This window comes from Bos javanicus, chromosome 6, assembly GCF_032452875.1.
Source record: "Bos javanicus breed banteng chromosome 6, ARS-OSU_banteng_1.0, whole genome shotgun sequence".
In the NCBI taxonomy this organism is placed as follows: Eukaryota; Metazoa; Chordata; class Mammalia; order Artiodactyla; family Bovidae; genus Bos; species Bos javanicus.
Genome location: NC_083873.1, coordinates 117,197,553 through 117,330,224, shown reverse-complemented (window position 1 = coordinate 117,330,224; position 132,672 = coordinate 117,197,553). Strand labels below are relative to the sequence as shown.

General features: G+C 56.9%; 5 protein-coding genes across 16 annotated transcripts; 3 read left to right on the top strand and 2 right to left on the bottom strand.

Moving 5' to 3' along the window:
- Positions 1 to 30,422: 30,422 nt before the first annotated feature.
- Positions 30,423 to 33,248, top strand: LOC133249185 (uncharacterized). The gene is made up of 3 exons (XM_061419247.1): positions 30,423 to 30,464; positions 30,525 to 31,111; positions 31,887 to 33,248. Exons 1-3 carry the CDS (start codon positions 30,423 to 30,425, stop codon positions 31,999 to 32,001), a joined length of 744 nt encoding a protein of 247 aa, XP_061275231.1. The 3' UTR covers positions 32,002 to 33,248.
- A 15,376-nt stretch (positions 33,249 to 48,624) lies between these two features.
- MAEA (macrophage erythroblast attacher, E3 ubiquitin ligase) lies at positions 48,625 to 75,933 on the top strand. Of its 5 annotated transcripts, XM_061421088.1 has the most exons (11): positions 48,675 to 48,760; positions 50,617 to 50,815; positions 61,614 to 61,796; positions 63,688 to 63,891; positions 67,275 to 67,397; positions 68,102 to 68,215; positions 70,630 to 70,706; positions 70,834 to 70,942; positions 74,163 to 74,296; positions 74,567 to 74,762; positions 75,039 to 75,933. In XM_061421088.1, exons 3-11 carry the CDS (start codon positions 61,689 to 61,691, stop codon positions 75,132 to 75,134), a joined length of 1,161 nt encoding a protein of 386 aa, XP_061277072.1. In that variant the 5' UTR covers positions 48,675 to 48,760; positions 50,617 to 50,815; positions 61,614 to 61,688; the 3' UTR covers positions 75,135 to 75,933. The 5 variants fall into 5 exon arrangements, with proteins under 5 accessions (XP_061277068.1, XP_061277070.1, XP_061277072.1 ...); XM_061421084.1 differs by lacking the exon at positions 50,617 to 50,815 and having other exon boundaries at positions 48,625 to 48,760; XM_061421089.1 differs by lacking the exons at positions 48,675 to 48,760; positions 50,617 to 50,815 and adding an exon at positions 49,241 to 49,628.
- LOC133249960 (uncharacterized) lies at positions 63,888 to 67,275 on the bottom strand. 5 transcript variants are annotated; one of them, XR_009737183.1, is made up of 3 exons: positions 65,155 to 67,275; positions 64,859 to 65,044; positions 63,888 to 64,748 (listed from the first exon to the last, which is right to left on the bottom strand). XR_009737183.1 is itself a non-coding variant. In XM_061421098.1 (2 exons), the coding sequence occupies exons 1-2, from the start codon at positions 66,193 to 66,195 to the stop codon at positions 64,628 to 64,630; spliced, it is 621 nt and encodes a 206-aa protein (XP_061277082.1). In that variant the 5' UTR covers positions 66,196 to 66,390; the 3' UTR covers positions 63,888 to 64,627. The 5 variants fall into 5 exon arrangements, 1 of the variants encoding a protein (XP_061277082.1); XR_009737184.1 differs by having other exon boundaries at positions 64,940 to 65,044; XR_009737182.1 differs by having other exon boundaries at positions 63,888 to 65,044; positions 65,155 to 65,538; positions 65,992 to 67,275.
- A 6,453-nt stretch (positions 75,934 to 82,386) lies between the features above and the next one.
- On the top strand, positions 82,387 to 111,345 carry UVSSA (UV stimulated scaffold protein A). 4 transcript variants are annotated; one of them, XM_061421067.1, is made up of 14 exons: positions 82,387 to 82,627; positions 83,436 to 83,535; positions 84,536 to 84,866; positions 85,562 to 85,682; positions 86,503 to 86,799; positions 87,506 to 87,618; positions 87,967 to 88,095; positions 94,691 to 94,796; positions 98,292 to 98,436; positions 98,761 to 98,886; positions 99,444 to 99,627; positions 99,941 to 100,052; positions 102,443 to 102,617; positions 103,510 to 111,345. In XM_061421067.1, the coding sequence occupies exons 2-14, from the start codon at positions 83,438 to 83,440 to the stop codon at positions 103,601 to 103,603; spliced, it is 2,031 nt and encodes a 676-aa protein (XP_061277051.1). In that variant the 5' UTR covers positions 82,387 to 82,627; positions 83,436 to 83,437; the 3' UTR covers positions 103,604 to 111,345. The 4 variants fall into 4 exon arrangements, with proteins under 4 accessions (XP_061277051.1, XP_061277050.1, XP_061277049.1 ...); XM_061421065.1 differs by lacking the exon at positions 82,387 to 82,627 and adding an exon at positions 82,641 to 82,723; XM_061421068.1 differs by lacking the exon at positions 82,387 to 82,627 and adding an exon at positions 82,730 to 83,062.
- A 5,788-nt stretch (positions 111,346 to 117,133) lies between these two features.
- Positions 117,134 to 120,587, bottom strand: NKX1-1 (NK1 homeobox 1). The gene is made up of 2 exons (XM_061421090.1): positions 120,140 to 120,587; positions 117,134 to 118,059 (listed from the first exon to the last, which is right to left on the bottom strand). The coding sequence occupies exons 1-2, from the start codon at positions 120,585 to 120,587 to the stop codon at positions 117,200 to 117,202; spliced, it is 1,308 nt and encodes a 435-aa protein (XP_061277074.1). The 3' UTR covers positions 117,134 to 117,199.
- Positions 120,588 to 132,672: the final 12,085 nt, after the last annotated feature.

The window sequence follows — 132,672 nt, the reverse complement described above, 5'->3', positions numbered from 1 at the left end:
AGTGAGTGTGAGAACGGAAATCGGATTCCGCTGTGCCGTGCTCAGAGCCCTGCCGGCTTCTCATCGCACTGGGCGGGTCACAGAGCCCCGGGCCGGCCGCCTGCCTCTCCCCCAGCCTTCCTTCCGCGCCCGGCCCATGCTCCATCCTGGCATCCTCCTCCCTCCTGCCGCATCTGCGGTTTCTGCTGCCTTCCCATCCCGCTGCTTCCCGTGGTCAGTTTCTCCTACACGCCCCATGCCTGCTTTCGGACTCAGCTTTGTCTGGGCCTCCTTCCTGCTGCCCTGTGAGTGCCCTGAGGACAGGGGGTCTGCACCCCGCCCTTCTGCATTTGAGGTGGGAGACCACTGGATGGAGGCATGGGAGGAACTGACCAGCCCTCCACACGCCCCTGTCCCACACGTATTCCCTGCATTCTCAGGACCAGTCCAGGGCACCCAGGCCGCAGGCTCCCGCCTCTGATGCGCCAACACCCCTCACCCGTCCCCACCTTGGAGCATGGCCCTAAGGACCTGGAATCGCCTGCAGAGAACTGCCCTGCAGACCAAGGCTGGGCTGGCGGGCAAGGAGGCCTGGAGAAGCTCACCCCTGTCTCCCCACAGCGCAGGGCGGGCCTGGACCTAGGACAGAGCCCCCACCCCACCCGGCCAGCTCTGCTGTCACCTCCTGGTGAAGCCCCCTCCCAGGAGGACTCACCCCCTGGAAGGAGGGCCCGGGAGGAGCCCCAGCCCTTCAGCTGGACCTGCATGTGTACCCAGAATACGTCCTGGGGCTTCAGTCCTGCCTCCCTAACAGCCCTCTACAGAGATGGGCCCAAGAAGACTGGAATGTGTTGGTTCTTTCAGGAAGAGACCAGACCCTGCCACAAGGTCACCAGACGGGTTGCACCTGCAGTCCAGGCTTCTTAAGGAATGCTAGAATTTTTCTAATGCCAAAAGTTAATATTTTACTTTTTCTCTGTGAACAAGAGAAGGTCCTGTCTCTGAGTCACTCTGAATGCTGTTCAGATCCTGCATAATTTCTAAAACAGTGGGCAGTGTGGACACCAGCCATGTGCCCCGTGTCCATCACTGCTGTGGGCCATCCACTCTCCCTGGGCTCAGTGGTCCCTGCAGGCACATCGTGGGCGCCCCCCAAGAAAGCTGTGTTCCCCACAGGCCTGAAAGGCAGCCTCAGATGCAGCTTCTGGCTGAACAGGAGTGGCTCTGGCTGCTCTCACCGGCATCAGGGCATGCGGGCCGCTGCCCACTTTCACCACCCCTGAGGTCAGTGTGCCTGAGGGTCTGCTTGGGTGCGGGCAGGAAGCAGAAATGGCCATGCAGAGGGTTGTGGCAGGTGGGAGGAGGGGGCAGGTGTGGAGTCTGAGGCAGGGAAGGGGCAGCCCCGCAGGGATCTTGGGAAGGCAGTGCAGAAAAGGAGGCAGGGCATGGCTGGGAGAGGCAGGAGACTGTGGCTCGCAAGGGCAGGGCCCTGGGTCCGGCTCCTGCTCCTGAACAGGAGGGGCGGTGCACAAGGCAGGGGCCCCTCCCAGCCCTCCAGGAGAAGGCCAGAGTAGCAGGAGAGGCCGGCCACGGCTGCAGGTGGCAGGGCCTGGAGGACTTGGGGCTGGGACCCCAGGGTCGGGCGGCCATCTGCCTCCACCGGGAGCTAGAGGGCCAGCAGGTCAGCGGGGGAGAAACCGCAGCCCCTGGACGTACAGTGAGGAGAGGGTGGCAGAGAGGGGAGGCTCCCACAGCCTGAGTGGACTTCGGACTCCCGCAGGAGGGGCCCTTTCACCATGGTTCCGTGCTGCAGCTCCAGTGCCAGGGACCAGGTCCAGCTGAGACCGGACACATGTCCCTCCGCATGTCCTGCGCCCAGGGGTACATTCCTGACCCCATCCCTCCGTCCCGAGCACCTCTCCTTGCACCGGGGCTCCGGCCCCAAAGCCCCGGGCTCCCCACTGCGTGTGCCCAGAGCTGTGATCACGAGGCCCTGGTGAACCTCGTGGTTGTCGTGGACATGCCACGTCCACAGCCTTGAATTCAACTTAAGTCCTTGCACCTGCCGTGTGTGGGAGCCGCACTCCCTTCCGGGTCACTTCGCACTGGAACCAACCGGGAGGGACAGCGCATCCTCCCTCCCACTGCCCGAGCAACCTTCCGAGGCCAGCGCCTCCCCCAGGGCCCATCACTGCACCCCAGGCTACAGGTGTCTTGGTCCGTACCACCTCAGCATCACCTCGTGGTCCACTGATGCAGGGCCTGGAAACTTCGATGAGCTGCTGGAAGGGAGCACCAGGCTGCCAACGAGACGCCGGCCAGGTCAACAAAGCGTCGCAGGTGCACCTGAAGCAGAAACGGACGGATGCCGCAGTGCTCGTGATCCAGCATGCAAAGCGCCCCAGAACTTGTGTACGAGCCTCGGGGTTTCGGCCGTGAGAGGAGGAGGCTCGTGACACCTCCCGTCAAGGGAACTGCCGACTGGGGGGGGCTCCAAGGGGGTGGACGGGGGCTGCGGCCACGGGGTGGTGCTCTTCCCTGCCGGACCAGGTCCCATCTCTTTGATCATAAGCGGGGTAAAAGTCAGCGGTCTAGCAGGCTGTCTAGGACTCCAAGAAACACGGTGTGTTGCCCCAAAGCTGCTCCTAACGCCCTTGTGTGCGAGGTGTGTGGAGGGCCCACATACAGCAAGACCCTGCCCAGCTCCCAGCTGAGGAGGCTCTCCTTGAGTGTGGGGATGCCACCTTGGGTGGTGAGGGAGAAGGGGTCCCGCCGTGCAGGTCCTCTTGAGACGCGTCCCGTGGGTGAGTTCAGCGAAAGCCTGGAACTCGTGAGGTATCCGCTGAGTCTGGGTGACAGGGACACTTACGGATGGAACTGTGCCCCAGCCCTGCTGGTCACATGCTGTGGTCCCAACCCCATATACCACCAAGTGTTCCCTTATCTGGAGAGAGGTGAGGTCAGCAAGGTGGGCCCTAACCGTGACCAGTGTCCTCATAGGAGGAGAGGATGGAGCTACCAGACAGATGTCCCGGGAGAAGACACTGTGAGGATGTGGGCGGAGATCAGTGAAGCTAAGGGCTCCAGCATCCCTCAGGGTGAGGGGAGAAGCCAGGACAGACTCCCCTCCTCACACCTCAGTAGGCACCCCTCTGCTGCCACCTTGGCCTCAAGAACCGAGCCACTAAACGTCTGTTCTGTAAGCCAGCCAGTCTGCGGTGGTTTGATATGGCAATGCTAGCAAGCCAATACAGAGGGGAACAGTGAACGTGCTGAAGATAAGACCAGAGAGATCTTAGAAGTAAAGCAAAGGAGACTTGCAGCTCTGGCGTTCCCCATAATGAAGAGCCCCAGACCTGCTGCCACAGAACTTGCAGAGACAAAACATGGAGCCGATTCATGAGGAAGCCGGACACAAGCAGAGTGCATGCGGACGGACAGGCCTGGAAGGCTGGTCTCAGAGCCTCAGGGGTTCAGTCTTGACAGCCCGGCCTTCCTGAGACAAGGGCCCTCACGGGGGACACCCTCTGGAGGAACACAGAGCGGGAGGCCCACGGGCCTGGGCTGCTGAGGTGAGGGGCTCAGGCCCTGCTGGAGCTGCGCACTCAGCCGCTCAGCCGCGTCCCGCTGCGCGAGGCGGGCTGCTGCAGTTGGACCACAAAGAGGGCTGAGCGCTGAAGAATTGACGCTTTCGAGCTGCGGTGCCGGGGAAGACTCTTGAGAGTCCCTTGGGCTGCAAGGAGATCCAACCAGTCCACGCCAAAGGAAACTAACACTGAATGTTCATTGGAAGAACTGAGCTATAACTGAAACTCAGTACTGTGGCCAGCTGGTGCAAAGAGCTGACTCATTGGAAAAGACCCTGATGCGGGGAGAGATTGAGAACAGGAGAAGGGGACGACAGAGGATGAGATGACTGGATGGCATCATTGACTAAATAGACATGAATTTAAGCAAACTCTGGGAGATGGTGAAGGACAGGGAAGCGTGGTGTGCTTCAGTCCACTGGGTCACAAAAAGTCAGACATGCCTTAGGGACTGAACAAGAGCAACAGCAAGCAATAATCGCATTAAAATTAAACGGAGAAAATTGGCCACTTTTTAAAAAAATCACTTGCCAAAATGGTTGAAGAAAACCAAATCCAGCTATTTCCTAACCCCAGTTACTGATTTTCCGTCACCGAGTTTCGACGTGACCTTGTTACACAACAGTTGGAAACTAATGTGAACTACAGAAGTCATAGTGTGGCGAGACTGAAGAAGGAATGAGGAAAGAAGGCTGTACCGAACAACGTTAGGGATGAACGATGAGACGTAACCGCAGACAAAACGGAGATTTTTAAAGTCAAAGAAGACACTGCAACCGACTTTGCCAACAAATTCAAAGCTTAAATCAAATACAAAATATTCTCTTAAAAATTAAACTTATCAAAGCTCCCTCAGGGAATCCCCTGGTGGTCCAGTGGTTCCAGACTTCATACTTCCAACACAGAGGGTGTGGGTCCCATCCCTGGCTGAGGAGGTAAGATCTTGCAAGCCACGAGGCCAGAAAAACACTAACACAAACAAAGCAAAAAACTCACTCAAGAAACAATAGAATACCCAAATAGCCCAATAATGGCAAAGAAAATGAACTACCAGGTTAAAGATCTACCCCCACCCAAAAGTGCAGATGGCTTAAAGAAAAGTTCTATCAAATATTTAACAAGCAGGTAATCCAAATCTTATCAAAGTATTTCAGGTAATTAAGAAGTAGGAAGTCTACCCAAATAATCTTGAGACATCAACCCAGATGTTACAATGAAATTTTTAAAAATACAGATTAGTCATATTTAGAAACAGAAATATGAAATTATCAAATAAAACATTAACAAATCAAATCTGTCGATATGTATCAAAAATAATTGCATCAAATTAAGTTTGTTTCAGGGAAGTAAGAGTGATGTATCATTAGAAAACATATTAACATTGAACACATTAACAATGAATGAAAAATTTTCACTGAATCATCACAATAAATACAAGAAACGTTTATAAAATCTAACAAACATTTTTTTTTCCATCAAGAGGAAATCCACATAATAGAAAATTCAATCATTTTGAAGTGGACAATTCAGTGGCTTCTAGTACATTTGGTGCTATGCAACCATCACACTATACAATTCTAGACCATTTTCATGAGCCCCTAAGAGCTGACTGTGGCTCAGATCATGAACTCCTCATTGCAAAATTCAGACTTAAACTGAAGAAAGTAGGTAAAACCAATAGATGATTCAGGTATGACCTAAATCAAATCCCTTATGATTATATAGTGGAAGTGAGAAATAGATTCAAGGAATTAGATCTGGTAGACAGAGTGTGTGAAGAATTATGGGTGGAGGTTCATAACATTGTACAGGAGGTGTTGACCAAAACCATCCCCAAGAAAAAGGAATGCAAAAAAGCAAAATGGTTGTCTGAGGAGGCCTTATAAATAGCTGAGAAAAGAAGAGAAGCATAAGGCAAAGGAGAAAAGGAAATATATACCCATCTCAATGCAGAGTTCCAAAGAATAGCAAGGAGAGATAAAAAATCAATGCACAGAAAGAGGAATCAATGCACAGAAAGAGGAAAACAATAGAATGTGAAAGACTAGAGATCTCTTCAAGAAAATTAGATGTACCAAGTGAACACTTCATGTAAAAATGGGCTCAACAAAGGACAGAAACAGAATGGACTGAAAAGAAACAGAAGATATTAAGAGATGGCAAGAATACACAGAACTATACAAAAATCTCAATGATGCAGATAACCACGATGGCATGATCACTCTCCTAGAACGAGACATCCTGGAGTACGAAGTCAAGTAGGCCTTAGGAATCATCACTACGAACAAAGCTAGTGGAAGTGGTGGAATTCCAGCTGAGATATTTCAAATCTGAAAAGATGATGCTGTGAAAGTGCTGCACTCAATATGCCAGCAAATTTGGAAAACTCAGCAGTGGCTACAGGACTGGAAAAGGTCAGCTTTCATTCCAATCCCAAAGAAAGGCAATGCCAAAGAATGTTCAAACTACCACACAATTGCACTCATCTCACACGCTAGCAAAGTAATGCTCAAAATTCTCCAAGCTAGCCTTCAACAGTATGTGAACCGAGAACTTCCAGATGTTCAAGCTGGATTTAGAAAAGGCAGAGGAAGCAGAGATCAAATTGCCAACATCCGCTGGATCATGGAAAAAGCAAGAGAGTTCCAGAAAAACATCTATTTCTGCTTTATTGACTATGCCAAAGCCTTTGACTGTGTGGATCACAATAAACTGTAGAAAATTCTGAAAGAGATGGGAGTACCAGACCACCTGACCTGCCTCTTGAGAAACCTGTATGCAGGTCAGGAAGCAACAGAACTGGACATGGAACGACAGACTGGTTCCAAATAGGAAAAGAAGTACATCAAGGCTGTATATTGTCACCCTACTTATTTAACTTCTATGCAGAGTACATCATGAGAAACGCTGGGCTGGAAGAAGCACAAGCTGGAATCAAGATTGCCAGGAGAAATATCAGTAACCTCAGATATGCAGATGACACCACCCTTATGGCAGAAAGTGAAGAGGAACTAAAAAGCCTCTTGATGAAAGTGAAAGTGGAGAATGAAAAAGTTGACTTAAAGCTCAACATTCAGAAAACGAAGATCATGGCATCTGGTCCCATCACTTCATGGCAAATAGATGGGGAAACAGTGGAAACAGTGGCTGACTTTCTTTTCTTGGGCTCCAAAATCACTGTAGATGGTGACTGCAGCCATGACATTAAAAGACGCTTACTCCTGGAAAGAAAAGCTATGACCAAACTAGACAGCATATTAAAAAGCAGAGATGTTACTTTGCCAACAAAGGTCCGTATGGTCAAAGCTATGATATTTCCAGTGGTCATGTACGGATGTGAGAGTTGGACCATAAGGAAAGCTGAGATCTGAAGAGTGATGCTTTTTTAAAAAATTGATTTGTTTTTTAATTGAAGGATAACTTCTTAATAGAATTTTGTTGTTTTCTGTCAAACCGCAACGTGAATCAGCCATAGATACGTCCCCTCCCTCTTGAACCTCCCTCCCAGCTCCCTCCCAATCCCACCCCTCTGTATCTAGGTTGATACAGAGCCCCTGTTTGAGTTCCCTAAGACATACAGCAAATTCCCGTTGGCTCTCTATTGTACATATGGTAGTGTGAGCTTCCACGGCACTCTCTCCACACAGCTCACCCTCTCCTGCCCTCTCCCCCGTCCATAAGTCTGTTCTCTATGTCTCTTTCTCCAGTGCTGCCCTGCAAATAAATTCTTCGGTACCATCTTTCTAGATTCGCATATATGCGTTAGTATACAATATTTATCTTTCTCTTTCTGACTTACTTCATTCTGTATAACGGGCTCTAGGTTCATCATTAGAACTGACTCAACTGTATTCCTTTTATGGCTGAGTAATATTCCATTGTGTATATGTACCAAAACGTCTTTATCCATTCCTTTGTCAACGGACATCTAGGTTGCTTCGACATTCTAGCTATTGTGAATAATGCTGCAATGAACATTGGGGTACATATTCCTTTTCAAATTTGGTTTCCTCAGGATGTATGCCTAGGAGTGGGATTGCTGGATCATATAGTGGTTTTATTCCTAGCTCTTAAAGGAATCTCCATACCATCTTCCATAGTGGTTGTATCCATTTACATTGCCACCAACAGTGAAAGAGGGTTCTCTCTTCTCCACAATCTCTCCAGCATTTATTGTTTGTAGACTTTTTGATGATGGCTATTCTGACCAGGAGGAGAAGGGGGTGCCAGAGGATGAGATGGCTGGATGGCATCACTAACTCGATGGACATGAGTTTGGATAAACTCCAGGAGTTGGTGATGGACAGGGAGGCCTGCCATGCTGTGATTCATGGGGTCGCAAAGAGTCGGACACAACTGAGCAACTGAACTGAACTGATTCTGACCAGTGTGAAGTGATATCTCATGGTAGTTTTGATTTGCATTTCTCTAATAATAAGCATCTGGTCCCATCACTTCATGGGAAATACATGTGGAAACAGTATCAGACTTTATTTTGGGGGTCTCCAAAATCACTGCAGATGGTGACTGCAGCCATGAAATTAAAAGATGCTTACTCGTTGGAAGGAAAGTTATGACTAGATAGATAGCATATTCAAAAGCAGAGACATTACTTTGCCAACAAAGGTCCGTCTAGTCAAGGCTATGGTTTTTCCTGTGGTCATGTATGGATGCGAGAGTTGGACTGTGAAGAAAGTTGAGCACCAAAGAATTGATGCTTTTGCACTGTGGTGTTGGAGAAGACTCTTGAGAGTCCCTTGGACTACAAGGAGACCCAAGCAGTCCATCCTAAAGGAGATCAGTCCTGGGTGTTCTTTGGAAGGAATGATGCTAAAGCTGAAACTCCAGTACTTTGGCCACCTCATGCAAAGAGTTGACTCATTGGAAAAGACTCTGATGCTGGGAGGGATTGGGGGCAGGAGGAGAAGGGGACAACAGAGGATGAGATGGCTGGATGGCATCACCAACTCAATGGACGTGAGTTTGAGTGAACTCTGGGAGATGGTGATGGACAGGGAGGCCTGGCATGCTGCGATTCACGGGGTCACAAAGAGTTGGACACGACTGAGCGACTGAACTGAACTGAATAATGAGCAATGTTGAGCATCTTTTCATGTGTTTGTTAGCCATCTGTATGTCTTCTTTGGAGACATGTCTGTTTAGTTCTTTTTCCCACTCTTTGATTGGTTGTCTGTTTTTCTTGTATTGAGCTGCATGAGCTGCTTGTATATTTTGGAGATTAACCCTTTGTCAGTTGTTTCATTTGCTATTATTTTCTCCCATTCTGAGGGTTATCTTTTCACCTTGCTTAGTTTCCTTTGCTGTGCAAAATCTTCTAAGTTTAATCAGGTCCCACTTGCTTACTTTTGTTTTTATTTCCATTACTCTAGAAGGTGGGTCATTCAGGATCTTGCTTTGATTTATGTCATCGAGTGTCCTGCCTATGTCTTCCTCTAAGAGTTTTATAGTTTCTGGTCTTACATTTAGGTCGTTAATCCATTTAGAGTTTATCTTTGTGTGTGGTGTTAGGAAGTGTTCTAATTTCACTCTTTAACATGTGGCTGTCCAGTTTTCCAAGTACCACTTATTGGAGAGGCTGTCTTTGCCCCATTTTATTTTCTTGCCTCCTTTGTCAAAAATAAGGTAGCCATAGGTGCATGAGTTTATTTCTGGGCTTTCTGTCTTATTCTGTTGGTCTATATTTCTGTTTCTGTGCCAGTACCATACTGTCTTGATACCTGCAGCTTTGTAGTATAATCTGAAGTTAGGATGGTCTCTTCCTCCAGCTCCATTCTTTCTCAACACTGCTTTGGCTATTCAGGGTCTTTTGTGTTTCCATAAGAATTGTGAAATTTTTTGTTCTAGTTCTGTGGAAAATGCCATTGGTGATTTGACAGGGATCACATTGAATCTGTAATTTGCATTTGGTAGCATAGTCATTTTCACAATATTGATTCTTCCTACCCAGGAGCATGGAATATCTCTCCATCTGTTTCTGTCGTCTTTCATTTCTTTAATCAGTGTCATAATTTTCTGTGTACAGTTCTTTTGTCTCCTTAGGTAGGTTTATTCCTAGGTATTTTATTCTTTTTGTTGCAATGGTGAATGGGACTGATTCTTTAATTTCTCTTTCTGATTTCTCCTTGTTAGTGTATAGGAATGCAAGTGATTTGTGTGTATTGGTTTTGTATCCTGTGACTTTGCTAAATTCACTGATAAGCTCTAGTAATTTTCTGATGGTGTCTTTAGGGTGTTCTATGTACAGTATCATGTCATCTGCAAACAGTGAGAGCTTTACTTTCTCTTTTCCAATCTGGATTCCTTTTATTTCTTTTTCTTCTCTGAATGCTGTAGCTAGGACTTCCAGAACTATGTTGAATAAGAGTGGTGGGAGTGGACACTCTTGTCTTGTTCCTGATCTTAGGGGGATGCTTTCAGGTTTTCACTGTTGAGAATAGTGTTTGCTGTGGGCTTCTCATATATGGCCTTTCCTATGTTGAGGTAGGTTCCCTCTATGCTCATTTTTTGAAGAGTTTTAATCAAAAATGGGTGCTGAATTTTATCAAAGGCTTTTTCTGCATCTATTGAGATTATCATTTGGTTTTTATCTTTCAATTTAATATGATGTATCACATTGATTTGTGTATATTGAAGAATCCTTGCATCCCTGGAATAAACCCAGCTTGACCATGGTGTATGAGCTTTTTAATGTGTTGTTGAATTCTGTTTGCTAGAATTTTGTTGAGGATTTTTGCATCTATGTTCATCAGTGATATTGGCTGTAGTTTTCTTTTTTTGTGTTGTCTTTGTCTCGTTTTGGTATCAGGGTGATGGTGGCCTTGTAGAATGAGTTTGGAAGTGTTCCTTCTGCAATGTTTTGAAAGAGTCTTAGAAGAATAGGCATTAGATCGTCTCTAAATGTTTGATAGAATTCACCTGTGAAGCCATCACGTCCTGGGCTTTTGTTTTTTGGCAGATTTTTTTAATCACAGTTTTGATTTCAGTGCTAGTAATTGGGTTGTTCATAATTTCTATTTCTTCCTGGTTCAGTCATGGAAGATAGAACTTTTCTAAGAATCTGTCCATTTCTTCCAGGTTATCCATTTTATTGCCATACAGTTGTTCATAATAGTCTCTTATAATCCTTTGTATTTCTGCTTTGTCTGTTGCAACCTCTCCTTTTTAGTGTCTAACTTTGTTGCTTTCATCCTTCTCACTTTTGTTTTTTAGTGTCTAATTTTGCTGATTTCATCCTTCTCATTTTTGTTGATGGTAATAGTCTCTTATAATCCTTTGTATTTCTGCATTGTCTGTTGCAACCTCTCCTTTTTAGTGTCTAATTTTGTTGATTTCATCCTTCTCATTTCTGTTGATGGTCCTTTTTAGTGTCTAACTTTGTTGCTTTCATCCTTCTCATTTTTGTTTTTTTAGTGTCTAACTTTGTTGATTTCATCCTTCTCATTTTTGTTGATGGTCCTTTTTAGTGTCTAATTTTGCTGATTTCATCCTTCTTATTTTTGTTGACGGGTCTGGCTAAAGGTTTGTCAGTTTTGTTTACCTTCTCGAAGAACCAGCTTTTAGTTTTATTAATTTTAACTATTGTTTCTTTCATTTCTTTTTCACTTATTTCTGCTCTGATCTTTATTATTTCTTTCCTTCTGCTAATTTTTGGGGGCTTTTGTTCTTCTTTTTCCAGTTGTTTTAGGTGTAAAGTTAGGGTGTCTATTTGATGTTTTTCTTGTTTCTAAACGTAGGATAGTGTTGCTATAAACTTCCCTCTTAGGACTGTTTTTGCTGCATCCCATAGGTTTTGACTTGTGTTTTCCTTGCCATTTGTTTCTAGGAATTTTTTGATTGCCCTTTTGATTTTTCAGTAACCTGGTTGTTATTTAGAAATATATTATTTAATCTCCATGTGTTTTTTTTTGTTTTTTTCTTGTAATTGATATCAAAAGTGGTCAGAAAGTATGCATTGATACTGTTTTGATTTTGCACAATGCAAAAGCATTGTGGTCAGAAAAGATGCTTGATACGATTTCAATTTTCTTAAATTTACTGAGGTTTGATTTGTGACCCAAGATGTGGTCTATCCTGGAGAATGTTCCATGTGCATTTGAGAAGAAGGTGTATTCATTTGCATTTGGATGGAAAGTCCTGAAGATATCGATGAGATCCGTCTCGTCTAATGTATCATTTAAGACTTGTTTTTCCTTAGTAACTTTGTTTTGCTGATCTGTCCATGGGTGTGAGTGGGGTGTTAGAGTCTCCTATTACTGTGTGACAGTCAGTTTCTCCTTCTGTGTCCATCAGTGTTTGTCTCGTGTTTTGAGGCGCTCCTATGCTGGGTGCATCGGTTCGGTTCAGTTCAGTTCACTTCAGTCGCTCAGTCATGTCTGACTCTTTGTGGCCCCATGGACTGCATCATGCCAGGCTTCCCTGTCCATCACCAACTCCCAGAGTTTACTCAAACTCATGTCCATTGAGTTGGTGATGCCATCCAACCGTCTCATCCTCTGTTGTCCCCTTCTCCTCCCGCCTTCAATCTTTCCCAGCATCAGGGCCTTTTACAATGAGTCAGATCTTCACAGCAGGTGGCCAAAGTATTGAATTTCAGCTTGAACATCAGTCCTTCCAGTGAATATTCAGGACTGATTTCCTTTATAATGGACTGGTTGGATCTCCTTGCAGTCCAAGGGACTCTCAAGAGTCTTCTCCAACACTACAGTTCAAAAGCATCAATTCTTTGGTGCTCAGCTTTCTTTGTAGTGCAAATCTCACATCCATACATGACTACCGGAAAAAAATCATAGCCTTGACTAGATGGACATTTGTTGGCAAAGTAATGTTTCTGCTTTTTAATATGCCATCTAGGTTGGTCATAAATTTTCTTCCAAGGAGCAAGCGTCTTTTAATTTCATGGCTGCAGTCACCAACTGCAGTGATTTTGAAGCCCCCAAAAATAAAATCTGCCACTGTTTTCACTGTTTCCCCATCTACTTGCCATGAAGTGATGGGACCAGATGACATGACCTGGTGCATGGATATTTAAATTGTTATGTCTTCCTCTTGAACTGATCCTTTGATCATTATGTAGTGTCCTTGTCTCTTGTAATATTTTTATTTTAAGGTCTGTTTTGCCTGATATGAGGATTGCTTCTCCAGCTTCCTTTTGCTTTCCATTTGCGTGGAATCTATTTTTCCACCCTCTCACTTTTGGTCTATATGCATCTTTAGGTCTAAAGTGGGTTTCTTGTAGGTGGCATGTATTTTGGTCTTGTTTTTGTATCCCTTCAGCCAGTCTGTGTGTTTTGATTGGAGCATTTAATCCATTTACATTTAAAGTAATTGTTAATATATGTGTCCCTATTGCAGCTTTCTTAATGGTTTTGGGCTTGTTTTTGAGGGTCTTTCTCTTCTCTCGTGTCTCCTGACTGTATAAGTCCCTTTAACGTTTGCTGTAAAGCTGATCTGGTGGTGCTGAACTCTCTTAACTTTTGCTTGTCTGAAAAGCTTTTGATTTCTCCATGAATTTTGAATGAAACCCTTGCCAGGTAGAGTAATCTTGGTTGTAGATTTTCCCCTTTCAGTATTTAAATATATCCTGCCGTTCCCTTCTGGCCTGCAGAGTTTCTGCTGAAAGGTCAGCTGTTAATTGTGTGGGGTTTCCCTTGCATGTTACTTGTTGCTTCTCCCTTGCTGCTTCCAGTATTCTTTCTTTGTGTTTAATTTTTGTTAGTTGATTAGTATAAGCCAGGGGTGAGCACAGGGTGAGGATGGAGAGCCAGCAAGTGGAGTAAGGGCCACACAACGGTCATTTTTCCTCTGGAGTCAGACACATCTGTCTGAGAAGCTGATGCTTCTGAACTGTGGTGTGTTTCTCCTTGCGTTTATCCTGTATGGGACTCTCTGCACCTCTTGGACTTGATTGACTATTTCCTTTTCCCTATTGGGAAAATTTTCTACTATAATCTCTTCAAAATTTTTCTCATACCCTTTCTTTTTCTCTTCTTCTTCCGGGATCCCTATAACTCAAATGTTGGCACATTTAATTTTGTTCCAGAGGTCTCTGAGACTAGCCTCAGTTCTTTTCATTCTTTTTACTGTATTCTGCTCTTCAGCAGTTATTTGCACCATTTTATCTTCCAGCTCACTGATCTGTTCTTTGCTTCAGATATTCTGCTACGGATTCCTTCTGCTACTGCTGCTACTGCTAAGTCACTTACGTCGTGTCCAACTCAGTGCGACCCCATGGACTGCAGCCCACCAGGCTCCCCCATCCCTGGGATTCTCCAGGCAAGAACACTGGAGTGGGTTGTCATTTCCTTCTCCAATGCATGAAAGTGAAAAGTGAAAGTGAAGTTGCTCAGTCTTGTCTGACTTAGCGACCCCATGGACTGCAGCCCACCAGGCTCCTCTGTCCATGGGGTTTTCCAGGCAAGAGTACTGGAGTGGGGTGCAATTGCCTTCTCCACGGATTCCTTCTAGAGTATGTTTAATTTCAGTAATTGTATGTTTGTCTCTCTACATTTATTCTTTAATTCTTCTGCGTCTTTGTTAATTAATTCTTGTGATTTCTTCATTCTGTTTGCAAGGTTTTGATCATCTTTACTATCATGCTTGTGAATTCTTCTTCAGGTGGTTCACCTATTTCCCCATCATTTATTTGGACTTCTGTGTTTCTAGTTTTTTCCTTCATTTGTTCAGTATTTCTCTGCCTGTTCATATTATTATTTTTAAAGCTTATTGTGTTTGAAGTCTCCTTTTCCCAGGCTTTAAGGTTGAAATCTTCCTTCCTTTTGGTTTCTGCCCTCATAAGGTTGGTCCAGTGGTTCGTGTAAGCTTCGCACAGGGTGGGATTTGTGCTGAGTCTCTTTGCTTTTCCTCTGATGGGCAGGGCTGAGTGAGGCGGTAATCCCGCCTGCTGATGATCGGGTGTGTATTTTTGTCTTATTTGTCGTTTGGATGAGGTGTCCTGCGCAGGGCACTACTGGTAGCTGTGTGATGCCGGGTCTTGTATTGAAGTGGTTTCCTTGGTGGGAGTGCTCACTATTTAATATTCCCTAGGGTTAGGAGTTCTCTGGTAGTCTCGGGTCCTGGAGTCAGTGTTCCCAGTCCAAAGGCTTACGGCTTGATCTCTGGTTTCCTGTTGCTAGCGGCTCCACATTTCATCTGGAAAGAACATAAATCTGGCAACCTCACTTCAGGCGTAGGCCATCCACCCAGTGTCCAACATTCCGATGTGCTTCTCTGTAAAAGCAGTGGAATCAGTCTTCTCCTGGGGTCCCTTTGAAGAGCCGTGGTTCCGGCCAAGATTAAGGCCGTAATCCTGGAAGACCGTCCTGGTGCTGGAATAGGGAACCCGCAGCCACGGGGCTTGTGGACAGCCAGCCAGAGCCAGGGGTGAGCACAGGGTGAGGATGGAGAGCCAGCAGGTGGAGTAAGGGGCCACACATCTGTCGTTTTTCCCCTGGTGTCAGACACATCTGTCTGAGAAGCTGATGCTTTTGAACTGTGGTGTTGGAGAAGACTCTTGGGAGTCCCCTGGACTGCAAGGAGATCAAACCACTCAATCCTAAAGGAAATCAGTCCTGAATATTCACTGGAAGGACTGATGCTGAAGCTGAAACTCCAAAACTTTGGCCACCTGATGTGAAGAACTGACTCATTAGAAAAGACCCTGAAGCTGGGAAAGATTGAAGGCACAATGAGGCGATTGGATGGCATCACCGACTCAGTGGACATGACTTTGAGCAAGCTCCGAGAGCTGGTGATAGACAAGGAAGCATGGCGTGCTGCAGTCCATGGGGTCGCAAAGAGTCGGACACGACTGAACAACTGAACTGAACTGATAAGGAACCCTGTGGCCATTTAGCAGGCACTCCACATTTACCCCTCCTCTCAGACCCTGACAACTTCAGATTAATCTGCCGGTTAATATCTCCATGGATTTGCCTGTACTAATGATGTTGTTCACTCAGTGCTGTCGGACCCCATGGATCCCATGGACCTTGTAACCCCATGGACTGCAGCACACCAGGCTTCCGTGTCCTTCACCATCTCCCAGAACTTGTTTAAACTCATGTCCATCGAGTTGGTGATGCCATCCAACCATCTCATCCTCTGTTGTCCCCTTCTCCTCCCGCCTTCGATCTTTCCCAGCATCACGGTCTTTTCTAGTGAGCTGGCTCTTCGCATCAGGTGGCCAAAGTATTGGAGCTTCAGCTTCAGCATCAGTCCTTCCAGTGAATATTCAGGACTGGTCTCCTTTAGAATGGACTGGTTGGATCTCCTTGCAGTCCAAGGGACTGTCAAGAGTCTTCTCCAACACCACAGTTCAAAAGCATCAATTCTTCGGTGCTCATCCTTCTTTATGGCCCAATAACCTAATATAGGCTATATGGCTTTCATGGCCTATTTAATAATGTATCTAAATGCAGTCATGCGATACGTAGCTCTTTGTGTCTATTTTTTTCACTTAGCATAATGTGTTCAACGTTCATCCATGCTGTAGCATATGTCAGTGCATCATTCCTTTCTTGGCTGGATAAAATTCCATTGTATAGATACACATTTTGTTATCTTCCTCAGTTGATAGACATTTGAGTGGTCTCCACTTTTTTGGCTTATTTTATTAGAGAATTCAGTACACTTATGTTTAGTGTAATTACTGAGAAACAAGGACTTCCACCAACTTTGCTACTTGCTTTCTATTTGTCTTAAGTATTTTTGTTTTGGGGAGGAGGGAATATATACATATATTTTTTATTATCTTATTGGTTGTTCTGTGTATTACAAGTAACAATTTATAATAATCTATTCTGAATTAACATGCACAGTTTCCAAAGCTTACAAAACTTTGCTCCCACTTAGTCCCATCCCCACCCCCGTATGTTGTTTTTGTCACAGATCACAAATGTGTGGACCATGGGGTCCTCCCAGGGCCAGGGTCAGGGTGCGGAAGGGGAGGAGGGGCCTCTCTGATGCACTTCCTTCATCTGACGTCAAATCTCAACCCCACACAGGGTCACACGTGTCCATGGCAAACAGCCCAGCGCCAAAAAGAAGGCAGGACGAGGCCAGAGCTGTCAGCCCCCAGGACCGAAAGCCCTAAAGGTTGCTTGCTTCTTCCCTCCGGTGCCCAAGAGCGAAGACCTGGTTGTAATCAGGAGGCATTTATTGGGGGTTGGTTTGGGGTGTGCAGCCCAGATCCAGGCACTGGAACTGTGAGCTGCAGCCTACAAGGTGCGGGCCTAGAGAGGCAGCACGTGGCTTGCTGACAGAAAGTGCTTCCCAAGGATCCGGATCGGAGCTGGAAGAAGCTAAGTGAGTATGAGTGGGGGACTTTGAAGCTGCAAGGTTGCAGGTGGCCGCTGCTCACAGGTGGTGTTGTGAACAGGGCTGGTGGTGTCCTTGAGTTTGATGCAGTTCAGAGAACTGCAAGCTCTCAGCGATGCAGGAAGTGTCTGAACCACATCCACACTGGACTCCTGGCTGCACTGTGGGTGCCCGGACCCTGCGTGTGCTTGTGCTCAGTCGCTTCAGTCGTGTGTGACCCTTTGTGACCCCATGGGCTGCAGCCCGCCAGCTCCTCTGTCCATGGGATTCTCCAGGCAAGAATACTGCAGCGGGTTGCCATTTCTTCCTCCAACCTGGACCATAGCTACTCCGTTTTTATTTTTTACAAAAATCATGCTAAATATGTCCCCTCCTCCCCCCCTCCTCCCCCTCTGCCTCCCGTCTTCCTGCCTCCCTTCTGCTCTCCCTCCCTCTGTGACAGGAGTTTGGGGTGTATGAGTGCCCCAGCACTGCGGCTCTGAAGACAGAGTGGACGGTCCTGCCTGCAGGGCGGAGGAGCGAGCACTGTCCCCACAGCAACAGCTGTGCCTCCTCCGGCAGGGTTCATCCACAGGGAAGGAAAGACTGCGTTTCCTAGTGAGGTGGTGTTTGCAGAGAACTGGGCGGTGGCAGCCGAAGCAGGGGCCTCCTCAGAGCCCAGCCGGCCTTGGCTCAGGAGCAAAGCTCCTCTCCCAGCACAGGTGCCCCAGGAACCCCCAGACCCACTGGGGGCAGGAAGCCGGTTCTCCCTGGGGCCACAGGGTGGCCCTGCAGGCCTGGATCAGCTCAGGATCTCCAGGCCCAGGAGTCATCGGGAGCAGACTGTGGTGCAAACCCTCAGGCACAGAACCAAAGGCAGAGAGCTGCCATGCGGCGGGGGGCGGCGCAGGCACAGGCAAAAGAGAAAGAGCGCAGACCACAGGAGGGGGCGGGGGTGACGGGGCTCGGGGTGCGGGTTCCAGGCGGTGTGGAAGGCGCTGGCTCACACCAGAAACTCGCTCTGAGAGGGACCCAGAATGACTGGTGTGCGTGGACCTGCGTCCTGCCCAAAGGCATGTTCTACCTAACGCCATCTGGCGGGTGCAATCTGCTTTGGAAGCGGGAGTCTCTGCAGATGTCAAGTTAAAACGAGGTCCTTAGGTGGGCTTGAGCCAAGCTGACAGACGTCCTTATGAGCAGAAGGGAACGTGGACACAGACACAGAGAAGCCACATGGCGAGGGAGGCGGAGACAGGAAGGCCATGGCTGCAAGCCCAGCACTGCCCCAGGCCGCCAGGCACCTGGAAGCCAAAGGACAGGAAGGGCCTGCCCCGGGGCCACTGGGGGCCGTGACCTCTGGGCTCGGGGCTGAATGAGCACCCCCGCTGCGTGGCTTTGCTGCGGGGAGCCGGCCGAGAGCTCACCCCCCTGTTGCCTTTCATCATCTTTATTCTTAATTTGGAGGGGCTTTGGGGAAACAAGTATCTCTTGTAGTAGAAAACCCACATCTGCCTTTCACCAGTCTGTTCCATTCTCCCTGCCTTTTTTCTTCTGTTACTTTGATGGAAAACGAAAATGAATGCTATGAAACTAGCGCCTGCCTTGCCACAGCCTTGTGATGGAGTCACTTCTGTTTTTATCTGCCCCTTCATCCTCCTGTTTCCTCAGCATTACTCACCCCCTGAACATGGGCTCTCAGTTCAGTTCAGCTCAGTCGCTCAGTCGTGTCTGACTCTTTGTGACCCCATGAATCGCAGCACGCCAGGCCTCCCTGTCCATCACCAACTCTCGGAGTTCACTCAAACTCACGTCCATTGAGTCGGTGATGCCATCCGGCCATCTCATCCTCTGTTGTCCCCGTGTCCTCCTGCCCCCAATCCCTCCCAGCATCAGAGTCTTTTCCAATGAGTCAACTTCACGTGAAATGGCCAAAGTATTGGAGTTTCAGCTTTAGCATCAGCCCTTCCAGTGAACACCCAGGACTGGCCTCCTTTAGGATGGACTGGTTGGATCTCCTTGCAGTCCAAGGGGCTCTCAAAAGTCTTCTCCAACACCACAGTTCAAAAGCATCAATTCTTCAGCACTCAGCTTTCTTCACAGTCCAACTCTCACATCCCATACATGACCACAGGAAAAACCATAGCCTTGACTAGACGGACCTTTGTTGGAAAAGTAATGTCTCTGCTTTGGAATATGCTATCTAGGTTGGTCATAACTTTCCTTCCAAGGAGTAAGCGTCTTTTAATTTCATGGCTGCAATCACCATCTGCAGTGATTTGGAGCCCCTCAAAATAAAGTCTGACACTGTTTCCACTGTTTCCCCATCTATTTCCCAGGAAGTGATGGGACCAGATGCCATGATCTTAGTTTTCTAAATGTTGAGTTTTAAGCCAACTTTTTCACTCTCCTCTTTCACTTTCATCAAGAGGCTTTTTAGTTCCTCTTCACTTTCTGCCATAAGGGTGGTGTCATCTGCATATCTGAGGTGATTGATATTTCTCCTGGCAATCTTGATTCCAGCTTGTGCTTCTTCCAGCCCAGCGTTTCTCATGATGTACTCTGCATAGAAGTTAAATAGCAGGGTGACAAGATACAGCCTTGACGTACTCCTTTTCCTATTTGGAACCAGTCTGTTGTTCCATGTCCAGTTCTAACTGTTGCTTCCTGACCTGCATACAGGTTTCTCAAGAGGCAGGTCAGGTGGTCTGGTACTCCCATCTCTTTCAGAATTTTCCACAGTTTATTGTGATCCACACAGTCAAAGGCTTTGGCATAGTCAATAAAGCAGAAATAGATGTTTTTCTGGAATTGTCTTGCTTTTTCGAAGATCCAGCGGATGTTGGCAATTTGACCTCTGCTTCCTCCGCCTTTTCTAACTCTGGCTGGAACGTCTGGATGTGCCGTCCCGAAGGACGCTCACGGGGTGAGAGATGGACGGCGGGTGAGGAGCTGGCAGCTGCTTTTGGAAGTTTGGTACTTGTCTATTTCCTGGGTTGCTATCGTAAGATTGCATTATTTTTTTATTAAGAACAGTAGTATCTGAGCAGATCGAAAGACCTCGGACAGACCTGGGAGCTGCAGGTGTGGAGCCCGCTGCTGGGCAGGACAGCAGGCGCTTCGGGAGCCAGGGCCCATAGAAGCCCCTACGGAAGCCCCTCTTTCTCCCTGCTAAGTGTTGCTTTGTACCATTTCATTGATTCAAAAATCTTGAGAGAAAACCATCTTGAACTGGTGTGCTGGTTCCCTACTGTAACCAAGCAGGGTCCTGCCGGGCCTTGGGGGGGCCACATCCCCAGCCTGCCTCTTGTTTACAGACAAGCTTCAGCCTCCTAGGCCTTCCCTGGATTCTAAAGAGCAAATTTAACTGAAGTGACAAAATGCAGAAACGAAAACAGTCAACAAGACAAAATAAGAGTAGTTTAGACGTGAAGTCGAGGACCTTGAGTTCTTCCTCCAAGGCTGCAGTTAACATCCTGAGCCCTATCTCTGAGCGGTCATGCCCACACTGAATGCCCCACCAGGAGGGAGAAGTTACACACCCTGCCTACCAGGAAATGCACCGCAGACCCCAGGCCGCTTGGAATGAGAAAACTGATCGCTGAGATTCCGGAAACGTCTCCCGGTTGCTTCACCCCCAACCGATCAGAGAACGTGCAGAGGCTCAGCAGGCAGCCTGCAGCCCCCAGCCCCAGGCTGCCCACTCTCCTTGGTGGGCTCCGTGCTGGGCGCCCGACAACAAATGCTGCACTTTCCTCACCACGACTGGGGCCGTGGACGGGCTTACTGCACACGGGCTGGAGGGTTCGGGTTTGCTTCCAGAAGTCCAGGGTGCCATACGTGGGTAGCATAACAATGAACCCACGAGCCAGGCGGCTTCTGACAACAGAGGTTTATGGTCCTGCAGTCAAGGAGGGCAGAGGCCTGAGATCAAGGTGGCCTCAGGGCTGCACTCCTCCCGAATGCTCCCAGGTAGGGTCCTTCCTGCCTCCTCCAGCTTCTGAGAGCCCCAGGAGTTCCCTGGATAAACGCTGCAGACTCCAGTCTCTGCCTCCATCACCACTCGTGCTCTCGTCTTTCTTGCCTTCCTATAAGGACACTGGTCATGTTGGACCGAGGGCCCACCCTGTTCTGGTGTGACCTCGTCTTAATTGTATCTTCGATGACCCTGTCTCCAATTCAGGTCACTTCCTGAGTACCTGGAGGTCAGAACGTCAGCATATCTCACTGCTGGGTGCAATTCACCCCCGAATACCTGGTTGGGGTGCAACATGCCAGAGGGCCTCTCACTTCCTCAGCAGATCCATCTTTCTGCAGAGCTGTCCATCAGAGCTGGTGGAGATGCCCCCGGCCCCAGCTGGAGATGCCAGGGGTGGAGAAGTCTGAGGGTGGGCGCTGGCCAGCGAGCCTCGGCTCAGCACTGCAGGACGTTCCGGGGGTCCACTGCGCATAGGCGCTTTCTGTGCACGTGGGGTTGCCCCCGTGCCCTTTGCTCACGTGCCCCTTCTGTGTTGATATCATTTATAATCAGTATCATTATTAAAATCAAAGTCATTATTTTTAAAGGCACAGATAATTGTTTAAAAGTTTATTTTTAAAACCCTCCAGTTCACTAATGTACCCTTACACTCAGCTGTAAACATCAGCAATTTTTTTGCTCATCGTTGCTCCTTGTATCCAAGATTTGGTTTTCTTTTTGCTTTAACGATCCTTTCAGAGAGCTTGAGCATAAACTTTTGGAATCCTTGTATGCCAGGAAACAAGGCATCTCCTGGCTGGTCCTGAATGACCCCTTGGCTGGGCACAGAACTCCAGCTGCATGTTCTTTCCCCTCAGCATCTGGAGCTACTGCTCAGCAGTGCTGAGGAGAAGTCTGCTGTCAATGAGATTTTGCCCACTGTTCATTTGTGGGCAATGGACTTTGATCTCTAGTGGCTTTTTTGACGGGATATGCTGCCACAATTCACTCATTCAAAAATATTAATTGAGCACTTCCTATATGCTGGGGCCGCTCCAGTGGCTGGGCACGTGGCCAGTAACAAGAAAGACAAAGCCTGGCTTGTGGAACTGCCAGGCCACGGTGTACAGAGAGCAGATCCCATAATGCCAGGCGCTGACAAGGGCCAGGAAGAAAGCCAGGAAAGAGCAGTTCCAGGAGGACATGGGGCATGCAGGGCGTCCCTCTGCGGAGGGCCTCGATGGAGCGGGCCGCAGAGCCTGCAGCAGGCGAGGGCGAGGGCTGCCCCGTCCCTCCTGCTCTGTTGTAGTGTGTCCCCTGCTCAGCCAGTGGCCCCTCCAGCCTGCTGGTCGAGGCTTAGAATTCCGGAGGATCCAGCTCCTCTGGGTCCTGCCGCTCGCGCCGCCCAGCCCCTGCAGCGCTCCTGGAGCATGGATGCTGCTGCTCTGTGATTTGTCCTTCTTGCTTTCTTACCTCTTTTTCCCCAAGGCTGGATTCCAGAAAAACTTCTCTGTGTGCATGTGCTGCTAGCTCCTTGGCCCCTCAGCTATGCTTTCCAATCAACCCAGCTTAACCTAAAAGAGAGTAACCTCTGCGAGTAATGGATTCTTCCCCACGCCAAGCTGCTCTTGTTTTGCAGACAGAACTCCTCCTGCTGACATAGTGCTTAGGGCATGGGGGTCCAGTCGGGTGCAGAATAGCACCTAGAATGCCAGCCCTTGTGGCGTGGGCATGCCTGCAACCCCAAGGGTCCCCAGCTGCTGTGTTCTGACCGTCTCTCCAAACCTGCTCCCCTCGGCCCACCTGAAGGAAGACCCCTCATGCTGGGGGAAGGTGCACAGAGATCAGCTGACCTGGCAGTCCTCAGGCCCTTCCTGCTCCAGGCTCCGCTTTCCCTCGCCCCCCACACCTGGCACAGACACCCTCTGAGCCGCCCCACCATCCATCTTGGCCACTCACTCGCCCACCCGGGGATCCACCCACCTGCAGAGCCCTCTGCGCAGCTCCTGTCGCCTTCCCGGCCTTCCTCAGGGCTGGCCCTCCCAGAAAGTGGCCTCCTGTTTCTGCTACAGTCCATCCCGAGGAGCCCAGGTAGGCTGAGGACACAGGGCCTCTGACCAGGGGCCCAGATGGCAGGTCAGGGTTTGGCCAAAAGGGAGGAGGGTGGAAGAGGCCTCCAGCAGCTCTGGGTGCTGTTGCAGTTGGTCTGCTGGGGGGTGGTAAGGGGCGAGGAAGCTTTCTCACTGCACAGAAATGGCTTCTCCTCCTCCAGCAGGAAGCATGGGGTGGCGGTGCCTGGGGATGGCTGTGGAGACCCTGGGTTCCCCCGCCCCTACCCTGTCAGGCACAGAAGCGCCCCGACAGGCTCGGGAGAGCTGCTGTCTCCCCCGCAAACCCTTGCTGGGAGGGTCGACGAAGATTCCCCGGCCCTTAGACCCTCACTTCCCCAGTTCAGGCTTAGATTGTTCAGTGAGATGAGAGCTGAGCCTTCTGCGTGGCGCTGAGCACCCGAGGAACCAAGGCCACCGAAGATGCTGACACTCAGGAGCTGAGGACTCCGCTGTCTCCCCTGCGCTGGGTGGGGGGTGGGCACCAGTGGGCATCGGGGCTTGGGAAAGGGTCTCCTCCTCGGGGGGACAGACGGGGATGGAGCACGGATGAGCCAGGGTCTGCCGGCCGCTCCCAGCAGAGCCCACATCCAGATGAAGTCCCTGGAAAGTGCTGTCCTCCACGTCCCCGCTCCGCCAGGAGGCCTTTCACGCTGTCACCGCCGATCTCTGCTCCCGTTCTCAGCTCCTAGGTTCTGCTCAGATAAACTTCCGCTTTCCTTTCCAGATGGTTATCTGGCATTTCTGACACATATGTGTCCATTTTCCTGAGTCCTGTGGAAAGCTGCTGTTGTCAGGAGTGGAACATGGACCCCAGGGCTCAGGGCCAGTTTGGTTCTGGGGCCTCCGCTAGGCAGCAGGTGTGGCCAGGGGCTCGTGGTCTCTGAGCCTGCTTCTCCGTTCGTGGCAGTGGAGGCTGCAGTAGCACCTTCCTTGTGGGCAGCTGGGAGTTCACGGATCTTAGTTCCCTGACCAGAGATCAAACCCATGCCCCCTGCAGTGGTAGTGCGGAGTCCCACCGGACTGCCCGGAACATCCCCTCTTTGAGGGCTGTTGGGAGGATAAAGAGGGCCGAGAGAAGATGGGTGTTTGACAAAACTTTTTTTTGGTCAGCTGGAAGGTTAAAGTAGGTTGATGGGAAATTCGTCCCTACAAATTCCTTCCCACAGGTGGGGTGTTGCTGTTGTTCAGTCGCTCAGTCGTGTCCGACTTCGACCCCATGGACAGCAGCTCGCCAGGCTTCCCTGTCCATCACCAGCTCCCAGAGCTTGCTCAAACTCCTGTCCATTGAATCGGTGATGCCATCCAACCATCTCATCCTGTCAGCCCCTTCTCCTCCTGCCTTCAATCTTTCCCAGCATCAGGGTCTTTTCCAATGAGCTGGCTCTTCTGGCCAAAGTATTGGAGCTTCAGCATCAATCCTTCCAATGAATATTCGGGACTGATTTCCTTTAGGATTGACTGGCTCGATCTGCTTGCAGTCCAAGGGACTCTCAACAGTCTTCTTCAACACCGCAGTTCAAAAGGATCAGTTCTTCGGCACTCAGCCTTCTTTATGGTCCAACTCTCACATTCGTACATGACTATTGGAAAAACCATAGTTTTGACTATATGGACTTTTGTCGGCAAAGTGATGTCTCTGCTTTTTAATATGCTGTCTCGGTTTGTCATAGCTTTTCTTCCAAGGAACGAGCATCTTTTAATTTCATGGCTGCAGTCACTGTCCATAGTGATTTTGGAGCCCAAGAAAATAAAATCTGCCACTGTTTCCATTTTTTCCCATCTATTTGCCACGAAGTGATGGGACTGGATGCCATGATCTTAGTTTTTTGAATGGAGCCAGGGGGAGGGGAACAGGAGGGGGTGAAATGGCGATGGAAAATGGAGGCTATGAACCCTTGCCTCTTCCTAGCCAGAGATCAGCAGTGGTGGGCAGAATGTGGTCATCTGACCCCCGCTAGACCCTATGTGGGGTCTACAGAGGACCAGGCTGATATGCCTGGAGGGCATAGTGTTGGGAGGGCAGGGAGGAGCGCTGCCTGCATTGGTTTGAAATCCCAGCAGGAGTGTTTACAGGGCGGACTTGGAAAGGGCTTATTACCAAGGAGAACCTCACCTGCGCCCTGAAGGGTCGGCCCTGAGGCTGCCCTCTTCGGCCTTTGGGCTGGTCTCCAGGGCCACCTGGTGACCCTCCCCAGTCTCTCTCCCAGGGTGCATCACCCCAGCACCACCTCCAGGCCGCCTAGCAATCCCCAGCGTCTCTCCCACCCGCTAGCAAGCTGTGGACAAGCCCACTGGGGTGGACTGCAGGGCGGTTGTGGCGCCCCAGGTCCGCGTGTCCTCAGGCTCTGTCTACAGTCTGTCCACTCCGGGACCTCTTCCTTGCGCCTTCATCCTCTCCACTGCCCCTCATCATCTCTGTGCACGTCAGATTTTGCTGATTAGAAAGTGGAATCAGCACAAGAAATATTTAATAAGGTACTTAATTATTCTGAATTAATGAATGAAATGGGTCCCATAACAGAACTTCTGCCCCAACATGGCTTCGGTGCAGGGGTGATGATCTTGCCAACAAGACTCCAGAGTCCGGAGGCTATGGGGTTGATTAGTTTATTTGGTCAGCAAGGGCAGGTCTTTGAACCACCTCCTCTGGGATTCTCCTTAGCTCTTTCCTCACGGCCTCACTTTGACTGCTACATCTCCTCCCATCACATTCCCCCTACCAGGTCGAAGGAAAACAGTGATGATTGATTTCCACCACCCGCCTTCCTTTAAAGAGATGAAACTTTCCCAAACACCACCTGCCTCCGAAACAGGGCTCCTCTCAGCTCTATTGGGCAGAACTGGGTCATGTGTTCTCTCCACCCCCACCATTCCAGCAGAGGAAAGAGAGGGCCATGCCTGCTTTCCTCCAGTCAAGATTCATCCCCTGGGGATGGGCCTACTTTCTGTGAGCCCATTTCACCTGGAGACCAGGACAGCTGACATTTTATGTATTCGTATTTATTGTATTCGGCATAGAAGAAACAGCTGCTGGGAAAAAGAGCAGCAGTGTTTACAACGGGAGGCAAGAAGTTCAAGCACCAGAAGCCGAAGGACAAAACAGACTGTCCGGTGGAAAATACAGACAGGAGGGTCGCGGTGCCAGCAAGTGGGGCTGACGTCTCCAAGGATGAGTGCGTGACAGAGAAAGGACAAGTGTGTGGTGGGGACAGGCCTGGGTGCAGCGGCGAGTACAGCTACCGTTACCAGGCAGCAGTCACCAGGCGGCCGCTACTGAGAGACTGCCAGGGTGGTGATTAAAGGCCTGTTAGGCCAGCGGTCAGGGGAGTGGTGGTAGTCAGGCAGAGAGGGAGGTAAGAGGCGGACCCCAGCCTTCACCCCGGAGCCCTCCTGCTCACCCGGCCTCAGGCCAGTGGATGGGGTGGGGGGACAGGCTAGGGGCTCTGTCCTGCTGGGCTCCACAGCCCTTGCCAATGCTGCCCGCTGGCCGGGCCCAGGCCGAGAGGCAGTGAAGGTCTCCCCAGGCCCCACACTGGGACCTAAGGGCAGCAGCGGTTTGCCTGGCTGCCGTGCGAGGGACCTGACCCCCTGCTGTTTGGGGGGCCTGAGGAGACTGAGGACCAGTTGGGTCCTGGGCGCCTAGCTGCCTCAGAGATGACAGCTGGACAGGGTCTGGGGACCTGGCTCCAAGGCCACCACCAGCTGAGATCTGCCTCCTCAGCCCGGCCTGGGTGCTAGTGGGAGGACCCAGACTGGGTGCTGGACGAAGACTCGTGGGCAGGCTGACTGGCCCTAGCAGGGAGCGCCAACGCCCCCCCCCCCCCCCGCCTTAGCCAGGAAATGGACCTTGGAGGGTGAAAGTTGAGCCTTGAGACCTTGTCTTTTCTTGTCAGAACAGAGAATGGCATTCATTTAGAGACATTTACAGGAACACTGTTACCTGACCATGACCTGACCTCAAGAACAAAGAATCTGACACCAGGAAGTTTGCAACGACTCACCTCACTTTTCCCAGGAAAGGGCTTTGCTGAAACCTTTGGGGAGTTTGGGGTTTTTAAGGTGGGAGCCACGCGTCTCCTCGCATCGTGCAGCAATAAACCTTTCTCTGCTCCAGATTCCGAGGATTCAGTATCCTTTGGCCTCGCTGTGCCAGTGGCACACAGACTCACCTGCACAGGAGTGCTGGGATCCGTCTAGGGAGCACACACCCGCCTGACCAGATGGACCGCCCGTTTCCTCTGCTGCCTGGACCCTCTGGTGGGAGCCCCCGCCCCCTTCCCAGCATCTCACCTCCTCTATCCTTCTCCATATCTCCTGCAGCCCATCCCCCTTACACACCACCTCTCTTTCGCAGACCGCCTGTCCTCCATCCGCTATCAGAGGCTATCCGAAGCTGAGACACCAAAGGCAGCCTTTGGAGCCTTAGGATCCAGGCAGGTTTAACGTCACCATGGCAACGCCTGGAGCGCCCTCCCCCCGACCGACTCTCTGATGCACCGCTCCGCCCCCCAGGGCCTCAGGGACCCCGCGGGGAGCGGGGCGGGGCCAGATTGGCGGAGCCGCGTATAAAGGCCGGGCGCTGCCGCGGTCTCGCAGGGAGAGGAGAGCGGAGAGGCGAGATGGCGGTTTTGCCGCGGCTGCTGCCGCTTCTGCTTCTCCTCCTCGCCGCCTCTTCGGCCGCCCTTCTGGCGACCAGCGCCCATTCTTCCTGCCCCGGGCTTCTGGCCCATACCGTGCACTCCACGTTCATGTTCGCGGCCACTTTGGCTCCGCTAGGTGGGCTTGCGAGTCCGCGCACCCGCACGCGGCGCCTGGCGCACCCGCTTCGGCGGACGGAGCTGGCCCGACTCCTCGCCTAGGTGTTCCCCTCCCGCAGCGGGCCGGGGGCGCCGGGAACCGGAGCGCAGGGGACCCTCAGGCCTCCGGGGCCCCACACCGGCTCCGCACACGCCAGCGTAGCGCCCCCGAAACGCGCCTGGCCTCCAGCTCAGCGTTGAGCAGAGGGCGGCCTCCAACCCGGACTTGGACACTTGTAAACCTTGGAGCAGCATTGTATGTCCTGTTCCACGAACGACTGTCGCTGACTCATAGGGAGAGTTCCCAGGACTCCTGCCCAGGGCCAGCAAACCTTTCAGTGGGCTCCCCGCAGAGCCGAGGGCAGCCACAGACCAGGGGTCACAGGCTCTTGTGTGGTCACCCACCTAGGGACCTTAAAACCAAGGTCCCCTTGGACTCCAGGCCGGGCAAAGGTCAGTCACTAATGCACACTGGGATGCCCCTGGCCCCCGCTGAGCCTGGCGGCCCTACACCTCATCTTACTGCGCTTGAGTGTCCTCCCGTGGCCGGAAAAGCCCCATCCCACGGTCCGCCATCCCGCAACATGTGCGCAGTTGCATGTTCTCCATCCAGGGTCCCCACCTTGGATGCCCTGCTGAGTAGGAGACTGCCACTCACCAGCACCAAGAGGCCTTTGGGTGCCCCGCAACTTGGGGAACCAAGGTTTCTGGCTCAGTCTCCCCCCAGGACAAGGGGCCACCTTCACATGCAGCTGAGAGCGCCCTGCGGACCCCTGCCCGCTGCCCACCAAGCCGCCTGCAGTTGAGGCCCCTCTCAGCCAAGGGCCATCCAGCAGGAGCAGACAGAAGCCCACAGACCCTCATCTTCTCATGGACCGTGAAGCTGGGGTCTGCGCCGAGCACTCCCTCGTCAGCAGAGAGCAGCAGTCCCCTCACATTAAGGGCCCCCCGAACTCCATCTGCCGGCACGGCCTCCTTCCAACCTCTCTGCACCTGGCAGTGCCTTTGGCGCGGGGCTGCCCCTGGCCTGCCCTCGGAACGCCACGTGCGCTCGCCCACCTGCATTCTCCAGCCCCTTTGTTCCCAAGATGGGCTCCCCACTCTGCCAAGGGAAACCTCCCTCCCGCAGAGAGGCCCATCTGCATCTCCACAGCCCTGCAGACCCTCCCTCCAGGCCTTCCAACACTGACCCTTCACCCCCTCAAGGGCAGCGGCTAGCCCCCTGGCAATCCGAAATGCTGAAGTGGGGAGCAAAGCCAGCTCTGGCAGAAGGAAGACAACAGTAACAGGAAGCATTTACAAGCAGTTGCTGGGCCATGTCGCATTAGGGCTCCCAGGGAGAAAAATGCCAACTTCGGCCCCTAGGCCCGGGATCCAGGTCCTCACCCAGGCGGGAGCAATCCGAGACCACTGGCCTAGGCAGGCCTCGGCCTTCCACCGTGGGGGCTGGGTAGGCGGCTGTCTGTGCAGACGTTGGTGGTGGCTGCGTCCCTGGGAGACAGGCTCGGGAAAGCCAGCACCTCGTGGCCGGAGCTTGGAGCCGTGCAGGGTGTAGTCCCCTGGTGGGTCTCTGCCGAGGCGCTGATGGGCCGTGGGCCTGGAGACCTCTGGCCTAGGACCAGGTTTAGCCGGCTCTTCTGGTGCTGTGTCACCTGGGGTGTCTTGGTTTTCTGGAGAGTTATCTCCAGCGGGTGAGAGGGATTCCCTGCCTTAGAACAGGAGGAGCTGGAAGAGCTGCCGAACTGGACTGAAACTCATGGATAAAGCTTTGTATGAGTTTGACAGGAAACTTAAATCTGCGAAGACAGCTTTTCACAGAAAGAGGGACATTATTAAAATCTGTCCAGGGAAGTGTCTGAACTGAAGGAATTGCTCAGAATGTCTGAAGAAAACAACCAAAGGTGGAAACATCTGTTTCAGCTGTCCTGGGAAGGACAGGTGTCCCTGGACGTGGCTGACGCTGAGCAGGGCACCCGTGGCCATGTCCCAGGAGAGCCCCAGGCCCCACGCACAGAGAACTTGTTGGCTGAGCTGGGGCTGCTCCGGGACAGGTTGTCCCACCTGGAGGGGGAGGGGGAGGCGCTACAAGAACACGCCTAGCACCCGGGGCGGCAGGAGGCGCGGGTTCGAGAGCTGGAGGGCACCTTCCTCAACTTTCGGGGCTTCCTGGAAGCCTGACAGGTTCACAGTACGAAGGCCGGTCGTCTGAGTACCCTGCAACCCCGGGAAGGGGGCCTGGAAGCGGGGGCGGAGCTGGCCTGACCTTCACCATGTGTATGAGTTCCGAATAGTAGTGCGGGAAGACAGTGTCCCCTGATGGTGGCTCCGGGATCTAGGGCTGCTCCAGCCCACACGTGTCCTCGCCCTCGAGCCAGCCGGGTCTGAACTTCAGATCGCCCAGGCTAACGGCCAGCGCCGGGTGCCACTCTGACGGGAGGGAAACCAGCAGAGGGGGGCCGCCCATTTCCTCCGCTGCCCCGACCCTCTGGTGGGAGCCCCCGCCTCCTTCCCAGTATCTCACCTCCTCTATCCTTCTCCACATCTCCTGCAGCCCATCCCCCTGCACACCGCCTCGCTTTCGCGGACCGCCTGTCCTCCATCCGCTATCAGACGCTATCGGAAGCTGAGAGACCAAAGGGAGCCCTTGGAGCGTTAGGATCCAGGCAGGTTCAATGTCACCATGGCAACCCCTGGAGCGCCCTCCCCCGACCGGCTCTCAGAAGCACCGCCCCGCCCCCCAGGGCCTCAGGGATCCCGCGGGAACCCGGGCGGGGCCAGATAGGAGGGAGAAGGCGAGGACCGCCCCGCAATTGTCCCGCGGCGCGCAGCGGTGAAATCCGCCTGGCGATTGGTCGGAGGTGCCCGTGACGTCACAGAGAGGCGGGGTGACGCACGGGGCGCGTACACCTGCCGGGCGCCGCTGCGGTGTCTCAGGGAGAGCAGAGCGGAGAGGCGAGATGGGGGCTGTTGCCGCTCCTGCTTCTTCTCGCCGCCTCTTCGGCCGCCCTTCTGGCGACCAGCGCCCATTCTTCCTGCCCCGGGCCTCTGCCCATACCGTGCACTCCACGTTCATGTTCGCGGCCACTTTCGCTCCGCTAGGTGGGCTTGCGAATCCGCGCACCCACTTCGGCGGAGGGAGCTGGCCCGTCTCCTCGCTTTGGCGTTCCCCTCCCGCAACGGGAGATCGGGCGCCGAGAACCGGAGCGCAGGGGACCCTCAGGCCTCCGGGGCCGCACACCGGCTCCGCACACGCCAGCGTAGCGCCCCCGAAACGCGCCTGGCCTCCAGCTCAGCGCTGAGCAGAGGGCGGCCTCCAACTCCGACTCGGACGCTCGTCGACCTTGGAGCAGCGCCCTACAACAGGTCCAGGTGTTGTAGTCACGCGTTCCGGGAAACAACTCACTCAGAAGGACAGTGCAGATGGTGGAGGGCAGATTATTACACCGGCAGGCCCAAGGCAGAGTCTCTTCTTAGCCAAGGACCCCGACCAGTGTTTGTGAAAACCTTAGATACCCTAAGTATATGTGCCCAAACGCACCTGCCCAAATTCCTTGAAACTAGTCTGGACAAGGTAAAAGAGAGATACCATCGAAGTTAAGCCATGATTCATGTGTCATAAGCCTAGATAGTTAAACAGTGGGCATTGATCAATAGACCTGTGGTCATACCCCGCTAAGCATAATGGGGTTTACGTCTTTGTTCTGTTAGTGATAATTAGCATATTCATTTAGGCAAGGAACAGTCTAGGTACGAGTCCCGAGGCTCCTTCATCCAGGGGTCTGGTTTTTCATTGGTATGCTGTTTCCATGGATACTGGGCATATAGCTCAAAGTCCACAGTCCGACCCAAGATGACGTCCTGCTTTCAAGGTAGAGCCCCTTATGTTTCCTCCTTCACAGGGCCCCCACCTGGGATGTCTGTTCCACGAACGACTGTCGCTGACTCATAGGGAGAGTTCCCGGGACTCCTACCCACGGCCAGCAAACCTCTCAGTGGGCTCCCCGCTGAGCCGAGGGCAGCCACAGACCAGGGGTCACAGGCTCTTGTGTGGTCACCCACCTAGGGACCTTAAAACCAAGGTCCCCTTGCACTCCAGCCCCTTGGAGCTGACCCGTCTCCTCGCTTTGGTGTTCCCCTCCCACAGCAGGAGATCGGGCGCCGAGAACCGGAGCTCAGGGGACCCTCAGGCCTCCGGGACCGCACACCGGCTCCGCACACGCCAGCATAGCACCCCCAAAACGCGCCTGGCCTCCAGCTAGACCCTAAGTGTACGTGCCCATCTCCACAGCCCTGCAGACCCTCCCTCCAGGCCTTCCAGCACTGACCCTTCTCCCCCTCAAGGGCAGCGGCCATCCCCCGCACCCCCTCATTCAGGACCCTTCCCACATGCCGGCCGGAAACCCAGCCCAGAGCTTTCCCATGATGACACCTGAGTCCTTGTCTGCCTGTGGCCTCGATGCCTTTGTTCAGCCCAGGGGAGCTGGCTGGAAGGGGCTGCTACCTGGTGGAAGAGAAAAATTTCATTCCTGTCAGTGTGCGCCCCACCTCTGCGTACTCCTCCCAGTAGCAGCGCCCAGAGCCTGCAGAGGGTGAGGAGGCCGGCCTCGGAACCCTCCCAAAGCCGCCAGGCAACCTTGGCCCCAGCTGGCTCCCTGATGCCCCGGTGGCGCCCCGACCCCCAGAAAGGGAAGGGCCGGCTCCAGTAGCCCCTCACCCCCAGCAGCAGTTCAATCACTCGGTGAGGCTGGCGGGAGACCGGGAAATGGGGGCGGGAGAGCCACCTGCATCCAGAGAAGCACGGCATCCTCACCCAGTCGGGACCAACCCGAGACCCCTGGCCCCGGCGGGCCTCGGCCTTCCACCGCGGGGGCCGGGTAGGCGGCTGTCTCTGCAGGCTTTGGTGGTGGCTGCGTTCCTGGGAGACAGGCTCGGAAGCGCCAGCGTCTCGTGGCCGGTGCTTGGAGCCGTGCAGGGTGTGGTCCCCCTGGTGGGTCTCAGTGCTGAGGTACTGATGGGCCGTGGGCCTGGAGACCGCTGGCCTGGGACCAGGTTTAGCTGGCTCTTCCAGTGCTGAGGTGTCTTGGTCTTCTGGAGAGTTCTCTCCAGAGGGCGAGAGGGATGCCCTGCCTTCGGACAGGAGAGGCTGAAAGAGCTGCCAAGTGGAATGGCTGACGTTGAGCAGGGCACCCGTGGCCATGTCCCAGGAGAGCCCCAGGCCCCACGCACAGAGGACTCATTGGCTGAGCTGGGGCTGCTCGGGGACAGGTTGTCCCACCTGGAGGGGGAGAGGGAGGCGCCACAAGAAAACGCCGAGCACCTGGGGCGGCAGGAGGCGCGGGTTCGAGAGCTGGAGGGCTTCTTCCTCAACTTCCTGGGCTTCCTGGAAGCCTGTGTCCCGGGACAGGTTCACAGCACAAAGGCCGGTCATCTGTGCACCCCCCAACCCTGGGAAGGAGCTGGCCTGACCAGCATGTGTATGAGTTGTGAATAAACAGTTGTGTTGGAAGACAGTGTCCCGTGATGGTTGTGCTGGGATTGAGGGCTGCTCCAGCCCACATGTGTCCTCACCCTCGAGCCAGCCGGGCCTGAACTGCAGATCCCCCAGGCTCACGGCCAGCGCCAGGTGCCACTCTGATGGAAGAGAAACCAGCAGAGGGGAGCCGCACCCAGGGATTCCAACAGAGACCCTTTCTGGTGGAGGCATCCCAGCCAGTTGGTGGCAGAACTTGGGTTTGGACCTCAACACTGTGGCAGCAGGTGCCAGGCTAACGCAGACCTCCAGGGAGCAAATGTGGTGGGGGGGTGGGCGAGGCCAGGCTGGAGACAGGTTGGGGCGCCGGCTGCCCTGGGTTCGTGGGGACAGAACACCGGGGCGCCGCGGCTTGGGTGGCCCGTGCTCAGCGTACCCGGGGGCGGGGCCCAAGGCAGTCCCAGGACAAAGGATGTGGAGATGCACGGTGGGGGCCGCCACTGGGCTGTCCACTCAGCCCAGCCTCCAGGCCTGGGACGGAAGGTGCTTGGAGCCCTGGGGAGCCGCAGCCTGGCCAGGCGTCTGCGTGGGGACTGAGCATGGTGGGCCCACGGCTTGAGGCCTCTCCCCCGACCAGGGTTCTCTGTCATAGTACAGAGCCTGTGGGCACGTGGCTTCCATTCATTCTCCAGAACTGATGAGGTACGGCTGTGGACGATCTCAGCAGCAACAGCCAAACGTCCTAACACGCTGACTGTGGTCCCGCCAGCTGTGCACCAGGACCCATCTTTCCGAGAGGGACTGGGCGGTCAGGTAGCGCCCAGGCCCGGTCCCTGGCCACCCTCCAGGACTCACCTCCCACGGCAAAGCAGAAGGGACCGCATTGAGTCAGGTTCTCTGGGAGGCTCTTTGGGGTTTCCCCCAGGAGCGATTGCTGGGTCCGGCGTAACTTGCTGAGCGGCCGCCAGTCTGGCTTCCATAGCAGCGGCCTTCCCGCTTGCAAAGTGGGAGGGCTCCGTCTTGCCCACACCTTCACAGACACTGACACTTGCTGCTTTCTTTTTGGATGATTTTGTTTTTTCTGGCTTTGGATTTTTGTTTGGCAACTGGAGGTCAGGCTTCTCCTTTATCTCCTCATCCTTCAGCTACATGGATGTAGGACATGTCCGCAGGAGAAAAACAGGCACGTTTTATTTATTAATAACAAAATTCTACATGGGCGTGGGGGTCCTCACAGAACCACACCCTGAGAGGTGACGAGGTGTTACTAAGAAGATTGAACAGAAGAGTGGCACTCTGGGGAAAGAAGCGGAAAGATCTGCAGCGGGGGGATTCCACATGTCCGTGCGGGTCTGCTTGCTGAGCCCTCGCCCAGTCACCCTTCTCTGGTGTCCTCTCGCTGCAGGAGGGTGTCCTCCACACGGGCTCTCACCTCTGCTTTCAGAAAGACAAGGGCTGTGAGACCGCCCTTCCTGCGCCTGCTGTGTCTCGAGTGCCTTTAACACCGAAGAGCCCGAGTGTCACTGGCACTGCATGGAGCGGCATGTCTGAGCCCCTGCCCCAGGGATGCTGAGCATTCTTTGCTGTGCTTTTTGCTGTTCCTATGTCTTTTTTTGGTCTGTCTTTGTCACCGAGTCGAGCTCTTTTGTATTCTAGACACTAAGTCCATGATTTGCAGGTATTTCCCCCAATTCTGAAAATCCCATGGACGGAGGAGCCTGGTAGGCTGCAGTCCATGGGGTCGCTGAGGGTCGGACACGACTGAGCGACTTCACTTTCACTTTTCACTTTCCTGCATTGGAGAAGGAAATGGCAACCCACTCCAGTGTTCTTGCCTGGAGAATCCCAGGGACGGGAGAGCCTGGTGGGCTGCCGTCTGTGGGGTCGCACAGAGTCGGACAGGACTGAAGCGACTTAGCAGCAGCAGCAGCCCCCATTCTGAAGGTTGCCTTCTCCCTTTCTTGATGGTGTCCTTTGATGCACAAGTTTTAAATTCTGATGAAGTGTAATCTTTGTATTTTCAAATTTTGCCGCTTGGCATCATGTCTAGGCATCGTGACCGAGCTGAGTCCTAGGTCTCTTGAGGGAGGCTTTGCCCCGGCCTCTGTCCCACTCTCCCTGCTCCAGGGCTGCACCTCGGTTTCCATGCGTCCTGCCACAGGGCAGCAGGCACACTTCTATGGCCACCCTGCCCTCCTCCTCTGTCAGCGGCCCCCAGCCAACCCCCGGCTTTTGGGGAACAGGTGCCGGGACAGCTCCAGGGTGGGAGATGGGACTCCGAGGCTGTGAGCATCTGCAGTGGGGTCTGGGGGGCAGTGCAGGCGTGGCCTGAGATGGACACCAAAGACCATGCTGTCTGGTGTGCCTCCATTCAGCAGCGAGAGTGCAAACCACGCTGGGCGCAGGGTCACTTTCCCAGTAGGAAAGGGCTGTATAAACTGAATTAACCATCAGTACGGCAGGGCTTGGGATTCCCAGGTAGCTCAGCTGGTAAAGAATCTGCCTGAAATGCAGGAGATCCTGGTTTGTTTCCTTAGTCAGGGAAATCCCCTGGAGAAGGGATAGCCTACCCACTCCAGGACTCCTGGGCTTCTCCGGTGGCTCAGATGGTAAAGAATTTACCTGCAATGCGGGAGACTTGGGTTTGATCCCTGGCTTGAGAAGATCCCCTGGGGGAAGGCATTGGCAACCCACTCCTGAGTTCTTGCCTGGAGAATCCCATGGGCAGAGGAGCCTGGTGGGCTGCAGTCCATGGGTCGCAGAGAGTCGGAGATGACTGAGCGACTGGACCGAACTGAACTAACATCTTAAAGATACTGAGCATCTGTGCACGCGTAGGGGGGCTTACACGTAGACGGGAGAGGGGACCTGGGAGACTGACTTTGTCAGCTCAGCTCTTTCCTTCTTTGTCTCATATTTTCTATAAAGGAATTTAAAATTACTATTAGTGCTTTAAAGAGATTTTCTCAGTAAAATCCTGCGTGTGAGCTTAAGTGAGTAAAATAAACAGACCTGTCAGCGTGCAGTGGTGATTTAGCATGAAAACATCATCAGAAAGCAAGGAGTTATGGGCCTCCCTGGTGGCTCACTGGTTAACAATCTGCCTGTCGACGCAGGAGACGCGAGTTGGATCCCTCGTCCCGCAGGATCCTACATGCTGCAGCGCAGCTAAGCCTGTGTGTTACAACTTCCGAGCCTGCGCGCTCTAGGGCCTTCAGGCCGCAAGTTCTGAGCCCAAACGCCCGGAGCCTGTGCTCTGCAATAAAAGAACCCACTACCGTGAGAAGGCTGAGCACCTCGGTGACGAGTAGCTGGCAATTGCCCTTAAACACTAATGAAGACCCAGCACAGCCTAAAAAAAAAACAAAAACAAGGAGTTACAGTGTGAAATGTGGAAAACCTAGAATGAATAATTACCCCTAGGAAGCAAAAGGGCATCCAACTGCAGATGATAATAACTTTAGTTTTATTGTACTTTAGAAAACCATTTTTTAAAGGACTTTTCCAGGTGGTTCTACGGCTAAGACTTCAGGCTCCCAATAGAGGGAACCTGGGTTTGATCCCTGAGCTCACACGCTGCAACCAAGAACTGATGCAGCCAAATAAATACTAAATAAAAACAGAAAAATTGTTCAAGCCAAATCCTTCCTAAACGTGTTGGACGAGGCAGGGCTCCTACATCACAGCTCCCAGTGGACGGATCCCAGGGGGTGGGGGGAGGGCAATGCTGATGTGGCCGTGGGGGCGGGGCATGTTGATGATGGTATGTGGGGGATATTCATGTTGGGGGTTGGGGGGTGATGGGGTGCATGGGAATCTCTATATCTTCCTCTCAATTTTGCTTTGAACCTAATGATGCTCTTAAATATTTTTTTAAAAGTAAAAGTGATTTTAGGTTGAACTCCCAAAGAAATTGTTGATATTTTGCAATTTCTGATTTATAAAAGCAGTAGATCCATGTGTTTGCCAATTAAAATAGAGTTTGGTCTTTAAAAAATACACAAGCACTCAACTCCAGAAAAATAAATGACCCAATCAAAAAATGGGCCAAAGAACTAAATAGACATTTCTCCAAAGAAGACATACAGATGGCTAACAAACACATGAAAAGATGCTCAACATCACTCATTATCAGAGAAATGCAAATCAAAACCACTATGAGGTACCATTTCACGCCAGTCAGAATGGCTGCGATCCAAAAGTCTACAAGCTATAAATGCTGGAGAGGGTGTGGAGAAAAGGGAACTCTCTTACACTGTTGGTGGGAATGCAAACTAGTACAGCCAGTATGGAGAACAGTGTGGAGATTCCTTAAAAAACTGGAAATAGAACTGCCTTATGATCCAGCAATCCCACTGCTGGGCATACACACTGAGGAAACCAGAAGGGAAAGAGACATGTGTACCCCAATGTTCATCGCAGCACTGTTTATAATAGCCAGGACATGGAAGCAACCTAGATGTCCATCAACAGATGAATGGATAAGAAAGCTGTGGTACATATACACAATGGAGTATTACTCAGCCATTAAAAAGAAATACATTTGAATCAGTTCTAATGAGATGGATGAAACTGGAACCTATTATACAGAGTGAAGTAAGCCAGAAAGAAAAACACCAATACAGTATACTAACGCATATATATGGAATTTAGAAAGATGGTAACAATAACCCGGTGTACGAGACAGCAAAAGAGACACTGATGTATAGAGCAGTCTTATGGACTCTGTGGGAGAGGGAGAGGGTGGGGAGATTTGGGAGAATGGCATTGAAACATGTATAATATCATGTATGAAACGAGTCTCCAGTCCAGGTTCGACGTACGATACTGGATGCTTGGGGCTGGTGCACTGGGATGACCCAGAGGGAGGGTATGGGGAGGGAGGAGGGAGGAGGGTTCAGGATGGGGAACACAGGTATACCTGTGGCGGATTCATTTCGATATTTGGCAAAACTAATACAATATTGTAAAGTTTAAAAATAAAATAAAAAAAATACACAAGCATCTGGAAGGCATGTCCTTCTGTTCAAATGGAAAACAAGAGAACAAGAACTCTTCGGAATGAGAAGCGAGTTAACAGCAGCTGTGGATCACGGGGCTCTGTGAGCACTCGTGTCCATCAGCGTTCCGCGTGCGTGCTCGGCCTCTGCAGGCGTGTCTGACTCCTTGCCACCCTGTGGACTGTAGCCTGCCGGGCTCCTCCATCCGTGGGGATTGTGGGCACTTGTGTTCTAGCAGCAGATGGAGTGAGTGACCGTCCAGGAAAGCGAGCCTCTGGGCGGAATGTTTACAAGGGGCTCTGAGTGTGCACCGGTGCTGGAGGCAGTAAGGCCCTCCTCCCCGGGCGCACTGAGACACTGGCCGGTCTCACAAAGGGCAAGGACCGCGTGCTGTGGCCCAAAGACAGACTGGCCTGAGGCAGGAGCAGGAACCCAGGAGATTTCTGCAGACCGCCGAACCCAGCCCCCTCCTCATCCCCGCCCCCACTGCCAGCGCAGGACACACATGTTCCGACTGCAGCACCCACAGAGGCCATGGTCATGGTTTGGAGGACTCAGGATCTTTAAGATGTTAGTTCAGTTCAGTTCAGTCGCTCAGTCATCTCCGACTCTCTGCGACCCCATGGACTGCAGCGCTTGACATGGCCTCCCTGTCCATCACCAACTCCCAGAGCTTGCTCAAACTCCTGTCCATTGAATCAGTGATGCCATCCAACCATCTCATCCTCTGTCGGCCCCTTCTCCTCCTGCCTTCAATTTTTCCCAGCATCAGGATCTTTTCCAGTGACTCAGTTCTTCACTTCATGTGGCCAGATTATTGGAGTTTCAGCTTCAGCATCAGTCCTTCCGATGAACATTCAGGACTGATTTCCTTTAGGATTAACTGGTTTGATCTTCTTGCAGTCCAAGGGACTCTCAAGAGTCTTCTCCAGCACCACAGTTCAAAAGTATCATTCTTCGGTGCTGAGCTTTCTTTATAGTCCACCTCTCACATTCATACATGACTATTGGGAAAACCGCAGCTTTGACTAGATGGGCCTGTGTCACTAAGTACTCTCTCTGCTTTTTAATATGCTGTCCAGATTGGTCATAGCTTTCCTTCCAAGGAGCAAGCATATTTTAATTTCATGGCTGCAGTCACCATCTGCAGTGATTTTGGAGCCCAGAAAAAGAAAGTCTGACACTGTTTCCATTGTTTCCCCATCTATTTGCCAGGATGTGATGGGACCGGATGCTATGATCTTAGTTTTTTGAATATTGAGTTTTAAGCCAGCTTTTTCACTCTCCTCTTTCACTTTCATCAACAGGCTCTTTAGTTCTTCTTCACTTTCTGCCATAAGGGTGGTGTCATCTGCATATCTGAGGTTATTGATATTTCTCCCGGCAATCTTGATTCCAGTTTGTGTTTCTTCCAGTCCAGCGTTTCTCATGATGTACTCTGCATAGAAGTTAAATAAGCAGGGTGACAATACACAGCCTTGACGTACTCCTTTCCAATTTGGAACCAATCCATTGTTCCATGTCCAGTTCTAACTGTTGCTTCTTGACTTGCATACAGATTTCTCAGGAGGCAGGTAAGGTGATCTGGTATTCCTGTATCTTTAAGAATTTTCCACAGTTTGTAGTGATTCACACAAAGGCTTTGGCGTAGTCTATAAAGCAGAAGTAGATGTTTTTCTGTAACTCTTGCTTTTTCTATGATCCAACTGATGTCAGCAATTTGATCTCTGGTTCCTCTGCCATTTGTAAATCCAACTTGAACATCTGAAAGTTCTCGGTTCGTGTACTATTGAAGCCTGGCTTGGAGAATTTTGAGTATTACTTTGCCAGTGTGTGCTGCTGCTGCTGAGTCGCTTCAGTCGTGTCCGACTCTGTGTGACCCCATAGACAGCAGCCACCAGGCTCCCCTGTCCCTGGGATTCTCCAGGCAAGAACACCGGAGTGGGTTGCCATTTCCTTCTCCAATGCAAGAAAGCAAAAAGTGAAAGTGAAGTCGTTTAGTCATGTCCGACTTAGTGACCCCGTGGACTGCAGCCACCAGGCTCCTCTGTCCCTGGGATTCTCCAGGCAGGAACACTGGAGTGGGTGCCACTGCCTTTGCCAGTGTGTAGATGAGTGCAATTGTGCGGTAGTTTGAACATTCTTTGGCATTGCCTTTCTTTGGGATTAGAATGAAAACTGACCTTTTCTAGTCCTGTGGCCACTGCTGAGTGGTCCAAATTTGCTGGCATATTGAGTGCAGCACTTTCACAGTATTATGTTTTAGGATTTGAAATGGCTCAACTGGAATTCCATCACCTCCACTAGCTTTGTTCATAGTGATGATTCCTAAGGCCCGCTTGACTTTGCATTCCAGGATGACTGGCTGTGTAGGTGAGTGATCACATTATCGTGGTTATCTGGGCCGCGAGGATCTTTTTTTGCATAAGATGTCAGTTGTCCCCCACAGTCATGTATAAATTCAACGCACTGTTAATCAAAGCCCCAACGAGACTATTTTTTTTAAGAAATTGACAAACTTATTCTAAAATTTAAATGGAACCAGAAAGGGTCTAAAATAGCCAAGACAATCTCTTCAAAAAATAATTGCCTTAATTCATTTATGCATCTGCCGTGCGGGTCTTTGCTGCTGCTCAGGCTTGTCTCCAGTTGTGCTGAGCGGGGGCTGCGCTGTGGTTCGGTGCACCGGCTTCTCATCGTTCTCTTGTTGAGAAGCTGGGGCTCTAGGGCGCTCGGGCCTCAGGAGTCGTGACTCCCAAGCTCTAGAGCGCAGGCTCAGTAGTTGCGGTGCGGAGACGTACTTGCTCCACGGCGTGTGTAATCTTCCCTGATCAGGGGTCAACCAGGTCTCCTGCTTTGGTAGGTGAGTTCTTTGCCTCTGAGCCACCAGGAAAACCCTAAAGTAGCCAAGACCATCTTGATGAAAAAAGGAAAGTTGTAGGGCCTGCACTCTGTGATTTCAGGGCTTATTTATTACAAAGCTGCAGAAATCCGGACAGCGTGGTTTGCTGTAGGGACAGACCAAGCGGTCAGTGGAACTCAATACAGAGTCCAGGAATAGGCCAGCACAAAGGCAATCAGTTGACTTTACACGAAGCTGCCAACGCAATTCCATGGGGAAACGGAAACGCTTTAAACGCACAGGGCGGAACATCTCCTCCTCCGCCTGTGTCTGTACGGAATGAGCCCTGGCTGCTGCCTCACAGATTGCATATTAATTCAAGGTGGAACATAAGCCTTGATATGAAAACTAAAGTTATCCAGCTTCCAGAGTTAGGATATTTAATTTCTCAGATAGTCAAATGTTTCTAGATAAGAAACAAAAACCATGCTCCATAAAAAAAATAGATTACATTAAACTTCATTAAAATTAACATTATCTGCTGGCTGAAAGGCAATTTCTGTAAATAGTAAAGCCAAGCAGATTGGGAGGAAAATATCACAAAACATGTTTCTGGGAAAAGGTTTGTGTCCAGAGTATACGAAGAACTTAAAAGAACTTGGGCAAGTCAACGATGAAAAGATGAACCGCAATTTAAACAGAAGCAAACCATTTAAACAGCCAATTTACATTGTGCATGAGTCCTGGAGGAGGGCATGGCAACCCACTCCAGTAGTCTTGCCTGGAGAATCTCACGGACAGAGGAGCCTGGAAGGCTACAGTCCACAGGGTTATACAGGTCAGAGTCAGACATGAGGGAAGTGACTTAGCAAGCTCGCACACCGTGTTTGCATATGGATAGCCAATCATCACATGCAGAGACGCTCAATGTCACGAGTCAGGTGAAAAGTAAACTTAAAGCACATACACGAAAACGGCTAAAACTGAAAAGGCGCAACGTTGGGAACTGGAACTGTCTCCTGCTGGTGGGATTAGATGTTGGGACAGTCACCTTGAAAAGCAGTTGAGCAGTTTCTGATAAAGTTAACCCTCCTCTCCCAACATCTCACATGTACGGATGTGAGAATCCGACAATAAAGAAAGCTGAGCGCTGAAGAATGGATGCTTTTGAGCTGTGGTGCTGGAGAAGCCTCTTGAGAGTCCCTTGGACTGCAAGGAGATCCAACCAGTCCATCCTAAAGGAGATCAGTCCTGGGAGTTCATTGGAAGGGCTGATGCTGAAGCTGAAACTCCAATACTTTGGCCACTTGATGAGAAGAGCCGACTCATTGGAAAAGGCCCTGATGCTGGGAGGGATTGGGGGCAGGAGGAGAAGGGGACAACAGAGGATGAGATGGCTGGACGGCATCACTGACTCAGTGGAAGTGAGTTTGAACAAACTCTGGGAGATGGTGATGGACTGGGAGGCCAGGTGTGCTATTGTTCATGGGGTCGCAAAGAGTCAGGCATGACCGAGCGACTGAACAACCCAACGCCCCAGCCTTGACCCAGCACCTCTGTCCCAGACACACTCCCAGAGGACTGAGCGCTGGGGCACAGCAGTGCTCGGCGGGGACGTCCAACTGGAAAGAGCCCCAACACCCGCCTCAGCAGGACGGATGGACAAGCCATGTGCTGGCAACACGAGGGATGGCCTGCTGACTGACGGACTGTGTGGACCTCGCCTGCTTGTTTGACGGGAGAAGCCAGGTGAGAACGTCCATGTGTCGTGTGGGTCTACCTGATGGACAGACCGGGCGGAAGGCAGGGCTCCCTCATTTCCAGAAGCTTCTGCTCTTCTATGGTTCCTGTAATTCCTTTTATTTCTTAGCCGTTTCCCTGTTGTAATTTCTTACCTTCCATATTTGTCATTTTGCTTTTTTCTTTAAAAAGAAAGTAGTCAGCTAGTAGAATTATCTGTGTTATTTTGTGAACAACCATATTCTGCATTTATATATCGGTTCTACTGTCGTAAAGATTTCTAACTTTTTAATTTTTCCTTTATTATTTCTTCTTTCTGCTTTCTTTTACTGTTATCTTGTCTAAACAATACAGCTTGTAGATTATTCTTTCTTTCTTTTGTAATTAATACAACTTTTTCATTGAGTGAAAGAGTCTTTGATGCTTCGCTCTTTCTCTTCCCCACTTCCCTCCCCCCACTGGTAACCACTGACTGGTTCTCTTTATCTGCGAGTCTGTCTCTCATATACATTTGCTTGTTTTCTTCTTTAGACTCCACACAGAAGTGATATCACACAGTATTTGTCTTTCTCTGATATTCCACTTAGCATATTGTTGCCAATGGCAAAAATGTCATTCTTTTTTATGGCCAGTATTCCATTGTGGGCTTCCCCGGCGGTGCTAGTGGTGAAGGCCCCACCCGCCAAATGCAGGAGATGTATGAGACATGGGTTTGATCCTTGAATCGGGAAGATCCCCTGGAGGAGGGCATCGAAACCCACTCTGGTATTCTTGCCTGGAGAATCCCATGGACAGAGGAGCCTGGTGGCCTACAGTCCAGAGAGTCCACAAAGAGTCCGACATGACTGAGCGAGTCAGCATGCACATCACAGGTGCAATGTCCCACAGTATATATAAACCGAATCTTTTTTATCCGTTCACCTGTCGACGGACACTTGCATTGCTCCCATGCGTTGGCTGTTGTCAACAGAGCTGCTGTGAACGTCGGGGCACATGTATCTTTCTTTAAAATGCATCTCACACTTGCTTCTTCCTGAACCTATCATGCTTCATGTAAATGTAGAGAACTTCAATTTTTATTTTACTTTAAAAATATTTTTATTTGTTTGGCTGTGCCAGGCCTCAGTTGCGTTATTCAGGACCTTTAGTTGCGGCATTTGGGATCTTGCTCCCCGACCAGGGGTCAAACAGCGGCCCCCTGCATCTGGAGCGAGGAGTCTTAGCCGCTAGACTACCAGGGAAGTCCTGGGCTACATGTATGTTTTTGAATTAGGGTTTTTGTTTTTCTCAGATGGATACCCAGGAGTGGAATTACCGGATCATGTCATTCTACTTTTAGTTTTTAAGGCCAGACTCTTTCGCATGGTGACTGTAGCAGTTGACATTCCTGGCAAGAGCCCACCGAGATCCCCTTTTCTGCACGTCCTCCTAAGTGTCCGTTACCTGCACTGTTTTTCTAACAGCCGTTCTGACAGGTGTGAACTGATATCTCACTATGGCTTAATTTTAATGAGACTTTTTGAAGCTGTGAATTCACTGTGCTCTTTTTTTTTTTTTTTAACTGTTCTCTAGAAATTCTGTGCTCTGCTCCTAGCTCCTCCTTGGCTCCAGAGACAGGCTTTGCTGTTTCAGGGGTAAACACACTTTTTTCTCCTAGTTTGAGTGCAACATGATCAAGAAAGCTGAGGGTCCTGGTCTCCTTAGCAACCTGCTGGAGTGGGCGGCAGTTGTCCCGCCTCTGCTGTGAGCGCAGGGATTATCTGCGTGCTTAGCTGGTGAGAGTTAGGGGCAGGGTGCGGCTGTTCCACTACTGTGACCCCAGGAAGAAGAAAACTCTGCCCATGGTGACGTCACGCCCAGAGCACCTGCTCTCCACCCTGGGTGCCGTTTCCTCCCTCTCAACACCCACTTCCCAAATTAAACCCGGGGGGTGTCTCCAGGCAGACCTCCCGAGACAGAGCTTGCATCCTTTCAGGGAGGCTTCACACTGGGGAGCAGGGGCCGCGCACACAATACACACACGCACGCACGCACACACGCATGCACACAGCTGCCTGATTTCTTCAGCTGGAGCTGCTCGGACACCTGGACAGCAGTGCCCATCTGCTCGCAGCTGCGAGCAGCATCGGCCACACTAGCGAGGTCTCAACTCTGCTCTGAGTCCCAGGCTTCTTACTTTCAGGCTCATAGCATCTTTCAGAGGGAAGGCTCTCGAGCACCCACCTCAGGACCCGGGGGCCCCCTCTGCCCAGCAGTGCCCTGGCCTCCAGCCTCACGACCCTGGAAGCTGCTCCCCTGGAGAGTTTATCAAAATAACGATTATGTGGTTTGGGTGGATTCAGCCTCTATCGTTGTCATAGAAACTAACTATAGGTTGTATTACTGAATAATTTCAGGGGAACCGAGTGATGTCATTTTCTTACCAGTAAGCAGCCAACTATGGATAAAGCCCATCACTCTGGGTGGGGCACATGCTTAATTGAAGAGTCCGTTTTTGAAACAGAATTAACAGGTGTTGGCTGCCCCCGATGAGGTCAAAATGCAGCTCAAAATCATCAGAGGTCAGTTCCAGTTGGACTGGGCAGTGTTCCTGAGCCCTGGTGGGTGGTTGTTACTCCGCTGTTCTCTGGGCTGCTGAGATGAAAGAAGGCCCTTGGGTCCAGACAGGGTGGCTGGCCCCCACCCTGTGACAGACAGTCCTCACCCTCATCTCCAAAGCCTGTGGCCTGGGGTCAAGTTCCCAGTGACCCTGAGCCACCAGCTTTTCTTCTCTAGGTCCCCTGACCTGCCAAGAAGGGGGTCTCAGAACCCTCACATGACCCACCCCTGCTCCGACACAGCTCATGAGTGTGGACTTTGGCTACTAAGATTCTGGAAGTTTGCTGGAGAGGACCCAGCAGCTGGTAGGCACTGAGGAATAACAAAATCAGCTTTGGCCTTTGCTCCTTGAATCCCTGACTGTTCCTGGGTGACAAGAGAGTCTTTTGTTATTCACAACCAGCCCCTCCCAGCACAGCTGAGTCTGTGCCAGTGAGGTGACTCTGCTGGGGCCCCGAATAGCATCAGGACAGTCACCAGAAGGGCAAAGTGACCAGGGGGGAGAATCCCCAGCCCCCACCCTCGGACCTGGGGGAGGAGGGCGGGACTGGAGACAGGGTCAGAGCTCTCACATGGTGGGGTGGTGGTAGGAGGCGAGGCTGGGAGGCTCACGGCCCACCCCAACCCCCACCCCCACCCCCGCTGGCATCAACGTCTCTGTTACATGGGCACCTCACAGTCCACTAAAGGAAAAGGGGTAAGAGCATCCCTCGTACCTGGCAGGTCACAGAACAGAGGGTAACTGAAAGGTGTTTAAATGAGGTGTCAACTTGTTTCCCTCAGAGGATGGGGTCGTGCAGTCCCCGGGCCCTCAGAATTGAAGGGGTGACCATTTCCATGGGGCTGACTGGCCAGAGCACCAGCCACAAAGCCTGGCCCATCATCCAACATGGTTCCAGAAGCTTGGGTTGGGGCATGATTCATCTTTATGCAAGGGACACAAAGTAAGTAACTTTTTTTTATACTAATAAAGGTTATTCAAAAAGGGCCAAGTAATTAAAATGCAGTTTTGTCTTCAAATACAAGAATTCTGAGAATGAATTCCCCCAGACAGATTGTGGGGGGATTTACACAACGTCTACGACATGCAAATCTCTGGGCTTTCTTGTTCCTGGAGTCTTACGCTGATATCCCACCTGCTGTATTTGGAGGCACTTGGAGGCGGAGCCCCCAGAGATGGGACATCATAAGAAGAGGGGGTGAGCTGGCACTTCCCCGATGGTCTAGTGGTTAAGACTCCAAAGGAGGCCTGGGTTTCATCCCTGGTGGAGGAACTAAGATCCTACAAAGTGAAGTGAGTGAAATTCGCTCAGTCGTGCCCGACTCTTTGCGACCCCATGGACTATACAGTCCATGGAGTTCTCCAGGCCAGAATACTGGAGTGGGTAGCCTTTCCCACAAGCCACTGGCAAACCGCTAGGTGGGAAGACTCTGATTCTTTATCAGTGATGCTTTCAAGGAAAGATCTTGATCAAAAGGGGAAAATGTGGAATTCGTTAAGGAATAGTCAGCTAACCTTTGGCGTTAAGGCAGGCCCGTAGGAGGCGCTCTCACACCCTCCTCGCAGGTCAATTTCCCTAACCGGAAGACACTTCTACCTACTGTCCCACAGGAAGAAGAAAACTTTCCTCGGGCCGCCCCCAGCAGCCCAGCCAATCAGAGACGGCAGCAGCTCAGCTAATCGGGAGATTCCAGGCTTTGCTCCCCCAGTGGACTCTGGCTATCAGAGCCCCGCCCAGATTTTTTCCCTATAAAAGCAAGGTCCCAGGGCTTGTTCTCTGGATTTGCCGGTGGTCGGCCACTCTCTGTGCGTTCTCAATTATAGTTCCTCCACTATTTTTATTATAGCTAATCTGGTGCTTGAAGTGGTATGTCTTTGTGGCTAATGGTATTGAGGATCTTTTCATTTGTTCTTTAGCTATTCGTGTACCTTCTTTGTTGAAATGTGTTGCCCACGTAAAAAATTACGTTATTATTAAATTACAGATCTTTTTATTCTGCACTTGCCTGGTGGCTCAGTTGGTAAAAAATCTGCCTGCAATGCGGGACACCTGGGTTCGATCCCTGGGTTGGGAAGATCCCCTGGAGAAGGGAAAGGCTACCCACTCCAGTATTCTGGCCTAGAGAATTCCATGGACTGTGTAGTCCATGGGGTCGCAAAGAGTCGGACACGACTGAGCGACTTTCATTTACTCACTTATTCCTCGTTTTCTGGTGAAAACAACTGGCTGTCATACTATTACAGCTGACAGAGGCTTCGTTAGCCTTGAGCTGCGCGGACTCTTGATTGCCCTGATGCATTTACTCAGGTTGACATGGTCAGGTTCCAGGAACTCGGTTTATCCAGGACAGGAAGCTTCTCATCCTCGTGGGGTTGTTATCACCAGGATTTTGCTAGAATGCTGCAGGGCATGGTCGGGGGCAGGGGGGGCGGGTGGCAGGCGGTGGTGAGGCTGGTGAAGATGGGTGTAGAGGTCCAGGCGGCTCCCGCCTCAACAGTGGATTTCTTGTGTCGCCTCAGGTGTATGGGTTTTTAACGCTAATGTTTCTTTTAAAAAATCATTTCAAAAAAGAGTGTGAAATTTGGCTTAATTTGAAAGTCTTCTAGCTAGTGAAACCTAATTTAATTTCTATTTTTGAAAGGACTAAAAGGGGTAAGTATATGGAGTGGTTTGAAAGGCAACTTGAATCGGTGTGGAAGCCAGGGACGCCGGAGGCTCTGCCCGCACCGGGCCTTTGTACACTGTGGCGGCCTCTTTCCTTACCGAGTTCAGAACCGCCACCTCCCCTCCCCAACGGGGGTGCCTGGGCCCCGCTTCGGGCTGCAGCCGCACCCTTCTGCGGAGAGCAGCCCACGGACAGGCGCTGGTGGCCTGCAGACGTCCTGGCACAGCGGGCTCACTAGCTGGAGGCCGGCCCGCGAGAGCCCAATGACCGCCACGGCGGGAGCCCGCTCCGAACCCTGCGGGAGCCCCAGACCGCCAGCGCCGGGACCAGAGCCGCAGGGAACCGGGAGCTTCCCGCACTGATCAGCCGTCCCACCCCGCCTCAGGTTCAAGGAGGGACCCCGCCCAGCCGGGCTTCCCGTTGATTGGCTGAACGGGAGAAAGGCGGGCGCTGATTGGGTGGACAGGACGCCTCTCGCCGCGCGCCCGGTGGCCGCGCCTTCTTCCTCAGCCGCAGAACGGGGAGCGGAGGCGATTGGTGCGGACGCCGGCCCGCCGCGCCCCTCGACGTCACTCCCGGCGTGCCGCGCGCCGCACCTCCCCTCCGCCCGCTAATGTTTTGGCCGATCCAAGATGGCGGTGCAGGAGTCCGCCGCTCAGCTTTCCATGACCCTGAAGGTGCAGGAGTACCCGACCCTTAAGGTGGGGTTTGCGACCGCGGCGCTCCCGCGCCTGTCAGGGGCCGCGGGCTGGGCGGCGACCGGGCGCGGGGTGGGGGGTGGGGGCGGGGCGGGGCCGAGGCCGGGGCGCGGCCTGGGGCGCCGGGCAGGGGCCGAGGGCTTGGGGGCCGGGCTCTGGGGGCCGGGCTGCCCGGGGTCTGGGGCCTGGGTGCGGTGCTGTCTGGGTCCCGGGCTCCCCGGAGGCCTGGGGGCTGGAAGCCGTGCCCTCCGGGGGCCGGGGACCTGCTGGCCGGGCGGGTGCGGCGTGTGGCCGTCTATGCCCCCGCCTGCCCCCGTGACAGGGCAGGGAACGCGTCTCCCTGGCGCCCCACTTCGCCCTCTGGAGCCCGATGGTGGCCCCTTCGTCCTGAAAAGAACGCGAATCTCATCAGGGACCGTTCTGGCCGTAGGCAGGCTGGTTGCTTTGGAGGCGGGGGTCTCGGGGGTGTGGGGTCGGGGGCACCCAGCTAGAGAGAGACCATAGCCGGCGGTTGTGTCCAGCTTTCGTCCCGGAAGCTTCTGTCAGACGGTGTTGACGGATGGCTTCCAGCCTCTCATTAGGGACCTGTGAGGAGAGGCCTCACGACCCAATGGGAGCCCATTTGCGGGGCGTCACCAAACCTGAAATACAGCCCTTACCGCTCGGTCGCCAGTTTCGTGACCTTGGATGGTCACTTGGGCAAGTCGACTGAGACTGCAGTGCAATCGCTGTTCCTGGGAGAGGGACCCTCGTAGTTCTTACCTCGTTACTAGAGGGTTCAGTGGTGATTGGCTGCAATGAAACACCTGGGAGTAAATTCCTTCAACCGTCAAGGTTGTAACATTCCCAGGAGAGCTGCGGCTGAGCCTGTGTGAGTCTGAGTTCCTTTCCCTGGGGGTCAGGTAGCGTCTCTGCTCCTGGAGGGCCCAGCTTCCCTGTCCACCAAAACGGTGACAGGTGGTGGGTGCGATGTGGCAAGATTGCCATGAGCTCTTTTCACTTCTCGGGAGACCTGGGGAGGGTCCTCAACCCTTTGAGATTGTTTACCCCGCTCAGGGTGCCGTGCGGGCTCTGGCTTGGGGGAGGTACTGCCACAGTCCTTACTCCTTGAGCCCTGACGGGAAGGGAGGGAGGGAAGCCCTGCATCGCTGGCGTGAACCAGAGGGCTGCTTGCTGGACGCTGCTTGTAGGGGGTGGTGTTTTTCCACGCAACTCGGGCAAGACCCTGCAACTCAGAGGCCAGGGTTCTCTGCTGCCCCAGGCACCCGACTAAGTGTCCCACCCCCCTCCACCAAAAAAAAACAAAGTGTGAGTAGGGAGCCCTTAACTGCTGACCCATTATCTCACTCAGACCCCGTCAGGCCTGCCGTTCGACTGACAGACGAGAAAGTTGAGACATGAGAAGGTGGCAAACACCAGACAGGAAGGATGTCTCCTCCAAGTCCTCCTCTCTCATTTCATAATCATGAACGCAGTTTGAGTTCCAAACTTATTAAATAGACTTTGACTAAAGCAGTCATGCAGGCTTCCCAGGTGGCTCAGTGGTAAAGAATTCACCTACCAATGCAGGCAACACAGGAGACGTGGGTTCAATCCCTGGGTCAGGAGGATCCCCTGGAGGAGGAAGTGGCAACGCACCTCCAGTGTTCTTGCCTGGAGAGTCCCATGGACGGAGGAGCCTGGTGAGCTGCAGTCGACTGAGCGCACAGGCGCAGAGGAGGCGTGCCGACGTTCTTAGAGGCAGAGAAACGCTCTAGTGGCACCTCGAGCCTGCCAGGTCAAAGCGTTTCAGTTCCTTGTTGGAATGATTTTGGAAAGTAGAATTTTCACAAGGTACTCTGTCCATTTTTCCCTTACAGATTGTTTAGATCCTGCAGAATAATTCCTCTCCTCTTGACACACGTGTCACTGCTGGTAAACCTTTCTCAGGACTAGTTCCTGCTGGGTGATGAGGAAGTTTCACTGGGCACAAGGGCTGCTCGGCTGGGAAGTAGACAGAGCACAGGAAAGCGGTTGCCTCCGGAGCTCTGATAGTCTCATCTTGAGCGGGGTGCAGAGGTGCGTGGGGGCTGAGGCCGGTGCTGGAAGGCCGTGCTTCTCCAGCGCGAAGGCGGGTCCTCCCGCAGGCAGTGGGGACGAGCTCGCCGCGGGCAAGCCTCCTTCAGACAGGCGGGGGGTGGAGGTGGGGGGCGGTGGGACGCGGCCTGGGTTGAGGCTGCTGGCGCCCTCTGACCTGCCGTCCTCCCCGACCCCAGGCCTGGGGACGCTGGGGCGCGTCTCTGCAGTGGGGGCTGCAGGAGGCCCAGCAACAGCCCTGGCCTCCACCCCGCCAGGTGAGAGCCGCTGGCCTGGACGCCCTCGCTGTGGGGAAGGCATTCTCCCTGCAGCGGGTGCTGGGGCCTGGCCTGGCTGGGGAAGTTCCCTGGAGTGCTGTCGGGTGTCAGGCTGTGGGTCATGCCCCCGGGCCTCAGGGAAGGAGGAGTGGAAACCTGTGAACCGGAAACCCTGTTTTAATTTGTCTTTGGAAGTGTTTTCTGATTACGAAAGCAATCAATTTGTGTTTATTCTCCAAGTTATTTTGCTGACTGTCCCATTCAGTTTTGGGGTTTTTACTTCTGTTTTTTCCCTTCAGATAGCTGAAGGAAAATCGTATTTTATAGAGGCCTGTCTGTCATCCCATGGATCAGCGGGGTCCGCTCAGCCAGGATCAGGGACGTGGCGTTGGTTGTGGGAGACCGGCCCTGCACCTCACTCCTCCCGTGGGTCCCCCTGGGCCCACCCCCGGGCACGTGGAGCCTCGTCTGGGCGCCTTGGCCAGGGGTCCCCCGCATCAGCACCCTCTCCCAACACCCCCTGCTCGGCACGTCGCCCCTCACTCTATCTGGGGACGGGTTTGCCTGTGTCTTTTAATTCTCCACAGAAGTATTTAAGTTTTCTACTTTTAGCGTGGTGACAGTTTTGTTGACCAAGTACTTATCTGCAATTTCAAATCCTGGCTTTGTATTTTGCATGCCAAGTATATGCCTAAAGTTATAAGTTTCAGTTCAGTTTTCCAAACTTGGTCTCAGCTGGATTTGGGGATCCGTGTGGTCTCAGGTTTGAGAGGTGCCAGTGGCGCAAAACACAGGGCTTTGGTGATGAGGGCATGGTGGCGGCGGGCTGGGTCCTTACCTCCTTTTTCTTTGCGTGTGAGCTAAGTCGCTTCAGTCGTGTCCAACTCTGTGCGATCCTATGGACTGTAGCCTTCCAGGCTCCTCTGTCTGCGGGGTTCTCCAGGGAAGGATACTGGAGTAGATTACTGTTCCCTCCTCCAGGGGGTCTTCCTGACCCAGGGATCAAACGTGCATCTCTTCGATCTCTGGCATTAGCAGGCAAGTTCTTTACCACTAGCACCAGCCGGGAGCTTTTTACTTTAGGTTCTGTGATCACAGAGTGACCGCCTATCCCGCAGACACTTGCAGCGCGGTTGCCCTCCCGTTCGCGGGTCCAGCCTCGTCACACCTGCAGACGCTGTCTGCTCTCACCTGAGAGCGCCCCCGGCCCAGCCTTGGCCTCCCAGAGCCCGCAGACCAAGCGCTCGCTGGAAGGCCCTCTCTGAAGCCCCGCGCCCACCCTGCACGGCCTCCCGGCTTGACATCGCTGCGTCGCTTGCTGACGCTGGGAACGTGGGATGTCATGGAGGAGACCCGATGGCACGGCCTCTGTCCCAGGCTCCCACAGAGATGCAGCCTGACCGGAAGGTGCTCTGCACGCTCTGCAGGCTGGCTGTGCTTTAAGTGTCGCTGTATTTTAAACAGATTCAAGTCTGGGAAAGAGCTTACTGGTCTCCAGTTTCCTGTGTAGCTGTTGGAGTCGGAGCCTAGCCCCGGGCAGTGCTGGCCGAGGGCCCTGCTGCTGCCATGCGCTGCAGGCCCCAGACTTCGGGCAGCTCTGTCATGACCGTGCCCACCGAGATCGTCACCTCTGTGCTCTAGTGAGGCTCAGAACACAGCCGGGCCACACTCAGGGCCGCACCTGGGAGGCGAATCCCCACAGGTGCCTCCGTCGCGGTGCGCGCTGTTTGGGTGGCCGTGCGGAGGGCCAGGTGGAGCCCCGTCGGGTCGTCCCCATCGCCCGCTGGGTGGAGGAGGCCTCGAGTTGGGGACCTGGGGTTCAGGGAGGCCCGGCGTGGGGGAGGGCCCTCGGGGCGGGCTGGCCGGTTTGGAGAGGAGCTGCGTGGGCTGAGTTGAAATCTTGGCAGGCCTGACCCTGAAGGCTTGTGGTCCAGCTGGAGCAGGCGGCTCCAGGCGTCCCTGAAGCCCTGCAGAGGGCAGGGGCACTGCATGCCTGGGGCAGGGAAGAGACGGCGTGGGGACTTGGGCAGAAAAGGCCCAGGGCGGAGTCTGACGCCGCCTGCGCCTGCCAAGCAGCTTCCCCGGGCGGTCGGTTATTCTCAGGTGCACGTCGTTCAGACTCTTTGGAAAAGGAGAGCTGTTCACTGTTTCGGTCACTGCAAGCTGTCACTTAACAACTGAGTGTTGCCGAGCAGTGACTGCTCAGCCGCTAAAGAGATACCTCAGTCTGTTCATTTAAAGAGATCCTTTAGTAACTGTCTCTCTCTCTGACTCTGGGACGTGTCACGCTGAGAAGAGGGGCCCTGGCTGCCCAGGGACCTCACGGACCAGAGGCCCAGCCTTCACCCCTGCCGCTTTCCTCTCTCAGCCGCGGCCTGCCCTTGCGGGCGAGCTGCCCCTTCTCAGCGGGTCACCGGCCCCATCCGAGCAGACCGCTCCTGGGCCCCAGCCCCCTCCGCACCTCGGCCCGTGGCTCTCCCTGGGCCCTGCCCGTCGGAGCGGGCGTCCGGACGCCCCAGCAGCGGCTGGGCCCGTGCGTTGCCGCCAGGACGTGGCCCCGTGGCCCTGGCCTCGCCCTGGTTTCTTCTTTCTGTCTTCACTCAGCGTCTGGTGCTTTTTCTGTCAGACTCTTCTTGGGCCCCTGGTCCTCTGGGAGGGGCCGTGTCTGGGATGGCGCCTGGCCTGAGGGAGGCAAGCACTGGGGCCGCTGTTGCGGGTGGGCCTCCCCTCTGTGCGAGGGGCCCCGCGGGTGCTGGCGTCTGCTTGTTGTTGAGAGCAGCGGTCTGGATGTGAGGCCGTGGGGGTCCTTTCTGACCGCACCCCTCTCCTCTCTGAAGGGTCAGCTGACGGGGAGGAGGGTCTGCTCACGGCCCTGGCCCTGGCCCAGAGGTGTGCGCTGGGACCTTCTGGGTGACGAGTGGGCAGCCTCTCGGGCCCCCTGAGAGGGCCACCACCCGGCCTCGTGAGCCATTGGCTTCCAAGCTGGCCCTGCCCAGTCGCTGCCCAGCAGGGCTCTGGCCAGGGCCTCCAGGCGCACCCTTGACAGGGTCTGCTGCTCACCTCGCCTCCTGCCCCGGGCCCCTCCTCCGAATCTGGCCCCAACTGGCTCCCACAGCGCGGCCGCGCCTCACCCCCCCATCGGGGCCGCTCGTGGCCTTGGTGACCGTCTCTGAGCACCCCCTTGTGTGCCCTGACTCCCAGCGGGACCCCTTCCAGCCCCAGAGCGGTGGCCTGGAGCCGGTCAGATGTCCCGTCTTGGTCTGTCCAGCTTCTTAGCAGCTGGGGGTCTAAACTTGTTCCCGTGCCCGCCGCCTCCCCAGACCCACTCCCCATCGTCCTAGTCCCGGTGGGGAGACTTGGCTGAGTCAGACCTAGGGCTACACCGTGGAGCCCTCCTGGACTCCCGTTCTCCCAGCTTGCCCCTCCTCACTCTGCCTGCAGGACAGACTCGCACTCTGGCCGCCTCTCGCCCTGGCTCCCTGGGCTGCGGGGCGGCCCTCGCTGTCCCAGCTCCGCTGTGCCCTGCACAGCCGCTGGGCTGCTCCCATCTCACTTGGACTGAAGTCCAGTGTGGCTCAGGTGGTGAAGAATTGGCCTGCGGTCCTGGAGACCAGGGAAGGCCCCCTGGAGGAGGAAATGGCAGCCCACTCCAGTGTGCTAGCCTGGAGAATCCCACGGACGGAGGAGCCTGGTGGGCTACAGCCCATGGGGTCGCAGTCAGACACAACCGAGCGACTGACACTTTTCACTTTCCAGGGCTGTTAGAGTGGCCCCTGGCCAGCAGTGACTTGACCCCCTTCCCCCTCCTTCCAGCTTTCCCCGGCCCCCTCCCCTCCCCCACTGCTCCTTCCCACCCCTCCCCATCTCCCCTCCCCCACTGCCCCCCTTTCTCCCATCTCCCCTCCCCCTCCTCCCCCCTCCTCCTCTCCCACTCCCTCCCCCTTCTCTTCCCCATCTCCCCTCCCCCACCTCCTCCTCCCCCATCTCCGCTTCCCCACTCCCCTCCCCCACTGCCCCCACTTCTCCCCCTCCTCCCCCACCTGCCCTCCCCACTCCCCCTCCCACCTGCTCCCCCACCCCTTTGGACACTGAGCCGCCGTGGCCTCCCCACTGCTACAGGACATGCCAGCACTAGGGGCCTCAGAGTCTTTGCTGCTGTTTACTTGTGCAAAGCCCTTCCCCGTGTGCCTGTGCTTGTTGCCCGTGCTGAGGCGGACCAGCGGCGTGGAGAGACTTCGGACTCCGGTCGAGCTGAGACAGGGAGCACAGAGGTGCCAGCGATGCCCGTCCCTCCTCCAGCTTGGTCCATCTCACCCCATGCCCACAGGCGGGGACCAGAAACGTCATCTTCCTAAGAAGGGGGCTTAGAAATAGGGATTTTCAGCCCTTCTGTCCTTCACGAGCCTCTGCAGGGGTGTGCTGTGCCGAGGGAGGTCAGCCCAGGACAGGGAGGGGCATCTGCTGTGTTTAGGGTGCAGCCCAGAATTTCAGAGGATTCCGTTAGCTTTGTGATAAATGTGTAGAAACCTCCTCTGAGGTTCTTGTGAAAGATAAAAGGCCTGTGCCATTGGCAAAATGCTTCCTTCCTGTGCTTGCGAAAGTGGCTGAAAACATGATGACAAACGAAAATGCACTTCTTTGTCAGCAAATACGATGAGGAAACCCACAGCAAACCCTGGAGAAGGTTTGAAGCAACACATCCTGAAGCAGATGACTGTGTGGGAGGGTGGCTGTAGAGCTGGACGGGAGTTACAGAGGTTTCTTGCAGGTCTCAGCGGAGGGTGTTTGCCAGGATCTGTTTCAGTCACGAAAACAGGCAGGGTTACTTTCTGTGAGCCACTCAAGGTCAAGGAGGTGCTGGAGGAAATAGTTTAACATCAGCTAATTAAGTGGGGAAATCCTGTAATCTTAAAAGCTGTATCGCTGCACGTTACCAAGGAAACATTAAGTAGATTTAATTAATACAGGTTTAAATCTTTGGTATAACTAGGTAAGGTAAAACTAGAATTTTTTTTTTCTTATTTTTGTTTTGGGTGCACTGGGTCATAGTTTTAGCACAGGGGAGCTTTAGTTGAGGCATGTGGGATCTCGTTCTCTGACCAGGGGTCACACCTGAGCCCCCTGCATTGGGAGCGCAGAGTCTTGGCCACTGACCACCAGAAAGTCCCGAAACCAGAATTCAAAAGCAAATGACAAACCTTAAAAAAAAAATCCACCACATGTGAACCATAAAGAGCTGGTTCCAGTTGATGAGAAAGCTCCAAGACCCTCTTCCTTATTGAGTGTTGGACTAGGAATACAAGCGTAGAATACATGTAGAAGGAATACAAAAATGTAGAAGGAAGAATGTGTGGAGTTGAGTCATAAAATTGCTCTTTTGTGAAAATGATGACTGAATAGTCTGTAACAAGTGAAGAGATTTTTTAAAAATCCCATAAAGAAAAACTCAGGACCTGATGGCTTCTCTGGTGAATTCTGTTAAGTGTTTAAAGAAGAAGTAGCATTGCTCCCTCACAGAGAACCAAAATATGGGAGAGGAACACTGTTCAGCTTAATGAGGTCAGTTTTACCCTGATACCAGGACCAGACAGACAGACCACGAGAAAACCGCACCAGTCTTATGAATGAGTATAGGTGCTGAGCTCCTCAGCAGTGCCCACAGACTGGATCTGACAACACATGAAAAGGGTTCTGTGCCGTAACGAAGCGGGGTTCACCCCAGGAATGCGAGGTTGTTTCAACATGCGAAAGCCAGTGCATTGCCACCCTGAAAGTATAAAGGACAAAACCACATGATCATCTCAACAGACACAGACTAACAAACCCATCAGCGTTTCATGATAAAGACCGTGAACCAGCTAGGAATAGAGGAGAACGTCCTCAACCTGATGAAGAGCGTCTCTGAGAAAATTACAGACGTCATCACATGCTGTGGTGAAACGCGGAAAGGTCAGCAAAAAGACAAGGATGCCACTCACCATTTCCATTCAGTGTTGCCCTGGAGATTCTCACTGGGGCTTAGGCAAGAAAAATAAATAGCAGGCAATCAGATTGGAAAAGAAGTGACAGTTTGCAGATGAAATGATCGTGTACATGGAAGGTCCTAAGGAAGACACGTGCGCAGCGCGCATGCAGACCTACAGGAACTGATGGTTCAGAGCAGCCTCAGGATGATGGTCGGGTTCAGAGCAGCCTCAGGATGATGGTCGGGTTCAGAGCAGCCTCAGGATGATGGTCTGGTTCAGAGCAGCCTCAGGATGATGGTCTGGTTCAGAGCAGCCTCAGGATGATGGTCTGGTTCAGAGCAGCCTCAGGATGATGGTCGGGTTCCGAGCAGCCTCAGGACATGAGACCAGCAAGTACAGATGGTGTTCGTTTTCCACCCTAGAAATGAACGGTGAAAGGGAAACGGAGGAAACAATTTTGTTTACAGTTAAATGATGATAAATTGAATTTCATCAAACTGAAAAAGCTTGTTCTTCAAAGGATGCTCTTTAAAGAAGTAAAAAGACTACTTACAGAAGGAAAATATTTGCAAATAAGTTCTAAGGCTTTAGTATCCAGAATATATAAACAACTCTTACAGTTCAATAACACAAACAAGCTGCAAAAACGAGCAGATGGTTATGAGGAGACTCTTCTGAAGAGAGAGACAAATGGCTGACAGGCACCGTTGTCAGTGAAACCGTGAGACCGCAGTGAGGCTCCACTTTATACCCACGGAGTGACTGATCAGAAGGATGGACAGTAGGCTTGTTGGATGAGGATGTGGAGAAACCAAAATCCTGGTCCTTGCTAAAGGAGTGTAAAATGGTGTGACCGCTGAGGAAAGCCATCCAGTTAAACAGGTATCGTATGACCCAGCAGTTCCCCTCTGAGAGAAATGCGAACATGCCCATACAAAACCTGTGCAGGCATCTCTCTGAAAGTGGACTCAGCCTCAGTGTCCATCTCTCTACCAGTACAGACACGAATGTGGGTCCCATAAGGGAACACCATTCAGCCGTGAAAAGGAGTGACGCGCACGCTGTATCAGACTGAACCCTGGAAACATGTCGCTCGGTTAAAAGGCCAGACATGAAGGGCCACAGAGGATATTATGTGTTACATTGATACGAAGTGTCCAGCACAGGCAGGTCCGTTCAGGTAGACGGGAGATCCCTGGCTGGTTCGTTGACTGGGAGCAAGAATTCTGTAGGCAGGAGTTTCTGTTTCGGGGTGATGAGAATGTTCTGAAAGTAGATGGTGTTGATGGTTGCACGGCCTTGGCGATCATAGTAAACACCGCTGGGCTGTATACTTGAGTTACAAAGGTCAATTTTATGGTGTCTGAATTATACGTCAGAGATTTGTAAAATAGAAAGCGATGCGGCTTACTGTAAATTGTCCTTATTCTTAAATTGTCTTTCGAAAGGCAGGCATCCTGGTTTGGATAAAGACTGACTAGTTGATTTCTTTTACAGTTGGTGCTGTCTGTATCCCTGCAGGAGAGCTTTCCCTGAGGGCCAGGAAGTCTCACCCTGTGTATTCCCACTGGGCACCTTACAGTTTTAGCATCCACGTTTTCACCTGCGGTCCCTTTCCAGGGAATCTGCAGATTGTATGAGGCGCAGGTTGGCCCTCTGCATGTGGGGTCCATCCCGGTGCCTCTGCTGCAGATGTGGTTGGTCCTCTGCCCTGAATTGCCCTGCCTCCTTGGTTGGCCATACAGACTGTGCCCGTGGGTTCCCACCAGGTCCACCTCTCCTTGGTCTCCAAGCCTCCCTGGACCAGTGCTTTGAATCAGGCACCACTGTCCGTATGTTAACAAAATCATTCAGAATCTTTTTTTACTGTGATAAAAACCAGGTGACCATCTTCCTCGTTCCTGAGCGTCCAGCAGGGCTGTCGTGCACGGAGCTCAGCTCCCCCTCTCGTCAGCTTCCGATGATCTGATGGCGTGCCACAGCACACGTGTTCCTCCCAGTCCTGGAGGAGGGACCCAGGGCAGGGGGGACCTGCACGCCCCCAGCACTGTCCCTCCACAGGTCCCAGGTGTGCGCACTCTGGGAGGCTTGGGAGGGCGTTGCCCCGACAGCGGAGGGGCTGAGCGCCCGTGCTCACATGTCGGGGCAGTGTCTGTCTGCTTCAGAGAAGTGTCAGTTCCGGTCCTTTGCCTGTTTTTCAGTCTGTTCTTGTCTGTCAGTCATGGGGGTCGTCAGGCTCCTCACGCAACCAGGTCCTGTGGTTCACAATTTCCTCCTGTTCCTAGGTTGCCTTTTCCCTCTGATGGTGGTTTCTTTGGTTTCACGGAAGTTCTAAAGTTGAATGTTGCTCATCCCGTCTCTGCTGCCTGTCCTGCTGGGAGCGTGTCGAGGAGCAGCACCTCCTCCCGGAGTCTGGGCGCGTGTCGAGCGGCGCCTCCTCTTGGGTCTGGCTCTTCCCTGGTTTCCATCCTCACTGGTATCTCTTGCGTCTCCATGATTTTTTTGTCATCTGCACCAGGACTGTCTCTGAGTAATTCTCCTGCCAGAGGATTTGGCAGCTAAGCCTGAAGTCTCGCCGTTCTGAAAGCATCTCAGTTTTGCCTTGTTCTCAGTGATACTTTAGAGTGGTTTAGTCTGCAGCATTTCTGAAATTCTATCCCTTCTTTTGGCAAAAGCCCTTCAGGAAGGCGCCTGTGGAGCTGTTGATGACAGGACAGTTGGGGACAGTGGGAGAGGCAAAGCCTGGGTGGCCTGGTGTCCCGGAAAGGACATGGGTTCCAGGAGCTTGTGAAGGGGTGACGGGGAGGGAGGCTGGGTCCGTGGGAGGCCTGGGTGGCAGAAGGGGGACTGGAGCACTCAGCACCGGGCGTGTGTGGCCCCTGAGTGCCGGGGTGGGGGGAGGGTGGTCCCTGGGGCACAGCTGCTGGGTGGGGTCCCTGGGGCACAGCAGGCAGGGCGGGGGTCCCTGCAGCCGAGCGCTCACTCTGTCATGCAGTGGAACCAGCACTGCCACTTGGGTTTAACAGACTGCCTGGGTTCTCAAAGGGGGTTTGCTGTCGTCAGTGACGCCCCCGCCAGCCCCTGCCCTGCGCCCCCACGGTGTCTCGCATGCTCTTACCACGCAGGCTGCTTGGCGGGGCTGGTCGCAGATCCCAGGCCGCTCAGCGCCCTGAGGCGTCTTCCCTCGTGTGGGCGCCGTGTGGTCTTGGGGGCTCTGCCTGCCGCTCGTCCCCTTGCAGATGCCCCGCCCGCCGAGTCTGGTCTCCCACAGGCAGTGGTTGGAGGCCAGGTGTGCCTGCCCCCTCCAGAAATCGCATCTGGAGGCGGGGCACACCCTCCACCGAGGGGCTGAGTCACTGGTTGCTCATCTGCCTCGAGCCTGGTTCTGTGTTGGGTGCTGGTGCACGGTGCTGCGAGTGGTCACCTGAGAGTGGGCCCCTCAGGAGCCTCCACTTTGCTTACAGGAGTACTGGGTCCAGAGGGGTGGCAGTGTGCGGGGTGGACCAGGGGACCAGGCAGTGGTCTGCGCGAGGCCGTGCCGTCCAGCGCTAGCAGGGGCCTGAACGGCCTGTCAGGCCGTCGCCCATGTCCGCTGGGCCTGCGCTTGTAGCTCAGTTGTGTTTTGAGAGCCACCACCCCGCCCACAGTCATCAGGGAGCCCGAGGCCCGGTGGGTTGGCTTAGCTTCCCGCTGGTGAGAGCCGAGGTATGGGCAGCCGTGTTTCCACGCTGAGTGGGAGTGGCAGCCGGGGCATGTGGGTGGTGGCCTTCCCGGGTCTCCCAGTCTCCTGGCCAGGCCCCGCCGTCACCCCGGGGATCTCTGCTCCTGGGAAGCCCGGGCTCTGGGTCAGGCCCCATCTCCTGCCTGCCCAGCACAGCGCCTGGCTCAGGATTGGTTCCTCCTGAGTGTCCGGGCTGCCAGCAGGACCCCCGCGAGCGGTCCTTGCCCGGGGCAGGGTGGGTTTGGGGCAGCCACTGCACAGCTCCGCGGAGACCCACCCTGTGAGCAGTGTGTGCCGGCGGGGAGCCCCGCTCTTGGTGGGGAGTCCCTCTTGGAGTCCCCAGGGCGCGGTGACTTCAGTGGCACTTCGTGGGTTGCCTGCCGTCCTGTGTTCTGGGGAATGGGCGTCCTCTGAGAGTCCATCTGCCCGTCCTCTCCTGCCTCCGCTTTCCTGACCACCGCGTCCAAGGCGCTGCTTCCTGTCTGTGCTCCTGGCCTCATCAGCGTCCTGGTCACTGCCCCGGGGCCAGCACAGGGTCATTGTGGGCTTTCCCGCCCCCAGCATGGCTCTGCTTTTTGGTCTTTTCCTTAACTTTGTGTTGTTCTAGATGAACTTAGGGGCGCTTCTGTTCTCCAGCACAGGGAGGTTTCTGGGGAGAGTGGAGGCTGCCCTGCGTCTCACGTGGGTTGGGCGCATGTCAGCCTTTGTGTCCTTGCCTGGGAACATGGGTGACCCTCGCTCACATGGGCCTTTTGTGGGCTCAGGCAGGTTTTAGAGGAGACAGAAGCGCCCTGCCCGCTGGGGGCGCGGACGCAGCGGCTTTCCATCTCCCGCAGGTGCCCTACGAGACACTGAACAAGCGCTTCCGCGCTGCGCAGAAGAACATCGACCGCGAGACGAGCCACGTCACCATGGTGGTGGCTGAGCTGGAGAAGACGCTGAGCGGCTGTCCAGCCGTGGACTCTGTGGTCAGCCTCCTGGACGGTGTGGTGGAGAAGCTCAGCGTCCTCAAGAGGAAGGTCAGTGCTCTCCCGGGCCGCGCCGCCTGCCCTGCCCCCAGCTGCCAGCACCCGCGGGTGCCCCCTTCCCCGGCTGCCCTGGCGGGGAGCTGTGGCGGAGGGTGGTCCCCCCTGTTTTGTTCTGGCCTCTGCCGCCGCCAGGCTGGCTTCCCGACCCCCCTCCCGGTTCCTGCCTCCACGTGTCCTGGGCCCAGGATGGGAGCAGGTTTATTATTTCTACCATTTCACCTCAAAACAGCACGTTGGCTTTCTTGTTTCTGAGGATGGTAGATATACCCCCAAAGTGAGATAAGATATTTGAAAACATTTTATCACAAGTATCAGGAGTTCATGACACAGGAATCATCAGGTTTGGAGAACACGCGGTCTGGGGTTGGGTGGGGCAGAAGGCGAGGGATCCCTGCTGCCTCGGGAGAGCCCCCACCAAGGGCCTCCCTGGCCCAGGCCTCGGGCCCTTAAGAGCGGGGGTCTGATGGCAAGAACGCTGCACCTCTGGTGAGGGAGCCTAGAAGCGGCTTGCCCAGCAGGCGTTGGCGCCCGGGGTCACAGCCGCACACTGTGCGCCATGACTCCGCCCCCAGCCTGCGTCTGGTAGGCGTGGTCCCAGCAGCTGCTACCTCCGGCCTCCAGTGGAGGCTGCCTTCCATCTGAGCATCAGGTTGTTCTGCGACAGTAGCCAGCACAGTGGGAGGTGACAGGTACACAGGACACCATGACGGAGACTCAGCAGGAATAGGAGATCCGCACAGACTTCAGAGGTAGAAACTAGCAGATATCACACTTCACTGTGTTTAAAGGATGGAAAAACAGCTTGGAGATATCTGCAGGGGGTAGAAAGTGAAAGTGATTTGAAGTTAAAAACAACCAAGTAAAAATTCAAGAAAAGAAAGATAAATGAAAAACTCAGATTTTATTTAAAACAAATATTTTAACATTTAACAATCAGATCCAGCTAAAAGGAGAGTTAAAGAGCTGGAAGGTGGGCCTGAGGAAATTACCTGGGATACAGCACAGAGATGAAAAGAGGGCAAGAGATTGGCGAGTGGGGCAGAGCTTGCCGTGGGCCCCGAGTGCAGGGAGAGGGACCGGGAGGTTTTCACTGACGGTCCGCAGCTCAGAGACCTCAGCACAATAAATGCAAACGAGCCTACCTGGGATTTTCACTCAGTGAGACTGAAGAACCTAAAAAAGCAGGTAGAGGAGAGTCCCTTTTTCAAGGAACAGCAAATACCGTGACAGCCGACTTCTTGACAGTGGAATGTGCTGGAAGCAGCCAAGGGCTGACCAGGACTCCGCACATGGTGTCCAGTGCGTAGCCACCAGCCGCCGGTGCCACTGACGTTCCCATGGAAAAGTCACGGACCCGGTGCCAGGGTCCCACAGCCACACTTGAGGTGGTCGCCAGTGGCTGCTGTGTGGTTAGCGGGTATAGAACACTGCCGCTTGGCCATCGTAATTCTGAGCTAAATAGCCTTTAGACAAAGTATCACAAAAGATGAAATTCAGGTTATAACGACAAGGTGGGCTCATTAACCGGGAAGCTGGACATATGTAAAGTTCTCTGCCTCGGGCAGTGCACCTTGAGTACCTAAAACAGAAAGTAACATCCCCGTGGGGAAGGACAGACCCTACCTTCGCCTTGGAAACAGTAGCTCCTCCCCTCCCCTCCTGTGTGGCCCAGGGGCCTGCTGCCCACTCTGGCCTCCCTGCTGCCCAGCCTTCCGTGGTCCGGGTAGGCGGTCTAGGTGGGTGGGCCGGGTGGGAGTCCGGTGGAAGTCTGGTGGGTGGTCCAGGTGGGAGTCCGGTGGGCGGTCCAGGTGGGAGTCCAGTGGCAGTCCCTTGGGCGGTCCATTGGGCAGCCGGAGATCCTGAGCGCTTGTGACTGGCACAGGCGGTGGAGTCCATCCAGGCGGAGGATGAGAGCGCCAAGCTGTGCAAGCGCCGGATTGAGCACCTCAAGGAGCACAGCAGTGACCAGCCAGCGGCGGCCAGCGTGTGGAAGAGGAAGCGCATGGACCGCATGATGGTGGAGCACCTGCTGCGCTGCGGCTACTACAACACGGCTGTGAAGCTGGCACGCCAGAGCGGCATCGAGGTGGGCACGGACGGGACCCTCACCGTGTCCTGAGCCGGGCAGCCCCTCCCTCGTGTGATGACTTGGAGTAACGGGTATGGACGGGGTCGCACCTGCCACCCCAAGCCAGAGGCTTCCTGTGCCCGCTCCTCGTGTGTGAGCCTCTCTCTGGGCTGGCTGTGCTTTCCGTCAGTCCCTTTGTGGTGGCCCCAGGGTGCAGGTGTGGAAGCGCTCAATGCCCCAGGCTGTGTGCGGTGGCGATCGGGCTGTCCGTGGCCTGCGCTGGCCTCTGCGGGTCCACCTGTGCCGTGCTCCAGCCTTCAGGCCGCTGGCTGGGGGCAGCGGTACCCCAGTGTTCCGGGGGCAACCTTCACTGCGGCGGGCATAGCAGTCAGGCATGCCTGGCAGGAGTGCATGGCCGGCCCCATGTGCCCACTTCCCATGACTGGAGCTTCTGGCGGGAGCTCCTCTGTTGAGGGCAGTGTCCTTGTCTCTGCATCCCGGGTCCTGCCCCAGCCGGCTCCTCTGCTGCACTTGGGACCCCCGGGCTGAGTCTCCTCGCCCCGTGTCCTCAGGCCCCCGGCCCCCACCACAATCCATCCCCACCCAGTGTGCGTGGCTCTTGCTCGGGGCTGACAGGGCTCGGCCCTTGTGGCTCCAGACCCCAGTGTGTGACCCTGCTCCCGTCCCAGGAGGTACCTGGGGTCCCCAGCAGCGTGCCCGGCCCAGCTGCTTCCCACGGGCTCCATGTCCTCACCTAGTTACAGCTCCAGGCCTTTCCTCCGACGTGGCTGATACACTCGTGGGGGGTTAGGGGTGGGCGTCCTCCCACTTGCACCCCAGCCCCGGGCCTGGGTGTGCCCAGGCCCAGGCTCCTGCTGTGGATGACAGAGTTGCCAGTCTCAGCTTGGTGCCCAGTGGTCCCCGGCGCCCGATCCCTAGCCCACCATGCCAGCTTCCGCCTCACCACAGGTTCTCCCTGCCTCACCTCCGCACAGCCTGTCCGTCTGTCAGGCTTCACTCCTGCGCCCTCCCCTGCACCTGCGAGGGCGTGGCCAGGCTCACCCACCCGTGCTGGCTGGCGAGGCCCAAGCTCCCTGTGCCTCCTGGCCCCTGGGTGTGCTCCGTGGGGGAGAAGCGTGAAGCCAGACCAGATGTGGTGAAGGTGAGCTGTCTGCAGAGGCACAGAGAGGGGCAGTGGGGGGGCGGGCAGGGGCTGGGGGTCACCTGTCTGCAGAGGTGAAGAGAGGGGCAGTGCGCGGGTGGGCAGGGGCCGGTGTTCACCTGTCTGCAGAGGGGCAGCGGGGGGCGGGCAGGGGCTGGTGTTCACCTGTCTGCAGAGGGGCAGCGGGGGGCGGGCAGGGGCCGGTGGTCACCTGTCTGCAGAGGGGCAGCGGGGGGCGGGCAGGGGCCTCAGAAGAAGGTCAGTTGGTGTGAACGTCTAGGAGCCAGTCCCAGAAGGGGTTTCCCGTGGAGCCCCCAGCCTCACACTGAGCACAGAAACGCAGCTCTCTTTCTGAAGCAGACACAGGAGGGCGTTGTCCTGGCCTTGGGGTGGGCGAGGCCTCCCAGGAACAGGCTGTAGCGCTGGGGCTCCTTCTCATCCAAAGACACAGTGAAGACGGAAGGGCGCACGGGCCACACTGGTGGCTGTGGTGGGCAGGAAGCCTGGTGGAGTCAGCCGTGGCCCCGTGTTAGCCACCTCCATGGTGGCGCCTCCCGGGAGGGGGCTGTGGGTGGTGCTCTCTTGCCGTGGCTCACTTTCGGCTGACTGGTTTAACATTTTTACCGTGGCTCCCACAACCCAGGGTCCATAGTCATCAGAGGACTGTCCACAGGAAAGGGAGAGACTTGGAAAGGCTAGACTCTGGGGGTGGGTAGGAGAGGCCACCGCCTGCGAGTTAGAAAAGGCCTGGAAAGGACGGGACACAGGAGAGAAGGAAGACAGCGTGTCATCTGACAGCCTAGCCATGGCCTAGCGGGAAACATTCTGGAAAAAGAAGACTGTGCAGAGACGGCCAAGGAAGTAGCACCAGAACACGGCTCCCTCTGTAAGGAGGGCAGCGAGCCAAGGGCTGGATTAGTGAGTCCTGGCTGGACAACCACAGGGCACTTCCTCACCTGAGCCCCACGCTCAGGGGGAAGCCGGGGGAGCAGCTGGGCGCAGAGCACGGGCTGTGGTGGGAAGCCTTGGAGTCCGGTGCTGGCTTGGCCACGCTCCAGCCCTCTTTGACCGTGTCCTGCTGTCTGGCAGTCAGGACGTGGAGCCGAGGAGGGGTCAGCCTGGGGCAGTTGGGGGCGCGTCTTGCAGGCTCCAGCCAGCATCTGCCACTGTCCCTCCCGGGGCTGCTGGTGGAGCCTCTTGTTGATTTTGCTGTGAGTGCTTGGTTTCACGGCAACATTGTTGGCTGTGTGCCTCCACTGACTTTCTCTTGAAGTAGAGCAGGCATCCCTTCCTCGTGCTGTGGCCACCAGTAGGGCTCTGCGTCCTTCTGCAGCACAGCTCCCACGCGGAGCTTGACGTGGCTATGGTGCTGCACACGGAACCTCCGTGGCGAGCTCCGAGCTGCTCTGCGTGGCCTGCCTTGGCCGAGAGAGCGCGGGCGAGGCGGTGTCCTGTCCCGTGCTCTGTGGTCCAGATGGCCGCGTGACCTAGGTGGAGGCTCTGGAGACACGAGAGCTCCAGGGCTGTTGTGTGCTGGATATCCCTCCACCTGCTAACAGAAAATGGCCTCCTCAATCTGCTCCTGAGGGAAGAGAAACTCACTTTCTGAAATTTTCTCCCGGCGACCCCTCATTTGTCATTTCGGAACGTCCATTACCTGCCCAGTGTGGCCAGGGAGGTCCTTCTCGCTGGCTACTCCAACCTCTTGCTTGGGCCCCAAGCTTCCTGTCCCCGCCCCCCCCCCCCACTTCCTGGCACCATAGCGCCCCCTCGACTTCGCAGGTGTGAACTTGAGTGGGTGGGTTTGCTCCTGTGGGTCCCTGGCTCTGCTGGGATCCTCCAGCTCAGCGGCACTGGGCTGGCCTGCACAGATTGCACTCCTCAGGGTAGGAGAGAAGCAGACCACAGAGGCGAGAGACGTGCAGCCCCCCAGCTGCCCCTTCTCAAAAGCCTAAACTTGAAATCAATCTGCAGAGTAAAACCCATAGAAATTGAGAGTATGGACCACCGGGCTCTCCATATGTTGGCCCTGTGAGAGCTGGTGGGGCCCCAAGTTCTGGCAGGACCTGGGCTGTCCCCAGGCCTGCGTGCTGTGCAGACCCGGCCTGCGGCGGGGTGTCCCAGCACCGGATAGGGTGTTCGCATGAGAGGAGGCCGGGATGCCAACTGCCGGGCGCCGTGTCCAGCCTTGGGGGGGCCCGGGGTCCAGTACTCTGAGCCAGGGCTCCCTTCACTGCAGGACTTAGTGAACATCGAGATGTTCCTGACTGCCAAAGAGGTGGAGGAGTCCCTGGAGAGGCGCGAGACCGCCACCTGCCTGGCCTGGTGCCATGACAACAAGTCCCGGCTGCGCAAGATGAAGGTGCGCGGGCTGCGCGGGGGCGGGGCTCCCGGAGGGGCGGGGCCGTGCCGGGGCGGGGCTCTACCTGGCAGGGCTCCTGGAGGGGGCGGGGCGTGCCTGGGCAGAGCTTGCAGAGCCGGGAGGGGCAGCGCCACCTGCCCCAGAGCCTGTTGTTTCGGAGTTGTGTGTGGATGCATAACGGGGGCTTGTTGGGTTTGGTGTGGGTTTGGGGCTGTTACATAAGAGGGTGGTGTTGGGTTTTGGGGGAAATCCTCCGAAGGGCACTCTGCATTGTGGTTTGGACAGATGCTGAGTGAAGCTCTGAAGGCACATGGTGTGGACCACGCATGTGCTGCCAGGGATGGGAGCGGGTGGGCCCAGCTCCTACCCACCCACTCACTGACTTAGGAAGGCACCCTGCGAGGAGTGAGTGGGTGCCCGCCTGTGAGGGTGCAGAGTTCCAGGCTGGGATATTCTCGAATACAGCCTTTCTTAAGACCCAGAAGCAGCTTAAAAAATAGACACTTAAACATAAATTGCAGAATTTAAACTTGATTCCTGAAAGGTGTCAACGCCTTAGGGCTTGCAGAAATGCTTGATTGTATTAACCTTTCCTGCCTCCATTAGAAAAACTGTGTTCTAAACCGAGTGCCTTTAACCCCGCCCCGTTGAGCTTGTCGTGTGCACATAGTCACCAGCCAAGGGTGACACTCTCTGCCACTCAGGGCCGCCAAAGCGAGCACGACGCGAAGACGGGACGGAAAAGTAGAGTGGCCAGTGGCTCCCCTAAAGAGAGTGAGGATCTTGGTATGGAAACCATAAAAGGAAAGCCAGAATTGGTATGTAACACGCGCCCGCGCTCTGCTCCACCCCCACGGCTGTGCGCTCGGCGGGAACCAGGGCAGAAGGAAAACAGGCCTCCGGTGCAACAGGCAGTTTCTGCAAGCCCTGCTCCCTCCCCGAGAACACTGCTGCTTGGCCAGGCACGCCACGGGGGTCGGGTTGCAGCGGGGAGCCTTGCACCTGCCTGCCAGGGGGTGGGCTGGCGGGGTGAGCCCATCAGGGCACGCTCCTGTGGTCTCGCCACGTACCCGGAGGGAACATAAGTAGCTGTCCAGAAGCGCGTCCAGAAGCTGAGAGGGCACCAGAACGCGTTCAGTACAGAGTTCCGCTGAACACAAGCCGGTGTGCATGCTTTGTCCAGCTTGTCCCCTTGTGGGCACACGTGAGCGCCGGTACTTGATCACATGTGCAGGCTGGGGGCGGGGGGTCAGGGGGCCCATGCCAGATGCCAGGGGTCCCTCAGATCCGTGCTGAGGCTCTAGACGGGAAAAGAAGCTTTGAGACCCGCATTTCCCGTCGTTGAAAATACCTCCAAAGTAGTGAGTTGAGGCGGGTTTCTGGACACATCAGGCTGGCAGGGGCAGCGTGCGTGCTGTGTCTGCAGCCTCAGTGGGGCTGTGAACGGGAGCGCGCAGAGCTTCTCAGGTCGTGTGTGATATGCTCACCAGATGGTAGCCGTCCTTGTCCAGTCTGGACACCTGCGTGTGTCCGCCCTCAGGGGATTGTCTGAGGGTTAACTTGGAGAGCAAAGACCCACCATAAATAAGGAGACACATTTCCCTGGGTCGGTTTTATAGAGCTGACCTAGGGTTTACTGGTAACGCTCCGCGACCGGGAGCCCCAGATGGAAGCGGTCACCGTTCCCTGGAGGCAGGCAGCGCCCCCCTCTCTGTCCCCGGCTCCGCCTTGCCCGTCCGGCCTCTGAAAGGGGCCTGGAGGCAGGCAGCGCACCACCCCCCCACCCCCCCCCCCCCGCCCCCGTCCCCGGCTCCGCCTTGCCCGTCCGGCCTCGGAAAGGGGTGTTTCCTCACTGGTTCATGTGGCGCCTGCCACGCCACCCTCGCCCTGCCCCACCCATTTGGGGTCAGGACAGATAGCTGCCCAGGGCGCAGTGCCCTGCACAGAGGCTGGGAAGGGGGGCTTGGGCAGGGAGGCAGACCACCTTTTCTGAGCCCCTGCGGAGTGGACGTGTGGGTACCAGGTGAGTGGTTCTGCACCTCTGCTGTGCCCCTGACACCGGGCGGCACGGTCTGCAGTCAGGTCAGCCTGCGCTCCTCTTGGTGTGCCTGGGGCCAGGCTGGGGGCTCGTGGAGGGTGTCCTCCCAGGGTCCCTCCAGCCCAGGCCCTTGCCCAGAACGCAGTGTGTACGCCAGGCTGGGGGGCGGGGAGCAAGTCATGAGGTTGGCAGACTTGTGGAAGCAGCAGGCACGAGGCAGGGCCTCGTGTCAGGGCCTGGGCACTGTGGGCACGACAGCGGAAGTCCTGAGCTTGGCCTCCGTGCTGTGTATTCCACGTACTCTTTCTGGTTGGAAACACTGAGTGTTTTCTGAAGCCATGCTGAAGATGTTATAGTCTTAGTTTTTTGGTAAAATAATCCAGGTTTTTTATCTTAGGTCACAAAAGTTAATTTTGCCTGCTTGTCCTCTACCCCTAGCTGCAGGAGTTTTAGCCCAAATTGGGTTGATATTGCTAAGGTTTCAAAGTTCGCTTGGCTCCTTTCAAGCTACCCCACTGATGCGGCCGTATTAGCATCCCCCCGGGTCTCCTGTAGAGCCTCGGGACAGATGCCTCCCAGATGGAGCTGGGCCACAGCCGCTTCCCAGCACAGCAGCCCCAGCCCCAGGGCCCTCGCACCCGCGGCACATCCTGGGCTCTTCCAGGAGCTGGCCCTGACCTGCTTGCCCACCTCTGGCATCTTCGCCCGGTCCTGGCCACGTGCTGAGGCCCTGCCCACCCAGGGCCTCTGAGCTGGCTCATTCCCAGGTTCGCCGTGGCCCACACTGTGAGTGGGTCCTCATGCGGGGCTCTGTCCCCCTGGAGCCCTCGGTGTGGCCCGGGGCTGGAAAGAGGAGGCCTGTGGGTAGGAGGGAGTGGCGAGGGCACTGTGCTGAGTCTGCTGACCAGGCTGTTGCGTCCGTGCAGCCAGCTGCAGCTTGGGAGCACCCCTGCTGCTCCTCGCCCCATGTCCGCCCGGCCCTCCCTGGCCTGGCCCTGAGAGATGTGGGGTGGGGCCGGGCCATGGCCTGTCAGGACCCAGCAAGTGTTGGCGGCAGGTTGAAATTAGGATTTCAGCAGCAGCCCTGCCTCCCCGGCAATGCCGAGCTTCTGTAGCAGTGCGTGCGGCCTCGAGCTGGGACGTGGCTTCAGGTGGGCCTGGCTAAGCTGGTCCTTATCTTGTCTTCACCCTCAGAGCTGCCTGGAGTTTAGCCTGAGGATCCAGGAGTTCATTGAGCTCATCAGGCAGAACAAGAGGCTGGATGCAGTGAGGTAGGACCCCCCAACGTGCGGGGCAGGCTTCTGGGCCCTTCCCGGGCTAGGTGTGGGCAGGCGCAGCTGGTGCCTGGGTGGGGGCGGTGGGAATGCAGACGTCTTCAGGCTGCGCTTGCCTTTCCAGACACGCGAGGAAGCACTTCAGCCAGGCTGAGGGGAGCCAGCTGGACGAGGTCCGCCAGGTCATGGGCATGCTGGCCTTCCCGCCGGACACACACATCTCCCCCTACAAGGTACTGCATGCCCCGGGCTTAGGGTTGGGCTGGGCCTGCAGTCACTGCCACTGACCAGCATGGCCCGCACACCACCTAGGCATTTTTTCCCACCTTGTTCCCGTTTTGCTGGCAAAATCTTTGATCAGAATGGCTCCTAAAGCACTTCTGCTGGAAAGGGCAATTCCGAGTGCCTGCTCACTCCTCTGGAGGCCCGGTCAAGGCTGGACAGGCCTGGCCTCTGCATGGTTCTGCTGGCGTCTTTGCTGACCTCGTTTGTTCCTGCTCTGTGTTCTCTTCCCTGCGTCAGGATCACTGGGCTCATCTCCCCTCACCCCCCCACTCCCAGGATAAACACCCAAGAGAAGCCAAGCCACACCTTCCCCACTCTGCCCAGAGACAGCTTCAGCTGGATGCTAGACTCACCACCCACAGCCCCCGTCCACAAGCACAGCTCTGCCAGGTCGCCACCCTGTGTAACAGGAGCCTTCGCTCCAGTTCCCAGTACCTCGGTCCTCGCGGGTCTGAGGTCTCATCACAGTGGCCTTGATGGTGCTGGTGCACAGCTCTTAGATTTCTCTATGGAGACTGGGGTGTGCTCTGCCACTCCCTTCTCTTCCTGAACCCTCACTCTGAGGGCCCGTTCTGTTGGTCTAGCTGCTGCTCCGTGTGGTGGAGCCCACCCCCGGGTCCAGGTGCTTGTCGCCACAGCGTCCACGCCTGGTAGCCGTCCTCTGCTAACCTCTCCTGGCGGCTGCGACAGCAGACCACAGACCAGGGCTGTGAGCAGCAGGGTGGACTGCTCAGGGTTCGAGAGGCTGGAAGTCCAAGGTCAGGCGCCAGCCTGGGTCACTTCTGCTGGGTCCTCCCACAGTGGGAGGGTCGGGAGCTCTCTGGGGCTCTTCTTAGAAGGACAGTAATCCCATTTGTGAGCCCCTGCCCATGACCTCATCCCCTCCCAGAGGGCCTCTCCCAGCCGTCACTGTGGGCCTCAGTGTTTCAGCGGTGTACTTGTGGGCAGAGGGTAAAACCCTTGGGTGCTGGACCCACTGTGTCCTCTGGGCCGTGAAGCTGGCCTCTGTCCAAGGCCGAGTGTTGCCCTGCAGCCCCGCTGCCCCTCAGTGTTGTGTGGGAGCCTCTGGGCAGACCCAGCCCCCACCGCCCAAAGTGCCTGCAGGTCCTTTGAAAGCTGCTGGAAGCTTCTTCCCAACTGAATTCACACTTTCTGTGGTGTTTGGGAATATAATAAATCAGCAGGTCACAAAGATCTTCAGGTCTAAACTCAGATTTTAACTCATAGCGTTTTCTCTTCAAAGTGCAGCAAAGGCTGGCTGCCCTTGGGGGTGAGGTGCCCAGCTCAGGAGGGTGTGGAGCACGTCCCTTCACTCCTTGGTGAGGCCTCACAGCAGCTCAGGAGGGTGTGGAGCACGTCCCTTCACTCCTTGGTGAGGCCTCACAGCAGCTCAGGAGGGTGTGGAGCACGTCCCTTCACTCCTTGGTGAGGCCTCACAGCAGCTGTAAAGAGCCAGGCAGCAATGTCATCGCTGCTGTTGGAGCCAGAGGGACCGAGCCTCGGAACAGACCCCAGGGCGGGCGTCCCCTCCCCTGGGCAGAGTTCTCCACTAACTGGGACACAACAGCCTTTGGCTGTTCAGGTTGGTCTGGCAGGTTCAGTCACTCAGTCATGTCTTACTCTGCGACGCCATGGACTGCAGCACGCCAGGCCTCCCTGTCCATCACCAACTCCCAGAGCTTGCTCAAACTCACGTTCATCGAGTTGGTGATGCCATCCAACCATGTCATCCTCTGTTGTTCCCTTCGCCTCCTACCTTCAGTCTTTCCCAGCATCAGGGTCTTTTCCAATGAGTCAGCTCTTCATATCAGATGGCCAAAGTATTGGAGCTTCAGCTTCAGCATCAGTCCTTCCAGTGAATATTCAGGACTGATTTCCTTTAGGATGGACTGGTTGGATCTCCTTGCAGTCCAAGGGACTCTCAAGAGTCTTCTCCAACACCACAGTTCAAAAGCATCAGCTCTTCCATGCTCAGCTTTCTTTATAGTCCAAGAAAGCTGGTCTGGCAGGTTAAGTAGCACCAAAGAGACCTGGATGACAGGAGTGCCATGACCCCCCCATGACAGGTGGGGGGTCTCAGGTACAGGAAGCTCAGCAACAGAGTTGGGACGGTTGTCCTGGAAGCAGGAGCAGGGGACCAGACACTCCTGACACGTGCTGGAGCCGCCTCATTAAGGGAGTGATGCCTTCATCCCTTGTGGCAAGAGGTCAGACGTGTCCAGATGGGTCACAGTGGGAATGGACAAAAGTACTTTGTTTTGAGAGGGGGTGTAGCAGAGACTCGGAGAAGACAATGGCACCCCACTCCAGTACTCTTGCCTGGAAAATCCCATGGACGGAGGAGCCTGGTAGGCTGCAGTCCATGGGGTCGCTAAGAGTCAGACACGACTGAGCGACTTCACTTTCACCTTTCACTTTCATGCACTGGAGAAGGAAATGGCAACCCACTCCGGTGTTCTTGCCTGGAGAATCCCAGGGACGGGGGAGCGTGGTGGGCTGCCGTCTATGGGGTCACACAGAGTCAGACACGACTGAAGCGACTTAGCAGCAGCAGCAGCAGAGACTGCAGGGCTCACAGCTGGTGCTGGGTGTGGCAGCCCCTAGGGGTGGTCCTCCTTCACCATGGACCGTTGGATGAAAGAAATGTTAAAAATCATTTTGTAAATGTTGGAAGTGTGATGTGCGCCCTATGCCAGGGCTCTGAGGAGCTCACAGAACCTTTGACTGTGCCCTTGCTTGGCTGCCTTCCCCTCCGTTCCTGCCCCCACCCCTTCTTGAGTCTAAACCTAGGTGGTTTTAGGGAGCAACATGAGCCAGATTTAACTTTCTATTCTAATAAGCTGTTCCCTGGAATAAGGCTTCTCCTTGCAAACCTTAATGCTCTTAGCAAGAGGTTCTGGACCTTGCTCAGTGAGTGGCTTTCCTTCCAGCCCCGAGTCCTTGACTTGTCTCCGGGCCACAGGACACACACTCCAGAGCATCAGCGTAGGCTCAGAACGAGTCGGTGTCCCAGAAAGGGAGTCAGCGGTGGCCTGGCAGCGGGCGGAAGTCGAGGCTGTCCTCTGGGCGCCGGCGCGTGGCTGAGCGGGGTGGCTCTCATTTTGCGTCTGCAGGGAAGAGACTTCGAGCTTGTTTCCTGTTATCACGACTCTGCCCCGCTTCTTCCAGGACCTGCTGGACCCGGCGCGGTGGCGGATGCTGATCCAGCAGTTCCGGTACGACAACTACCGACTGCACCAGCTGGGAAACAGCTCAGTGTTCACCCTCACCCTGCAGGCCGGCCTCTCGGCCATAAAGACCCCGTATCCTGCTCTCGGGAGTGCTCCCCAAGTGCCCTTCCTAGTGCGGGGCTGGTGTCCAGACCCCGCTCCTCACCAGTTAGTCCCTGTCCTTGAAGCTTGTGCAGTGCCCCCAGCCCCCAGCCCCTGCCTTAATTGCATTGCAGCCCCAGTGTTGAGACAGTGCCAGGAGGGCTCCCATGCCCAGACAGGGACCATAACGCTTAGTAGCCTCCGTGGGGTGCTCGGGACCCTGGGACCTCGGCTGGCCCACCCTCCTTAACCCGTGCGCAGGCAGTGCTACAAGGAGGACGGCAGCTCGCGGAGCCCTGACTGCCCGGTATGCAGCCGCTCGCTGAACAAGCTGGCGCAGCCCCTACCCATGGCGCACTGCGCCAACTCGCGCCTCGTCTGCAAGATCTCGGGAGATGTCATGAACGAGAACAACCCGCCCATGATGCTGCCCAACGGCTACGTCTACGGCTACAACGTGAGGGCCGGGGGGCAGGGCCTGTGCGGAGGGGGCGGGGTCACGTGTGGGGCGGGGCCAGGGCAGAGCGCCCCGCGGGTTGGTGCCTGATCTGTCTGCCAGGCAGGTTGGGGGCAGTGGAGAAAGCTCAGGACTTCTTGGCAGGGGTACCTGCAGAAAGTGACTTTAGTGAAATGAAGCGATTTGTTTCCTGAGAGTCGGTTCTGTGGGTTTCTCATAAGAAACCTTGATGTAAACTGGATTGGCCCTTCTTAATGCGCCTGGTCTTTCTTTTAGTCCCTGCTCTCTATCCGGCAGGATGATAAGGTCGTCTGCCCGAGAACCAAAGAGGTCTTCCACTTCTCCCAGGCCGAGAAGGTGTACATCATGTAGGCGGTCGCCACGCCGAGCGGCCTCAGGCCCCTGCCTACCTGCCTTTCTGTTTCTGCGACCAAAGATCAGTGAGCGACGACAACACTCCTGGGAAGAGAGGAGGAAAGATTTAACAAGCGTGCACTCGATTTTGAAACATGTCAGCTGTTAACGCTTCTGAAGTGCTTTCACCTTTCAGAGAAACTTCTTTACAGACTGACCATGCGGAGGGAGGCTGGAACCTTTCACCACAGGAACTGATTCCTTCCCTGTGTTCTCACAGTCCCTTCCCTTCTGCTAACAAGGAACCCCCCCCCCCCCCGGGGCGGACTGGCCCTTGGCCATGGCCCGGGAGCAGTGGTGGCCACGCCAGACCGACCTGTGGCGAGTTGGTGCCACGAGGGACCCTGTCACTTCTCTGTAGAGCTGCTGCCAAAATGCGGGCACCACGGCTGCAGGTGGCGCTGGCCTCCAGGACCGCTGCCTGCCCGGGGCCGCACCCGAGAGGCCGCGTTCAGCCGTGTGGGTTCAGGGTCACGTCCCTCGCGCCGCCTCATCTCCTGCCTGAGAATGTATCTCGTGGAAACCCACTGGACCGGTGTCTGCAGAGGCCTTGCCGACGGCTCAGTGACTCTAGCTCTAAACACTATTCATTACAGAAGCCAGTAGTTCAGTTGAAGTAACCACCAATGACTTTTCAAATCAGACGAACTGTTGTAGTTTACACGAAACCGTATGGTAGAGGTTTGTACTCAGCGCTTATTTTTGCATGTTGATGTTGATTAGCTAATAAACTGTAAACGTAAGACTCGCCACTAAAGGCGTTTCTACTTTTCCTTTCGGGTGCGGCGGCAGCACGTCGGACCCTGTGGGTGGTGTCTGCCGCCTGGCCGTTAGTTCAGGGTGGGCCCTGGGGCGCCGGAGAACTGCACTCACGTGATCGCGTCCTGCCCCAGGGCACCCTCAGCCTCATGGCATCCCTAAGCAACCCCCGATACTGGGGGTCCCCCTGGGGTCCTTCGTGTCATCTGAAGCGCCTCATCCCGAGCAGGAATGGGGGCTGCTGTGCAGCCCTGCCTGCTGACCATCAGCAGGAATGGTGCCCTGGGAGGTTAAGGGTTAGAACTCGGGGGCCACATCACGGTGGCCAAAGAGGGCTCGGAAGCAGCTGAGGCCGTCTTGGCCTGGTGAAGGCAGGGCGCACCTCCTGGGCCGCCTGGTCCATCAAGTCCCCGGTGCCCAGCCCAGGTGAGCTCTGGTCCGCTCACCTCTGTCCCCATCGTTCTGCAGACATCTCCTGTGAGGATCAGGGTGGGCTCCGTGGCCTCTGCTGACCACTTCCTCACGCCTGTTCTCTGCCGCGTTTCCTGCCTGCCTCCTTCCTGGACTCACCACTGAACTGCCCTGGCCCTCAGCCCACCCGGCCTCCTTGTTGGTGCTGGCCACTCTAGCCTCAAGCCTCGATCTGGCTCTCTGCTTCCTTGCCAGGTGCCCACGCTGACCTCTATGCCCTGGGTCCACGTCCCAAGGAGAGTGTGGCCTCCAGGTTGTGACTGCTCTGCTTAGTTGGGGCCAAGGATAGAGCACTATTTAAGTGGGGTCTCCCCGGGCCCGCGTCCACACGCCGCCTGTCAGGCCCGGCACACACGTGGGCCTGCGGCTCTGCAGGCACTTGGGCAGAGCTGTCAGTGGGGTGATGGGTTCCTTGCTGCCATCCATACCCAGGGAGGGGGACAGTGGGGGGTCTCTGCTGGCCTTGCCCGCATCTCTGTCTGCTTTCTTGCTCTTTGCTTTCTATGGAAGTAGGTCTTACGAGCACATGGAGGAGATGGATTTTGGCCACGTGTCTGGTGCGCATGGCCTACAAGCCAGTCCAGCCCTCTGGGCTGCCCCCAAGGCCTTCCCAGGCCAGTGTCCTGGGCAACCCTGCTTCTTGGTGAGAGTGACTCAGGCAGGCCACTCAGGCATGGTGCAAACAGAACCCCACTCTCAGGTCCCTGGTGGCTCACCCACAGGCAAGGCAGCTCATCCTTTTTGCTGCCCGTGGTGCCCACTGGCGCATGAGGGTGACTTTCTGTCTGCACACCAGTGGACATAGGTTGCTTCCAGGTAAACCGGCCATGAGCATTCTTGGGCACGACTTTTGCTGAGCACGCACTTGCGCTCTATGGGAGGATGTGGGGTTGCTGGTTGTGTGTTAATGTTTGCTAGACAGCTGGCCAGCGTGGGCCCCACACCCTCGTCAGGCTCGGCGCCCACCTTCCATGTACGCTGGATGTGCTGTTGGCTGTCCGCGCCAGCTTGCCATGGGCTTGTTCAGCTGTGAGCATGGCATGTGTGGGAACATGGGTCCTGAGTCAACAGCTGGGTGAGTTTTGCTGAATGTTCACACACCTCAGCTAGCAGCCCCAGGTAGCCGGCACCCCGGCCCCCCAGACTCTACTCGCCCCACACAGCCATCGTGCCTGTCTTCATGATTCAGGTTGAGTTTCACCTCCACTCAAAACGAATCACAGACTGAGCTCTGGGTCTCTGCCAAGTCTCACCCAGAAACACCCAGGTCCCTGCGGCCCTGCTTCTCCACGCACACCCAGTGTGGCTGTCCGCCCGCCACGGACACGCAGGCAGTTCCCAGGACAGTTGGTACCCAGGATGGCTGATACCACGACTCCGGACGTGTCTTCATTCCTCCTGGGCAGACGCCTGCAAGTAGAGTTGTTGTGTCCTGGTGTCCCAGAAACCTTGAAACCAGGGAGTGTGGGTCCTTTTAGTTGACTCATTGTCTTGGTTTTCTAAACTGCATTTTAGAACCAGCTCATAAGGGTCTACCGGGGAAAAACCAGTCTGTGGGGTTTAAACTGGAATTTCGTAGAATCTCTAGATCAACTTGAGCACGGTCTCTGTCTACTTGAGATGGGAGGATATTCCCGTGATCCCGGAGGCCACAGGTCCAGGAATAAGGTGCCTGCAGCTGGATCCTGGTGAGCCCCTGTCCAGCACCTGCTCCCCCTGCCCACACAGGAGGACACTGGTCCTACAGCATTGGGGTCCCACCCTCGCACCCTTGTGACCTCACTTAACTGCCTCCAAACAGAGTCACCGGGAGATAACGGTTTGCGGGAGGGGCCCTGATCTAGTCCGTAACAGGGGCTTAAAGCCAGCAGTTCTGAGTCTTGCAGCCCATGATACGCATCTCACCACGTGCTCACTCAGATTTACTTGATTTTTCTCATTCACATTTTATAGTTTTTAGTGTACATACCTTGGACATATTTTGTTAACCCTAATTACCTCAAGATTTTTAATGCTACTGTACGCTCAATCTTTAAATCGCCCTTTCCAGTGGTTCCAGTGTGGTAACAGACAGTGATTTTGTATAGACCTTGTAGCCTGTGCCTTGTGAAGTCCCTCCCTAGTCTTACTTTTCGGTAAATTTTAAGACATATTCTGTGTATACGGTTGTATCATCTGTAAATAGAGAGTTCACTTCTTCCTGATGTCCAAGTCTTGTGTCTTTTTCTTCCCTTCTTGTACCAGCCAGAGCCTCCAGCTCATGGTTAAAACAGGAGGGGGTGTCGTGGCCTTGTCTCCACTCTTGGGCAGAGAGTGTCACCTTTCACTGTTGAGAAGTTTGATGTTTCTGCAGGTTTCCCAGGGTGTTCCTTAGCAGGTTGAGGGAGTCTCCTGAGAATTATTATCGTGAATTGATGAATTTTGTCAAATGTGGTTTTTTTGGTCTAAGGAAATTACCATGTGATTTTTCTTCTTTATTCTGTTGATACGGAGAATTACATTCTTTGATTTGAATGGGTAAACAAAACTTGCCTTCCTGGATAAACCCCACTTGGCGTGTTGTGTTCTTTATGTATTGCTGGGTTTGACCTGCTTGGGCCCTCGCTGAGCGCATCATCTGTAATGTGCTGTTACATGTAACGCCTGGAGGACCTGTCATGAGGTGCAGCCATTCCTCTTCTCGATCATGTTTCTCAATTTTTCCTTGATCAGTTTAGCTACAGTCAGCTTTCTATCAATCAGAATTTCAATTTTATAGATATTACAAAGCGTATTTTGGATTATTGCCTCCCATTGTTTGACTATTTTCAATTGATTTCTGCTCTTGTTTTCTTCCTTCTGCTTATTTGGGGTTTGTTGTTGTTCAGTCGCGCAGTCATGTCCGACTCTTTGCAACCCCATGGACTGCAGCATGAAGGCTTCCCTTCACAATCTCTTGGAGTTTGATCAAACTCATGTCCATTGAGTCGGTGATGCCATCCAACCATCTCATCCTCTGTCGTCCCCTTCTCCTCCCGCCTTCAATCTTTCCCAGCATCAGGGTCTTTTCCAATGAGTCAGTTCTTTGCATCAGGTGGCCAAAGTATTGGAGCTTCAGCTTTAGCATCAGTCCTTCCAGTGAATATTCAGGACTGATTTCCTTTAGGATGGACTGGTTGGATCGCCTTGCTATCCAAGGGATTCTCAAGAGTCTTCTCCAACACCACAGTTCAAAAGCATCAACTCTTTGGTGCTCAGTCTTCTTTATGGTCCAACTCTCATATCCATACATGACTGCTGGAAAAACCACAGCTTTGACTATAGGGACCTTTGTTGGCAAAGTGATCGTCTCTGGTTTCTAACACTGTCTAGGTTTGTCATAGCTTTCTCAAAGAGCAAGCATCTTTTAATTTCATGGCTGTGGTCACCATCCACAGTGTGTTTGGAGCCCAAGAAAATAAAGGCTATTTTGGATTTAATTATTCTTTTTCTAGCTTCTTAAGGGGAAGATCACTGCTGTGGAACCTTTCATCTCTAACATAAACACCCCTACATTTTAATGTTTAATCTTCACGCAGTTAAAAATACTTTAGTCTCCCTTGTGATTGTTTCACGTGACCCATGACTATTTAGATGTCTGATGGCTAATTTCCAAATATGTGGAAATTTTCCAAATATTAAATTCTAATTTAATTCTGAAGTTCTGTAACATTTCTTAAACCGTAAAACTGCTGGTGATGAATTCCCTCAGCTTTTGTCCGAAATGCCTGCATCCCAGCTTCCTTAGTTTGGGGGCACGTTCCGCGGCACGTACGATCCAAGGTTGACAGTGTGTTTTCTTTTACTGCTGCAGGGTTTTTCTTCATTGCCTTGCAGCTTGTGTTGTTTTGGCCAAGAAATTTGCTGCTCTCCTATCTTTGTAATGTCCCTTTTCTCTCCAACTGCTTTTAAGGTGCTTCCTTGTTCTTGTTGATTCAACATTCAACAAGTATTGACACCTACTGTGTGCCTGACATCATGGAGCATACCTCCTGAGAACAGAAGAGGAACCCCAATAACCTTAGGATGAGATTACAAGCCTGCGTGAGGGTTATAAGCGCCGTGGGACGGGCAGGCAGAGCGGTTTCCCTGGTGGCTCAGCAGTAAAGAATCCACCTGCCAGTGCAGGAGACATGGGTTTGATACCTGGGCCAGAGGATTCCACAGGCCGCAGAGCAACACAGCCCGTGTGTCACAACTACTGAGCCTGGGAGCCACAAGTACTGAGCCTGCACACCTACAGCCTGTGCTTCACAATGAGAAGCCGTGCACCGCAACTAGAGAAAAACCCACGTGTGCACCAAGACCCAGCACAGCTGAGAAGAAAGGGCAGGTGGGGGCTTGTTACAGCAAGGGAGGTGAGAGGCTGAAGGAAGACATGCAGGGTGGGATGCACAGCCTTGCAGGCGTGGGGTGGCTTCCGGAAGCCCCACCAGCTGTAGGGGCAGGGAGTGCAGGAGGGAGGTGGCCCGGTGAGCGGCACAGACCCGGAAGGCCCCCGTGGTCTGTTAAAGGTTCTGGCTTCACCCTGGGATGGGAGCCACTGAAGGGGCGAGGGGATCACACGATCTGACTTTAGCCTCTAGGGGGTCCCTCTGGCTGCTGCGAGGTGAATGGTCTCTAGGGGGCAGGAGGGCAGGGGTGACTGCGGTGACCGGCTGAGGGTATGTGGCAGGGACCTGGTGGTGGCCGTAGGGTGACCAAGTGCGCAGATTCTGAATCCCCTCTGAAGGTGGGGCTGTCCGGACATCTGGGCTGGGGGAAAGGAAGAGGGGTCGAGGGGTCCTCCTAGGTCATTGGCCCGAGAGCGTGGAAGGACAGAGGACCCTCCATCAGCTGAGACGAGTGGGTGGTGGGGCAGAGACAGGTCTCCAGGAGCTGGGCGGCGAGAGCCGTGGAGGGCAGTCCGGGAAGGGGAGCTGGATAGAGGGGGTCCCCTTCGCACGGGAAACACTCTTGTAGCCACAGAAGGGAGACCAGAGGCGGGGGCCTGCGCAGGGAGGCCGGCGGTCATTTCTTCTTTCGCTTTTTAATTTGTTTTGTCTCGTTTTTCGTTCCTTCCCGCCACCCTTTCTTAATAGCTATTTATTAAAGTGTAATTCACATACCACAAGAGCCACCCTTTCCAAAGATACAACTCAACATTTCAACACAGACGACGCTGGGCAACCACCACCCCCGATCCCGGGTCCCCCGCCCCTCCCTCCGCTCGGGGTCCCCCTCTTCTGGGCGTTCTGTGTCAGCGGTACCACACGGTCCAATCGGCGTCCTGTTCTCCGTCCCGAGACGGGAGCCCGGCGCGTCGGGCACCGCCGCCCGCGGAGGCGCGGTGTGCCGGACACCGGCACACACCCCAGCTGCCGCTCGCCGGTCCGTGCGGGCGCCGTGGGCCCGGGGAGCCTCCCGAGGGCCCGGCTACGGCGGGCGTCCGAGCACGCCAGGGCCGCCAGGCCTGGGGGCGTCCCTGCCGCTGCCTCGGGAGGACCAACGCCCAGCCCCGCGCCGGTCCCGCCCCTGGGACGTGCGGCCAGCGAGCGGCTGGCAGACGAGCCAGGGCGGGTCTTCCGGGGAGGGTCCCCCGGGCCGGGCTCCCCGCGCTGCCCACGGACCGGGGAGGGCGCTGCCAGCGGGGGCACCACCCCTCGGGGACGGCTGGGGCGTCCGCCCAAGCCCCGGCCCGGGGAGCCCTCTGGGCAGCACCCACCGGGCGGCCCGGAGCCGGGGAGCCGCCACGCTTCCGGCGCTGACGCCGAAAAGCCGAGCGCGCACCGCTAGTCGGGCCGGCAGAGCCCACGCGCACGCGGCCCCTTTAAGGCCTTGCCGCGCCCGCCCGCCCCCTTTTTTCTCGCTCGCCGTCAGACCGCCCCCCCCCCACGCCCCACACACCCGCCTTCGGCCGGGAGCGCGTCTGCGTCACCGCGCAGGCCTCGCCCTGACCCCGCGTCCACGCCTCGGGGTCCAGGCGGGCCACTGCTCGCCGCGCTTGGGCGTCACGTGACAGGAGAGGGCGGGGGCTGAGCCGGAAGGGGCGGGCTAACCAGAGAGCGGCGGCCAAGCGGGTTAGACGGGGCTTTGGCTGCTCCGACCTTCGCCCCCGCGCCGCACGGGCTAGGGCGGGCCAATGACTGTCGCGATGTGGGGCACGTGACGGAGGGCGGGCCCTTCGCCGGAAGGGTGGGCTGAGGCGAGCGGCAGGGAGCGCGGTAGGTGGGGCTGGGAGCCTTCTCTCGGGGGCGCCTCCTTCGTCCCCCGCCCCGTGATGTCCCCGCCGCGCCCTTCCCTGGACGCCGCTCTCTTCGGTCCGGCCGCGCCCCGGGCTTTAGGACTGGGACTCGTCGGCCGTGACTGGCCCGAGGGCGGCGGGGAGCTGGGGCTCTGTCCCGGAGGTCGGGGCGGCCGCGCCCCGGCGGCCGAGCATCAGCGACGGCGGACGTTACTGTTGGTGGGAGACGCGGGGACCGCCGGGCGTCCTCGCTTCCCCCGACTCCGGCCCTCCCCGTGCGGCGCGGCGCCCCGGCCTCCTCCATACCCGCTTCAGGCGGCTGCCCGCGAGCAGGTCGAGTTGCAGCAACTCGCCCTGCGGGTCTAGAGGCCACCCTGTGGCTTTCGGAGGGATGGTCGAGCTGGCGAGGGGAGAGGTGCGCCTGCCGTCCTGCGGGAAAGCTAGCTTGAGTGTAATTCAGGCCGTTCTGGTCCTTACCTTCCCGCCGAGCGTGACTGCGTGCTCCGTGGCTCTCGCTGGTGGGCTCAGATTGCAGACCTCCAGAGCACCTGTTGTTGCCCTTTTCCTAATTACCATCAAAAATGTCTTGTTGACCCGGCCCGGAATCTCACCTTGACTTGTTAAGTTTCGGCATCGGGGGTTATGTCACAGAGGCCAGGTCGCAAGGACTCGTCAGCGTTGTGCCAACACTCTGTGCCTGACGCAGTGGAACGCAGCGACGTCTAATAAAACCCAGAGCTGTGAGATGCTAGGTAGTCGTTCAGCGTCTCTGCGTTTCCTGTTTCTAGATATGGATCAGAAGCTTTCAGAGTTGGTCGAAGAGCTCACAACTTCAGGAGAGCCCCAATTGAACCCCGAGAAAATGAAGCAACTGAAGAAAATTTGCAAGTATGTCTTAAGGCTCAATGTCTCAGCAAGTCTGTGCCAACCCTAGGAAAATGTGGGGCTACCCTGGGGTCAGCTTCTCTGCTGGGGAAGAACCAGCAGAGGAGCCCCCTCAGGACATCTCCCCGGGAGTGCTTGGCCCTGTTCTGGGGCAGCAGTTCCAGGCACGGGTGTGCAGCCTTAGGAAGAACAGGTCTCTTCAGCTCTCTGTGTGGGTGCCTGTCCTTGAGCGCACGCGCGTGACTTAAGGGTTACTTAGTGTTGGAACATGTGTGGGAGGAAGGTTAGAGGTCACACAGGTGCACTCTTTTGTTGGGGGTGGGTCCCGTCTGTCTGTGGACAAAACTCTTAGCCAAGAGTCTCTCAGGTGCTAGCCACAGAAGCAAGGAAATTTGTTGGTTATCCTTGTCACGTGGTTTACAGAACGGAACTTAGGTGATCGTTTAATTGATACGAATTTACATTTTGGTTAAAAATGGTGACTCAGGTCAGGTTTTGTTGCATTCCCTGAAAACCCCCAAAGAGCAGGGCATGCGGGGTGGGGAGGGTGAGGATAGCTGGAAAGAGGAACAAAAGAGGGGTTGCGGTCTGCACGCCTCCTGGGGTAGCTCCCGGAAGGCCACAGAGCTTTCCGGGGGGCTGGGGGGTGGTCTCCCCTTGGGGTGGGGTCTTTGCACTGCTGCTAGCTGGGCGGGCCAAGAGTCCTTCAGGCTCCCAGGCACTCAGCTGTGGATGGGCGGTCAGCCGGCCGAATGAGTGAAAGCGCCTGGCTGGGTCCCAGTGAAATTGTGCGCACTGACACTGACCTTCACAGCGTTTTCTCGTCTCAGGAAATGTTGTTTTTCTGTTTCTCTTCATGAAAGTAGTTAAAACCTCTCCCTGTGGGCTATCCAGCAACAGGCAGGGGCCAGGTTTGGCACATGGGCAGTGCTCGTCTGCCCTGGGGGAAGGGCAAATGGCTCTGGAAATGCCTGCATCCCTGCCACTGCGGCTGTGTCTCCAGGTCTTCAGAAGAGCAGCTTGGCCACGCCTACCACCTGCTGATGGCACAGCTGAGCCAGGAGCACGCGGAGATCCGCCTGTCCGCCTTCCAGGTCCTGGACCAGCTCTTCGCCAGGTCTCACCAGTTCAGGATGCTGGTCGTTTCCAACTTCCAGGAGTTCCTGGAGCTCACGCTGGGCACCGACCACGAGCGGCCGCTGCCGCCCCCCAGGGAGGTGGCACAGAGGCTGAGGCAGGCGGCCACCCAGGCCATCCGTGGTTGGAATGAGAAGTACGGCGCGGCCTATAAGAAGCTGGCCCTTGGCTTCCACTTCCTAAAGCACAGCAAACAGGTGGGCAGGCCCTGCACTGCACTGCCTGCCCGTGCAGTCTGGGCAGGGGGTGGTTTGGAGCTGGAGGAGCAGCTGTGAGGGAAGAGCCTCAGCTCATCCCCGCGTGTAGGTGGGGCTGAGCTTTTAGCCCTGGTTTCCACAAGAAAAGGAACGTGAGAGTCACCTGCTCAACACTGCCCTTTTCTCTGCCGGGCTCTGCGCCTGGGCCCAGCCAGTCTGGGTGGGCGACACCTGCTAGGACCGGTACTGCCCGCCCCCCACTCCAGGCCTGTGGCTGCTGCCCTTCCCACTGCCCCCTGGGGTCCCCTCGAGCGTTGTTCTCAGGCCCCTGGGTCTGCCCAGCAGCCTCCCTTGCCACTGGAGTACGTGTGTGACTAGAAGTCTTTTTACCTGACTTTACTAGGAGATGCCGATGGCTGTGTTCATCTGGGGGTTTAGTGTTACCGTTGAGTGTGCTGTCTCGTGTGTTAAAGCAGCACGCGTGAGCCTGAAGCCATGGCGCTTTGGCCTGTAGCTCCTGAGCACAGCTGTGCTGCATGTCTGCCGTTAGGCTCCTGAGCATAGCTGTGCTGCGTTGTCTGCCGTTAGGCTCCTGAGCATAGCTGTGCTGCTGCGTCTGCTGTTAGGCCTAGTTGCAGCTCAGGTTTTCGTTGGATTCTTCGTAGCTGGGCCTGACCTTTACCTAAACTTCTCAGGTAGACTTCCAAGACGTGGACGCTCGCACTCTGGCAGAAAGAAAACGAGCAGAAGAGAGACAGAAGCGCTTGGACAGAATCTACAAGGAAAGGTCCGAGTGGGCAGCGAGGGAGATGGAAGGTGAGCTGTGGGGAATGGGGATACCACCCCCCACCCAGCCTGCTGCTCCTTCCCAGGCAGAGCTCAGGTCCTGCCCAGCAGTGCACCCCCGTTGCAGGGCCTGCTCTGGGAGTTTGGTGGGGGTGGGGGGTGAGGAGGAGGCTGGGTCATCCAGCCCTGTAGCCACAGGAAGACCTAGATCCCCAGGGGCCTGGCCCCCTGCTAAGAGCTGCCCGGGCCGTGGGCCTAGGGGTAGCGCTGGAGGAGGTGCTGGCCGAGGCTCACTGGGGGTTTTGGGGCAGGTGGGTAGACAAGGTGGACGGAGCTGGTTCAAGTTGAGAGCAGCAGAGGCCCCCTGCAAGCCACCCACCCTCTCCTGCGGCCCCGGCGGCCACATGGCAGACACACGTCCCACGGTGGCCTGAGCGTCACCGTCCATGTGACCCCAACATCCACCAACGGCAGTCTTGCCAGTCTGCTCCCCAGATGCCTGTGCCAGCCCTCCCTGTGGGGGGCACCCAGAGTGGGAGCACCTTGAAGGGCGGCTGGTCGAAGGCCCTTCCAGAAGCCTGGCCTCAGGAAGGCCACAGGGCTGGGAGATCCCGCGGGCAGCCACGGCCAGAATGGGCTGCTGGGGCCGAGCTGAGCTCAGCAGGGAGCGGCAGGAGTGCCATCCAGGGAGGCTCTCACTGGGCACGGTTGAGGGTGTCGCCCAGAACGTCCCAGCGTAGTGTCCGGAGCAGAGCGCCCGCCTGCCTGTGGAGGAGGGGGCGGGGCGTCCTGTGTCCTCTCCTGGACACCACTCCCACGGGGGCCCAGCGAGCCAAGTCTATTCTCACAGAGATGTCCACGGAGATCCGGGGCTGCCTCACGGAGCTGGAGAGCTGCTTCCGACTGCTGCTGCCCTTCGACCTCGACCTGGCCCCCGGGGCCGCCTGGTGCCCCGTGCCCGAGAAGGGCGACAGGGACGAGGAGGAGCCCTGCTGCAGCAAAAGCCTGGCCGCCTGCGCACACCGCCCGGGAGCCGTGGATGCGGGAGGGCCGCCCTCAGAGGACGAGGACAGAGACCCAGACGGGTTCGTGCGGCGCCACGGGCTTGGCTCCCGGCAGTACACGCTGGACGTGGAGCTGTCCTCAGGTAGGGCTGCCCCCACGCCAGGCCGCCTCGGCCACAGGCCCCGGGACACTTCCGCTGCTCGGGCCTCTGGGCTGTGAGGTGACCACGGGAAGGCACTCTGGCGTGTGGGGCGCAGGGCGCCGGCCCTCTGACGTGCAGGGCGCTCTGTGGGCCAGAGGCCGCTGGGAGGAGGAATCAAAAGGAACAGTTTTTTGGCCGCGTTTGTGACAACGTGGGCCGTGACCACACTGGCACCATGGGGCTCCTGCCTCCCGGCCCCCGTGGGTGAGGGGCACTGACCGTCCCACCCCACGTGGCCCAGGCCCCTCAGAGGTGGGGTGAGGCTGGAGGTCACCCACCCTCTGCAGCCACAGCGAGACCTCCCACCCTGCAAGGGAGTGCCAAGGCCTGGACACGGGTCACGCTGGAGGGGGTGCCGGCTGAGGCTTGCTGGGGTGGCAGAGCTCACAGGGAGGACCCTGGGCTGAGGGGCGGGTGGGGCCTCCATCCTGAGGGCAGTGTGGGCGTGGGACGGGTCCCCTGACTTCGTGGCCTGGAGAGGGGCGTTGGGATTAGGCTAAATCCACTATGGCAAAAGCCACGAGACAGTCTCCTGGGCAGGCAGATTTGGGTGCCAGATGGTGAGTGGTTGGTGGGTGGTCCAGTCTGGGACACCCAGTGACCTGCCTGGGTGGTGGTCCCTAAGCTGACTGTGCATTTGCCGCAGACAGCTTGAGGGTGCGTGAGAATGAGGACAACTCGGCCGTCATCCGTGCGGCCCGGGATGCACTCAGGCTTATCCAGAACAAGCTCCTGCCAGCTGCGTGCTCCTGGGTCCAGGTATGGCCCTGAGTCAGGGCGGGCCCCAGGGTCAGGGTGACCCCTAGGGTCAGGGCGGGCCTGGGCGGGCTCCTGGGTCATGGTGGGCCCCAGGGTCAGGGCGGGCCCCTGGGTCTGGGTGGGCTCTTGGGTCTGGGTGTTCTTCTGGGTCTGGGCGTGCTCCTGGATCAGAGCGGGCTCCTGGGTCCCGGCGGGCTCCTGGGTCAGGGCAGACCCCTGGCCTGGGCGTGCTCCTTGGTCAGGACAGGCCCTGGGTCCAGATGGGCTGCGTGTGCCGACAGAGGGTGCAGGGCTGGCCCTGGGGGAGAGCGAGTGCCCGGCCTAGGAGGTGCTGCTCTGTTCTTGCAGCTGTTCACCCGTGCAGGGACATATGGTGGGCACTTGGAGGGCGCCATCCACCTGAAGGCTGAGCTGGAAGCCGCCTTGAAGAGGTCCCGGGAGCTGGACATCGTGCCAGAGGAGGGCCGCAGTGGGGAGGTGAGTGCCCCTAGCTGGCTGTGAGGGTAGCCAGGGCACATCCCCCAGTCTGACCTCAGCCCCGCGGGTCCTGGTGTCTCCTTGCCAGGAGCGGACTCATCTGAGCACCAGAGACCGTGGCCAGGCCCTGCCCGCAGGCGGCTGGGCTGGGCCAGGGTTTGGGCAGGAGGCTGTGGAGGCGGACAGGGGCCCAGGATGGAGAGCTGGGGCTCTAGTGAGGGGCCCAGGAGGGGAGCAGGGGAGGCGGCTCCCGCAGTGCCCAAGGGGCCCATCCTACAGGCTTGGTGGCCTGCCAGGGCCTGGAGTTTCAGGTTAGGAAGGTACTGACAGAGAGAGGAACCTGGGTCCTCCAAGGATGTCCTAGGGGAAGGGCTGGAGCACCTGGAGAGTGTGTGTGGGCAGGGGCACAGCCGTAGCTGGTGGGCGTGTGTGCAGGGCGGGGGGAACCGCAGCTGGAGGGGATGTGCGCAGGGTTGGGGGGGTCCACGGCTGGAGGGTGTGTGCATTCGTGTCCCACAGCTGGAGAGTGTGTGTGTGTGTGTATGTTGAGGGAGAGGATCCGCAGCTGACTGCGTTAGTGATTAGAACCCGTAAGCTGGAGGGTGTGTATGTGTGTGTGTTGGGGGGAGATCTGCAGCTGACCGCGTTAGTCATTAGAACCCATAAGCTGGAGGGTGTGTGTGGGTGTGTGTGTGTGAGGGTGTGTGTGGTGGGGGGGGGATCCGCAGCTGGAGGGGTGTGTGTGTGTGTGTTGGGGGAGAGGATCCACAGCTGACCACGTTAGTGATTAGAACCCATAAGCTGGAGGGTGTGTGAGGGTGTGTGTGTGGGGGGGGAGGGATCCGCAGCTGGAGGGGTGTGTGTGTGTGTGTTAGGGGAGAGGATCCGCAGCTGACCACGTTAGTGATTAGAACCCATAAGTTCTGGTCAGAACTGGTGCGAAAACAGGCAGCAGGGCTCCCTAAGTGCTTGGGGCGCAGAGAGCCGGACAGCGCTAGGTCGAGCTCTGCCACCTGGAAGAGACACAGTGGGTGTGGGGTGACAGGTCCCGCCCCCTCCCATTTTTCGAGGGGCCCGGGGTGGGCAGGTGCCGTTCTTTGTTGAGGACGAGGTCAGGTTTAGGCCCCCGGACTTAGAATGGAGAGCGGCCAGCGCCCTGAGCTTGGCGCACCCTCGGCCTTGCCCGTGGGCCGAGGCGCGGCTCGAGAGGGCCTCTGAGCTCAGGCCGCCCTCCGCTCCCCGCCCCCTGCGCTGCGCGGCCCTCGGGGGCCGGCAGGGGGCGCTCTCGCCCTTCTCCTGCGGCGGGCGCATGGGCGGCTGGACCTGGTCATGGGCTGCTCCCAAGGCCTGCTTTCTACAGGGCTTTGCTGAGCACACACCTCAATGAGAAGTCAGTTAATTCTGGCAGTTGTGACCTCGATGCTTGTTTCACTGTGAGAGAGGGTGCTTTTTGGGCACAGGAGAGCGGTGGGTCCTGTGTGCGCGTCCCTGTTTCTGAGCCTCAGCAGAGCTGTGGGGGTTGGGGGTCAGCACCGTGCACCCCTTCACGGCTGGGGCCTGATCCAGCTTGAGCGTCAGCAGGTCACTGACCGCAGCCGGCCAGCCTCAAGGCCTGGGAGGCACGTGGTCAGGTCAGAGGGGGCCCTCTGCAGAGAGGAGGCTGAGGACGTAGGGGTGTTTGGGGTAGTCCAGTCGGGTCAGGGGGCGTGGGGTCCGCGTGGTGGCTTCAGCAGGAGGAAGCGGGGCTGCCCTGAATTCTCCTCTAAGAGCCGACCTAGAGACTTGAAGCCTTTGAGCACGTGCGCGTCGGTTCTCTGGGCCTCGGGCCTTTGGATGGAGTGACTGGGCGTGTGGCTGAGTGGCAGCGCCTGCTCGGGCAGCCCGCCTCCCAGAACAGCCCCGCGGCAGTGTCTGCGCAGCTCTGCGCGCCCGCGGTGAGCGCACAGACCTGTGTCTTGGCCTAGTCGTTTTCTCATGAAATGTCTGCAGCTTCAGTCTCTGCCTGGTGTCTCCACTAGCAGGCTGAGCCTGGAGCCTGTGGTTCAGTACTTGGACTCTAACACCTTGGGAGACTGGCGGGTCTGAGGTCCTGCTGCTCCCGCCGCGTGGCGCCGCGTGTAGGGCGCGTCTCCCCGGCCACCTGGCTGGGGTCTCTGGTCAGGCTTCCCACTTGAGTCTGTGTTGCTGTGTTCTGTTCCTTTGATGTAGGCGTTCTGTCTTTGGAGTGTTTAAGCCAGCTTGAACGTGTGTGACTTTGGTTTTATGTAGTTTTTTGTTCTATGGAGTGTCCGTCCCAGCGCCGTGTGGAAGCAGGCAGAGACCGGTCTTAGCCAGGTCGATGTGGAGCGTCGTTTGGTAGATTTAGTTTCCAGCCTTGTTGCTGGAGGACAGGCCTAATAATCCGTGGCTGCTACATTTGTTACGCTGATAAAAATCCTTGGGAAACTTTTAAATTGCCTGTTGTTTAATTGTGTAGCTATGATGACCACTTACTTTGTATTGTGTGATTCACAAAATATTCATTTCCCCCCACCAGTAAGACAGAAAATAATGATTCTCTGCATCAGTCTGTGCAGGCTGAGTGCAGAGCAGGTGTTTTCTCGGCCCCGGGCTCCTCACCGCAGCCGCTGGAGCACCCCCACAATGTTCCCCTTCTCCTGTTGCCGCTCTGCCAGCAGCCTTGGGTTTAACCCCTGCGCGCTCCCACTCGTTGCAAGGGCGCAGATCCCGCGTGACTCTGGGTGACGTTTTTCTCCTGTTCGTGGCCGGGTGTGCTGGGCTCTCGCGGCTGTGCTGGGCTGGATGGCACTCGGTGCTTCAGGAGCCCCGTGCCGGCTTCCTGAGCAGAGAGCCTGGGGGTGAAGCGCTGACCGTGCCGTGGCCCCAGGGAGGCAGGGAGCTGAATCAGCTGCCGTGAGGGGCTTGTGCCCGGCTGGGCCAGTGAACCTTCCTGGCGACTGCTCCCTCCATCACTCATGCGCTAAAGGCCGCTCTGCGGGGCAGCAGCTGGGGCAGGGGCTGCCTGTGCTCTTGTGAGGACTGGGAGCACGTTGGCTGCTGTGGGGGCAGCTCCCCGCCCCCACAGGCCCTGGGCCCTCCCTGCCCTACAGCCCAGCTCCCCAGCACCCTCCAGGGTGGCTGCTCTCTCCCGAATACTTTCACGGGTGGTCTTAATTCCAGAGTCAGCCCTGTGAGGTCGATTCCATCCTTAACCCTGTTTTACAGATGGGAAGGCTGAGTCTGGGAGAGTTGCATGGATCTTCTGTTAAGGCCGGGGTGCATGGTGAGAAAGCGTTATCGCCCAGAGGCCAGGCTAGGCGAGGCCAGCCAGCCTGCATCAGGCCCCAGGCGGGGTCCCTGGAGGAGGGGCTGCCTGTCTGGATGCAGGACAGACTCAGGAACCCGTTTCCTCCGCCTGGAAATGGTTGGTGGGCCTGACGGGGCAGTGGCAGCCTCGCACACCCCGGCCGGCTGGCCTCAGTGCTGGAGCGGCGGGAGCCAGTGAGAGAGGGGCTGGCGGCTCCGGGCCCCTCCGTGCAGGGAGGTGGCAGCGCCCTGCGCCCACTCGGGGCCTGAGATGGTCACCACCCGCCCGCAGCAGGCCCACGCCCGCCGAGGTGCGTCCAGGCAGCAGAGATGCACGTGAGATATTGGCCTGGCTGGGCAATTTGCACGCGGTCCGGGGAGGGCATTAGCATATAAATAGCAGCTGTGATGACGACCCTCACAGCTGAGCACGGTTAATTTTTGGTTTATAAGATAGAATGGGGTTTTAAGTGCGTTGCCATCAAGCTGAGGAGACAGATGCAGCTTGGCGCTCACTTGTCTGACGGGGCCTTACATCATTTTTTTTTTTAAAAGGGAAACATACACACATAAAACTGAACAAAAGTGATTTCTTGGGTGAAAAGTAATGGCAGTGGGGCCCCGAGTTAATTAGATTGCACAGAATGTGTTTAATGGCCCAGCTCTGTCGCGGCAGGCCTTGGGCAGGCAGGTCTGGGAGGTGGCCCTTCCCATCCTTCTCGAGTAATTAGCAACCCGCTACCCCACTTCCGTAATCGGATTACGTTGTATATTTCAGCACGTTTATTGCTTGTTTAATTATGATCTCAGAGCCTCATTTTTCTACATCCTTTTAACTGGGTGAGAATCGACTTGTGTGGAAGGAGAGGGAGGCCCGGGGCGCCTTCTGCCTCCCTGGGGCCCTGCGGGCTCTGTCCCGGGGCCTGGGCGTTAGCCGCAGGGCCAGGCAGGCCTGGGAGTGGACCTGGCAGGGGGGGTGCACCTCTGGGCCCCTGGGCGAGTGCGGGCTGCTTTCTCGAGCGCGTCTGGTGGTCTCTCTTCACAACGGGGAAGCTTGACTACCAGCAAACTGCTCTTGAGGACCGTCAGCGAGTCTGACCCTGCTGTGCAGGCCGCCTGCCCACCTGATGCCCGCAGGCCATGATGTCCCCCAGGACTCTGAGGGGTCCCTGTGCCCCTGCTGTGCCCCCAGCTGCCTCCCACCCATGCCCAGTGTAGCTTCTGACCTGATCTGTGACCTTTAACCTCGAAAGCAGGTTGCCACTGTGGCGCCTGGGAGCCCTGGGCCGGCCCCTCAAGTGCAGGTGGACACTCTCCGTGGGCCTGGGTGTCCCCAGCCAAGTGCTCCTCCAAGGCTGGGAGAGGACTGCCTGGCTTGGGTGGTGGGGGGTTTCCTTCTGCTGGTCTCCGGGGCTGGGCTGCCCCCTGGGCTGGATGTGGGAGGGCCTCAGGGTAGTCAGCACCTCAGAGCCCCACGCAGCCCAGAGAACTAGACCTTTCTTGCGAGTGGAGCCCCTGCTTCCCCGGGGGCCTGGTTTGAGGCTCACCCCGGCCTCCGAGGGGTTTGGGACGTGCGGGTGGCAGCGACGGCCGCAGCAGTTCTTGCAGGAGGATGCTGGCACTGCCCTGCAGAGCTGTGCGCCAGGGTCTGGGGCCTGAGGAGGCTGCCCTGGAGGCCTGCGGGCCTTGTCAGCGTGCGTCTAAGCCCGAGAGCCAGGGCTCCCGGGCTTAGTCACAGAGACAAACAGTTTTACCTGGGGGGAGAGAGAGTATATTTCCTAATAGCTAAGCAGCCAAATGTTTTTTAGGAAATGAAAATTTAATAAAAGTCCCAGGTGAAATTCAAGGGTGTGAGCAATAAGCATAATATTTTATGAAAATGAGCTCCATATTTAAAGTCTGGCACGGTGTGTTATGCATTGTAGCACCCAGTCCACATCTACCTTTTGGAAAATTAAAACACATAAATTCTGTTTAGTGTTTGATACGCACGGCACTAGCCGGGACCGTAATGCCCGAAAACCTTGGGCTGCTCTCCACCTTTCATAAATTCCTGGGTAGATTCTATACAAAAATAATTTTCAGGTCCGCGGCTCATTGTTATTCAAACGTGATTGATCGTCGTCATTTGCTCGGCTCTGGAGTTAAGTGCCCCTGTCATTTCCAAAGAGTATAATTGGGACGTTTCACAGGTCAGCGGTGGAGACAGGCTTCCCTTTTGATCAGTGTTAGACTGATAACAAAAATTACAGTTTCCAATGATTAATGTCTCCGTGCCTCCCAGACGCGCGTCGCGGCTCGCGCCCAAGCTGAGAGCATTTGCATCTGATTAGGCCTCCCAGCCGCTTCTCAGCCTTTGGGTCCTGGGCGCCTGTGGCCTGGCCAGCCGCCTGCCCTGGGGTCGGCGGGCCGGCCCTCGTCTGTCTGCCCCGGTCAGCCGTGTGCCCTAGGGCCTGGCTGTTGGGATGGACCCTGGAGGGGAGGGTGAGAGTCCAGTGGGCATCAGCCCCGCCACGATCTCTCTGAACGTTTCCTGCAGTTGGGCCTGGGGCTGTGGCCCCTCAGACTCTGGGTGTTTCCTGGCGGCGCTGGCCGTGTGACCCAGCTCCCAGGTACATAAGTGCGGTGGCCCTTTTGGGAAGGACGGGTCCCGTGCCCTGTCGTGGGGCTGCAAGGGTTGAGAATGTGAGGGGCGGGGCTCTCTCCCTGAGACGTGTAGGCTGCTGAGCCCTGGTTCAGGTTGCGTGGGGGGGGTGCGAGGCCGCCTCCAAGCTGTTTTCCGGAGGAGCCCCGCCCCCTGCAGTGAGCCCCCCACGCTCAGGGTCCCTGCCGCTCCAGCCCAGCTGGGTGCCACCAGGGAGGGGGCTGGGGGGGAGTGGATGTCGGGGCCCTGGACTCGGGGTGGGGGGGCTGGGGGGATCCAGGCTCAGAGAGCAGTAGGGAGGGCTGCCCCGTCCAGGGGAGGCTTTCTCTTCAGTGGCCTTTTAACAAGCCGCTCTGGAAGTGCCATGATCACAGCCGCAGTGTCTGGAGCCCGGGGGTGATGCTTCTGGTCTGGCTGGAGCTGGGTGGAGGGCCAGGACCGCGGGCCCGTGGGGCTCCCTGGGCTGCAGCGTGCCCGTCCGTGGGCCTCAGCAGGCCAGCTGGCGGAGGCGCATGTGGGCCGCTGCAGTTTAGGAAACAGGGCGGACCGTGCACGTGGCCACGTGGTCAGCGCTGAGCCCCAACCCGGAGGCGGGGCCGGGGCTCTGCCTGTGGCTGTCACTCACAGCTTGGGGTATTTCCCCAGACGGCAGCCCCCGGGGACGAGGATGAAGACGAGGACGACTTTGTGGAGGTCCCGGAGAAGGAGGGCTACGAGGCCTGTGTCCCCGAGCACCTGCGGCCTGAGTGCGGTGAGCAGCGGCATGGGCCCGGGAGGGGGCCCTCAGGACACGGCCCCTGAGGGCGGGCCTGGGTCTAGCCTGGGCCCGCAGAGCGGGGGGCCCGCCTCAGGGGTGCCCAGTCCGTGCCACTTGGTCCTGGGGTCTCTGCCATCCCACCGGTTGCCCCTGTGGAGCCACTTTCATTGAAAATTTTGATTCTCCTCATGTGGCCAGGCGCCTGCTGGCGTGGGCCTCCCTGAGTCCTGGTCCTGTTGGTGGGGTCATGGCTCAGCCTCTGTCCAGGAGCCCCAGGGCCCCTCGGGAAGGCGCTGCAGCCCCCTGCCTTTGCTGGGGGTTTCTCTTCCAGAAGCCTCCAGGAGCCGTGTGTGCGCAGGGGCGCCTTGTGTCCAGAGGGGCGAGTGCAGCCTGCTACATGTGGCTTGTGTGGAGAGGGAGTGAGTTGTCGCCTTGAGGTCTGAGTTGGTGTGTGAGGTGAGAGTGAGTTTGTTCAGGAGTTAGGTGCTCAGGCAGTTGGAGTGTGGATGTGACCAGGGTGTCCCCCACCCGCTGTTCGAGACCCCCTGTCTGCTGCCTTGAGGCCCTCCCTGGACACCCAAGGGTGCAGCCGCTGCCCACCCCAGCCCTCTAGCCCCCGCCTCACCGTCACGCTGACCTCACTGGCCACACCGTCCCAGCGCAGGTCTCCTCTGAACCTTGGGCTGCTCCTGGGGCCTGGCCTTCTGCCGTGCCCCTCCAGGTGCCTGGTCTGGGTCCGCCACCCCCAGGCCTCATCCCGCGCCCATGAGGCAGCAGGGCTGGGTGCTGGAGCGCTGAGGGGCCTGGCCTGTCTCCTCGGTCTGCCCCGGCCACCTCCCTCGAGGGGGTGCTCAGTCTGCAGGCACCAGCGTAGGTGACCCCCCCCCGGGTGCTGCCGGCCCCCGCTTGTCCTCACGATGGCCACGTGCGCAGAGTGTAGGCGAGCTGCTCCCTGGGGGTTCGTGGGCCGGGCGCCTGGGAGGAGGCAGGCCCCCCTGCAGGAGGGGCCGCTGTGCCCCAGGAGGGGCCTCTGACGGCGGTGGTGGGAGACCCCTTGCTCCTCAGGGGGTCCGGGGCCGGGTCTGCACCGTGGACCCTGGCGCTGCAGGGCAGTGCAGGAAGTGCTGGGCGCCAGTTCATAATGCCAGCTGATCGTCGTCACTGGTTTTCAATTAAAGGCGATGACTCTGCAGTAGATTCGTCCAAACCCGCAGCTGGGGAGCTGGCGCCCGTTTCTTTCTCATTTCTTTCTCTGAATTTTCACTGAGGGGCTTTTATCTTCTCCTTAATCCTACCATTTCTGTCAGGACGTAATCTCTTTCTCAAATTTACATTTTAATTACGAGGCCAGCTGAACTAGGTACGATCAATAGTGTCAGGCTTGAGCCCAGCCCCGCACTCGCCCCCGCCTCCCACTTCCTGCCATCAATCCCGCCGCCCAGCCTGCCACCGCGCAAATAGGTGCTGCTTGGTCACTTTAAACAAAAAGGGGATTTAGGCGTTTTTTGTGGTTTTTCTTAAGAGCCGTCGCGGGAGTGAACTTGAGCCGAGGTCCGGGCCTGGGTCTGGCGCCCTGGTCGCCAGGTGGGGCCCGCGGCTGCTGGGCTCCCCGTTGGTGTTCTCCCCAACAGCGCCGTTCCCAGTGCCATGGACTCACCTGCTTTTTGGATTTTTACTTGAAAGTGCGTCGTGGAGATTGATTTCCTACCGCGGTGTGAGGGTGGTAGTGTCTTCAGCGCCCTGACTGTTTACCCTGCTTCACCACGCTTACTCGTCTTTTTAATGGTTTAAAACAACAAATCAATGAAAAATATATTTCATTCTTGTAACTCTTAGGAACTCTCACATCGATCGTTGGGCAGCGATTGTATCCGTCTTCGTAAGCGCCACTGCGGCCACTTACCGGCCCGCCTCCCCACACGTGCGCGTGGCCGTGCGTCTGCACCGGCTGGGAATGCGGCGTTGCCGAGGTCCCGGGTGGGGCGCCCGGAAGGCCTCGTCCCTGCACCTGGGGTGTGCTGGTGACAGAGCCTGGTCCCCTCCTGCCTTCCGCGTGTGCTCAGAGCTGGGGGCTGCAGGTGACCCACACGGACCTGCCATGCTGATGAGTGGCTCTGCCCCGGTCCTCCACTCTCAGCCACGGGCACTCGAGAAGCAGGGGTGAACCCCACACTCTCAGTCTGTGTGCGAGCTTGGAGGGCGTCTGGAGCAGGGAGGGCAGGCGAGTCTCGTGAGGGACTTGGAGAAAACATTTTCAGATTTGTGGCATCATGAGGCTTCTGCAAAAGCACCGGACAGCTCATGGGTGCGTGTGAGGCTGTGTGCAGACACCAGGCTCTGTGTGCACTGGGAGGCCGCGTGCAGACACCAGGCTGCATCGCTTCCTATTTTCTCTCTCGCTTCTCTGAGTGAGTCCCTGCACATAGATGGAAGGTCGGAGGTGCCGTCCGGAGGCCGGGCACAGGGCGTGTCGGTGTCCTCGTGGCTCTGCTCTTCCGGCGGCCCTGTGGCCCCTGGAGCTGCCCACTTGGCCGGCCTGTCAGTTTTCTGTGTCCTGGGAAGGATTTCTCGGATGGGAGGCCCATGGTATCTGCTGTAGAAGCCGTGAACTTGGCACTTGGTGGAGCTGGGTGAGGAAGTCTAAGTCTGAGCGCCGCCCCTCAGACCTCACACTCAGCTGCTTGTGGTGCCCGTGGGCGGTCACGGCTTCGGGAGGAAAGCTGTTTAGACCTTTTTCTTCCCCTCTGATGTTTCTAACCGCTCTTCTGAGTGACTTGCCTGTTCTTTCTCTGTCTCCTTCTTGCCCTCAGGAAACCCCTTGGTCTTTCTCTGATTCCAGGAAGCCTGGATTCTCTTTTCCCCATTCCAGTTATTTCCTCTCCTGGGGTCAGGTGACGAGGATGTGGACACACGTCATGCCTCCGTGCGCTGAGAGCTGCCCACACGTGTGTGTGGCCGCCTCCCGTCCCACATCCTTGCCGGGGGCCGTCCTCCCCAGGCTGCTCGGATCTCCTCTTCATCTTCTGCTGCGTCTCCAGCATCTCTTCAGTTCTCATCTCCTGGGTGCTTTGTTCACTGTCTTTCCTGCCGTGTGGAGGAAAGCTCAAGAGAGGGGGCAGGGCCCCCGGGGTGGAGTGCCTCTGGGTCCTGATGGCTCCGCCCCCTGCCTCCCGGGACGCTGGCCCCGTGCGCAGCTGAGCAGGGCTGGCAGGGGTCAGGGAGAGCCCAGGCACCGGCTGGCAGGGGGGCCTGGTGAATGGCGTCCAGGGGTGTCAGAGACATGGCCCCCGCTGCCATGGGCGCTCGGCGTGAGCACCTGGCCCGCAGAGGTCGGTGTCCGGCAGCCTTGGCAGTGAGTAGCCAGCCATGGGCCTGGGCCGGCCAGGCAGGTGCGCTCACGGGCTGTGCCGTCACTGGGGCGGGGCGCCCTCCAGGGCTCTGTGCGGGATCACCGAGTGGCGACGGAGAGCAGACATCTTTGTGTTCCAGGGCTGGAGGAAGGTCTGGCCGCCCCAGGCTCGCAGGCGAGGAAGAGGCCTGGGAGTGACATGGAGGCCTTCGACCCCACCTCTGCGGCCGCCCAGCAGCAGTGGCCCCGGCCCCACGGGCCCCCAGCCTCGCCCCCGAGCCCCAGGTGACGCCCAGGCCACCCCAGGGCGGGTGCCTACCACGTTTGTCCTGGGGTGGGGACCTGGCGCCCTGAGTCCTCTCCGCTGGCGTGCAGGCTAGGTCCACCCCAAGGAAAGGCCCGAGGCTCCGGGGCCAGAGGGACAGATGTTTGGGCACCCCGAGCCCCGTGTGAGGAGTGCGGTGTGAGGCTGGCTCCCCTGGTCCAGGCCCGAGGTGCAGGGGGTGGGGGTCAGGGCCCAGGGGTGTCCCCAGGACCTGGGGGACGGGAGAGGCAGGTGGCCGAGGGCGGCCCCGGGCTCCCCATCCCTGAGCCCTGCTCACTCTCCAGGGCTCCGCTGGCACCGGAGCAGGCCGCGTGGCGGGCGGCAGAGCAAGCCCGGGCGCCTGTCGTACCCTTTGGGGTGGACCTGTGCTACTGGGGCCAGGAGGAGCTGATGGCCGGCAAGATCCTCAAGTGAGTGAGGGCACCACACCCTGCCCTGCTGCGCGCAGTGGACACAGCTCTTAGCGGCCTGCCCACTGAGGCCGGTGGGCCCTTGAAGGCCCAGGGCTGGGCGGTGGTCCGGCCTTGCCCAGAGGCCCGTGGGCTTCTTGAACCTCCCTGTGGCCCCTTGAGGGGCCTCCCCTGTCACCGCCCTGATGGAGCATCACGAGGTGTGAGGCCCTTGGCCCAGCCCACGCTCCCAGCTCTGCCCTGGGCCCGCGTCACCACCTCCCCCTGTCCTCTGCCTGGGCTCCTGTGGGCCGGGCCCGGGGCTTTACGAGGGGCTTCCTGCACGCTGTGCGTTGCTGCACTGGCCCGCACTCTGTCTGCAGACCTGAGGGGCGGGGACGCAGGTCTGTGTTTTGTTAACGCCCGTCAAGGAGCCCCGCCCAGGTCCAGGCCACACTGGGTGTCAGGCCGCTGGGCTGTGCCTGGTGTACCCCTGCTGTGCTCGTATCTCTGCTTGCCCTGGGTGCACTCGCAGGCCCAGCCTCACTGTGGGCGCTGAGAGGCGGGTCTGTGTGCAGGTGTGACTCGGAGCACCGCTTCTGGAAGCCTTGCGAAGTGGACGCTGAGGTGGAGAGCGCCAGTGTCTCCGAGGCCCTGCGGAGCCGCCGCATCACCTTCGCAGGGCAGTTCGAGCCTGTGCAGCACCGCTGCCGCGCCCCACGACCCGACGGCCAGCTCTGCGCGCGTCAGGACCGCCTGAAGGTGGGGCTGGGCTGGGCTCCAGCCTGCTGGCTCCAGGACCCCCTGGGTGGGCACAGGGCTGGGCCACTCCACCTCGGTCCCTGCATCCCCGCCCGCGTGGTCCTGAGCCCGCTCTGTGCTGGGCCCGGGGTCCATGGAGACGGATTGACCGCAGACTGCCCTCCCTGCCTGGCTCCGTCACGCTGCACCTGAGGGCCCCTGCCTTGTGTGGCTTGTATGGGAGGGCGGGGGGGTGTGGGCCAGCCCTCCTCAGAGTTGTCAGTGGGGTGGCCGGCAGCCTGTCTGCATCAGAACTGCTGCGTTCTCCACACAGTGCCCTTTCCACGGGAAGATCATCCCTAGAGATGACGCGGGACGGCCCCTCAACGCGGAGGACAGGGCCCGGGAGCAGAGGCAGCAGCTGCAGAGGCCAGCAGGGCGCCCAGGTGGGTCTGGGGGACAAGGGGCGGGCCTGGTGTGAGGACGCCTTGCACCCAGCGGCCTCCAGGCCAGCCCGCAGCTCCTGTGGGCGTCAGCTGCCGCCTCCAGGACAGCGGTGACCGTAGCTCAGGAGCTGCAGCCAGGATGTGCGGCCCTCGGCGCTGACGGGACCCTCAGCTTCAGCTTCCGTCCTGGCCACGTTTTCACACGGCTCCCGACGGGTGGCATGGGTACACGCATGGCTGGAAACCACTTTGTCATCATCTGTTGGGGTTCTGGGTTTTTAAGCCTGTGTTTAAGCGTGTGAGGGAACAAGGTGAGGAAGGGAAACGGCTGAGCCCTGGGGCTGCCTGGGGCTGCCAGCTCCTGTCTGCTCGCCCGCCTGCTGCCTGGCCAACCCGTGCACCCGGGCTGTGGGGCGCGTGGTGTACAGCGTGTGTGGACCGCGTGGCACGCGAGCAGAAGGCCAGGGTCCTGCCCGTGGTCCCAGGCAGTCCTGCCGGGCCGCTGAGCGTGGCGCACTTTCTGGGGTACCTCCTCGAGGTCCCCGTTTTCTGGCTCATAGGCCAGTTTCATGCAAAATGGACAAGGGACTGGAGCTACTAAGACGCCGTTCTGCGCCCCTCACGGAGCTCACCGCGTGCTGCACGTGAGCCGGTGCTGCTCCCTGGCGTGGGCTGGCCACTGCCTGGCTCCCAGAGGCCCCTGAGCCGCAAGCAGGGTGGGGACCCACAGAAGCGGCCCCCTGCCAGGGCAGCCCCGGGTGCCCTCGGGGTGGGGCGGGGGCCTGACCTGTGTCAGAATCCCATGGTTTGTCAACCTGGGCTGAGGTCTGGAGGCCCCACTCTATTGACAAAGGCATGGGCTCGGGCCCAGAAGCCCCCGAGGCAGAGGGTGGCTGTGTCCTCGGGGCGGTGCTGGCGGCCTGCAGGTCCCAGCCGGGCCACGTGCCACTTGAGTAGGTCCTTCCTTTGTCAGGAGAGATCGGTGTTGGATCTCAGCCTCACAGCAGGGTCAGCCCCTGGGCCCTGGGCCTGGAGGGTGGCAGGGAGGGGCCTGACCCGCTCATCCAGGGGCCGCGGGCTCCCCTGGTGGCCCGCACTCAGGAGCAAATTAAGTGCCTATTTTTTGTGTCAGCCCTGAAGAGTATCAGGTTCTGCAGCCCTCGGTGACTTGTTAACAACAGGTACTGGGCCGAGGCCGCGGCCAGTGCTGGCCAGTCAGATGTGAAATAGCGTCTCTTTACTAACTGCAGTATCGATCCCGCCTCCCTCGCACGCGGGCAATTTTCTTTTCCCCGGTGCTCACCTCGGTGACAATGCGTGCGGGGCTCCAGGGCCCGTCAGCACGCAGGACGCCCGCTGCCGGCTCCTATTGATTTTCTTCAAAGGCTTTTAAATTGCTCCTTCATTTTCCTGAGATGCTCATTCCATCTCTACTGGGTGCCAGCGTTTTTCCGTTGTGTTTAAACAATCGCTCCATTCACTGGGTTCCTAAACTGTGACGCCTTCTCATTACTGGGAGATAAACTGTTTGGACAGTTTTCCTTAATCTTGGATTAATCGTTCCTGTATCTGGATTGTGCAGCCCCGTATCCCTTCACTTTAGAAATCAACTTGGGGAGGCCGTGCCATCTCTGAATTTGGGCGCCTGGCTGCCCCCCACTGGACGTGGCCTGCTCACTGCCGGCCCCTCTGCCAGCTCGGGCTGCTCACTGCCGGGGTCTGGGGTATCTGGCGCCCTTCTGCCAGCCGGGGCCAGGGCCCATAGGTCTGGACGCTGGCAGGGGCTGTGCTAGATGGACACTGGATTTCAGGGACCTCCACGCAGCCCCACCCCACCCCGCCCCCGGGAGAGAAGCAGGTTGAGGCGAGTGGACCTTGAGGCCTCTGCCTGCGGGTTGGGAGCTCTTCTGCCAGGTTGGACTATTAACGCTTTCCGTCCTGGCAAGCGGGCACACGGGTGTGGCCCCAGTGAAGCTGGGGCAGGTGAGGCCAGGCCGGGGCTGGGGGGCATTTGTTTCCCTTCGGACCACCTGCTCCTGCTGTCTTGAGGGGCCTGGGTGAGCTGACACCCTCCTCATGGGGGCCTGGAGCCAAGTTAGCTCCAGGCCAATCAGGAGGCGCAGCGGGTGCCGCTCCCTTGGCCGTGGCTGGCCTGCGCCCACCCTCCGGCAGGGACAGGCCAAGGGCCCCGCTGGGGGCCGAGTGGGCCACAGCCCACCTGGAGCCTGACGCAGCCACTTGCCTGTGGCCTTGTCCCCTGGCTGCCAGACTTGGTTGCCTTCCTGCCTAAGGGCTCCATGGGGACCCCCCGGCCTTAACCCCCCGTGGAGGGGTTGAGCCTTGGTGAGGTTGGTGTGGGTGTTTTCTGAAATCTCAGGGTCTGTTTACAGACTGGCAGGACCCCGAGTTCCTGAGGGACGTGGAGGCGGCCACCGGGGTGGACCTGGGCTCGTCCAGGCCTGGCGGGAAAGGCAAGGGCAAGCGGCGGAAGCACTCGGGCCTCACCGACCTCAAGCGGCAGGCTGACACGGCGCGCGCGCGCATCGCCAAGAAGGTCTTCGCCAAGTGAGCGCTTCTCACGGTGTCCCGTCCTCTGCCCCGGGTGGAGGGGCCGCCCGCCCAGTGCCTCACCATCCATCCCGCTGCTGTGGCAGCCAGAGGCACCGCCCACCGCCAGTGCCCAGGGAAGCCGCAGGGGCGCCGCCTGGGCAGCACCCGGGCCTCAGGGTGGGGCTGTCCTCAGGCTGAATGCTGGGACGGTGCTCCACTCGCTGCACTGGCCAGGGGATGTGCTCCCGGTGACCACTGCGTCTGGGGGGCCAGAGGGTGGCTTCCTGAGTGCCCCGTGGAGCCCCTGTGCTGTGGGCACAGGAGGGGCTGCGTCCAGGGCATCGTGACCCCAGGCTCCGGGCTCGTGGCTGGTTCCCTGTGGCTCAGCCGGGGTGGAGGGCAGGGTGGGTGCTGACGCCAGGAGGAGCATGGCCTGGGTCACCCTCCCCGCGCGGCCTGAGCGCCTCCCTGCGGCGAGCCGTGCAGCCCGCAGTGCGCTCTGGGGGGGGGGCCGCACCTCCTCCCCCGCACCGCTGCCCCTCACAGTGTGTCTGCTCTGGGCCGGGCCCCGTGCGCAGCCCGGCAGGAGGAAGCTGGGCTGAGGGGATCGAGCGTGTCCTGCTGCCTCTGCCCACCTGGCTGCTGGGCGGACTGTGCTCTCATGGGCAAGATTGGGGTCTGGAGGCCGCCCTTGGGGCTCAGGGAGCAGTGGGAGGCATGCCAGGCGGGGCCAAAGTGGCCTTGGGGGCAGATCCCCTCACCGTGGTGCCGTGGCGCCCTTCCGCAGGGGGCTCCCAGTGGTCCAGGTGCAGCAGCCACCCCAGCACGGGGTCGGTCCCGCCAGGCTGCCGTCGGGCCCGGGGCCCGGACGGCCTCCCTAGTCACGGCTCGCTGTGCTTCCCCGCAGGGCAGCTGTGCAGAGGGTGGTCACCGCCATGAACCAGATGGACGAGAAGAAGCACGAGAAGTTTGCAAACCAGTTCAACTACGCCTTGAACTAGAGGGCCAGGCCCGTGCGCGGGCTCCCCCTGCGCTGTCCGCTCCTCCTTGCTGGGTGTGTGCGCAGCAGCAGCCATCGTCCAGGGTGTTTAACGCGAGGGCCCGGCGTGCACTCTGATCCAAGCGTCCCGGAGGCGTGGACGTTCCTGCCGCAGGGACCTCGGCCAGCGCTTAGGGCCCGCCTGCCGGGTCGCCTGGGGTGAACGCGGCAGCCTGGCCACCAGGGGGCGTCTTGCACGGCCTGGGCGCTTTGTGGCACGGCTCAGGGTTGCTCAACCCCCAGGACGAGTGCAGCCCCGCCCTGCCCCAGCCTTCTCCGCTCCTCTCCGGGTCCGCCTGCTGGGCGCTGCCTGGGCGTGGCGCCACCGGCCGCTTCGGCGTGCGCGGCACCCTGAAGGCCGCCCCCCTGGTGCTGTTAGCGCATCCCCCTCTCAGTCCAGACGGCGCTCCACTGTGTGAGCAGACCACGCTTACCCTGCATCGCGGACATGTGGATGGTTTGCACTTTGGGATTACGGATACTGTCATGACCGTTTGTGTGCAAGTTTTTGCATGGGCGTATATTTTCATTCCTTTTGGGTTTATGCCTAGAAATGGATGGGTTGTGTGGTAACTCTGTGTTTAACTTACTGATGAACCGCTGAAACGTTTTCCGAAGCAGCTGCACCACTTACATCCCTGCCAGGGCATCTGGGTGCTCGTTTCTCTGTTCTTGCCACACTTGTCGTCGGTCTTTGTAATTTTAGCCATCTTAGTGGGTGTGAAGTGGCATCTCATTGTGGTTTTGACTTGCACTTTGCTAATGATGAATGATGGTGAACATCTTGTTGTTCAGTTGCTAAGTCTCGCCCAACTCTGGGACCCCAGGGACTGCATCGTGCCAGGCCTCCCTGTCCGTCGCTATCTCCTGGAGTTTGCTCAGACTCATGTCCATTGAGTCACGATGCCACGCGACCACCTGTGTTGAACATCTTTTCCTGTGCTTATTGGTCATTGTTTATCTTCTTTGGAGAAACATCTAGATCTTTTGCCCGTTTTCAGTTGAGTTGCTGTTTTGAGTTGTAAGAGCGCTTTGTGTGTTCTGGACACTAGACCCTCATGGGATTTGCGATCACTCTCCCCCATCCTATGTTTTCCCCTTCTTGCCGTGTTTTCTGAAACGCGAGCGCGTGGCCTTGGATGTCCGGCGCGTCTGGTCTGGTCTCGCCGTGTTTTCTGAAACGCGAGCGCCGCGGCCTTGGATGTCCGGCGCGTCTGGTCTTGCCGTGTTTTCTGAAACGCGAGCGCGTGGCCTTGGATGTCCGGCGCGTCTGGTTTTCATTTTGCCGCCTGTGCTTTCCACGTCGTATTTAAGCAACGGTTGCTTAATCCCAAGTCTAGTCATGTTTTCTTCTAGGAGTTTTATGATCTTGCTCTTAAACTTAGGTCTTTGGTGTGGATCAACTGTTTTGAGTTAATTTCTGTCTGTGCATCGTTTGTGTGGATATCCAGTTGTCTCAGCATCATTTATTGAAAAGATTGTTCTTTCTCCCATTGAATTGTCTTGGCACCTTTATTGACTGTAAGTTGACACTAAACGCCTGAATTTATTTCTGGAGTCTCCCTTCTGTTCCCTGACCTTGTGCTGCTACTGCGCAGTCTTGACTGATGTAGCCTTGTGGGAAGTTTTGAAAGCCTCCAACTTTGTTCTTTTTAAATGTTGTTTTCGCCATTCTGGGCCTTTTACATTTCCAAATAAACTTTAGGATGAGCTTGTCAATTTCTGCCAAGAAATAAAAAGCTATCTGAGATTTTACTGATTGTGTTGACTCTTACGCGAGGATTTTTTTCAACAGTAAATATTTTAGGGTCCCACATGAGCTGTGGTTGGGTGAATCCTTGGAGGCAGAACCACAGATGCAGGGGCGGTAGGTACCCCCAACCCCTGTGATGTTAGAGGTCAAACAATGTCATCTTAATATTAAATTTTATACTTAGTGAACTTATAGCATCTTTCCATGTACTTAGGTTTTGTTTGTATTTTCACAGTTGTAGTTTTTTGTATACCAAGATCTGCGTTTGTTAAATTTATTCTTAAATGTTCGTTCTGTTTGGTGCTGTTATAAATGTTCTCTGAATTTCAGTTTTGGATTGTTCGCTATTAATACCTAGATGTTACAGCTGATTGTATACATTGATCGTATATCCTGAAAGTGGTCATCTCACTTACTAGTTCTAATAGCTGTGTATGTGTGTGTAGATTCCTTAGGAATTTTTGTACACAATGTCACGTCACCTGCAAGAGAAAGTTGTGTTTCTTCCTTTGCAGTTTGGATTCCTTTTACCTCTTTGTCTTGTCTGGTTGCCCTGGCTGGAGCGTCAGAGCAGAGCCAGAGAGAACTGGAGAGAAGAGACATCCTATTCTCGTCCCTGATCTGAGGTGAAGAGCTTTTGGTCTCTTCCCAGAGTGTGGTGGTGGCTGGGCGCTTTGTAGCTGCTGCGCAGCAGGCTGAGGATGTCCCCTTATGTTCCTAGTTTGCTGAGTGTTTGTTTTGTCATGAAGGGAGCTGAATTTTTGTCAGATGCACTTTCTACATCTATTGAAACGATTGTGTGGTTTCTGTCCTTTATTCTGTTGATATATGGTGGATTACATTAACTGCTTTTCATATATTGAACCACCCTTTCATTCATGGGATAAATCCCACATGGTCAGTTCAGTCGTTTGTATATTTCTAGAAATCTGCCCGTCTTATCTAGGTCATACATACAGTTCATAGTATTCCTTTATAATCATTTATGTTTCCGTAAGGCTGATAGACTAGAGATCTCTTCAAGAAAATTGGAAATAGCAAAGGAACATTTCAGCCAAAGATGGGCACAATAAAGGACAGAAACAGTAAAGACCTCATAGAAGCAGAAGAGATGGAAAGAATAAACAGAACTGTACTAAAAAAGGTCTTCATGACCCAGATAACCACGGTGGTGTGGTCACTCACCCAGAGCCAGACATTCTGGGCTGTGAAGTCAAGTGGGCCTTAGGAAGCACTGCTGTCAGCAAAGCTAGTGGAGGTGATGGGATTCCAGCAGAGCTGTTTAAGATCCCAAAGATGATGCTGTCAAAGTGCTACCTCAGCATGTCAGCAAACTTGAAAACCCAGCAGTGGCCACAGGACTGGAAAAGGTCAATCCTCACCCCAGTTCCCAAGAAGGGCTGCCCTAAGCAATGTTCAAACCACCAGGCAGCCACTCTCATCTCCCATGCTAATAAGCTAGTGCTCAGAATTCTTCATGCCAGGCTTCAGCAGTACGTGAACTGAGAACTTCCAGATGTCCAAGCTGGGTTTAGAAAAGGCAGAGGAACCAGAGTTCAAATTGCCAGCATTTGCTAGATCATACAGAAAGCAAAGGTGTTCCAAAAAAAAAAAAAAAATCTACCTCTGTTTCATTGATTACGCCAAAGCCTTTGACAATGTGGATCATAACAACTGTGGAAAACTCTTAAAAGAGATGAGAATACCAGACCATCTTACTTGTCTCCTGAGAAACCCGTATGCCAGTCAGGAAGCAACAGTTAGAGCCTTGTATGGAACAATGGACTGGTTCAGAACTGAGAAAGGAGTAGCCAAGGCTGTTTCCTGCCACCCTGCTGAACATGTGCAGAGCACATCACAAGAAATGCTACGTGGATGGAGCGCAAGCTGGAATCAAGACTGCTGGGAGAGATACCAACAACCTCAGATTTGCAGGTGGTACCACTCAAATGGCAGAAAGCAGAGAGGAACTAAAGAACCTCTTGAAGGAGGAGAGTGAAAAAGCCAGCTTAAAACTAAACATTAAGAAAAATGTGATCATGGCATCCGGTCCCATCTCTTCATGGCAGATAGAAGGGGAACAGGGGAAGCAGTGGCAAACCCCCTCTCCTTGGGCTCTCAGGCCACCGCAGCCGTGAAAGCAGAAGGCGATTGCCTCTTGGTAGGAAAGCTGTGACGGACCTAGACAGTGTGTTAGAAAGCGGAGGCGCCACTTTGCTGACAGAGATTCCACAGTCAAGGCTATGGTCTTCCCAGTGGTCACGGACGATTGTGAAAGCTGAACTATAACGAAGGCAGAGCACTGAAGAATTGATGCTTTTGAACTGTGGTCTTGGAGAAGACTCTTGAGAGCCCCTTGGACAGCAAGGAGATCCAACCAGTCAATCTTCAAATCAACCCTGAATCCTCATTGGAAGGACTGATGCTGAAGCTGAAGTTCCAATACTTTGGCCACCTGATGCAAAGGGACTCATTGGAAAAGACCCTGATGCTGGGAGAGATTGAGGGCAGGAGGAGAAGGGGACGACAGAGGATGAGATGGCTGGATGGCATCACCAACTCAATGGACATGAACTTGGGCAAACTCCGGGAGATGGTGAGGGATAGGGAAGCCTGGCGTGCTGCAGTCCATGGGGTCGCCTAGAGTTGGACACAACTTGGTGACGGAACAACAAGAACAAGGCTGGTTGTCCCGTCTCCTGTGTCATTCCTGACTGTAGAAATTTGAGTCTTCTCTATTTTCTTGGTTGGTCTAGCTAAAGAATTATCAATTTTATTGATCTGTTTGAAGTTGTCCTCTATTATTTGTCATTTTGCTTGGTTGGTTTCCACTCTAACTTTGATTTCCTTGGGTTGCTTGCATGTGTGATTTTCAGTTTTGTCATACTCCCTTCAGTGCAAGTTCAGCTTATTGTCTTGAGGTCTGCTTTGTAATGTAGACATTTATGGGCATAAATTTCCGTCTAAGCACTGATTCAGCTTCGTCCTGCACATTTTAGCGTATTGTGTATTCATGTTTGTTTATTCTTAGAGCATTTTCTAGCCTCTCTCGTGACTTCTTCTTCTGCCCGTCGTTTATTGAGGAGCTTGTTGCTTAATGTCCACGTGCTCCTGAGTTCCTCCCGGCACTTGATTTCTAATTTCACTGAGCGAAGAGCACGTCTTGTGCGGTTCAGTCCTTCAGAATTTGAGGCGCGTGGTCTGTCCTGGAGAGTTACGTGCGGCTCCGTGTTCTGTTGGTGGTGGCTGTTCCATGGAGTCTGCAGGTCTGCTTGGTGCCTCGTGCTGCTCAGGTTTTCTTTTCCTATTGATCTTTACCGCAGCTGTTACATTCCTTATGGAAAGTAGGGTGTTGAAATCTCCAACTATTAACATTATCTGTTTCTCCCTCTTCTGTCTGTTTTTGCTTCGTACACTTTAGGGCTTTGTTGCTAAGTGCATATATGTTTATATCCGGTATTTCTTCCTGAGGGATTGACCTTTTATCTCAGAGCGCAGCCTGCTCTGTCTCTAGTGACAGCGTTTGCCTGACGTCTCTCTTGTGCGACGTGAGTGCACCTTCTTGTTCGCGTGACATAGCCTTCTCCAGCCCTTCCCTCTCGCCGTCTCTGAATCTCAAGTCTTTCTAATGGATGGCATGTGTTTGGTCCGTTCTACCGACTCTGTTGCTTGAGTGGAATGTTTAGTCTACTTCCCTTTAATATAATTACTGATGAGGTAAGATTTATGTCTGCAATCTTTCTTTTTTTTCTACATGTCTCTTAAAACCTTTCTTCCTCTGTTACTGATTTCATGTGTGTTAAATAACTGTTTAATTCCTTGTAATACTTTAATTCCCTGTGCCTTTCATTATTTGTAGATAATTTTTTCAGTGGTTGCATTGAGGATTACGCTGAACAACTTGACTGCTCTCTAGTGTGGATTAACGCCGACTGGATTTCAGTGGTTACGGAGCTGCTCCCTTAGAGCTGTTTCTTCCCGGCTCCTTTCCACTGTTCTTATCATACAAGTTGCATCTTACAGGTTGTCAGCGCATCAACATAGGTTTGTGATTATTGCTTTATGTAGTTGCTCTTTAACTCGAGGAAAGGAAAAGGTCCGTAGACATGTTTACACTGACTTATCGGCCCCGAGGCTGCCTTTACCAGCACTCTGTGTCTCCCTGAGGATCTGAATCTGCCAGCTGTGGACTGTCTTTGTTCTTGTCTCTTTGGGGATGTCTTCATTTCTTCTTCGTTCTTGAGTAGTTTTGGTGGATATGGACTCCTTGGTGTAACAGTTTTTTCTTTCAACACTTGGACTATGTCATGTCACTGCTTCCTAGGCTCCAGGGTTCCAGGCGAGAAGGCCGCTGTCCGTCTTTCAGGGAAAGAAGCCTCTACATACTGAGCTGGGTTTTCCTCTGCTTTCAAGATGCCCCATCTTCACCATCCTGCTGTTAACTAAAGCCTGTCTAGTCAGGGACTCGTCCGTGTGCTGCTGGGGCTCTGCTGAGCTGCTTGCTTGAAGAGGTGGTTTCTCTGTAAACTTGGAAGGTTTTTGGCCATTATTTCTCCTAAGATTCTTTCTGCCCGTCCCTCTTTCCTCTTCTAGGACCCCAGTCACATGCGCACACTGGCCTCGCAGGCCTCTTTTTCTTCATTCTTTTTTCTGTTTCTCAGACTGGACCTGTTGACCTATCTTTGGGGCCTAGATTCTTTCTTTTGCCAACTACAGTCTGGTGTTGAGTTGCTCTAGTGAGCTTTCCATTTTAGTGGTTGTACTTTTTCAGTCCAGAAAAAGTCTATTTTGTTTTCTTCCTTAATTTGTTTCTTGTTATTGATACTCTATTGGTAAGACATCATTCTTATAATTTAATTCTTTAGACATGAACGTACAGTAACTGATTTAAAGTACTTGTCTAGTAAGTTTAACATCTGGGCTTATTCCAGAAGTTTCTCTTGACCACTTTCTCCCTTTGTGTGGGCTCTACTTTCCTGGTTCTTCTTGTGTCTCTCTTTTTTTTAAGTGATATGATGTGGCAACTCTGGAAGATCCTCCCGTCCCCCACATTTGTTTCTGTTTGTTTGTTCAGTGTGTTTCCTGGACCAGTTGTGTAAATCTGCACCTGTTGTGCTTGGCATGTGAGTCCTTGCCTGGCAGCTTACTGATCAGCTCATTAGGGTTCCTCATATGCTTTGATCCATTGAGTCTTGTGGTTTTGCTGACTAGCTGTGTGTGCATGCATGTTCATGGATGTGCCTGTGTGGGGTGCGTGTGCATGTGTGCGTGTATGTGTGGGATGGGTGTGCATGGGTGTGCATGTGTGGGATGTGTGTGCATGTGTGGGGGGTGTGTGCATGTGTGGGGTGCGTGTGCATGGGTGTGCATGTGTGGGATGTGTGTGTATGTGTGGGATGGGTGTGTATATGTGTGGGATGGGTGTGCATGTGTGGCGTGCATGTGCATGGGTGTGGGGGGGTGCGTGTGCGTGGATATGTGCATGTGTGGGGTGCATGTGCATGCCTGTGGGGTGAGTGTGCATGAGTGCATGCACGTGTGCGTGGGAGTGTGTGGGCGTGTGTGTGTCGGGGTATTGGGCATACCTTCAGTGTTCTACCAGCCAGATGCTGGCCGTGACTGGGTTCTCACCTCATGAATGTTTGGATCTTTGCCCCGTGAGAACGTCACTCACAGTTGTAACTGATGTTTCTCTTAGGAGTGAGACCAAGCATTTTCCATGTGTTAAAGCATTTGTTGTTTATCCTTTTCTGAGAATTGTATTCCATACCCTTTGCTCATTTTTCTGTTAGTTTATGGGTTTCTTATTAAACTGTGGGAACGCTTTATTCAGTGAGAAAACAAGCTGTACATGATGAGTTGCAAATACATCCTAATTTTATCTTCTGATTTTGCTTACATTGTTTTCTGCCATGTAGATTTTTTTTTAATGTAGCTGAATTTAAGCAGTCTTTCGTGGCTTCTTCGTTTTATATTCCCGGGGCCACGGGGGTGTGGGGTGGTATGGTGCAGCCCCCTTGCCAAGGGCAGACTGCCCAGGGAGCAGGAGTCAGAGTTGGCTGCACAGAATGGAGCACTCCAGTAACAGAGCCTTGTGAACACAGGGTTGAAGCTCCAGCCCCAAAGACAGGCAGCGCCAAAGAAGGCTCAAACTACCACACACTCACACTCATCTCACGCTAGTAAAGTAATGCTCTTGAATTCTCCAAGCCAGGCTTCAGCAATACGTGAACCATGAACTTCCAGGTGTTCAAGCTGGTTTTAGAAAAGGCAGAGGAAACAAAGATCATATTGCCAACATCCGCTGGATCATCGAAAAAGCAAGAGAGTTCCAGAAAAACATCTATTTCTGCTTTATGGACTATGCCAAAGCCTTTGACTGTGTAGATCACAATAAACTGTGGAAAATTCTGAAAGAGATGGGAATACCAGACCACCTGACCTGCCTCTTGAGAAACCTGTATGCAGGTCAGGAAGCAACAGTTAGAACTGGACATGGAACGACAGACTGGTTCCAAATAGGAAAAGGAGTACGTCAAGGCTGTATTTTGTCACCCTGCTTATTTAATTTCTGTGTAGAGTACGTCATGAGAAACGCTGGGCTGGAAGAAGCGCAAGCTGGAATCAAGATTGCTGGGAGAAATATCAATAACCTCGGATATGCAGATGACACCACCCTTATGGCAGAAAGTGAAGAGGAACTTGATGAGGCCTCTTGATGAAAGTGAAAGAGGAGAGTGACAAAGTTGGCTTAAAGCTCAACATTCAGAAAACTAAGATCACGGTGTCTGGTCCCATCACTTCATGGCAAATAGATGGGGAAACAGTGGCTGACTTTATTTTTCTGGGCTCCAAAATCACTGCAGATGGTGATTGCAGCCATGAAATTAAAAGATGCTTACTCCGTGGAAGGAAAGTTATGATCAACCTAGACAGCATATTCAAAAGCAGAGACATTACTTTGCCAAGAAACGTCCGTCTAGTGAAGGCTATGGCTTTTCCAGTGGTCATGTGTGGATGTGAGAGTTGGACTGTGAAGAAAGCTGAGCGCTGAAGAATTGATGCTTTTGAACTGTGGTGTTGGAGAAGACTCTTGAGAGTTCCTTGGACTGCAAGGATATCCAACCAGTCCATCCTAAAGGAGATCAGTCCTGGGTGTTTATTGGAAGGACTGATGTTGAAGCTGGAAATCCCAATCCTTAGGCCACCTGACGGGAAGAGCTGACTCATTGGAAAAGACTATGATGCTGGGAGGGATTGGGGGCAGGAGGAGAAGGGGATGACAGAGGATGAGATGGCTGGATGGCATCACCGACTCGATGGACATGGGTTTGGGTAGACTCCGGAAATTGGTGATGGACAGGGAGGCCTGGCGATTCATGGGGTCACAAAGAGTCAGACACAACTGAACGACTGAACTGAACTGAAAGTCCTCAGGTGGTGCTCAGATTGGTGAGGAAGCTGCATGGAGCCACTGGGCTTCATCCCTCCCCACCCCCAGCATCAGAGCACAAGGCCTGTATCCCCCAAGACTATCTCTTGGCCCACGGTGGCTGCTGGAGCTCCAGCCATCACTGTGTCTGCAGAAGAGGCGGCTGTGCTGTAGCCTCAGCCATTTCCTGTGAGGGGCCCCCTCAGGAACTCCTCCAGTAGCACACACTGCTTATGTCAACTTGGCCAAACCTAATCCCCTGGGAGTGTCCTGCTGCCCAGAAAGCAGGAAAGGTGGTCTGTCTCCCGGGGATCAGCACCCAGCTACCATCAGGTCTGTGTCCTGGCAAGAGAGAGAGTGGTCACGCCTGGCAGGGGCTTCTCCAGAGGGGGCCACCACCCTGCTGAAGGTGTGGGGTGGGACAGGGCACCTTCCATTGTCCCCTGAAACCTGTGTGCCCAGCCCTGCACCCCCCACCCCCAGGTGACAGTCCCTGCGTTTCTGAGGATGGCCTGCTACGCCCCTGCCCGCCCCCAGGTCACCCAATTCGTCCACCCAGCCTTGCCCTCCCCATGGAAACAGCACGCCCTCCAGAAAGTCGCAGGTGGCCAGGGACGGTCCCTCTGTGCTGAGTGACGTTTCAGTGGCCCAGCCGGGGGCCACCCTGGGGGTGGGGGTGTGGTAGGTCACACTGGCTGCCCAGGAGCAAGGGCACGTGGTCACAAGTGGAGAACTGAACCTGGGGTGGCAGGGGCATCAGCCGCTGAGTGGCAGGCCACACCACTGGTGTGGGCAGGGCTGGGCAGCACAGGAGAGCCTCACAGCCAGAGGAGAGGGGCCCGTGGGGACGAGGACGGGAGCGCCTGGGTTGGGGAAGTGGTGCTGAGGGCGTCCTGGGCAGGAAGTGAGATGGGGCTCCCCCTCAGCTCAGCAGGACAAGCGGGGGCACCAGGCCCTGAGAAGGAAGGAGTGGGACAGGCTGCCTGCCCCAGTGGGAGGGTGGCCCGTGTGGACAGTCTGGAGCTTTGGCTCTGAAAGAACGCCGCACAGCAGGCAGCCAGAGGCAACGTGGGGCTGGGTGGAAACAGCAGCAGGGTGAGCTGGGGGCACGAGCCTGCCAGGGGAGTGGGGTGGCCGACACAGCAGGCCAGGGCAGGCTGCTGGCTGGGCGAGTGCCCCCGAGCGTGTGGCTATGAAGGTAGGGCTGTCCCCAGCACGCCCAGATGGAACAGCACTGGTCAGAGTTAAGCGAAACAGGTGGGCAGGGAGACAGATGAAGCTGCTAGGGTGCTCTGTGGGGGAGCGGGTCTGCTGGCAGCCCCCATGCCCACTCCCCTTCTTACCAGGCATGGGGCAGTTGGTGGGGGGAGGGGGGGGTCTCCCCAGCTAAGAAACTACATTTCCCAACCTCCCTTGGCTAGGAGCGGTCAAGTGACCAAGTTCTGGCCAATGAGATCTGAGCAGCTGTTACAAGGGCTTCCGGAAAGGTCCTTAAAGGAAGCAGTCGCTCCCCTCTCCTCTCCTTGTTTGTGCCTAGAACGTGGATGTGATGGCTGGAGCCACACCCTCCATGTGTGTCCATGAAGACGAGGCCCAACCCAGCCGGAATGGGGCAACGGGAGAGCTGGACAGAGCTGGTGCCCTCAGAATTCTGGGAAGGTGTCACAGCTGCCCAGGGCCTCCAATGGCCAGCTCTCCCTCACACAGGAGAGACAAACAATCTTCTTCAATTTCCATTCATTGAGCTTTTCTCTTCCACGCAACCAAAGCCAATCCTAACACAGCAAGTGACCAGAGCCCACCAGTGTGAGCTGGGCCAAGGAGGGAGGGGGCTGGGCTCAGCGGTCCCTGGATGGGAGACGGGGGTAGTGTAGGGAGGGGAGCCCCCAGGGGGCCTCTGTGTTGGGCCTGCTCCTCCACAGGATGAACTGTGTGGGCACCATTCTGGGATTGGGGGCCAGGGCTGGTCCTGGGGGTTGGAGGAGGGCCTCCCCAGAGTGCACCCAGATCCTGGGCTGAGCCTCACAGCACTGACAGCAAAGTGGGGCCACGGGGGGACAGGGGTAAGGTGCCAGCAGGGCCAGCACGCCCCTCTGCCTCCAGCTCAGGAACCCCAGAACTGGGCAGTCAGGGGTCCCTGAAAGGGTGGTGGGGACAGCTTGAGGGTCCCGGGGGGAGGTGGTGTCTGCACCCCCGAGTTCTCTGGTTCGTGGCAGATTCTGATGACCTGTAGGAGGGAGCGGGAGAGCTGGGCGGGAGCTGGGCCTGTGGGCGCCTGCAGGAGCGGCCCCACAAGACCAGCAAGCCCCACAAGACCAGGCCTGTTCTTCCCAGTCCCATGCCGCCCCTGGGGTTCGAGGAGGCTCAGACAGGCTGACAGCCCCGTCCCCACAAGGGCTCAGCACTGAAGGGAGACCTCAGGGCCCCAGAGAGTGACAGGGAGCCCCCCCCCAACTTGCGCAGCAGGGCCTGCCCAGGTGCCCAGAGTGGCATGGCCGTGGGACCAGCTTGGGACTAAGTCTGGGGCCCCAAGGAGGAGCGGATTGGGGAGAGGGGCGGGATCGCTTCCCTGCCTCGCGGCTTCTAACCTCCCCGCATCCAGAGCTAGGGCTGGTGACACTGGGGGGTCCAGAGGTGTGACCGCCACGTGTCCAGGTGACCTTGTGAGTGTGGGTGACAGGTGGGGTGGGGAGAGGGAGCCCAGAGCCGCTGCCCCTTGTGCATGAAACTCCTCCTCCTTCCTGCCCTTGGTTCCCCAAGGTGGGCGTTGGGGAGGCGGGCAGGGGGTTCCCAGGGGATGATCGATCTGGCCCCTCCTCCGCAGTCCTGAGGGGATGCCCAGCGCCAGAAGTACAGGCTGCCGCTTCTTGCTAGGCAGCCCCGGGACCCTGCTTGGGCTAAGCGCACAGTCACCCAGGAAGCTTGAGGCCGAGAGCCTTCGGGGCCCCACTGTCCACTGCCTGCGCCCTCCGGAAGCCAGGCCTCGGCGGTGGGACCGGGGGCGCTCACACTCCCGCACCCACGCGTCCTGAGATTCGGGCCTCCCAGCTGCCTGCAGGTTGGGTGGGTGGAGGAGCCCTTCGGTGCTGACCGCCAGCCGCGGGGTTACTGCAGAATTTCCGCAGCACCGGCCCTGCGCAGGTGGGGCGCCCGGGGTGAAGGACGGTGCTGCGGGTGAGGAGGGAGGCCGGAGGCCAGGGTGGGGGCTGCAGCGCCGGGCGGGGCGGTCCAGCCGCCCCGCCCCAACCCCCGCCCCTCCTCCACCCTCTCTCTGCCCACTGGAGAGGGCGAGGGCAACGCCGGGCGCCCTCCTCCACTCCCGCCGGCCGGGGGTGGCTGTCACCCACTGGCCGAAGGGTCATCCTGCTCCACGACCCCAGCCTCAGCCCCAGCTCTGGCCCCGTGGTCAGTGACCAGCACGGGGAAGAGTCCCTCTGAGAACACGGGAGTTGCTCACGGAGAGGGATGTCCGCCCGCGGGCGCAGGGCTCGGCCATGGAGCAGCTGCGGGGCTGGGCAGGCACATGGCCCCGCCACTCGGTGTCCAGCGACCGTGGGAGCCCACCCTGAGTGCCGGCGGAGGGGACCCCCATCGCTGCGCAGCAGCGCCCGCATCCCGAAGCCTCGGCTCTCACAGCCGCCTGCATCCCCGCCCCGCATGCTCCAGGAGCCGGCAAGTGGGGGCGCGGCGCCGGGCTGCGGGCGGAGAGGCGCGGCTACACGGGACCCCGCGGGCTGGGCTCAGGCGGCGCCCCAGGAAGCTGCAGACGCCCCCGCCACCTCGGCAGGCCTGGTGCTCAGGACTGGCAGGGCCGAGGCGCAGCGAGGCAGGAGCACAGGGCTGGGGCAGACCCGATCCCTGCCGCGGCCCGCCAGCCTCGGCCTTTCCTCACCCCCAGGCGCCCCCCGCGGGGGGAGGGGAAGAGGAGGTCCCGAGGCTTGGGGGACGGAAGGAGTAGGGAAGGCAGGGGACCTGGTTCTCTGGGGCTGGAGGCTCCGCAGCGAAGGTCGCAAGCACGCGGGGGAACTCGGGGCGCAGGACGCGCGAGCCTGGCCACGGGAACCCCGGCCGGCGGGTAAACGGGGGCCCACGGCCCGCGCGGGGCGCCTGGGTCGCGCCGAAGTCCCCGCCGAAGGGCAGCGAGCAGCTTGAGGGACGCGGGCCTCCTTCGGTTTATTGATTGGGTAGAGTTCGGCAAAGTGCTTCCGAGCGGACCGAGCTCAGCCCCGACGCACGCGGACAGTCGTTTATAAATTTAAAACTCTTCTGTAGCAATCGGCTATATACAGAGTCAGCGACCGCGGCCTTGCCAAAAAGCCGGCCTGCGGGCGCCCTCGGGTCCTCGGAACGCCCGGTCGGTCCCATGGCCGCGCTCAGAGGTGCGGCGCGTAGAAGGCGGGCGCGCCGTAGGTCTGCGAGCCCAGCACGAAGGGCGAGAGCACCGCCGGGCTCGACAGGAAGGGCAGCTGCGCGGCGCACACCAGGCCGCCGGGGCCGTGCGCTGGGTACCCCGCCGGGCCGTGCATGGCGAGCGGCGCGCCCATGGGCGGCGACGGGCTGAGCGGGCTGAGGCCACCGGGCAGCCCCGCGCCCGGGCCCGCGCCCGGGCCCGCGCCGCCGCCGCCACCGGTCGGCGCGCTGGTGTCGGCGCCCGGGTTCTGCTTCTTCCACTTGGTGCGGCGGTTCTGGAACCAGATCTTCACCTGCGTCTCGGTGAGGCTCAGCGACAGCGCCAGGTTGAGGCGCTCGCACACCGACAGGTAGCGCGTCGCCTTGAACTTGTTCTCCAGCGCCACGAGCTGCTCATAGGTGAAGGCGGTGCGCGCGCGCCGCGGCTTCCCGGACTTGGAGTCGGAGCCCGTGCGCTTCCGCTTGGGCTTCGCGGCCGCCGCCGCCGCTCCCTGCGAGGCCGTCCCTGCGCCCCCAGGCGCCGCCGCCGCCGCGGCTCCCTGCGGGCCCGGGACTCCGGGCGAGGTCCCGCGGGGACCCGGGGCCGCGGCCTCGTCGACGGCGCCTGAGGGCGCCTCGGCCTCTCCCTGGCAGCCCGACCCGCGGGCCCCGAGGCCGCCGCCGCCTCCCCGCGCCTCCGCGCCGCGCACCGTCCCCGCCGCCTCGTCCTCATCGTCGTCGTCGTCGGGCGCTTCGTCCCCGCTGTCTGCGCTCGGGCTGCGGCCGCCGCCGCTGCTGTAGCCGTTGGCCTCTGCCTCGTCCGCCTTGCAGGGGTCGCCGGCGTCTGTGGGCCGGGCAGGGCGGGAGGACAGGACAGTTAGGACCGGCGCGCTCCCTTCCGCGCTCGTCCCCGCCGTCCCGCGGCCCGGGTCGAGCCCCCTCGCCCGTTTCCGTTTCTTCTCTGCCGCCTCCTCGGCCTCGGGCGCTCTCGTTTCCCTGCCCGCTCCCTCCCTCCTCCCGCGCCACCCACCCCCGCACCCTTCCTCTCCCACGGCTCCTCTTCCCGCCGTCTCCCGGGTCTGCGCCTTTGCCTGAGCGGGGCAGACCGGACCGCCGGGCTTACGGCGAGGGGGAAGGATCCCATCGATCCGCGGGACAGATACAAACTTAATTAAACTCATTTTGTGTAATGTACAAACTAGTTAACGGCCATTTAATTTATTTCGGCGTATATTACCCTCCAATTACCGCAAGGCTCTGGGCCAGCCAATTACTGAGCGTTTAAGAGTGGGCCGGAGCAGAGGCCTGGGGTGAGGTTGGAGCCCGCTACCAGAGGCGATTTCGGGGTACCGAAAACGCTGCCCTGGAACCATCCCTACCTTGAGCCTTGGGGCCTAGAACTTAGCCCCTGGGCTGCGGCCCCAGCGAACCTGGACTGGGCCTGACGGGGAAAACCGGCCTGGGTGGTGGGGGTCCAGGGCGGCGCTGAGATCCCTGGGATGGAGTCCCCGCTCGGTCTGTCTAAGCAGCAGCCCCGGATGCTCCAGGCAGAGGCCCGCAAGGTGGCTGCAATCCTAATCTCAGAAATTTGGAGGACAGCGTCTGACCTGATGGCAGCCTGGCGTGGGGTAGGGGGGTTTCTATGCAGCCCCGGCTCCCACAGGTGGTCGTACAACCAACCAGGAAAGAAGCCAGGACAAGCCCCCAGCACCGTGTCTCGTCCTCGGGCACCAGGCCCCGTGACGGTGGCACCGAATTTGGAGAATAAAGGACAAATGCAGTCCTGGGAGACGCCTCCAGGGCGACCACAGAGGCTGCCGGAGGCGGGCCTCCGGGCCTCCACGTACCCCTCACCGGGAGCAGAGACTGTGCCAAGATGAACCCCAGAGTACTTTGCTCCTGTTCTGCCCAGGGCTGGACTGAGGAAGGGGGGCCTAACCACTCCCTCCCTGAACCTGAGAAACTGGGCCTTCCTTCTGACTGTTCCCCATTTGAGTGGAGGCTCTATGTGGAAACTCCCAGAACCTCACCAGAGGGGAAGCCTGAAGGGCCCCCTCCAGTCCGCCTGGGTTGTTCCTCCTTCATATCAGTCCAGCTCTGAGGGTGCCCCAAACTGGAGGCCCCTCTCCTGGAAAGGGCCCCCAGCCCTGCCCGCCCTGTGCGCCTCTTTCTGCCAGGCAGAGGGCCCGGGAAGTTGGCTGGAGGAAGGGCCAGGGGAGGGGGCACCGAAAGCAATCAGGAGCCGGTCGAATGCAATTCTCGATCAATAGCGGCCCCTAATAAGTGTAATAGGTTTTAATCGAGTAATTATCCGAATTTTGACCCTATAATTTAGATGTTCGGGGGGAGTTTGCAAGGTGCTTGAAAGAGATATGCATGCAGCCGTAATAGGATATCGACCGGGCCGGGCTCGGGCCGCCCCATTAGCGGTTGCTTTCCGCCGCTAAGCACATTTCCCCTTAACTGTAATCGAAGGGATTTAATTGTTTTTCCAGAGATAACCAGCGTTTTGTCACAATTAGTCTGATTTGTCCCCCCAAAAAAAGAGAAAGAGAAAGAAAAAAAAAAGGAAAAAAATGAATGGAGGGCGGGGGCCTCGGGAGGCTGCGGCGGGAGTGGGGAGGTCACGGCGCGCGAGCCCGCCATGCCCAGGGCGCGCAGTGGCCAACCCTGCGCCGGCCGTGCGGCCCGCAGCCCTACGCCGGCCCGGGGAGCCATCCGGGAGGCACCGGGCGGTGCGGGCCCAGAGTCCGGGTCGGACGCAGGCGGCGGGCGGGCTGGTGCGGGCCCCGCGCGCTGCGAACTTTCCCACGGAGCTTGTCGCGGGGCCGGCCAGGTTCGCCGAGGGGTCCCAGGAACGCGAACGCATAGCCGCGGCCCGTGCCCCTGCCCTGGAGATCCGGCGCTGGCCCTGTCCTACTCACGCGGCGGCTCAGCTCCGGTCCCGGCTCCAGCTCCGGCGGCGACGAGGGCGCGGCGCTCCAGCTCCTCCGAGCGCGGCGGGCGTCCCGGGGCGGCGGGGGCCGGGGCACATGGGGCGCAGGCAGCGGGCGCCACGGGACCCAGCAGCACACAGCGGCGTCTTCTGCTGTTGAACTTGTTGGGGTCCAGTATGTCCAACACGGAGAAGGAGGTGGGGCGCGGCGGCGGGCCGGGCCGGGCCGCCCCAGCCCCCTCGGGCGCCGCGGGCACCGTGTCGCTGGCGGCGAGCGGCGGGGCTCCGGCCCGCGGGAAGGCAGGCATCTCCGCGCGCCCGTCCATGGCGTCCCGGGCAGCGGCGGGCGCAGGCGGTGCGGGCCCTGGGCCTGGCGCTGGCGGCGGCGGCGGCAGCGCGGGGCCGTCCCCGGGAGCTGCCGGGCCGCTCGCGCTCATGCCGGCCTCCCGCGCGTCGGCCGCTCGGGCCCCTCCGGCTACTGGGCTCCCATCCCCGGCGGCCCGGGCGCCGCCGCTCGGTCCTGCGCCGGCGGCCGCGGCTCGGCTCGCGCCCCGCGCCGCCCCGCGCTCGGCCGGTGCTGCTGCCGCCGCCTCCGCCGCCGCCTCAGGCGCCCGCCGCTCCGGGCCGGCTCCTTTATGGCGGCCCCGCCGGCGGCGCCCACGCGCCCACTCGCCGCACACACGTGCGCCCGCCGGCGGCCGCGGGCTCCGCCGCCCTCGTTAGCGCGCGCGCCTAATTGGCTGCGAACGGTCCCGGGCAGAGGAGGCGGGCCCCGCGCGGGACACACGGACGGCACCCCGGGCCCGACCGACAGACGGGCAGCCCGGGGAAGAGCGCGGTGCGCGAGCGGCTGTCGCGGTTCGCTTCGCTTGCGCTCGTCCGGAAACGCCGCCGGCCCCCCGGGCTTGGGACGGGGGGAGGCAGCCCCTTAAATAATTGCGGGGGCCCCGGGGCGCGCCCCGCGAGTTGGCTGGGGCATCCCGGCGGCTCGCGAGGCTGCCGCGCGGTCCCCGCGGGCCGACCCCCGGGATCTTGGCCGCGTAGTCAGCCCTCTCCCGGGCGTTCCGCGGGCCTCGGTCCCGCCTCCCTCCGTCCCTCCGCTCGGGGTCTGCTCTCGAGTCTCCGGGTCTCGCTCGCTTAGCGATTCGGGCCGGCGTCCCCTCACGCCCCCGCCCCTTCGCGCCGTCAAATTAGGGCCTGGCCTCGTGTCCGCGCCGCGGGCGGGGCCGACGGCCCCCGGGGTCGCTCATCAGAAGTGGACTCGAACGCGGGGACGGCTGGCTGTGCCTCCCGTCCCCGCCCCAAAACGGGGGCCGAAAAACTCGTGCCAAGGGCAGGAGGCTTACACAAAAATCGATAGCCTCCCGGAAGGGGAAACAGCACCGCAAACTCCCCTTCCCGCTCCCGGAGAAGTCCTTCGGTCCGGGTGTTACGTGTGCGTTTGTCTACACCGCGAGGTGCGCACCGCCCGGCCCTGCGGCCCTCGGGGGGCCGGCCCGCGTCCGGGGGAGGGCCGCCTCTCCCTCCTCCCTGCGCCCGCCGACGAGCACACCGGCCGCCGCTGGACCCAGGTGGGAGCCGGCGGTGGGAGCGCGCGTGCGGGGTCCTCAGGGTGTGCGCTGTTGGTGGCGGGGGTGTGCGCGCTGGCGTGTGCACGAGCGGTTTGCGCCGCCCCACACTGCGGTCCCCGGAGCCTGCTCTGCACACAAGGACGGGTCCTTTGCAATTACCGCGGGCAATGATCCTTTGGAAGCAGAAATTAAAAGTTGGGAGAAATAATGGGGGACCGATTGGCTGTAATTTGGGCCAAGCTCGGACAGGCTGATCCTCAGGGAGGTGGGGGCGGGGTGGGGGGATGGGGAGGCCAGACGTCCCCTCCCCCAGCCCTTCCCCTCCCCCGCGTGCTGGTCCGTCCGGAGATTCTAATCAGACCCACAACACTGTGTCCTTCCTTGCCAGGACTTGATTATTCTTTATCTTTAAATTATAAATCACCTCTGGGGGAAGGAGGGTGGATAATCTCTCATCACAGAGAGGTAATTATCTCCTTCCCACCCCCACCTTCCTGGAGGGACTCTTAGGCTCTCTCTGCCCCTCCCCCAGCAAAGTTTGAACATAGATGCGCACACCCGTTCGCATGCACTCACACACTCGTTCACCAGCACACACCACACACAGGCACAAATCCATGAAAACGCAGTCACATCCCTGCAGCCAGCCTCACCCCTGCCAGCCAGCTCCCAGCTGGCCTTGGTGCCCCTCCACTCTCTCCATGAGGAGGGGCACATGGGGACCCGTCCCCTGAGCTACCGCTCGGACTCCTCACCGCCCCCCCCCCGCCCCCGCCAGGCACAGCTGCTGGGCACTGTCCTGGGCGCCAAGGGGCAAGTCCCTTGGACTGGGCCCTGACCTGGTTCTGGGTGGCCGAGGCTCAGTGTGACGCAAGCCCCTCCAGGGCACGCTCACACACCGTGCCTGGCCCCACCGCAGGTCACCAGGCGAGGCACACACACAGCAGTCAGAACCCCCACCCCTTGCTGGGTGGGTGGAGGGCGGGGTGGGCAGGAGCCTGCGCTCACTCTGGTTACACGCTCACTCTGATTACACGCTCACGTGAGGAAGAGACATATGAGCTCTCTTGATACAACTTTCATTCAACATGAGCACACAGGTGAAATGACGGCCTGTATAATGTAGATGTAGTGTAATGTATGGTGATTATCACTAAAGCACAGTAAATAGAATACAGTATATTACATGTGATATGTAAGTGTAATGGAATACTTACCATAACAGACCACCACGCCGTACTCCTCTCCAAAGCACACACGCACACTCAGTGCAGCAAAGCGCTCTTGCCCCGAGAGGTGTGGACTGGTCCAGGCTGAGGGCCACTCGGATGGATGGGATGGATGGAAGCCCTGTGCCTGTCCCGGAGCGTGGAGGTCCTCCCCTCCCCCTCTTCCCTGCCCGCAGTGTTCTGCTGGGAGCTTCGGCAGGCAGGCAAGGAAAGGATCTCGAAGTCTGCAGCATGCAGCCCGGAGCAGCGTGGGGCGATGGAGTCGGGGGTGGGGGGGTCCTCCAGAGTACACGGGGGACCCCAGGCTGCTTTCCCATGGGAGGCGGGGTACTGTGTGTGGACAGGGGTGGGGAGATGGTCCTGTCCTCTCCTGCCTCAGCCCTCCCCCATCTCTAAGGAACATCCGTGGTCGTGGAGATGCGCAGTACTCACTCCTCTAGACGGCCTCCCATCTCCCCAACTTTAGCTCAGAGCGTCTGGGGCTATAAAGATGTCCCTTTGCTCCTAATCACAATTGATTGTCAATTAGACCCTCATTTGTGCAATCTTTGCCCATCTGCCATATCGGGTTATCTCCAAGCCACCAGCTTCACTTGCGGGGGCCCCAGGTGGGCAATGCCAGGTGAAATCAGGGCTTGACGTGGGGACGGCTCCACCTGCCCGGTGGACAGGAACCCCCCTCATTGCTAAGCCCCACACTCTGCACATCTGTCAGGACCAGAGGGGGTCACTGGCGGGTTGGTGCGGGAGGGGGGAGTGTCAAGGCTGGAAGCAACATGGACAAAGTTAGAGATCTGGGGAGAGACTGGTGATAAAAGGCCTTCGAAGTGGACCCGAGAGCACTTGTGGGTGGGGGCTGAGATTATGTGGAAGAGGGGAGGGGAGGGAGTGCCCAAGGGAGCTGGGGGAGCGCTGAGCTCTCAGTCCTTTCACCGCCGCCAGTATCCTCGTGTTTGGTTAGCAGCAGTAGGAGGAGCAGCCCACCATCTCTGCCATTAACCCTTCATGCGTTTGTGAGCCCCCTTCTCAATTTTTCATCTGTGAATTGTGGGAGTTGGATTCCATGTGACCTCTAAGGTCCCCATAGCCCCCCCTCAAAGGACGAAGGATGGCAGAATTACAGCATTCGCTGCACACAGTGGCGGTGGCGGGGCTCCCTTCTCCTCTTGCAGCTGGGAGGGCAGCAGTGCTTGGGGGTCTCCAGGGCACATGGATAAACAACCCCCGCTTTGAGTGATATTTGGTTCATACAAAACACACCCCAGCGCTGACAGCCCAGGATCCTCCCAACATCCCCGTGAGGGACACAGAGCAGGGGCGGCCAGCCCGCCCACAGATCAGCTTCAGTCCCTGAATCCAGACTGGGTCCTCTGCTGGCACTGTGCCCTCTCTGAGCAGGCGCCTCCCCGGGCACCTGTGGGGAGAATGCAGGCGGCAGAGGTGGAGGCTGACCACAGAAGGCTCTGTGCGCCCTCCCCCGTCCTATGCACCCCCAAATACCCCCTGGCAACGGCTTTGGGTCACCTGAAGTCTGGCACATGAAAGGGGAACGCTCTGCTTCTTTGCTTTCTCATCTTCTCTGAGACCTCACCTGGGGTCTCCTGATGGCTCGAAGAAGGGCACCCCACACTCAAGACACCAGAGAAGGGAGGGGGCCTGTGTTGCTGCACGGAAGCTTTGGGACAAGGGGGACCCAGCCTCATGCAGCCTTGGCGTCCAAGGCGCCTTCAGGACCGCGGAGAGCGCACACCCAGGCCCGTGTTCAGCACCGCGGACAGTGCCCCGACCCCTGGCTCTCTGCCTCGGGGCACCGTCCCCGGTGCCTGCGGCCCTTTGGCCGCACCGGCGCGTGGTGCCAGCATCTTTAATGGCACAAAGAACAGGTAACTGGCCACCAGCTGACACAGGGAAGACAGTTCAGATGGGGTGTCGGGGGGTGTCCTTGCCCCAGCAGGCCCTGTCCCTCCAGACTCCCCCTTGAGGCCTCTGTCCTCTCCAGCCACTTTGCCTGTCACTGTCCATCCCTGCAGGGCAGCAGGGGTTCCAAGTTTGATCCTGCCCAGGATGGCCACCTCCCCTCCCTGTCTTCCAGGGTCCTGCCGGACGCAGAGCTCCACGCTCAGGCATTTTCAGTCAGTGCTCACCAGAGGCTTCTGGGATTTCTGTGGATTCCCCCCACCCCCCACCCCCACCCCCCAGCCAGGGTAACACCCAAGGTCCCTCTGTCTAGGGGTGAATGCTCAGAAGATCCCTCCCAAGTGGAGTGACAGGTGCCTTGAGCTCTGGGTATCAGGGTCCCCTGACAGTGGCCACCTCTCCTGCCCCTGCCACAGCCTAGTCCTTCCGTCTGCCCCCCATCATTCTAAAGCACAAATCCAATCACAGGCCTCCTGTTCCAGCAACTCCTTGAGGCTGCCATGGTCCAGGGCTGACTCAGGGCTCTGCAGCCTGAATCAAGCAAGGCCTTCCTGACTGGGTCCTGTGGGTGGTCCTGCTGGCTCTTAGGCCTGCATCCTGTGCCCAGAGCCGCGCTGTGCCCAGATGGTATGGCTGTGGAGTGGCTCTGTTGACTGTGCCCTTAGCTACTGTCCACACACATCCTGCCTACTCACCTTAGTGGCAGCCCCACGTGGAAGCTGCCTGACTTCCTCACACGGAGGCGGCGTCAGCCTGGGGGCCTATCCAAGCCCCGAGCATCACGCTGTCGTGTTTTACATGTCACAGTGCCTTTATGTGTTCACCACAGCTCTGACCCCAGACCCCAGACCGTGGGCTCCAGGACATCATGTGTGTGGCTCCCTTAGCTCCCTGTCTCCTGTCAGAGCAGATGCAGGATGCAAAATGCAAAAGCGGGTTTACACTGACAAGAAAAATTGGAAGGAGCAGTGCTGAGCATGGAGAGTGTTCCGCTCGTGCACTGCACTTGCACCCCCGGAGCGGTCCGGCTCCCTTGTCTGTCCCTCCCCTGGGAACAGGGAGGTGGCCCTGGCCACTTGGGCCTGTCCTCCGCTGACTGTGGCCTGGCGCTGACCAGGCTTCTGCCTGCTGCAGTGGACACAGCTGCTGCCCTGCCTGTTTCCTGGTTCGAGCTGCTGAGTGCGGTGGGTCAGGCTCATACCCACGAGCTGCTTGGGAGGCGCCTGTCCCAAGGGCCCCTCCTCTGGGGCAGGACTGGGAGGGCAGTGTCCTTGCTCTGACCTGGCTTGGCCTCTTCCTCTCTCCTGCCTGGATTTCTCCTGCCTCAGTAAATCCCAGGCACCCGATCGCTGCCTCTGGCTCTGCTTGGGCCTCCCCAGGGGTCAGAGGTTGGAGATGGACCTGTACTCTGGGCTGCCTCTGCACGAGGGCACACGGTCGGCCTGTGGGCCTGCTGTCCCGGTGCACAGCTGGGTTCTGGATGCATCTGTGCACACGCACACTTTCACAGTAACTCCTCCCCTCCCCCAGCCCATCCAGCTGGAAGAGCTCCAATGAAATCAGAAACACCAGGGGGTGGATGGTGCAGCCCAAGTACCCTGCCCTTCACTCCCCAACAAGCCCTTCCAGTGGGGAAAGGATGCTCGCTACTGCTGAAGCCGGCTTTGGCCGAGTGGGTTTGGCCAGGTGACATGCACGGGCAGAAGTAACCAGGCCTCCTGACTCAGGACTTCAGAGGCCTCCTGTTCCCACCTGTGGCCACTTCCAATCTCTTCCAGCAGAACACTGTCCAGGGCCCTGACGGCCCCTCAGCTGGGCCTGGAAAGGAAGGTGTGGAGGCCGCCCGAACCCCACTAAGGCTCCTGGCGGGGGTGGCAATTGGCAGCAGATCCTGGTCCACCAGCAGGAAATGAATGACCGTGCTGTGGGCCACTGAGCATTTGGGGTTGTTTGTTACACAGCAGGATGGCAGCAGAGCCCTGACTGATACAGTGCACCCCTCACAGCCCGCGCATCAGGGCTGAGACAAGGCGGCCTTGTCAGCCCCACTCACCCGTCCCATGCTTTGCCCTCCTGGCTCTCCCATCGTTTCTCCCTCTGCGGCCAGACCTCTCCCTGTCCAGCAGCTGGCCTAGCCACCACTCAGCCACCCCTCGGTCACAGCCTGGCCCACCCCCAAGACCTTCCCCTCATCACTCTGCGTTCTCTGCCACAGGCCTGATGGCGTAGGCCCGGGGGCTGGGTCTGGGGGTCGCAGAGAGTAAGATCCGCAGGTCTTGCCTCCGGAGCCCCTACCCGTGGGGAGGGCGGGTGGTGACCGCAGCCTGAGGGGCGGAGGGCGGGTGAAGGCGGTGGGGGAGGAGGTGCCTCTCTCCCGCCCAGAGGGAGGGGGGCAGGGAGCGCGGAACACAGCTTGCGTGGGGCGGGGGGCGGCGGCCGAGCGCGCTCGGGGTTAGGGGGCGGGGGCCAGGGACACGGAAGAGGCTCCGCAACCGAATTCACAGGAGCGGCACTCAGGGGCCTGCGGCCGCGGGGCGGGAGGGCACGCGGGGGGCGGTCAGGCGGCTTAACGAGCTTAATTGAGGTTAATGCCTCTTGCGCGGCTCCCTGATTATTAAATTATTATTATCACGCGCATGAATCATAATTAGAAGTTTGAGTAACGCTCCAGGGGAAACCTCGCAGCAGCGACTCTGGCACGCGGTGACCTCCTGCGGCCCGGGGCGGGGTGGGGCGGGGTGGGGGGCGCGTGCCGGGTTGAAGGGGTGTCGGCGGCAGGGGTAGGGGGTGCTGTGTTTGCAAAAGGAAGTGTCCTGGGGTGGCGAGCGTTGTCTGCGGGAGTGGAGGCGGGGGTGGGGTCGTGCGCGGGGGCGGGCGGGGCGCGCGCGTGTCCGAGGGCTGCGGCGCGGTCACCGGCAGTGCCGTCCCCCGGGAGGGGCACTAGGACTCTGGGGTGTAGGGGAGACTGGGACCCCCGCGGCCCCCACAGCCCCCCCTCCCCTGCCGGGGTTTGTGACTGCACCTCCCCTCCCCCGCTCACGGCGCCCTCCCGATCGCCCCCCAGGAGGGCCCCAGGCGCTCCACGTGTCTGCGGACCTGTCCGTGTGGCCGCATCCTGGTGCCGCTGTGTGACTCACACGTGTCTCTGCATGTCTGCCCCTGTGTGTGTGTGTGTGTGTGCGGGGGGTGCAAATCCCTGTGCGTGGTGTGGGTCCGACCCTGCGTGTCGGTAACCGGTGTGCTTGTGCGCCTGCCGGAGGAGGGCCCAGGTAGAAACACCCCGAAGAGCGGGGTTGGGGGGCTTTCTAGGCCGGAGCCAGGCAACAGCAGGTCTGAGTCCCGAGTTTGATTCCAACCCCTCCGCCCGGTCCTCGGGCCCCGCCCCCTGCAAAGCTCCTCCCAGAGAATCCGGAGAAGAGAAGACGGGCTGGGGGCGCTGAGGAGGGTCCTGAGGCCCCCTCCCCTCCCCTCCCCTCGCCCCTCCCCTCCTCCTTCTCCCTCCCCTCCCCAGCCCCTCCCCCTCTCCCCTCCACTTCTCAATTTATTTTCCTCTGTTGCAGAAACATATTGAAGGGGAAGAAAAGGAAACATTAAGGTCCACTGCGAGCCGCACAGCGGTTTAACGATTTCAAATGAGCCCCGGCTTGGGTGAGGACCTGACAATTGGCCGTCAGGATGGCAGATGACGGCTAAAATTACCCGGAATCAATATTCTCACCGGGTGTCCCGGGCTGATAAGCGCCGCCAAGACAATGTTGACTATTAAAGTCGACAGCTTGAGATATTACACTATTAGTTATGCTATTTTTAATAATCTATAATATTTGGGCTATAATTAATTAATTATACGGGTCAGATAATATCTCGGGCTGGAATGAGGTCTGAAGGACCTATTACGGTGGTAATGAGAAAGGAGAAATCTAATCTGAGGACAGGTGCAAGAGAGCCGCGTGCAGGCCCAGAACGCTGCGGCCGCCGGCGCGGGCCGGCTGCCTCTGTCCTGGACCAGCCCCGTGCAGCGGCCCCTGGAAGCAGGGCCCGTGAGCCACAGGTGTGGGTCTCTGCCTCTGAGCAGCTAGGGGAGGGCGAGGGGGAGGGCCTGGGCCTCCTCCAGGGATGCTCCGGTCCTCTGGTCCACTGCTTCCCGGTCTCTCTCTCACGTGAGAGCCGGCCTGGGGTTTCCTGGTCCAAGCTGTGATCCAGAGCTCAGATCACAGTCTTCGCCTCACGCCCATCCAACCTCTTCCCAACACAGGGAACAAAACTCAGGCCTGCTCTCTTGGTCTGGAGGACCTCTCCGGATCACCCCACCACCCCCGGCCAGGAGGCCTCCAGCTGCGGCGCCAGGGCCTTTGCACTGGCTGTTGCCTTGTTCCAACTGCCCACCTTCTCACTGACACACATTTCACTTCTCGCTGATGCTCATTTCCAGCGGCGCCTCCCCGAAGGTCCTGTCTCAGATACCCCCACCACAGACGGTTGTCGATTTGCTGGAGCAGGAACGGTGGGCCGGTGCTGCTGCTCCTGAGGGCACAGAACCAGGGAACTGGGCTCTGGACAAGGGCCACACGCTGGCCGGCGGAGCTCAGCGGGCCGCCGCCCCCCGCCCCTCCCCCGCCCCGGGCTGTGCTCCAGCCACCGGAGCCGCCCTGCCCTCGCTGTGGTCCTTCCCCCAAACCACGCTGTGGCTGCTTCCCAGGAGTGCGGTCCTGCTAGGATGGGCCGTGGGAAGGGGGGAAGGGGCGCTGCGTCTGCCTGCTCGGGGGCCTGGGGCCTCAGAAGAGCCTGGGGTCTGGACGTCCTGACGGGGTGAGGACCCCGCGCGGCTGCCACTCCTCACCCCAGTGCCTCCTCTTTCCGGGCAGCCCCCAGCTGCCGCCCAGCCTGCCCTCTCCCGCCCGCACCTCCTCACAGCCAGCTGCTGCGGTGCTGGGTGGCGGGAGGAGGCCACTCCATCTGCAGGGAATTTAAACAGGAGTGAGACCAGCAGCAGCTGGCCCCTTCCGACTGTCACCAGCGTGGCAAGTCTAAACGATGTCAGTGATGAATATTCCTCCCAGAAAAAAATGCCTTGTCGGTCCAAGCTCTAGACGGTGGCTGTGGTTGCTGTCGTCTGTACAAATGTCTGTGAACTTCCGACTCCACGTCAGCTTCTCCCTGTGTGTGGGCGTCACCCACGCAGACGCTGATGGGGACCCCGGGCCCCAGACCGGCCACACCTGCCACCCTCCTAGTGCTCCAGTCTCAGCCTCGTGCAAACAGCAGGCCCCAAATAAAGACCCAGAGACAGATGCAGGGTGTGACCTTGCTGTGCCCTTCCCGGTGCCACCCTCACAGCTCCGGAGCAGACCCCAAGCGCAGCTTCCAGTGCACCAGGGGGTCCTGCCCCAGCTCCAGGAGCTAAGAAAGGACGGTAGTGGGAGAAAGCTGGCGAAACCCCACCCAGGTTTTCCTTGACCGTTTCCCAGCCCTGCTGTCCGTGGGGACAGGTGTGCGGTGGGCAGTGCGGAGGAGCTGACCTGGGGGCCAGGAGGAGTCTTCCAGAGCTCTTTGCCGCACTCTGCAACTGTCCCTCAGACCTGAAGTTATTCTCAGATGAAAATTTTACTAAAATACTAAATTTTAGTAAAAATTATTAAAATTACTAAAATTTTCATGTGATCTAAAAGTACCAACCCATTACCTTTTCCCTTTTTTTGCATTTTTAGTATTAAATTGGTTAAATTTTTTATTGATGATATAAAAATTCAATAAAAGAAAATCCTCACCATTGGTGTTTATTGTCTGTCCGGTTCAGTTCAGTTGCTCAGTCGTGTCTGACTCTTTACAACCCCAAGGACTGCAGCATGCCAGGCCTCCCTGTCCATCACCAACTCCCAGAGTTTACTCAAACTCATGTCCATGGAGTTGGTGATGCCATCCAATCGTCTCATCTGTCGTCCCCTTCTCCTCCTAACTTCAGTCTTTCCCAACATCAGGGTCTTTTCCAGTGTCAGTTCTTCGCATCAGGTGGCCAAAGTGTTGGAGCATCAGCTTCAGCATCTGTCCTTCCAATGAATATTCAGGACTGATTTTCCTTAGGATGGACTGGTTGGATCGCCTTGCTGTGGTTGCTTATTTTCTGATGACTGCTGGCAAGAACCATCCGTGTGCCCCTGGTCTAAAATCCTGGTGGCTCTTGGGGCCGCAGTGCCGACGCCCTGCACACAGCGCCCCTGCCCCAGGCTCCTCCCTGCGCCTCTCCCCTCTCCGGGCCTTCCGTCACCCTCCCGCCCGCACGGGTGGGCGTTTGGGCTCCCGCTCACCTCCCGTGTACAGCGGATGTGGACCCGCCCCAGCGCTGTCTGCAGGGAAGGGGTGGCACACTTGGGTCCCGGGATCGAGGGCCGCGGAGACAATGGGTTTGGGGCAAGGCTCCCAGCGGAAGGGGGAAGCCCCGCAGTGTCCCCTCTGACCACAGGGGGGACCCGCTGACAAAGGTGCCGAGAAGCCAAAACGTCTCCCGGCCCGCTCCCCTCCCATCCTCTCTTCTGCTTTTGGAAGCTCAGCCGTCGGTGCCGCGGGTCCTCCACCCCGTGTGACGTCACGAGCCGGGGCTGACCCTCAGCTGAGCCCGGCTCCCTGCACCCAGGTGGCACGGGCTGCTTGTGTGCCACGGTAGGGGTCCTGGTTTATCTTGGGTCCCCTCTTTAAGAGACAGCAGGCACCAGCGGCCAGGTTGAAGTGAAGTCCTGCTTGGCCCCAAGCTCCCAGACGCCAGGCAGGTGGATCTGCTGTCTGGCTGTGAGTTCTGTTCGGCGGACACTGGTCCTGTGTGGGTTTCAGGAACTGCCTTTGCCCCTCTCCTATTTGTTCAGCTGTTGGGGTTGTTGTGCTGCAATAACAGGTTAAAATGTCTTAATTATAAGATACTTGAGACACACAGAGAGAGAAGCGCACAATCCGCTCCCTCGCACCATCACTCAGATCAACAACCATCGACAGCTTGTCTCTGCGGGTTCATCCATTCACAGCCACACTTTTCTTTCCAGAATGTTTTAAACTGTATCTCCAGGTATCAAACCCTTTCGCCTGTGACTATTTCAGCCAAGGAAAACAAGCTGAAAAACAGGTGTCCAGATGGGGAAGGAAAAAAACACAACCGTCCCACATACAGACCACACGATTACCCAGAGAATCCCACGCACTGACCTCCTGGGGCTCAGGAGGTTGGCAGCTCAGAGCACGCGCCCTGGAAAAGTCAATTTCCGTCTGCTAGCGATCGGCCACTGGAAACTTGAAAAACGTACAGTAGCTTCAGGCCTAGGGGCCCCTTCCCATCCCCGGTCCTCTGAGTCTTTGTGGTGACCGGATGTCACGTTCTGGGACGCGCTTTTTCTGCAGCGGCTGGTATGGCCACGTGCTCTTTTCAGCCTGTGCCTGCAGCGCTTGCTCCACCAGCCTTGGCTGGAGGATGATCACGGCTGTCGCAGTGTTGAACCTCTCTGCCTCTTGGTCTTAGCGTGCTTGCTCTTTCTATCTGCTGCTGGATCCAGTTTTCTAGTTTTGTGTTGAAGATTTTTGCATGGCTGTTCATCACAGGTGTTGTTCTGTAGCTTTTTATCTGGTTCTGCCTCTGTCGGCTGTTGGAGTTAGGGTAATGCGGGCCGCATAAAATGGGAGTGTTGTCTCTTCTGTTTTCTTAGAGGTTAGGTAGAATTGGTGTTATTTTTATCTCTAAGTATTTTGAAGAATTTGTCAGTGAAACTATCAGACTTTGGAGTTTACTTGTTTGAAAGGTCATTAACTATGGAGCCAACTGCTTT

Bases quoted from the DNA above. Each gene is read 5' to 3' on its own strand.
- MAEA (XM_061421084.1), top strand. From the start codon at position 48,692: ATGGCGGTGCAGGAGTCCGCCGCTCAGCTTTCCATGACCCTGAAGGTG. The intron at 61,797-63,687 runs GTCAGTGCTCTC...TGACTGGCACAG, and splicing joins TCAGCGTCCTCAAGAGGAAG to GCGGTGGAGTCCATCCAGGC. The intron at 70,707-70,833 runs GTAGGACCCCCC...TTGCCTTTCCAG, and splicing joins AAGAGGCTGGATGCAGTGAG to ACACGCGAGGAAGCACTTCA.
- NKX1-1 (XM_061421090.1), bottom strand. From the start codon at position 120,587: ATGAGCGCGAGCGGCCCGGCAGCTCCCGGGGACGGCCCCGCGCTGCCG. The intron at 118,060-120,139 runs GTGAGTAGGACA...CCCGGCCCACAG, and splicing joins GACCGGAGCTGAGCCGCCGC to ACGCCGGCGACCCCTGCAAG.
- LOC133249960 (XM_061421098.1), bottom strand. From the start codon at position 66,195: ATGCTGGCTGGAGCCTGCAAGACGCGCCCCCAACTGCCCCAGGCTGAC. The intron at 65,045-65,991 runs GTGAGGAAGTGC...GTGCCTCTGCAG, and splicing joins CCCCTGAGCGTGGGGCTCAG to ACAGCTCACCTTCACCACAT.
- LOC133249185 (XM_061419247.1), top strand. From the start codon at position 30,423: ATGGCAACCCCTGGAGCGCCCTCCCCCGACCGGCTCTCAGAA. The intron at 30,465-30,524 runs GCACCGCCCCGC...GGGGCCAGATAG, and splicing joins CCCCCGACCGGCTCTCAGAA to GAGGGAGAAGGCGAGGACCG. The intron at 31,112-31,886 runs GTGTTGTAGTCA...CCCCTCCCACAG, and splicing joins GCGCCCTACAACAGGTCCAG to CAGGAGATCGGGCGCCGAGA.
- UVSSA (XM_061421066.1), top strand. From the start codon at position 83,393: ATGCTAGGTAGTCGTTCAGCGTCTCTGCGTTTCCTGTTTCTAGATATG. The intron at 83,536-84,535 runs GTATGTCTTAAG...CTGTGTCTCCAG, and splicing joins CAACTGAAGAAAATTTGCAA to GTCTTCAGAAGAGCAGCTTG. The intron at 86,800-87,505 runs GTAGGGCTGCCC...CATTTGCCGCAG, and splicing joins GGACGTGGAGCTGTCCTCAG to ACAGCTTGAGGGTGCGTGAG.